At 41.0% G+C, this 111,622-nt stretch overlaps 4 protein-coding genes across 9 annotated transcripts; 3 read left to right on the top strand and 1 right to left on the bottom strand.

Annotated features, from left to right (window-relative positions):
- Window positions 1-2,740: 2,740 nt before the first annotated feature.
- cep41 (centrosomal protein 41) lies at window positions 2,741-12,098 on the bottom strand. Of its 3 annotated transcripts, none has more exons than XM_085283032.1 (11): window positions 11,981-12,098; window positions 10,549-10,612; window positions 10,399-10,446; window positions 7,599-7,660; window positions 7,280-7,349; window positions 7,052-7,187; window positions 5,231-5,397; window positions 5,080-5,147; window positions 4,855-4,969; window positions 4,385-4,600; window positions 2,741-4,025 (listed from the first exon to the last, which is right to left on the bottom strand). In XM_085283032.1, exons 2-11 carry the CDS (start codon window positions 10,607-10,609, stop codon window positions 3,907-3,909), a joined length of 1,062 nt encoding a protein of 353 aa, XP_085139158.1. In that variant the 5' UTR covers window positions 10,610-10,612; window positions 11,981-12,098; the 3' UTR covers window positions 2,741-3,906. The 3 variants fall into 3 exon arrangements, with proteins under 3 accessions (XP_085139158.1, XP_085139157.1, XP_085139156.1); XM_085283031.1 differs by lacking the exon at window positions 11,981-12,098 and adding an exon at window positions 10,927-11,081; XM_085283030.1 differs by lacking the exon at window positions 11,981-12,098 and adding an exon at window positions 10,693-10,822.
- poc1b (POC1 centriolar protein B) lies at window positions 11,150-62,756 on the top strand. 4 transcript variants are annotated; one of them, XM_085283028.1, is made up of 12 exons: window positions 11,150-11,813; window positions 12,310-12,394; window positions 12,797-12,968; window positions 13,122-13,301; window positions 14,498-14,605; window positions 14,973-15,088; window positions 15,282-15,415; window positions 15,500-15,568; window positions 15,678-15,830; window positions 16,002-16,079; window positions 25,766-25,855; window positions 25,940-26,138. In XM_085283028.1, the coding sequence occupies exons 1-12, from the start codon at window positions 11,799-11,801 to the stop codon at window positions 26,117-26,119; spliced, it is 1,380 nt and encodes a 459-aa protein (XP_085139154.1). In that variant the 5' UTR covers window positions 11,150-11,798; the 3' UTR covers window positions 26,120-26,138. The 4 variants fall into 4 exon arrangements, with proteins under 4 accessions (XP_085139154.1, XP_085139155.1, XP_085139153.1 ...); XM_085283029.1 differs by lacking the exons at window positions 25,766-25,855; window positions 25,940-26,138 and adding exons at window positions 59,686-59,994; window positions 60,737-62,756 and having other exon boundaries at window positions 11,153-11,813; window positions 12,912-12,968; XM_085283027.1 differs by lacking the exons at window positions 25,766-25,855; window positions 25,940-26,138 and adding exons at window positions 59,686-59,994; window positions 60,737-62,755 and having other exon boundaries at window positions 11,154-11,746.
- On the top strand, window positions 20,321-22,522 carry LOC146570168 (sterile alpha motif domain-containing protein 3-like). The gene is made up of 2 exons (XM_085283033.1): window positions 20,321-21,261; window positions 21,365-22,522. The coding sequence occupies exons 1-2, from the start codon at window positions 20,506-20,508 to the stop codon at window positions 21,527-21,529; spliced, it is 921 nt and encodes a 306-aa protein (XP_085139159.1). The 5' UTR covers window positions 20,321-20,505; the 3' UTR covers window positions 21,530-22,522.
- Window positions 62,757-106,162: 43,406 nt separating the features above from the next.
- dusp6 (dual specificity phosphatase 6) lies at window positions 106,163-110,942 on the top strand. Its single transcript, XM_085283025.1, has 3 exons — window positions 106,163-107,174; window positions 107,510-107,944; window positions 109,243-110,942. The coding sequence occupies exons 1-3, from the start codon at window positions 106,772-106,774 to the stop codon at window positions 109,554-109,556; spliced, it is 1,152 nt and encodes a 383-aa protein (XP_085139151.1). The 5' UTR covers window positions 106,163-106,771; the 3' UTR covers window positions 109,557-110,942.
- Window positions 110,943-111,622: the final 680 nt, after the last annotated feature.

Below are 111,622 nucleotides of genomic sequence, written 5' to 3'. Positions count from 1 at the left end.
ATACTTGGCACAGATGTTCCTGTATATTATGCCAGCCTCCAGTTATGGAGGTCCATGTATGTCCTGCCTGCTAGCATCTTGCACCCTGCTGTTATGTGCTGAACTGTCTCTGGGCCATTGTTGCACACCTTGCACCCAGGGTCTTGGCCGATGTGGTAGAGCACAGACTCTGTTCATCTTGTGCTATAGAGTTTGTTCCTGTGCTGCCATAATTCGTGCCTCTGTGTTGTCTTTCAGTCCAGCTTTGTCCAGCCACTGGTAGGAATTCTGGATTTCAGCCATTCCTCCTATCTTACGGTGGTACATACTGTGCAGTAGGACCTGTCTTCCATGATGGTTCCCCCCTTTGCTCCTCTTGTTTCTCAGGTTTATGCTGCCTGTGATGTTCACTAAGCACACGGTCAGCTGTGGCAAACTTCCTGATGTACTTTTTTTTCTGATCCTGGACAGTGGTTCTGATACTCATTAGTTCTTAGTGAGTGACGTCTCATGATGCTGGATTTGGGGTGAAACCCTCCATACATGATAAGGACTTTCTCGTCTTTCTCGTCACCTCCTTTGGCAAGCTTATTATCCCAGCAGAGTACCTGATGACAAGCAGGGTGTAGGTGTTAATTGCGCAGATTTTGTTCTTTGCATGCAACTGACTCCTCAGGACTTCCCTTATTCTCTGGAGGTATTTGGTGGATGCAGCTTTCCCAATAGCTGCTTTAGTGTTCCTATTTGCCTGTGGGCTTCCCAGATACTTGTAGCTCCCCTCAGTGTCTGCAATGTTGCCTTCTAGTAGTACAATCCCACCCCAGTGGGTGCAGGAGGGATTCTTGGAGAAGACCCATTTTATTTCCCAACAAAGATGACATCTCTTGGTCAACCTTCAAACACTGCTATCCTGTGTGATGATATTACACAATCCAATAAACTGCTTGTTTTGATAAATCAAATTAAAAACAATTAAGAGAAAAGTATGTCATAGCTGACAGCGTCAGATGCCTTTTTAGGTCAAGAAACGCTGCCCCCACAACACTATCATCATCTAAAAATTATTTAATATTTTCAACAAAGTAGAAATTTGCAGTTTCTGTAAAACATTTTAGTCTAAAACCAAACTTCCCAGAGGAACCCACCTGAGGGATTAATAAAGTTCTATCTTATCTTATCTATACTGGATGAAGATGTCGCTTAGTCTCTAATTGATCAACTGTATGTAGCGACACTTTTCTCAAGTATCTTCGACAGAACAGGAAGTATGGAAATTGGATCATAGTTGCATATCAAATCATTGTCCTCTCCTTTAAAAACTGGAGTAATTAATACCCCTTTCCATTCATTTTCATCTTCTATTTCTAACTGACAAATTTTAAAGCTGTAAATGTCAGTAAATTCCTGTATCTTTTAATGAAACAACCTTTATCTGTAATAACTATACCATTTAAATTTTTCCTTAATTTCCTTCCGACTCGATGCTCTATTTATTAATTTATTTAAGTGATTCCAAAGTGAAATATTATGATCTTTAGCTTTTTCCATAAGAGCAGTGCAATATAAAGCTTTAGCTTTACATAATTTCAGGACTACTTTATTTCTCAGGCTTTTATATATCATGTGATCAGTGTTGATTTCGGTAGTCAATGCTGTTTTTAAAGCAAAATCTTATTTCTGTTTAAGTTTGTGTACTTCACTATTCAATCATGGTAAAGCTGTCTCCCTTTGCTTGCATTTGATGTTTTTTGTTTGTATATATTTAATTGTTATTTCACTCAAAACGTCATCATGGAATAACAACACAGATCCAAATTATCTATTGATGTAATATGATCGCAATTAATATTTGCAAGGTCATGTTCACATTTTGCAATTTCAGACAGAAATAATCATCTTTACTTGGTCAGAGTTTTTGGCACAAAAATACAGTCAGGAGTACATACCCTGCACGGTATGCACCACTGTCAGATAGGAGTGGTTGACATTCCTACCAGTGGCTGGACTGAAAGACAACACAGAGGCACTAATCATAGCAGCACAGCAACAAACTCTAAGCACAAGATGAACAGAGTCTGTGCTCTACCACATCGGCCAAGACCCCGGGTGCAGGGTGTGCAACAATGACCCGGACACAATTTAACACATAACAGCAGGGTGCAAGATGCTATCAGGCAGGACATACATGAGGCACTTTAGCCAAGTGGTTAGCATAGTATACAGAAACATCGGTGAGGAGTATGGCCTGGAAATCCCGAGGTTAAAATAGAATACGTCACCTAGGCTAGTTGTATGAGGTGATGTTCCATGTGCCACATGCCAATTTTGGAAACCGGGGATCAGAGGCCCAGGACTTCCACCTCTGACTGCCGCCCCATTCACAAATCACTGATCCCCTATGTCCACTCTTCTGGGGTAGTTGACTCACAGCAGGACTGACCCAAGTAGTTTCTTCAGGCTCAGCTCGGCCAGGCCCCATGGGCCAAGGCCCAAGCACCTAATGCTTGCCCTCGAGGCTCTACCCAAGGGATTCCTACAAGGTAGGACCTGTGGGATCACTTCTTTTGTTTGTTATTGGCTACCAGCTGCAAATAGAAACTATGCTCAAGTTCAGACATGTGTCTGAAATGGTCATATCAAACACTGAAATCACCGGCATCATGAAGATTCACAAGAAGAACACATTGCATTAAGCTGAAGTGAAGACTGCATTATTGTCTGTGTGGAATAAGACTCGCTTGAACCTTGTTGTCATTGCCATTTGGCCATATTTAATATAAACATTCACCACTGCAGTAGTACATATAATGTATGTGACATTTTAATTACAAAAGGTAATTTTATGCATCTCAGATGAAACCACAGCAGTACCTATGTGAAAGTAGGTGGTGGGTCAAATAAAACAAACAAAAAAGGTACAGGAAAACCATTTTACCCTTTATTTGATATTCATTACAAATAAAATCATGTAAACAATTTAAGACAGATGGTGAAAAGATGGTTAGAAAAAAATGCACTTGACAGGGAAAGCACATGTAAAGTCACTAACATGCAAACAACAGGCCACAAATCACAATATTGCTCTTAAGATGTAGGCAATGCTTGTAATAAATATGCTCTGGCCACGACAAAAACGATCATATATTTTCTTTAGTGACTGATCTGTGTCATGCATGTCAGTGTGAAGGTTTCCATTAATCACACAATGTGAACATTTCACAGTACTTTAGATTAAAAAAATACACTAAAATGCTGAAACTGCAGTTAAAGACTGTTGGTGAACTGTCATAATAGAAAGACAAAAGTTACAAAAATACAGCACAACTTTTCAAAACCTAATAAACTGGATTAAACTCTATAACATCACTTGTGCAATACATTACACTTCATTTCATAAAGAGATTTCCAGCATATGCTTCATGTCATATTAACATTCATTTTTTTCCTGGCTCCAGCCGAAATACCAAAATATGACCAGACCATGCACAGATTTATTTGTGCAGATTTATTAGCTGGTGAAAACTGATGAATAGTGTTATACGTGTGAGAAAAGTCCTTTGATCTCAGGTTCACTTTGAAAGACTGTTAAGAAATCAACTGGAAACCGTTCAGAGTCTCAAATAAAACATCTGTGTTGTTCCTAACATAGTTTTTATATGCAGAGTCACACAACTATCTAGATTTGAACGTCTTACTAGTGTGCTGGTTGTAAAGTGATTAGCATGATATTTCCAACATACAGAAATATATTTAAGGGAAATGTTAGCATTCAGAGAACATTCTGGAGGAAAGCTGACTTTTTATTTAGTTATTTAGTTTCTTCCACAAATGATACTGGATCCAGCTGAATGCTAGATTTAACTGAAAGACATGGACTGTTATTTAGAGGTATATTTGTTAACATCTGTGGTTAAGAAAGGAGTGGGGTTATTTCCAGGATCTACTGCTCTGAACTCGCGCAGTGCCTCTACCACTTGTAGACGAACTGTAACGACTTGATGCAGTAGATCGGGCACTGCTGGTTGACATTCGGCTGGACATTCGACCTGCAGTAAACATGGGCCATAGCATCAATTTATGGAAGCAATATGGTAATACTATTATTTTTATTGTTAATAATAATGATAATATTAATAATAATAATGATATTAATAACAACAACAACAACAACAACAACAACTGGAACAATCAAATAAGTATTTAGCTTCAACCTCAGTAGTCTATGAAATAGAAAATACTGCATATGGGACATAAGGTTTTAAATACCGTAATACAGGAACAAAAACCGTTGTTTTAATAGTTTAAAAGGAGAAAATTCTGGAAATGCAGCAAGTGGCTGCCAACTGCTGTGTTCTACAAATTGGATTTCCAGTTGGATTTTAAATCTTTAACAGTGTCTTCTTACTGTTAGAGTTACTGGGGATGAGTATTTCCTCCAGCTGTTCCTGGATCTTGGCCAGCTCGTCTGATGTGAACCGCCACCTCTTCTCTGCTGCTCGTGCCGGATGATGTGACGCGTTGCATTTTTTCCCTTTTGATGATGTAGGAGAGGACAGGCATGAGGCAGGGATGGAGCCTGTTGTCATACCGCTTGGAAATTTCTGAGCGATTACTCTGAGACCTGGCAAGGCAAGACACATGAAGACAAAGGCTTGGTTTTACAAAACTTATTTTTAATAATTGTAGACGTTAGTGTTTACATCCCAGAGCTGCTGCAGAAAGGGGCAACGGTGCATTTTGGCCACAGTCTCTGAGTTCATTGGAAAACATATATGCTTGGCAGGTTCACACCTGGACACATATCACATGTTCGCTATGAAACGGATTACTTCTAGAGAAAGTACTTTAAAAGGCTCCAGTGATATTAGAGCTTACCTCCACTGAGCATAAACAGATTCTCAAACCCTCGTTCACACATGGTGGTAGCTGCCTGGCTAGCTATTCTCTCATCCTCATCATATACAATGATGATCTTCCCTGGGGCATTTTTCTACACCGCTGGTGGGTTAAGGTACAGTCAGTAGTTAAGTGTTGCTATTCACATTTGTAACATGAAAGATTAACAGCTGCCAAATTTGCGATGTGACTATAAAAGGATACGTATTCCAGCACTTCTTTGGTGTAGGGGTTCATTGTCCGAGATAGCATGGCAATTGGAAAACTGTGTGCTGCATGAAAGACAGACAATTGAAATTAAAAATGTCATTTTTTTGTACAAGGAGTTCAATGATCCAGCTTCATGTTTACCTACCGCTAATGATGTGGCAGCAGTCATACTCGTCACGATCTCTCACATCCAGCAGCAGGTAGGGGCAATCGGTGTAGGGCCTGTCAGTTGGCTCTGGGCTGGACACCAACTCACTTGCCATCTTTTGATTGTTCCTGTCTATATTCAGCTCTCCCACACCACTAATGACACTGAAAGGTCAAAGATTGGAGAGCCTCAGACTGTCTGCAGCTTCTTGCATTTTATATTGTAGTTTTTCTGAGTCTGGCAACTGTCACATTTATAACTCAGGGATGCTAAAGAACTGAGTATCCAACATATGAAAATAACGGATAATTTAATTGTAAGATCGGAGGTATATATTGTGTGGACAGAGCACATTATTATCTGTACACTGAGGCAAAGACTAAAACCTGATACTGACACTATACTTTTTTCCTGATGTGATTCACCCAGTTCACCCACTCGACACCCTCTACAGTTAATTTTAGTCTAACACGGGCTACAAATCATTTCCACTCATTTAACTTCTCCTGACATATGACTATAAAAGCCTGGTGACAGCAGTGTTGAGTCAATATAGTAGAGTAGTCACTTTGTCTCATAAAGGACAGAAGGCCTAATAAGAGTTTGTCAAACAGCGCATCACAAGTTTAACCCAGTGCTGCCCTTATTTCTGTCTCCATCTGTCCCCAAGCACAGGGTGACGTATGCTCCAAAGGACTCCCATTACAATGGCAGTCTGTCTCCTTCAGAGAGGCCACCGATAGAATTACACCTGTGGGATTCCTATTTAAAGTGCACGATGATGATAATGATGATAATGATTGGAGAGTATGGGATGCTAAGAACAGAGTGAGGGAGGTCATTAAGTGTGAAATAAACAGGGATGTAGGGTTTTTGGACAAACAGATGCCCTTAGGTGCAAAAAGCATGTTGTATGTAAACAGATAATGAACAGTGGGTGTAAATTTCAGGTGTGCTTGGGGTTAATGTAGCGATTGTTATGTGCTGGGTGTGACAGAGGCTGATAATGTAACGCAGGTTGGCTGTCAACAAACTCTCTTTGTATCGTTCTACAAAACACTTCCCAGAAGAAAAATTTGGGATGTTGTGCAAAATGTAAACAACGACATAAGTCAATATTTAAATCACTTAGAAAAAAAATGGAGACATCCAAGGACAACAAACCTATCACTTAAAAAAAAAAAAGTGTCAGTGCAATCCTTTGCATGTTTTTGTTTCTGCTATTTCTGTATCTCATCCGTCACCTTATTGTGTCCCCAGAAACACATCCATTTTATTTTGGAATGTTTTAGCATTTTTCTTTTTATTTCTGTTGTTTCATTCAGCTTTTGCTGGGGGTTTTTTTCTACTTCCGTTGTGTTTTATTCAACTTATGTTGTGTTTTGTGTGCTTTTTCAATGTTTTGTTGCAGTCCATTTGACCTCTCAAGGCCACCATAGAAAGTTCAATTCTCAAGACTTTATAAGCCATCTATTAACCATGAAATACATGTGGGTAGATATCAAAAGACATCTTGAAATGGGTGAACTCACAATGTAATACCCATCCAGATCTGATCTATCTGCTAGTGCAGTTGCAAATACAAATTAGACTCCTGGAAAAAGAAAATTGACTTCATATAGAAGTCAGATACTGCATCGAGAAAGTTTCAAAATCTTTAAAAAGGAAATACAATGTAATGATATTTACTGTTGCCTTAGGATACATTTTAATATAAACAGTAATAATAATAGTAAATTTTGTCATAATAAAGTTTGTCTGTCCAAATACAAATAGTATGGTATACTCTGTAAAGGTTTACGGAGTGCTGTAAATGACCTTAGAAGAGTTGACCTAGCAGTGTAGCAGACTTCACTGGCATCTCCTGTCTCCTGACAATCTGATGCCAGCAAAGAGCCATTGGTGTGTTCAGACGCGAACTCTGAGTCTCCTCCAGACTCCAACCGCAGACCATCTACAAATCAATAACCATACATTACAATACACTGTCAGCTACTGTCAGTAAGTCATGCTAAGTGAACAAGTAATTCTGACTGCAACTATTACCTTCTGGACTGTGAGATTCACTATCTTTTTCATTTTCATTCAGGTCGGAAACAGAGGCCACCTGCAGTATCTGGTGTGGAAAAGAACATTTTGAAGATAAAGGAGAAGAAAATTTTTTAAACAAAATTATAAATGAAAGTGTAACAAAAGAAATACACATCCTGAAGCTTGTGGAAAATAAAAGAAGAAATATCAATAAACAGAGAGCCATTTGTTTAATCACCATCTATGATCAAGTTGGTCGGTAGACTTTCCACTGATTGCAACACCAAACTTACAGAATGTTACAGTTCTGGAAAAAGTCAATTTTCATGCTTACCAGTTGTGCAAATGTTGTCACTTTTAATCGTTTGAAGATTTCATCTTTTCGATACCTGTAATCTTAAATGGAAAGAAAACAAATGCATGAATCTAATATATATGCAACGCTGAAAACCATCAGTCTTGATGATAGCTGCTCTTTTTGAATAACCCTTGAAGATGAACGTAAATGCTTCCTGTGAAGTCTAATGTAATTGATAAGTGTGAACCAAAGAGTATAATAGAGTTAGCCACTGCGTGCAGCCTTAGTAGTTCAAATTCACCTGGGTCTATCAGGTCCTGTATTTCTTTATCCCCTTCCATTGCTTCACAGAGGCTACGTCCACACTGGACCAGATAGATTTGAAAACGCCCCGCATCCACACTAGCGTTTTCAGTCGCTATGCCCACACGTACCCGGGTATTTTTGAAAACGCAGATTTTTCTATGCGTTTGCACCTTTCGTCCACACGTAAACGGCGTTTTTGATCACTGAAAACGGAGATTTTTAAAAACTCCGGCCAGGGTGGATATTTTCTAAAACTCCGTTTTTGCATTTACGTGTGGACGAGAAAAACGGAGAAAACGCAGTGTCAAAGATGTGCGCCTTTTTTGACGTCACACTGTGCGCCACGTTATTGTTTCGGTGAAATGAATTTCTACAATACTGTTACTGTTAATTGTACTCTCTGCAGTGTTTAAATGCTTACATATACACACAGTTACTGTCCCTCCACACATACCACTTGGTTCTGCTTCTATGCCCCAGCTTTGTTTACTTTTTCCCACCAAGGCTTCTAGACTTCTGATTGGCCAACATTTCTACACTGTTAGGAATATAGTGCCACCTGCTGCTTTGGCATGTTCCTAGCAGCGTTTTCCTTCATTTCTGCCTTTATGTGTGGACGGGATTATTTTTTAAAACGAAAACGGAAAATCTCTGTTTTCAAAAATACCCGTGTACGTGTGGACGTAAACGGCCGAAAACGCTTACGTTCCAGTATTGCGCATGCGTGAAACGCAAGATGATTCAGCCTGCCTCATTTCTGTTTGTCATTTATTTACTTTGCCGCTCTTTGAAATGTTGCGGCAAAATGTTGAGGAAAAGCACCGAGTTTTTTTTCAATGGACTAACATTGAGGTGGAGTTGTTGCTGTGCGTAACACAAAAGTACAAAGTTGTAAAAGCGAGTGAGAGTTAAAGAATTTGAAGAAAAGCTATCTGGAGCATGTACAGACTGATATTAATCTTTAGTAGGGCTGTCAAAATTGAGAGCAAACAAAACATCTGCCCTCCGCTATCTTAGTTTAATTGGCCACATGACTACATCACATGACTAAAATGTGTCATCGTTTTCAAAAAGTCTTCGTTTTTGCTGTGACGCGAAAGCACTGTCTTCAAATGTATGCGTTTTCGAGAGCGTTTTCAAAATGCTGCATTTTCCTTCAGCAAAAACGCCGTCTCAGTGTGGACGGGAAGCCAAAACGCAGAGAAAATGATGCGTTTTCAAATGAAAAAACGCATTAGTGTGGACGTAGCCAGAGCCACAACTCTAACGTGTCTGTTCCCATTCTACCTTACCACTAAAGCTACCACCCCAGTGCTCAAATCAAACTGCTCAGCCTGTTTTTATCAGTGCAGCTAATGCTGGTATTATTACCATTCAGACCTCAGTAATTCGCACTGTGACAAAAGACCCTTGCTGGCACCTTGCCAGTATGTCCCTTAAGACTGGGTTCAGTCCCGCAGAGGAAAAAATGTGAACAGTGGTACAATCTGCTTCAGAGAATGGAGGGATCAGGGTCTCTTACCCCTGAGAAATCAGAAGGAAAAAAAATCACTGTCCACAAATTTGATTTATTAAACTGGGCTATATCAATAGGTTAGCACCTCACTCTTTTACCTTTTGACAGTACACAGAGAGCAAGGAGACACCCATTGATTATTAAGAAATTGGGAGTGCCAGGTTGGGAAATCTTGCCTTGAATGTACAGTAAACAGATCTTGTGCACTTAAGGAAAGTGCATGGATCTTAGAGTTCTGCCAAGGTGTGCTATTTGAGCCATGTTTTCACTTTATAAAGAAAAGACCTCATTTGTAACTTGCCACAAGGCTGAACTGATGTTACATGACCAATAGTCAAAAGTAGCAGGCTAGCAGACCAGTGGGCAGAACAACTGTTTTGTACTACTTGGGTCAAAAATGTTGCCATTGTCAAGGAAGACACTGAAACTGTAAAAATAATCGATTTTTATTGTAACTGGTGAGAAAGATAAAGTATAGATCTCGGTTATAGAAAATAAAAGAGTAAGGAATAAGTATAGTTGGTTATCGCCTAAGAGAGCTGTTATTTTTGATGCAACTGTGTGGGAGGTGGCACAAGGGGGCGGTACATTAAACAGGGATTTTGTACTATTATGACCAGCTGCCTGGAGGAACAGATGTTTTGTGTTTCACTTAGGCCCAGTGGAGTAAGCAGGTGCACATCTCAGTCCATGAGGGTGTTGGCATGCAGAGTACTTGTGTGCAGGAACACTGATATGTGAGTTTTAGGACTGAGAGTGACTGGTAGTCATTAAGAAGCCAGATAAATGTATCAGAGCATTAATGATCCACGTTTAATACCTTTTTGTTGTTCTTTTATTGGGTGTTTGTTTGTCCAGAAAGGCTTTTGCATGGATGCTTGTTTTCATGGTTTGCAGTCAAAAGGATCACATATGGAATCATTCAGAGTGCTTTTAATATTGATGCACACTGCTGTTATGAGAACGCTTATAAGGATACTGCAATCACGAAATTCTTAAAGACAGGTTACTCACTTTTTTTAATCTCCTCCAGTCTTTCCATATACTTCGTGAGACTACATCCTGGGAAATAAACCGTGACATTAACATATATAAGGAAGTTAAAGAGCATTCAAACTGTGTGTCAAAATAAGCTACACAGTCACGTAAATCTTGCATATGTACCTGTGTCAAGCCTCGTTTTCACATGCTCATACTTTGCGTTTTTCGGTATCTTTTTCTTCATGTACTGCAGGGAGAAAAGAACGACACGTTAGCGTTAGCTGTGATAGCTTAAACGCAAATCGTACAGTCTAGAATAAAGAGCACCTTTTCAATAGTAGTGAGTAATCTAGCTAATGCTGTCATTTTAACAGGTGCACTACCGTTGATACGGTAACACTGACACCAATATAGCCGACTAGCTACCTCTTTGGAAGGGCTACATTATTTTTTGTTGCTCATGCTGTAGCCGCATTAAGTTAATGGATTTTTCGACAGTGCAGTAATGCCACTTAGCGTGTAAATAAAATAACTAGTGCTGTTTTTCTTCCCCAACGTTACCTCTGCGTTGCCGATGCTCCGATTCAGCGACATCTTTTTAAACCGCAATATCAAAAGTCCAGTTTCAAGGTTAACAATCTCAGTTTTGATTCGTCAATGTTTTTTCCCCGACCAATCAGGTAAGGTTATACTCTGGCGCTCTGTCGACATAGTGGTTTGGCTAGTTGCTTAGCAGCCAAAGACGCTCCACCCATGACATGGCGCGTTCAGGTCTCGTTTTTTTTAGGTCAAAAGCACAACACATACAGTTTGCAGAATATTTCCGTGGTTTATGAATTTGGTATGTTCTACCCGATATTTTTACGCAGTCTTTCCTCTTTGTTGTTTAACACAATATGCTATGCTCGTTTTTTATATTTGTACGACACGTAATTACAGTAAGCCCTTAAATCCTTAATATGACACCAGAGTTTGAATAGAATAATTCAGCAATACTATTTTGTTCACTTTGAGTGATTTTTCTGTATTTGTGAATGGTTTTTGTGCATAAGTATTATCTTGTAAAGATGGTTTCCAGTGAAGATTTATACGTTTACTATTTTAACATGTGTCATGAATGCAACACCAGTCTTTGCTACAGAACACGGGTTGTTTTTTGTTTTCGTTTTAGCTTAACGCTGCAGATGAAAGGTTCAATTCTGTTATGCGTTTAACGAAACTCATTGTTTATTTTTGACCTCGGAAACCATAAAGTACGACGTGAATTCAGCTTACTGAAAAAAAGTGTTGAGCTATTATATCTGAGTTCGATAGGCCAGGTCTGAACGAGTTGCTGGACGCTCAGTGCTGTGTTGACAGTCATGGAGGTGCAGATGAGCGGGTTAGTTCAAATTTCCTTCAGACAACTTTAGCATTTTTACTCAACACACACAATGGCGTCTGTTATGGTAAGTATATTTGTTTTAAAACTTGCGTTAAAAGAAATGTGCTAAACTTTGTGTACATAACGTCATATGGCGCTAATATTAGCCGAGTCGGCAAGTTTCTTTTAGCTACGTCTGCTAAGAGGATTTACTGATTGGGCTGTCACACGGGGTCCTCTATATTAACTTACACCTGCCTTTCTTCAGCTTCGCCAAGCGTAATGTTTGTAGTGTCGGACGACCACGCAGCAAAGCAGGGAAGTAAAGACTACCACGCTTATCCAGCAGTAGACTTGAGTCTGAGCAAGTTGTCCCTAACGACACGAAAAGAGTGAAAGTGTTCATGAAGCAGAGCAACGCCAGAGTGTCATTCGAAAATCAAAGTCAAATGTTTTACTATAATCGCTGAGTTTTCCTAGTTCGAAGAAGTTAGAAATTATTTATTGTTTACACAGATGATTTTTTTTTTTAAAACAATGCACGCAGATTTTTCTACACTAATTGAGCTTTGTAATTGAAGGAGGATCCTACGTTGGAGAGGCACTTTAAGGGACACAAAGATGCTGTCACTTGTGCAGACTTCAATCCGAACCGCAAACAACTGGGTAACCCTTACTTTTCAAATGCAGACATGCTTTTAACATCATGCATATATTTGCTCTAGTCTTGTGTCATTCTTTTGACCTTGAAATAACGTTATAAAAAAGAGAAAGAGCATGTTGACATTGCTAGGTATTTCAAATTTTTATTGATAATATTTTAACTAAAATGAACAGATTTAAGCTATTTTTTAGAACTAGGCAAGTAATATTGAAACCACCTATCCTGTGTTCCAAAAAGGGCTGTTTTAATGGGTGGACATTTAACCTGAACGTGTCCAATTTTTCCTATGTTTTTGCATTATTTCTCTAACAAAGGCCATCTGTACTGATTGTACTGACGGGACTTTCATTTCACTTTTTGTTTGAAATGTCTCCATGTGTCTTTGTTACCTTTTGTCCCTCCAGCCTCAGGGTCATTAGATAAAAACTTGATGATATGGAATTTGGCTCCCAAAGCGAGGGCCTTTCAATTTGTTGGGCACCAGGATGTGATCACTGGGGTGCAATTCTCTCCATCTAGCAATCTGGTGGCTTCTTCTTCCAAGGACAGAACAGTCAGACTGTGGACACCTTCAATGTAAGCATCAGTCACTTTATCCAAGACATGTTTAACCTGTGAATTAAAACTCGGTCCAATAACATGCAGTTTGGTGTATAAATTAATGTCTTGCAGAGATTTGGCAACAAAAATAAAATGGCTGTATTTAGTTATTTTCTGTGCATCTCATAGGAAAGGCGAGTCGACAGTGTTCAAAGCCCACACAGCTGCTGTACGCAGTGTTGCCTTCTCCCATGATGGCCAGAGACTGGTGACAGCATCAGATGACAAGTCTGTTAAAGTGTGGAGTGTTCACCGGCAGTGCTTCATCTACTCCCTCAATCAGCACACTAACTGGGTGCGCTGTGCTAGGTACCAAAGACCACATAAATCCCTATAGTCTATTTTCATGCAGTTGTGTTATAACTTACTTGACATTTGGTTTGTATGTTTGAGCTCGTTTGAATTTCCAATATAGTCAAAGAAGTTAATATGTTACATAGAGTTGTGATTAAAAGTTTACATACAGCTCATTGGCATAAATCTCAGCAAACCTTTTAGTCTTTTAGTGATTTCTTTGAACTGTTCTTTTTCCCAATCCACTCAGGGTTAGAGAAGACCAATATTTATTTGAATGTCATTCAGAAAGTTGCACATCAACCAGATATTTTTGGTAGTCATCAACAAAGATGTTTCACCACTCTTCCTGAGTTCATTTAAATTGCTTGTTTTTTGGCACAGACCTGGATTTTTAGGGGAAGGTGACAACTTTTCAGTAGTGTGAGGTCGTGACTTAATGTTGGCCTGCTTTATCCATTCTAAAACAAGCTTTGTTGTGTGTTTGCAATCATTTTCCTGTTGGAATACCTAATTGCGGAGTTGCAGAAATTGGAGGTAGCCCTCCTTCTTCATTTTTTACTTTTATCTACTTTTTGCAGTCTAAGAGTACAGCCGGCAGCAAAATGGCCCCATAGCAGGATGATACCACCACCATGCTTGTGCAAAATTGTTTGAACTGAGGATTTTGGAATCTGCAGTTGTGTAGAAATGGATCCATGACATTCTCATTGGATCTTAACTTGGACTTTTCCCATTGTTCTTAATATTGATCAGTTCAATAAGTGCTGTCAAAAAAGTCCAGTTGTAGTTAATAGGTAAGTTAATAGGTTTTGGTCTTTTTAAGTTAGAAAACATTGTAGAACCTTCAGCATCCCCTTATTAAAATATTTAAGTGATTAGGTGTATATATTTAAGCCTGTATGTGTACTTCTGTACACTTAAAAATGAATCCAAAATAAATGTATACCCAGTTCTGTTTTTTTGCCTTAATTTAATCTGTTTGCTGTACAATCATTCCACCCTGGAAAAAGAATAGTTCAAAGCAGACATTAAAAACCCAGAATTGAGAGTATTGAGGAAAAACATTGAGCAAACGTCTGATCATAACTGTATAAACAACTCACTGATCAACTGAGTGTTTTTAACTATATGAGTGTGAAACAGCACAGTACTGCAAAAAGTGGATTTGAACTTTTTCTGTATTATCGTTGTGTGTTTATTTCCTGTAGATTTTCTCCGGATGGCAGAATCATAGCTTCCTGTGGGGATGACCGGACTGTCCGGCTTTGGGACACATCTACCAAACACTGCATCAACTGTTTGACCGACTGTGGAGGGTAAAATCTCTCCAAAAACTGATCTAGTGTTCTCTTTTCTCAATATGTTTCATATAAGTTTTGTGCATCAGTTACTTGAAATTCAAAATTCAATTTGTTGTGTTAATACAGTCACATTTTCTCTTTGATGAATTTTGCGCATACACTTTTCAAAAATGTATTAAGCTGCATATTTTTCTTAATGACGAGATATCCCGATTTGAGGGTATTGGTTGTGTTTGAAAATTTAGAAGCTGGATTGTAAAGTGGTGAAAGGCCAGAACATCATTAGATGTAATTTGATGTGAAAACTAACTCGCCTATTTTTGCTCTCCTATTCATGGCCACTGATTGACTTCTTTTTTTGTTTTTGTTTTTTAAACCCCAGATCAGCGACATTTGTTGATTTCAACTCCAGTGGTACCTGTATTGCATCGTCAGGAGCTGACAGTACTTTGAAAATCTGGGATTTACGGACCAACAAGCTTATTCAGCATTATCGTGGTACGATAATGCTTTTTTTTTTTCTTTCATCTTGTATAAACAAGTGTCTAAAATATCCTACAGTTAAGACTTTAATTGCATTTCTAGATTACTAGGTATACAATTAATTCACCTGATTTAAGTTTTCATTTAAAATTCAATTTTATATGTGTATTTTTGTGGTTGTGGCTTATTTTTTGTACAATTGGATCAGTTCATAGTGCAGGAATCAACAGTTTTTCCTTCCACCCATCCAACAACTATGTGATAAGTGGTTCGAATGATGGCACTATTAAGATATTGGACCTGTTGGAAGGGCGTCTGATCTACACTCTTCATGGGCACAAGGTGATGCTTAAAGAAATGTCCATTTTATTAGTTCTTCATAGTGTTTGATTGTAGTCTTTGACATTCTTTAATATATTTTATTAGGGTGCTGTGATCACTGTGGCCTTTTCCAGGGCTGGAGATGTCTTTGCCTCAGGAGGAGCTGACAGTCAGGTTCTGCACGATGACTGAACAATGAATTACCCAAATCATTCGAGGTCATATCTTTACTGTTGGAAAATGTGCTGAATTTGGGTCATGTGGTTGCATCTTGGTTGCTTAGGTGCTGCTGTGGAAGACTAACTTTGACAGCAGGTCATATCAGGATGTCTTACTTCAACACAGCCGGAGGTCGACACCAGATCCCCCACCCCACCTGTCTGACATTCATCCCAGGGGACCACACCTTCATCACCCACAGCCTACAGCCATTCAGGTCAGTCTTGTTTCACTTCATTAATACTAACAGACCATCAAAACTCTGTGCTATTAAACATTTTTTTTGACATTTGCCATTTTGATATAAACAGCAGATGTAAACATTTAAAGATCGTACTTTGTTTGGAAGGCACAGTGCTTGCTGCTTAATTACATGTTTTGTTGCCAGGTCAGTCCAGCAGTAAAAGACACCAGATCAACTGAGCCACATGTCATACAGCTGGGACAGTCTGTCCATGGCAACATGGTAAGCTAATGCAGATTTCAACACATCTAAACCGTAGGATATTTAGTCGGGTGTCTATGTAGATTATTATTTAGTGTGTGCATAAAAATGACTTGAAACACAAACATATTGAAATACAGAAACAGCAATATTTAACTACTACTCAAGATACTGATGAAAAATGTTCTTATAGTGTCTATGAGAACATTTTATAGACGACTTAAACTAATTCATACTTGTATCATTTGGAGGGGATGCGCATATCACCACCAGGTGGCAGTGCAGACCAGTGTTTAGTTTTGAAATCCTGAAGCTTTTCTAAAACTTGCTTCAGCGGATGTTAAGGATGCTGTGATGTATATCATTGTTTTATTTATTTTTGCTTTGTGTTTACGATTAGAATGACTGTAAACTGTTCATAAACAGGCTGTAGTATAATGGTGCAGTGTACACAAATACTGTAAGTAGACAAAGTAGGTTAATATCATGATTAAAAATAAACTGTAGATTAGATGGAGGCTTCCTGATTGTGATGGATGCATACCAGTTTGATAAGCGTGAAAATCATGGGCCAAAGTCTCCTCTTTAATGTTTGTCTTAGGATTCCTCAATTCTGCATAAATGGGAAGAAATGTTAATGAAGATGAGTAGTAATGCACATTTTCACAGAACTGAGACCGACTGATTTTGATTTGATTGTGCGGCAAAATACCTCATCCACTGTTACGTCAAAGACTGCACAGTGCTTGATTTTAAATCGAGGCTTTAGATTATTGTGAGAATTGGATGTGGATTTCAAACAGAATAGTTTAAAGGCAGGAAATTTAATTTCTAGACTAGAATCCAAGAATGACTCTTCCTCAATCCTCTGAATCCATTGCATGCATTATTATGCACTAGTTTTAATCACTGCACCATGATGTCACCCAAAATTTATACATGTACGTCAGTTTTATCGTTGCCAAAAATGGCAAGATGAATGAATGTCACACACAGACACAGCTTCTGACTTATTATAATATATCATCACTTTTCAGTGGCTTCTGCAGGTTGTCTTTGCATGAATGCATGTGCATATTTATGAGCATTGAATGAGCATTTACAGCGTGTGAATGTGCTAGTGATTTCCCAGTCGTTTGTGTGTGTTTGTGGTCGTGCTCCAGGGGTTTGTACATGACATGAGTCACTAGTTGTGTGTGTGTGTGTGTGTGTGTGTGTGTGTGTGTGTGTGTGTGTGTGTGTGTGTGTGTGTGTGTGTGAGAGAGAGGGCCATTCCTGTTTAAATTGGTTCAGAGCAGGGAGCCCTCAGTGCTACTCCTCCTGTCAGCTCTCATCTCCTGATAGCCATCTCTTAGAAACCTCATCTTTCCTCCCCCTCTGCCTTGTCCTCTTTTCCTCTCGTCTTCCCTTCTGGTTAGTTTCTTTGGTCTCTCACTGTTGTAGATGTCCTCAGAGAGATTTCCCTTCCGCTCTGTGTCCATGTTTCCCCTTCATCGCCCTAATGGGCCCAAGTAAAAACGAAAATAGAGAGAACGAGAGTGAGAGAAAATGACTGGGACATGCAAGTTGCCTGAGGTGGCTACATGGGTGGCCCCATGGGAAGGTTGCTATACTCTGGCCTTCCTGCTACCATTGGTAACCTCCCTGTCTATAATTTAGGGCCATCTCCTCTTATCACTTATGCTTTATTAGCTTTTTTGACTAATGGCCTTTAAACCTGCTAGTATTCACTTTGGTTTGCTTTTATTCTGAGTGTGTATTAGTTCCCTGGAGAGAATCTGACTGAGCTGCAAACATTCAAGTGTTTAAGGGGAAAACAACAATGTTATTCACACTTGAATAACATTGTTGTTTTCCCCTCTTTCGAAATATTTTTTTTAACTGGTGAAAATGTTTGTAGTTTTGCAAAAGTGCTTACAAAACTATACAATTCTGCATGATTACCTTCAGGATGTTTGTATGGAAGTGCAGGTGTCAGTAATGACATGATCACTCTCCTGGGGCATCAGCTGTCTCGTCTTCCTCTTTTACATGACTAATTCTGAGCGCTGAGCTAGCAGCACTAGCAGGATAAGGTTTTGAGCAAAAATTCAGTCAGAATCTGGGCCATTCTCTGTTTTGTAGCAACTATCAGCTGACATTAAAAAACTTTGATAGACACACCAGTTTCACAAAATGATGTATCTAATCATCATCAGCTGCCATCTGCTGGTTGTCTCTGTATGATTGAGGAGGCTATAAGTATGAACATCTTGTTTCAAAGTTCTGTTTCTAACATGGTAACTTTATCCATTACGTTTCCGACTAAACGTGGAATTTGTTCAGGGACTGGGTCTCATATTTGTCTGGAAACCACACACTCTAAAAAATATTCATGGTGTTTGTAGATAGAACTTAACAAAAAAGCATTTTTCTACTTTAAAAAGTAAGTTGTCTACATGTACACGTTTCAGTGAGTTGACTAATCAATGTTAAAAGTCAGTGCAACACAGAAATTAATAAACACCTCCTTAACTTAAATGTTTTAGTATATTGAACAAAATACTTTTGTCATCAATCAACAAAAGAAAATATTAAGTTTGTGTAACATGTAAAAGTGAGTTGGAACATCCTTCGTGTTTGAACTGCCCATAACTGGACCATAATGAAAAAATAATTACAACTGCCATAAAAAAAGAAGAAACGGAAAAAAACAGAGGTTGGCACCACTACCTGGTAAGTTTCTTGTTTTATACTCTTTTATAAATATGTACTAGTTACAGGAATTCACTGCGTAAGTTTAGTCTGACAATGGCAGCTACATGATGTGAATTGACACTCTGTGTTATGCTAGTTGTTACTCTATAAAAGTAAAAGCATTTGTATTTTTTCCTGTTATTAATGAAATCTGTCAATTAAATCTGTCACTCTGGTGGTTACCTTGGTTAGCCATAGACGTGTATGAGACCATGCATACAGCAGAGGGTAACCCCGTAGCATATGTTCGTATCATCACAGGCGTAGCAGTTGTCTTCATTCTTATCACTTTGTGGGAGTAGAGGTGTGTTTCACCTAGACTGTATTCGGTGAGTTAACTAAGCATTGAATTCTAAATAGATTAATTACAAGTTATATTTGTACACTTTAAATTTGATGGTTTTAATCATAGTTTAACTTTAGCAACTTTACTATGCTAAAGTTGTTAGCTAGCTTTCTTTTAGCTAGCAAACGTTCCTCGCAAATATGAGAGTACATTGTCAATTTTTCCACTTATACTTAAAGTTTGTCACTTGTCAGGGTGCATTTGGTTAGCTGATAGACCTTGCAGACAGCAGAGCATGTTCAATTTGAACCTGTATATGTTCAAATTAACCAGTCAGCAGCTGCCTGCATTTTTATCATGGTGTCAGAGTAAATTTGTGTTTCGACGGTCTTGGGTGAGGTAACTAATTACTGACAGAGTGAAATGTGGGGAATTTATGCCAGAGTATTTATGTGAGTAAAAGTATTTCTATCAAATGTATTGATATTTTAAGCTCGAATGTGAAATATGCCTGAGGTTAAAGTTAGTTGACCTAGCAAGAAAAAACAAAATTGTGTGTGTGCACACGAATTGCTTTCGTTACCTTCTGTAATTGTAAGCATAATGTGAAGTGTGGTATTGTGGCATGTCAACAGTGGTCTTCAAATAATTAAAAAGAAAATTCTCTCACACATATGGATATGACACAATTTTTCCAATTTTAAACTACAGTCTGTAGATTTATTTGATTATTTTTGGATTCATCTTTTCAGTGTTTCATTGTAGTGTTTTAGAGAAGGTTTTATACTTAAAATAACTTGTTTACTCAAAAGCCTCGATAAGTCTTTGCATTACCAAAAGTTGCAATAAATTTCAAAATGCACTGGACTTGCAAAATTTGCAAATTTGAAACACCAAGAAGGAATCAGCTCTTAAAGCATTACAGGCTTAGACATAGCCAAGGTGAACTATTTATGCCTTGTCTATACTGGGATTGTTACTGCTCATTTAAAACATGGAATAGCTTGCGAACCCATTTATCAAGGAGGTAGGAGGTATATTCCACCATGAGTAAAATTCAAAAGCTAAATTCTGTTTTGTTTTTTTGTTTTCCTTTTTATATAGGTACCTCAATGTCTCATCCTGCTAAACTTCGGATCATACTCAAAGAGCATAACATTCGAAAACTGGACTTACCACATGGAATCCCTGGAACAGTGGAAGAACTTGAATCTATTGTGAAAGAGACTTTTGAGATTGATGGGAAGTTTACTTTGCACTATAAGGATGCTGACTTTGGAGAAGAATATTTTTCTCTGACATCAACAGGTGATATCAAGGACAAGGACACACTTAAGGTGGTTCAGATTATTGAACCTCTCACAATTACTCTGACATTTAGTGATGTAGACAGTTCCTTCAAATCTGCATCAGAGACCTTGGTCAATGCTTCAGCAATTTCAGAGACATCAGTCTCAGAGACATCAAGTGTGTCCTGTGGCACCAGTTGCTCATCTGGATCTCAGGATAGTCATTCTTTCCTCACCTGAACATTTGAGTCGGCGTTTACAGCGCTGGCCTACCAATTTTTCTGTTCCTCGCTTTGCTTATGACACAGAGCTTTTACTTGCTTCAGGAAATGAAACTTTCAAAAAGGATGGAACTAAACTTAACTTTACTCCACTTCTTCCAGACATCCTTGAGAAACTGGCTGAAACGATCTTTCAGTATGTTGCCTACCCAACATCTGCACAATTAGCAGATGTAGCTGAAGCACTTGTTCAACAACATCCTTGCCTTAAAGAACCGGGATCCTATAATGGATGCTATGGATGGCAACAAAGACTGAAATATAAAATGGGCAATTACAGAAGTAAACTCAGAGGGCTTGGGTGCCCTGAGCTGGATGTGAACTCTCTCAAAAGAAAGCAAGCACATGAGAAGACACCTTCAAAGAATCTCAAAAAGCCAAGAAAGGCTGAGGTGAACTATTTGCCACCTCACCCACAAGGAGAAACAGAGGAAAGCTTGGAAAAGGAAAGATTGGAACTTCTTGATGAAGTGAAGAAGAGGAACAACTATCGGATCATCAGTGAAAAAATGGCCAAAACATTCTCAAATCGCAGACAGGAAGTTGTTAATCTGGCACCACCTGTGAATGACTTCAGAAGTAGATGGCCTGCGCTTTTTGATGCAGCACAGGTGATTTTATTAAATAATTTATAGGATAACTTATAATTGTGACATTGTGCATTACATTAACACATTGTGCTTTTAATTATGTCTTTTTTTTTATTTTTTACAGATAAATGATGAATTCCAAAGGATCACCACTGTTAACTTGGAAACAACATTCATGGCAAAACTGGACCAGTATTCCACAAGAATAATGTCCCTGGTCTCTTCAAAAGGCGGTGCTGCAAAAATTAAGATTGAGCGCATCAGGAACATGTTGCAAGAATATAATTGATAATCTTACACACCTTAAAAGTTAATTATCTAATTCATTATCTCAGGAGCATTGTTGGCTATCTTTTACTGAAGAGTGAAAAAGTGAACATCAGAGGTGGACAGAGTAAAAATTTGCTAAAGAAAACATCACTCAAAATATATTTGTCTGTTTTCTTTGTTGTAAGAGTCAAGGATATAGTGATGTATTTGTAACTTGGAAACTCAGATTGAAGAGAAAAAGTAAAACTCAGATGCATAAGTATTTTGCACCTCATAAGTGAGATGAAAAGACATTAATGTAACTTTTGGTCACATAATTGCAAACTGAGGTGGGTAAATTTAAATAGGTACTTTCCATGTCACATGTAACTTGACAATACATTAAGGTAAGTATGGGTCATATTACAAATAATGTGAGGAGAAAAAACTGAGGTAATAATTTGGAGTGTTACAAGTATCTTCATCAACTGCACAATAAACGTGTATGAGGAAGACAAGTTACACAAATACATTAAAGAGGGTAGATAGGAGCTTTTAATGTTTTAATCACATCATTACAAGACTTGTCCACAGGTGGCTTTTTCCAGTTCTGCATCACATATCTCACATATAACTATTATAGTTGAAGCCATAGAACTCAACAAAAACTGTTTGAAATAGTCTCCAAATCTAGGTTATATTTACTTTCACTCACCTTATCCTACTGCTAGCAAAGGGTGCATTGAAAGCAGGGCAGTATGTAACAGATTAAATTAAAGTTATAAAAATTAAATTGTTTATTTGTTAAAAATTCATCCATCCATCCATCCATCCATTTTCATCCGCTTTGTCCGGGGCCGGGTCGCGGGGGCAGCAGCCTAAGCAAAGAGGCCCAGACCTCCCTCTCCCCAGCCACCTCCTCCAGCTTATCCGGGGGAATACCAAGGCGTTCCCAGGCCAGCCGAGAGATATAATCTCTCCAGCGTGTCCTGGGTCCCGGTGGGACATGCCTGGAACACCTCACCCAGGAGGCGCCCAGGGGGCATCCTTGTCAGATGCCCGAACCACCTCAGCTGGCTCCTTTCGATGTGGAGCAGCAGCTGCTCTACTCTGAGCCCCTCCCGGATGGCCGAACTTCTCACCCTATCTCTAAGGGAGAGGCCAGCCACCCTTCGGAGGAAGTTCATTTCTGCCGCTTGTATCCGCGATCTCGTTCTTTCGGTCACTACCCACAGCTCGTGGCCATAGGTGAGGGTAGGGACGTAGATCGACCGGTAAATTGAGAGCTTCGCTTTTACACTCAGCTCCCTCTTCACCACGACGGACCGGTGCAGCGTCCGCATTACTGCAGCTGCAGCCCCAATCCGTCTGTCGATCTCCGGCTCCCTTCTCCCATCACTCGCGAACAAGACCCCGAGATACTTGAACTCCTCCACTTGGGGCAGGAACTCATCCCCGACCCGGAGTGGGCACTCCACCCTTTTCCGGCTGAGAACCATGGCCTCAGATTTGGAGGTGCTGATCCTCATTCCCGCTGCTTCACACTCGGCTGCGAACCGCTCCAGTGCAAGCTGGAGGCCCTCACCCGATGAAGCCAACAGAACCACATCATCTGCAAAAATCAGAGATGAGATTCTGAGGCCACCAAAGCGAAAGCCCTCCGCCACTTGGCTGCGCCTAGAAATCCTGTCCATAAAAATTATGAACAGAACCGGAGACAAAGGGCAGCCCTGGCGGAGCCCATCACCCACCGGGAACGAGTCCGACTTATTGCTGGCAATGCGAACCAAGCTCTTGCAACGGTTGTATAGGGATCGAATGGCCCGTAGCAATGGGCCAGACACCCCATATTCCCGCAACACCTCCCACAGGACACCCCGAGGGACACGGTCGAATGCCTTCTCCTAGTCCACAAAACACATGTAGACTGGTTGGGCAAACTCCCATGCACCCTCAAGTATCCTGGAGAGGATAAAGAGCTGGTCCAGTGTTCCGCGACCAGGACGAAAACCGCATTGTTCCTCCTGTATCCGAGGTTCGACTAACGGACGAACTCTCCTTTCCAGCACCCTGGCATAGACTTTCCCAGGGAGGCTGAGGAGTGTGATCCCCCTGTAGTTGGAACACACCCTCCGGTCCCCTTTCTTGAAGATGGGGACCACCACCCCGGTCTGCCAGTCCACAGGTACTGCCCCTGATCTCCACGCAACATTGCAGAGGCGTGTCAACCAGGACAGCCCTACAACGTCCAGAGCCTTCAGGAACTCGGGGCGGACCTCATCAACACCAGGGGCTCTGCCACCAAGGAGTTGTTTAACTGCCTCAGTGACCTCGCCCCCGGAAATTGGCGGGTCATTCCCCTCCTCCCCAGACTCTGCTTCCTCCTCGGAAGACGTGTCAGTGGGATTAAGGTGGTCCTCGAAGTATTCCTTCCACCGCCTGACAATTTTCTCAGTCGACGTCAGCAGTGCTCCGCCAGCACTATACACAGTGCAGGTAGAGCACCGCTTTCCCCTCCTGAGACGTCTGACGGTTTGCCAGAATCTCTTCGAGGCAGTCCGAAAGTCTTTTTCCATGGCCTCTCCGAACTCCTCCCACACCCGAGTTTTTGCTTCAGCCACTGCCCGAGCCGCATTCCGCTTGGCCTGTCGATACCTGTCGGCTGCCTCCGGAGTCCCACAGGCTAACCAAGCCCGATAGGACTCCTTCTTCAGCCTGGTGGCTCCCTTCACCTCTGGTGTCCACCATTTGGTTCGGGGATTACCACCACGGCAGGCACCAACCACCTTGCGGCCACAGCTCAATGCAGCAGCTTCGGCAATGGAGACGCTGAACATGGTCCATTCGGACTCAATGTCCCCAGTCTCCCTCGGAATGCTGTTGAAGCTCTGCCGGAGGTGTGCGTTGAAGATCTCGCGGACTGGAGCCTCTGCTAGATGTTCCCAGCACACCCTCACTACGCGTTTAGGTGCACCAGGTCTGTCCAGCGTCTTCCCCCGCCACCTGATCCAACTCACCACCAGGTGGTGATCAGTTGACAGCTCAGCCCCTCTCTTTACCCGAGTGTCCAGAACATATGGTCGCAGGTCTGCTGATACGATTACAAAATCGATCATCGACCTACGGCCTAGAGCATCCTGGTGCCACGTGCACTTATGGACACTCTTATGTTCGAACAGGGTGTTCGTTATGGCCAAACTGTGATTAGCACAGAAGTCCAATAACAGAGCACCGCTCGGGTTCAGATCAGGGAGGCCGTTCCTCCCAATCACGCCCCTCCAGGTCTCGCTGTCGTTACCCACGTGAGCATTGAAGTCTCCCAGCAGGACAACAGAGTCTCCAGGTGGAGCACCCTCCAGCACCCCCCCCCCCCCCCCCCCCCAGGGACTCTAAGAAGGCTGGGTACTCTGAACTGCCACTCGGCGCATAAGCGCAGATGACAGTCAGGACCCGTTCCCCGACCCTAAGGCGCAGGGAACAAACCCTCTCGTCCACCGGGAAAAACCCCAACGTACCGGCAGCAAGCCGAGGGGATATTAGGATACCCACTCCAGCCTGCCGCCTCTCACCAGGGGCAACTCCAGACTGAGACAGAGTCCAGCCCCTCTCCAGGAGACTGGTTCCAGAGCCCAAGCCATGTGTAGAGGTGAGCCCGACTATATCTAGGCGGTACCTCTCAACCTCACGCACTAACTCAGGCACCTTCCCCACCAGAGAGGTGACATTCCATGTCCCTATTGCCAGTCTTGGCAGCCGGGGGTCAGTCCGCCAGGGCCTCCGCTCCTGGCCGCCACCCGGCACACAATGCACCCGACCCCTATGGCGCCTCCTGCGGGTGGTGGGCCTGCGGGAGGATGGGCCCATGTCTCCTCTTCGGGCTGTGCCCGGCCGGGCCCCATGGACTAAGGCCCGGCCACCAGACGCTCGCCCTCGGGCACCCTCCCCGGGCCTGGCTCCAGGGCGGGGCCCCGGTAACCCTATCCCGGGAAGGGTAAACTGTTCCCTCGATGTCCTTTTCATAAGGGTCTTATGAATCGCTCTTTGTCTGGTACCTCACCCAGGGCCAATTTGCCATGGGAGACCCTACCAGGGGGCAAAAGCCCCCAGACAACATAGCCCCTGGGATCCCTGTGACACACAAACCCCTCCACCACGATAAGGTAGCGATTCAAGGAGGGGTATTTGTTAAAAACAAAAATGAAATCAATAATTAGCAAAACGCTAGTCCTATAAATATGTTTGACTTTTCGCCTAGTAAACTTTTTTTATTCTCCAGAGTTCGGTGGAAACAAGAAGAGAGGTCGCAATCCGTTGCCTGATGGTGTATCTGAAAGAGAAAGAAGAGGATCTCTTCAGAGAACAGCTGGTAGGTAAATATCACATTGTTTTGTGTTATATTTTTAAATAGCACATAAAATACCGACATGTTTCTTTTTAACCTACTTGCCAGGATGGTGAAGAACAGTTCCCAGAAGAAGTGGTAAAGATCGTAGTCACCAGACGTGCAGCAGTGTCTCTTCCAGCCGTCGCTAAAATTGTGATTGAAGGAACAGCTGTCCTGGAAGACCTTGATGTGCCCAGAGCGTGTGCCTTAATGATGGGACTTACAGTGGGGCAAAAAAGTATTTAGTCAGCTACCGATTGTGCAAATTCCCCCACTTAAAATGATGACAGAGGTCAGTAATTTGCACCAGAGGTACACTTCAACTGTGAGAGACAGAATGTGAAAAAAAAATCCATGAATCCACATGGTAGGATTTGTAAAGAATTTATTCGTAAATTAGGGTGGAAAATAAGTATTTGGTCACCTCAAACAAGGAAAATCTCTGGCTCTCACAGACCTGTAACGTCTTCTGTAAGAAGCTTTTCTGTATAAAAGACACCTGTCCACAGCCTCAAACAGTCAGACTCCAAACTCCGCCATGGCCAAGACCAAAGAGCTTTCGAAGGACACCAGGAAAAGTATTGTAGACCTGCACCAGACTGGGAAGAGTGAATCTACAATAGGCAAGCAGCTGGGTGTGAAAAAATCAACTGTGGGAGCAATCATCAGAAAATGGAAGACATACAAGACCACTGATAATCTCCCTCGATCTGGGGCTCCACGCAAGATCTCATCCCGTGGGGTCAAAATGATCATGAGAACGGTGAGCAAAGATCCCAGAACCACACGGGGGGACCTGGTGAATGACCTGCAGAGAGCTGGGACCAAAGTAACAAAGGTCACCATCAGTAACACACTACAACGGCAGGGAATCAAATCCCGCAGTGCCAGACGTGTTCCGCTGCTGAAGCCAGTGCATGTCCAGGCCCGTCTGAAGTTTGCCAGAGAGCACATGGATGATACAGCAGAGGATTGGGAGAATGTCATGTGGTCAGATGAAACCAAAGTAGAACTTTTTGGTATAAACTCAACTCATCGTGTTTGGAGGAAGAAGAATACTGAGTTGCATCCCAAGAACACCATACCTACTGTGAAGCATGGGGGTGGAAACATCATGCTATGGGGCTGTTTTTCTGCCAAGGGGACAGGACGACTGATCCGTGTTAAGGACAGAATGAATGGGGCCATGTATCGTGAGATTTTGAGCCAAAACCTCCTTCCATCAGTGAGAACTTTGAAGATGAAACGAGGCTGGGTCTTCCAACATGACAATGATCCAAAACACACCGCCCGGGCAACAAAGGAGTGGCTCCGTAAGAAGCATTTGAAAGTCCTGGAGTGGCCTAGCCAGTCTCCAGACCTCAACCCCATAGAAAATCTGTGGCGGGAGTTGAAAGTCCGTGTTGCTCGGCGACAGCCCCAAAACATCACTGCTCTCGAGAAGATCTGCATGGAGGAATGGGCCAAAATACCAGCTACTGTGTGTGCAAACCTGGTAAAGACCTATAGTAAACGTTTGACCTCTGTTATTGCCAACAAAGGTTATGTTACAAAGTATTGAGTTGTATTTTTGTTATTGACCAAATACTTATTTTCCACCCTGATTTACGAATAAATTCTTTACAAATCCTACCATGTGGATTCATGGATTTTTTTTTTTTCACATTCTGTCTCTCACAGTTGAAGTGTACCTCTGGTGCAAATTACTGACCTCTGTCATCATTTTAGGTGGGGGAACTTGCACAATCGGTGGCTGACTAAATACTTTTTTGCCCCACTGTATATACGCTCTCAATCTGAGCTACCCCAAACAAGTAAAGAACACTCTAGAGGTATTCCAGGTGTTTCTGGAACTTGATGGGCTTAAAGCCAGCCCACGGGTAATGTCTCTTAAGTACAAACTTCTGTCATAAAACAAATGTAATTTAGGCTGCAATATTCAGATGTGCTGATGCTTGTGTTTTTTATGCAGTCTTAGACAAGTGTAGTTTTGAGAGTTCATAATGCGTATAACCTTACCTTTGGATTGTTGCGTTGTTAAATATTAAAATGTTTTGTAATTTTCTTGATTCTATGATATTTACCAAGTTGATAGGTTAAAGTTAATGTTTAATAATAAGCAGATTTGCAAAAACAAATTGCCTTACGTTGCAATGTTTGTTTTCTGAGGTATTTTAGAAGGGTGTGATTTAAAATTATTGTTATTTGGAAGATTTTATAAATATATATTTGCTGCTTTATTTAATATACCTTTACAAATCTTTATAGTGGTTCTCAAAGTCAGTCATCAGGCCCCACTGCTCTACTTGTTTCTATTAATAACTAAACACTGTTGATTGGATGGTGTGTTCAGTTAATCAGAAGTTGTAGACACCATTGTGGAGTAAGAAAAACGAAGTAAATTGGCATGTTTTAGCTTCTGATTCAACCTTGTCCAGGTAATAAACATGTTACATTTTCTTTTGTTGCTGAGGTTGTTTGTGGAGGAATTGTACTGAAATACATTGTTTTTGCCCACTCATTTATAATTACAGGGCTGCTGTAATGTTTGATTTATGTTGTATGACACAGAAGTGTATTTCTTCGAAAATGTTATGCAATAAACTGTTTCATCAGTTGGAATAATTTAAATGGCTATGTTTGCATGGATAATTGTGAGTAGGATATATGTAAAAAAGTAAGTTAGATTAACTCAACTAATGTAATTTGTCAACTCAATATTACCAGGAATTCTAAATTAATATTAGGTTGCTTAAACTTAATTATGCTTTTAGAGGTCAAAGTAAATCATGTTGGTTTGTTGAACCAGTTGAGTTAGCCAAACCTAAAAATTTCTTGCTAGATTTACTTAATAATATGCAAAATTTGTAACTTAAAAAGCTGAGTGGAAATTGTTACCTCAATTTTTTTAAGTTAAGCCAACAAAACATTTTTTAGAGAGGTCACTAAGAGGCCTCTGGTTTTGTTGTTTGAAATATACAGCTGCACCATGCAACTACCTTGCATGGTGCAGCTGTATATTTCTACGTTTCTTTAAATGTAGCACAGTCCCTCCTTGCGTCTCTTATAGTTAAGTGGAAATACAGCGCAAGATATTACATGGAGAGTTTTACCATCCCATTGAACAGATTCCAGTCAGCAGTAAAAGAAATACAATGAATGGCAAATGTTTTATTAGTTAGAGGTGGGAATCACCATACATCCCACGATACGATATTATCACAATACTTAATGCACGATACGATATTATTGCGATTTCTTTTTTAAATATCTGCGATATTCAGATTCTGTACATAAAGGTAAACTTTATCAATATTCATTTTATCTAATATCAAAGTCTCGCACTCAGTCTTTCTCTCATTTCAGTCAGTTTTATTGTTGACAAACTGAACGGTTTGTATTACAGTCTAGTCCAACTTAACTGAATGCAGCCATCTGGTATAGCTATTCTGAACTATGCAATTTATGAAAACTATGCAGCCCATTCAGCAACTGAAGAATTTGAAAGTAAATTAAAACAAAATATAATTTTACATTAAATAAAAAAGTTTTAAACTTAATTAAAATAAAACATGTCTTAAATTAAAATAAGTAAACTGTCATGTTTATTGCTGCCAAAAAACAAGTTAAACACATTTGCACAGTGAAGGAATGTCAGGATTCTTGCTCAGAAAAAGGAGCTGATCAACATGCTCTGAAGTCAGAGCACAAAAACTTTTTTTGTAACAAAATATCGATTTCTGCTGTCCCTGTATCGATACATTATTAGCAAACAAAATATCACGATACTACACAGTATCGATTTTTTCCCCCCACCCCTATTATTAGTTAATCGAAAGCAGAAGGTTTGATTTGGTTACTTGTGCCAATTCTAGTGTTCCTGCAGACGTTAGCAATACCAGTTTAAACAGACAAGGTGTCCTCTACTAACAGGCCGCCTACCATCTGTGTGGGAATGTGCCTCTTTTGTAGCCATGTATGGTACACTTCTATGTGAATAAGTGTGCAGTATTGATAGTATGTTAATTTATAAGGAACATCTGTCAATTCTCAACATGTTGGCCATGTGCATTTGTGTGATTGCATAGAACACAGAAGACCCTGCCTCTCTACAGTCCTCTCTGGCTTTCTGTGCAGGGGAAGTACAGGATATTGGATGGCCCGGAGGTTTAGATACCAGATTTAAGTGCTGTAGAGGAGAACACGAGTGACAAGACACGACGGAAATGAGCTAAAGATAGTAATGGGTGGAGGAGGGGTTCACTTTCCACCAGGACACAGACTCCCAGAGGCTGCATAACAGCCTCACATTCACACATACCCACACACAAATACACACTGCTGCACTTGGGCAAACGTGCTCTTGTACACTTGGTCCAAGCACTTTCATTCATACTATATCCTCCCATAGTCTGTTTGGTTCACACTGTCTTTTACTCACATGGTTATGAAGGGATATACTGATAAAAATGCAGGAATATAGAACATTTATGCACCTAATATAAATTTACATGTAATGATTATTTGATTTGTGTGATTTTATGTAATTTAAGAACTTTACAGGTGTGCAAATTTTTGCCCCTTAGGTTGCAGTTTTCACATTTTTACAAAGCACTATTCATATGTAAACTAGCACTGTGTTTAAAATGAAACCAGTGTCCAGTGTTTTTAAATACATAATGTATACAGGAGCATTCCTCTTAAGAGATGAGCTAAAAAGATTTAAAATCGTATACTGACCTGTTTTGTGTTTATTAATTTTTATTTTATTTATTAATTTATATGTTTTGTTTTTAAATGCTGTTCTGTCTTCTAGTCAGTAAACCATTAATAGTCATAAAATTAAGGAGTCACATATTTAGCCTTGAGAGGCCAAATATGGGCAGCAGTTTCCCTAATGCAGCTCACAGAGTGGAGCACAGTCTGTGCAAGTGAAATATTACTTAAGGCTTCCTGAGCATATGACGACTCCATGCAGTCACAGCGGAACCCCTTCTTCAGACACTGTACACGTCACATAATGCTGCGAGACTCCCCATGGCGCTTCCAGTCTATCCGATGCTTGCATGTAAGTGTCCCAAAACTTGATCCTCCTCATCAAAAATACAAGAGAAAGGCAAGCCTTATTACTAATTCACAAGGTTCTCTCTTCAAGTTCACATCTGTCTTTTTCCCCTCCTCTCCTCTTTCCCTCCTCCCTCTTTCCTTTTTCTGCTTGCCTTTAATCTCAACCTTGCGCAACACCGACTTACAGGAAGCACTTTGTGGTGTCCTCCAAACAAAGAAACATTTTTTTGTAACTCTTGATTGCTGTGTATAAAAATGGTGTTGCTTCTCTGTTTCTTAGATTAAATATGTTGCATAACCACAATTACGGATAGCATTTACATGCTTTTGTCAAAAAGGCCACTGTGTAAACGGTCTGCTCACGCTTTAACTTGACGTTCTCTAAAACCTGTCTACTTATGTAATGATCAGTTTACTGCTGTTTGTCAAACAGTTGTTTTCCAACATGAGCAGTTTGACAGATAGTGATTCACATAGTGCCACACTATGTGAATCACTATGTGGCTGAGCATGTACAGACATTAACACTTTACTCTTACAATGTGAACTTTTTTTTGACACTTTGCCTCCTGCAGGTTTCAATGAAGAAATCAACATACTTTTTTTTTTCTTCTTTTTTTTAAATATATGTCTTTGTACTCTTACGTCAGATAATTTTCAGCTCTGTGTGCTTTTCATTGATTGGATGGGTCATTTAGTTGCGGTATGTGTCATAGGAGTTTAGTGAGTAAGTTTGATATCTGTGTTACTAATTGCATAAGATTTTTCATTGTTAGATATTGCTTGGGACATTATCGATTACTTGGTATTTAGACTTACTTTAGGTTTATTTTATTGACAGTTTCATTTTTTTTCGAGGCACTGACTTTTCAGATTCTTACCAGGGCAAAAGGTTTTTCTTGTAGATCATTTATTTATACCATACCATACCATACCAACTTTATTTCTAAAGCACTTTAACATAAAACCAGAGTTTCACAAAGTGCTGTACATGTTAATAGCATACGTAAAGAAAATTAAAATGAGATACGATAAACGATAAAATATACGATAAAATAAATAGATACAATAAATTGAAACATGTTAAAACAAATTGAGTCAACCCCTCTAATCAATGCCAAAGGCTTCAGCGAATAAATATGTTTTAAGAAGACTTTTAAATTCAGAGAGAGAAGAGGCCTGCCTAACATGCAAGGGCAGATCATTCCACAACTTTGGAGCAGCTACAGCAAAAGCACGATCACCTTTAAATTTATACTTAGTTTTCGGTACCTTAAGGAGCTGCTGATTGGCGGACCTAAGGGAACGGGCAGGTGTATATGGTTGTAGTAGCTCCGAGAGGTAGGGGGGGGGCCAGGCCATTAAGAGATTTAAAAGCAAATAAGAGAATTTTAAAAACAATCCTAAAATGTACAGGTAGCCAGTGGAGTGAAATTAAAATAGGGGTAATGTGCTCAAACTTTTTTGTTCCAGTTAAAAGACGTGCTGCAGCATTTTGCACAACCTGCAGGCGCCTAATGGACGCATCACTAACCCCAAAATAAAGTGCGTTACAATAATCCAGCCTAGAAGTAACAAAGGCATGGATTACTGTCTGAAAATGCTGTTTCGATAAGATAGGCTTTATTTTGGCTAATTCCCTCAAATGAAAAAAGCTAGATCTTACAACAGCTCTGACCTGGCTTTCAAGTTTAAGATTTGCCTCTATTTTAACTCCCAGATTAGTGATGACTGGTTTAACATACTGTGCCAGTGAACCAAGATCTATAATAGTGGCCTCAGAAGCGCCACCAAAAACCATCACTTCTGTTTTCTGTTCATTAAAATGTAAAAAGTTCAAAGCCATCCAAGTCCTTATTTCATCAAGGCATCTGAGCAGCGGGTCTACTGAGAAGCCATTTATCTTTTTAAGTGGGAAATAAATCTGGGAGTCATCGGCGTAGCAGTGGAAAGAAATCCCATGTTTCCTGAAAATAGACCCAAGGGGTAGGAGATATAGAGAGAAAAGAAGCGGGCCTAAAACTGAACCCTGTGGAACCCCACATTGAAGAGAAGCAGTAGAGGATACAAACTCCCCTAGTTTCACAGAGAAAGTTCGCTCTGCCAAATAGGATCTGAGCCACTGCAGTGCGGTACTCCGCATACCCACCAACTGCTCTAAACGGGAAATTAAAATATTATGATCCACTGTATCAAAAGCAGCAGTTAAATCTAACAGCACAATAATAACACAGTCACCTGAGTCATTTGCCAAAAACACATCATTAAAAACTCTTAAAAGGGCAGATTCAGTACTATGTAAAGCTTTAAAACCAGATTGGAAAACTTCTAAAATACCGTGTTCTTCTAGGAAGGACATTAATTGCTTGTAAACTACCTTTTCAAGAATCTTTGAGATAAAAGGCAGTTTGGAAATAGGTCTGTAATTCGCAATAATATCAGGATCAAGAGCAGGTTTTTTGAGTAGAGGCTGAATCACTGCATGTTTGAGATTGACAGGTACAACACCAGAGGACAGACTACTATTTACAATGGATTGTACAGCTGATGCTATAGTGAGAAAAACCTCTTTGAAAAATCGAGGAGGGAGAGCATCATAAGGGGAACCTGAGGGCTTCATGTGAGCAACCAACTCCTGCAGGCAGAGCATGGAAACTGGCTCGAACCTGTCAAAGACAGCAGAACTAGGGACAGGGGTAGAAGGGTCGGGAACGGACTGGGAAGTCCGTTTATCATCTGAATTAAATAAGGTGTCCTTCTGATTGGATTTTTTCACTTCTGTGTCAGATCTACGTTGTAACTTGCACTATAACCGGAACACTGTACCCTACGCCGTTGTCTTCTACGTAACCTGAGGTTCACCTCCAAAGAAATGTAACCGCTGGGTTGACTTGCCAACACTGTTTGGATCAGCTGGTTGTTTTGTTTGTGGCTTTCTTAACCTTTTGCCAACACGAACATTGCAGAGTGCCCTCTGGTGGACAAACTATGAAACAACTCATAATATGGTTGTGCACCGTGTTATGCGGCTAATTTTGTTCAAGATGAATTTGTACGATGAAGGTATGATACCAATACAGCACAACTACATCCTGGATATAGATCCATTTTTAAAAAGATGACTCCCTGCACAAACCTGTTACTTCCAATGCCAACATCTGTAAATTGCTAGTTTATATCTGCTCTCAGTATAATCGTTTTCAAGGGTGATTTTGTGTAGAATCCATGTAGTACAAATTGCTATTATTAAATTAACTGTAATTCTATAATTGTCATTTTTCCACAAGGACAATACAACTATTTCTGAACTTTCATTTTTGTCATTTGAAACATCTTATTTTCTGCCACCTACCTCAAACAGTTCTTCACGTTTGACTAACTCTCTGCTCTCTTAATGCTCTCTGAAGGTTACACCAGTATCCTCAGGTGCCACTGGTAGGAATGTGCTGACAGTCGGTCCTTGCAGTAAGCTAAGAATAGACTGTGAGGTCTATTACAAGTATTACCAGGACACCTGAAAGGCAAAGATGTGTTGCATTTTATTTTCCTGCTTGTTGTGAGAATTAAATGGAGGCTAAGGTGAGAGATAAAAATAGAACTTGGATGAGACAAAGAAGGACAAATTTGATAATGATGTCATCCTTCCAATGAGAATCTGGCCAGAAGGGAGAAGGAAACACATATTGAAACATTAGTTGCACTTTAATTACACTTTTTATTAGGCTTTATGTTTATTTTTTGTTTGTTTTTTAATAATTCCAAACTTGCTAATTCTAAATAGGGAAGGATTCATTCACAGTTTGTTGAATATATTTTATTGCAGTGCAGTGTTTTGCTGGGAAACCTTGGGTCCAGGCATTCATGTGGGTTTTCCTTGACATTGGTATTGCTTTGACCAGCACACTGTCTACGGCAGCAGCAAGACATTGTAAAACAGCTTTAGGGAAATTAACAAAAACTTAAGGCCATGAACTGGAATCTATACAGCTGTCACTTGATCTGGTCAGGTGTCCCTGGAATGCGAGGAACAAGCAATCCACTACCAATGTGCTGATGCACAGACTAGTGAAAAATGTTTTTTCACTAGATGTATCAAGTGGGTAGTTTTAATGTTGTAGGTGATTATTGTATTGGTATTTTGATTTAAAATTGATTTAAAGTTTAATAATTTCTGATTTTTAGAAATATACTTTGACTTGAATCTAATGTGCACTCACACATTTGCTTTAACTGAAAATACAGGCTACAAATGTATCTAATATATTTAAGTTCATCTAACAGTGGTGGACTCAACTGCAGCTAACCCATTTAAGAGAACCAGTGCATATGTCTGTGGAAATAACAGGCTACCTTAATGTTTGGCTGTGTTGCACGTTGATGCTATTTTCTCCCTGAGTGGAGGCAGAGAGGATGTGGCCTGGTGAACTGTGTAGGCAGATCAGACGCCTCATGGCTCTGCTGCTGGCCGAGTCTATTTCTGTATAACTCATCTAGGCTTGCAGAAAAAGTGGACATTGATTTTTTTTCTTCTTCTTCTCCTGAACAGTTTTTTATATTCTTTTCTTTTTTTCTTTCTTCTTCCCATTGAGAGGCCTACCTGCCGACCTTGAGTGACTAGGGGCAAGGTTAGCTAAAACAGGACTGTGCTTTGAATGGACTCTAAGAAATTGAGTTTTAAATGTGTTAGGCACTGGCTGCTTAGATAAAACCCAATATAATGCTCTAACTGAATCAGTATGGTGTGTTTTTGTGAAGCCTGATTTTGTTTACAACAGTCTCAAAGAAAATGTACCTTCTAGGGTGGTTTATAAAATATACCAGTAGAACATTTTCTTATTTACCTTTCTGTTTTCATTAATGCCTCATCCTCTTAGATAACTTAGTTGCTCATTCTACTGCTATAACTTTCTCTCTGTTTCTCTCACACACAATTATGCAGTATACCTCAGTAAGTAAACTGGTTTTCACCAGCTATTGCAGAAATGACTAAAATGTTGTAAGCTGGCTACTGCACGACTCAGAATCAGCCCTACACATAAGGACTTTCAGTTCAGGACTTTTTGGTGGAAAAAATAATTCACCTGGAGCTTGATCCCTGCAGTGGAAGTGTAGTGATTCCTAACAAACGTCACTAGTTCTTCGGAAACATTCTAAAACTTGGAATGACATGTTTGTAAAAGTGGCTGTGCGCCAGTCTTTTATTCACACATGGGTGTGTATGCGCATTACTCTGTATATGCGAACCCCTGTGCAATTTTTTGCACACCCATGCATATGTCTGCAAGGGAGGATTAATGGAAAGGGCTCAGAAAATAAATCCATTTCCTGTGAGATGAGAAAGCCACTGGTCACGGTTTCTCTCCGGAGGTGCAGCTGTAACCCAATACCTCGTCACTCCCAGGTTAAACCCCACCATCTCTCACTGCTACCCCCCTCCTGTTAAGCTCATAGTCCACCTGTGAGGAAGTCATTCATCTCTCTGCTCCCAGGAGAGGGATAAGTGGATCCCCCTAGTCTGGCCACAGTTGCCCTGATGCCAATAATGGGCTTTTATTGTTTGATGTAACCCTTCTCTTCCTCTTTCTTTTCCAGACCTAATCTCAGATCTTAATACTTCTGTTATAAATACTTCTGTTATAAACTATTCCATGTACTACTGTTCTACACATGTCGGGGTTTTTTTTCTCAGTCTTCCATGGACATTTCATACATTGAGCATTCACATCTGTTGCATAAGTCCAGTTTCCTCTTAAGTCATCTTCACGCACATTATACATTGACATTTTTCCCCCCACTTCTGTCTAATCAAATAATGTGAGGTAGAATGTCTTTAATCATGCACACTACAGTGCAAAATAGTGGGTGTTTTTAGGAAAACAAGCACTGACTCCAGAATTCACTCAGAAAACATGTTAAAAAAATGGAAATGGATTAGATTTCCATTAAAACCTCAGAGAGACAAATGGTTCAGGGATTTGTCCAGTAATCAGGATGATTCTAACTCAACTTTTGCTGCTGTCCGTTCCGGTCACGTTTTGCTACAAAGTTTTTCACTCGCAGCAGTCACGTTGCACATGATTGTTTGGCTCTTTGTCTCCAGACTTTGGGGGGATACCTGTTTGATCCTTTGAGAAAGTCATGCCTTAATCAAATTTAAACCCAAACAGCAAGGAAACATAATGAAGCTTTTGTGCTAAAAGCTGTGACTGTGTGGTTTCTTTAGAGTGATTATTAGTGATATTGTTGAATTGTGTGTTTTACTGTATTATTTATCTTATTATTTTTCTTTAATTGTTTGCCACAGTTTAGATGCAGGGATTTTGGTTAAAGACGCTTAAGTATTTTGTGGAGGCTTAGCACACAGTATGTGTGGGAACATAGGAAAGGTTAGGTCGCCACTATAGTCTGAGAGGTTGCATTGTTTTACAACGAGACTATGAGCAATTAGCTGTGAGGTTGTTCTGAATGGCAAATGCCTTTCCCACAGGTGCTTTTGCAGTCCTTTTGGTATTAGCTTAAGAGCTAAAGCTGATTAGCAGGCATTTATGTGGCAAGGCAGTTCAATCAAATCTTTCTCGTGGACATTCATCGATGCTGTTTCTGTGCGAGTTGTAGCTTTTGAAACGTCAGTTGTAATAGTTGTGTGAATTGTGTTTAGCAGTATGATGCTTTTAGCATTCAGTGCTCCAGGGTTTCTAACTTTCAACTGCATAGTTGACTTTCTAAGATGTAAAAGGATATATAGTGGGATATGTGGCATGATTACATGCAAGCAATATGTAACTGCTGAAGTTTAAGTGATGCTATGAAGCGTCTTAGAAAATGTTTCTTAGTTTTCTCATATTTTTTTTACTTGGCTTTTCATCCATTTTGGTGTTTTCAGATTCCAGTGTTTGATGTTCTCAGCTATAACACAGATGTTAAATTAACTGCTTGCTGAGCTGCTTGTTGAACTTATAGTCTATAGTGCAATTATGGGACACAGTACCAATGTTTTTGGTTTTTCTCTGTGCTCCAGCAGATTCCAAATTAAACAATCAATATGCGATTAAAGTGCAGATTTTGGGGCATCATTTCAAGGGGTTTTATAAAAAGTTTGCATAAACTGTTTGTCCAAACATTGTTATAATTCTTAAAAGTGCCCCCCCCCCCCCCCCTTTTTTTTTTTTTTTCAGAAGTTCAAAATTAATGGGACAACTTAGTTGTCTTCTGTGATATTTCAGGAATTTTGTTGTTGCTGAGATTCAGTAATGCAAGGGAGAGAAGAAATGAAAATCTCTTGGGATGGTAAGGTGGTGAGGTGGTCTTATAGTTGAAATCGGGTTCTGTGACATAACAGCAGGCACATCCAAACTATAATTTATTTTTAGTGTGTGTTATTCAACAAAATTGGGATCTAAAGTTACTCATGGCGTCATGGTTTCCACATTTTTATAGCAGTAATTTAAAACTGCTTTTCAGAGTTCTTTTAGAACATCCTCAAATTTAGCCTTCCAGTGTCATAGAATTCATGATCTATGAACAAATGCCGTATTAAAAAGAGTCTATAAAACTGTTTAATTTGAGCAAAAGCATAGATGTCCTCATTTTGTCCACATGCCACCTTTTTGGTTGCAAGTCCCCTTGTGACCAGCTATATATGGACTCATAAGTGAGCCTAATGAAGGGAAGTTGCCCATTTATTTCCTCTCCACAGTTAGTTATTCTTAGAAAGTCCCAATGCTGCACCACTTCAAATGCCCCAGTCTAAACTGACATCCAGGACCCTTGTCAAGAACATCTTGTGACACACATCAGTAGCTATGTTTGGAAAAGCTCATGTGAAGCCAATTGACAAGAAGTCTCCTCAAAAACAAAATGCTTTACAAATCCGCTTGAATTCATGTAGGGTTGTGTGTTTTATGTTCTAAGGCTTGTTAACTACCATCAGCACCAGGTAAACTTATGCGGTATAGACACATCAGCTGACTTGTGTGCTCCATCTTTGAGCAGCACCACAGTTGCAGTGATAGTAATTATGGTGTCAGTACTGCTGCCTGGTACAGTGGCAGCAGCGTGGGTAGGTGGATTGATGGGGTTGTGAATAAAGTCTGTTAATCTACAGTTAGAAGATTAACTGTTTTTGAAAAATGATTTTGTGGTTTTGCTTCAGTCAAAACTACAAAGTTAAACTATCTAGTATAGCTGTGAGTTATTTGTGTAAAGGTATCCAGGCTTCTTACTGTAGTAACTGCTTTACGTAGTTAGACTGGACAAACTGTACGGATGGAGAAATTGTGGCACGTTTGGGTTCACTCTCAGCAGTGCAGAAATCAGTCCATTCGTTGCTCCTGTCCTTTTCTTCTCTGAAAATATCTCTCCTGCTTTTCGTTGCCTGACGCAGTTTGATTTTGTTTGATTTTATTTTTTTTTAACTTGGCAATACACCATGTTTCCTTTGTTCCTACCACTCACTGCAGAACACAATAGCTTTGGTGTTTGGGATTGCACAGGAGGAAACACTTGATGGTCTCCACAATCACCTTTCGCAGGAGAGGGCTGAAAGGTTTGGCTAGTTTGACATTAACATTTGACCCATGTGGAGGTGGTACAATAAAATCACAAGAAAGAATCAACTGTCTACAATTTTTCCTTGTCCCTACCGTTCCTACCTCTGGAGTCATTTAACTCCTCTGCAATGGATGAAGCCCTATATTTGCGTACCTTCTGGCAGAATAACTGGTACCTCCTAAAATAAAAAAATTACATTGTTATTATTACTGTTACGCCCCACTTAATGAACGGAGTCTAAGGACAGGATAGCCAAACTCACACTTTAAATGGTCAAATGATTAATTTCTCATCAAATAGTGATTTAGAAATTGCCAAGGCTTAAATTTGCAGAGAACCAGGCTAACCCTGAGAACCTTTTGTTCTGGCCTTATAGGCAGAAGTGGACGAGACATTTTAGCAAGACACACAGAATCTGATGTAACCATCCGCTCTGGTATTTAGACTGGACGCCTACATAAAAACCTGGCTTTGATGTTAAGAGGAGTTGGGTGAACCCAGGAATGTCATTGGGGTTACTAAATAAGCATGTCTGCTGCCAACAAATCCTGTCACATCTTCAGAAATTCAAGAAGCACATTCTTATTGCTCACCCACCTCCTCCACCCACATTAAGGTCCGTTCGACTCGGAGCACACCTATACATTTGTCTACACAATTGTGATACTGCTCCTGCTTTTGAGAAATTAATACATAGCTCACTTCTTGGGAAGTTTTGAGTTTTATACCATTCAGTTTGTCTGGAGTAGCTGGAGGAATCGGAAGCGATGTTCTACTTAGAAAAATAGGCAGTATGTTTGCTGTTGAATTTAATCAGCTTTGGGAACACTACCAAGTTACTAATCTGTGATTTGGCAACCTTTTAAAACACATAGAATGCAGGCTTACCAGCTGGCAGACAGAGCTTCATTAAAAAACTACAGACAAATTAATCAGATTAAATATTCTTAAAGCGGAGGAAGTTTTATTTGAACTGGGATCTGAAGTTTAATATTTTCCAGGAAGTGAGTATTTATTTATTTTAGGTCACAGGGTGTCTGATAACTTTTTGTTAAAGTTGTTTTAAATAATAAAAACCTTGAATGTTTTAGTACTTTAGTAAAAAGTTCTTAAAGCTGAAGAACATAGAAAATGTTACAAACTAACACAGTTTACTTTCAAATGTTGTTGGTTTTAAAACAATCAAAAATCATTTTCCCTATTAAACGTTGTGTTAGCTGAATGGCTGTATGAGATAGCTAATGTTTGTATAGCATATTGGGTTAGGGTTAGAACAGGATCCTGTATAAGTCCATATACTGTACATGAATAGTGAAACAGTATGGAACATGTAGCTTTTGTGTGAGCCAAAAATCAGCCTAAATATGTCTACAAAGGACTTTAGCCTGAACAGACAGCTGAAGATGTACGGCAAATTTACACATACACTATTTGCTTACTGTGTTCACCTTAATGTGTCCCTCCTCCACCTTTTCAAATCCTGGTTTGTTGTCTTAAAGCTGCTGATCTTCTGGTGCACTGTCAAAAAAATTGAGCATCTACCTAAAAACTGAAGCTAATTTTAATCTTTAAAGAAAGACTGCTGTGAAGATGCACACACTGACTAATACATGGACACATGTGTGGACAGAAAAGGCCTGCTTGTTGTTTGTCTCTTTGATAGAGGGTTGACAGGCAGCTGGGTGCTACAGGGCTCATGAAGACAAACCACAATGCCCACCTGTGGCTGCCGGTGCCTGGGGGAAGTGCTCTGCTCCCTCCTGCCTGTACCGTTAAGGGCAGAGGCACAGCACGGCCTCTAACCCCCTGCTGCTGCAGCAGTCAGTCAAACAGTCTAGCTCTACCACCTTCTTTGAGTGCTCCCTCTGTTGCTCCACATTGATGGAAGCACTAGCTGCTTCCTCTTTGAGGACCTCTCCAGCACAATCAGCTGGCCTTTCTTGTCATTCATTTAGCCACCTGCTATCAGTGTTTCCCACAGGTTGGCATTTTGGAGGGGGTAGATAGTGTTAGAGCTGTATGTGAATTATTGTTGACATTTCAATAAGGAAGCCCGATATTTTGAACTATATTAGATTACGTTAGGTTTTATTTTCACAGCACCATTAAATTTTATATCCTCACCTAACACTGCTGCTTCAGTGAAGTATAGCAGTACTTCAGGTGAATGTCAAGTCTTTGCATAGCCTTGTTGAATACTGTCCTGTGCTTTGTCATCTGTGATTGTAACTGAAGCAACTGTAATCAGTTGCATTACTGGTAATGGGCAGGATTTTTTTTTTTTCTGTTCAGCAGCTGTTCCATGTAGCATGGATGTACAAATAAACTCAGAGCTTTATACTTAAAATCGGGGTTTTTTTAAATAACTGTTTTTCAACATGATGCATTTTTAATGAAATTTTTATTGTTTTATTTATTTTTTTGTTGCCAGTACAATACACTTTATTGTCAGTATTATTTGAAGCCACATTCAGTTTAAGTTTTTGTCTTTTTTACTCTTGAGTGAATTCTCTGTTGTGCCGTCAGCCACTCATTTGTGACTGTTAATGGATTACTGTAAGGGAGCAGAAGAGCGCCAAGAGCATGAACGTCACATCCTTTGAATTTCTGTGGAAAGGCCATCTGCATGTGGGGAGGGTGTCTGCCATTGTAGAAGGTCATTCAGTTTAACCAAGGACCTTATGTGCGCTCACTTCCTGAATGATTGCTCTGGTGTTTACTCTGCATTTGTTATGGTTATGCTTTCTGATTAAAGTAGTTGCAATATTTATACACCTCTCCATTTTGATCATTTCACTGCTATAATTTCAATTACACAATACTTACACTTGAGTAAGATCAATGAACATTGGTATTTCCTCCTTTGCATTACACCTCTGCTCTTATTTCATTCCTATGGATTTGTGATTTTAGCCGGCATGTGTATGTGTGGGTGGGAATGGCCATTAAAATGTGAATAATGTGGTTAAATCTTACTAAGGGGCTTTAAAATGGGCTAATCCTGTGCAAAGCCACAATGACGCTCATTCACTTCCTCGCTGTGAAAGCACTCGCCTCCTCTTGAGACTTTGGTGGGAAAGAAACCAAAGGCAGTCCTCTGGTTAGGATATGAGTTTCTAAACTTCTCAGTGAAAGGCTAATTTCCTCTCTAACAAGAGTCTTTCTTAGGAACCTTTGCTGTGATGTATACCTATTCAAAGCCATTTAAATGAAAGCTGCAGGTGTATGTCATCAGGATGGAAAGTTTTCAGATTGGTTTGCAAAGAGATTTTCCTAGATTTGTTATTTTATTTTTATCTAATGTTATTTTTGGCATTAAAATAATATAGGTTTAGAGTCAACTCAAAACTTAAGATGGTGATGAATCATAGCTTACAAAGATTTTTTTCAAGATACCATTGACTGCTGCAATGAAACTGTCAAAACAGACAGCGCTCACTATTTCTGTTTGTGGTCCTTTTTAGTGTCTGCACTGTTTAGTCAGATCTTTGTACAGGGTGTACCAATATAATCAGATAGCAGAGACTCTGCCATTTGGCACGTAACGGAGAGAAAAGTGGAAGTATAAAGAGGAAATCCAGTTTAAAAAAAGAAAGAAAAACAACACAACCCCCCCCCACCTCCACCCCATACATAGGATCTACAAGACCCAATGAAAAGTAAGGAACTGGGAGTAAAACAAAAGTAGAAAACTGACTTTGTTCCCTGGCATTGACATCAATGACGTAAATAGTTTTGGGGTTTTTTTTTTGGTTTTTTTGTAATTTGATTTAGTTAAATGAGTGTGCCTCGGGTTATGTTGGTACCTCCTGTTCAGCCCGGCGATGCATTGTTAGCTCAGGTTTTGGCAAAAAGATCTCTGTTTAATGATATCCGCATGTGCAGCATTGATTAAATCTGTCTACAAGTGAACCCAGAGAGCTATGTTTCATGTTCAGGCCCTCATGACGGTAAACATCCTCCAGAAGTGTCCTTAAGCCAAGTGGTGATTTTTATTTTTTTAAAACTTTTTTTCCCCATGGGTACTGCTGTTGGCTCTTACTTCAAATCTCCTGAGGGGAAGCAGTTTCAAAAAAGGATTTTGCTTTTCAAATTGACATAAATGAGAACAGTATGCAACGGCTAGGGAAATACAAAAAAAAAAAGACTTATTACTAATTGATCTTTGGTGATTTAATAGAGATGAATATTGAGGTCTCGGAAAGGCCACTGACTGAGCGTCAGTTGTAATCTAGAAGCTTCAGTTGTGGTGAATCCCTTGGGATTCATAGAAAACTTGGGCTCATACAACTAATATATTTAAACTCTCAGTGACTCTGTCTTAAAATTGTTATGTTGTCTTGTCAATTTTGGAGTTTTTTTTTGTATTATAGCTATCAGTCGGTCTCTTAATTTGATATTTAGTCTCTGATTAGTTTGCTCATCATCAAGTGGCAATATATGGACTGACAAAAATTCTCTCAACCATGTTTACAGGTGTTATGTAATGGGTGAGCTTATTCAGCCATTACAAAAAAACTGACTTATTAAGTGAAAAAGTGCCTTCATATCCGACAGCAATAACAATTGCTGGCATGAAGACAAGAACTGAAATGGTGTGTGGGCGTATTTGCATGGGTGTGATCATTTATGATTCTGTCCATTGATGCCTCAATTTTGAAAGCATCACAAATGGTGCGCGAGTCCTGCTCATTTCAGATTCATGTTTACTGTGTGGGCATTTGAGAGTGAATTACAGCCATGTCAAGAAAACATGTTCCTGCCTGTCTTCATCATAGCATAAATTGGAGGTCGCCTCCACAAGAGCAAAACCAAAACAGACCCAGTGTTTTTTATGTTGTTATGACCTTGACTCAGTAGATTAAAATCAACACTGTTTGGTGTAAAACCTTTAGTGCCCTTCTGTTGTTGCCATCATAATTCAGTTGAGTGGAGGACATGTTGACTTTGTCGTCTTATCTTAGTGTGAAGAAAGTCGTGGCAGGAACCAAATGGTGTTCGGCATTAATGATTAACAAGATTCATGTTAAACATTATTTACGCAGTAGGAAGGGTTTTCATCAGGGAAACCATTAGGCCCAGTCGACCAGCAGTTTTTAGGGCAGTGTGGTGCTATTTAATGTTACACTTATATATTTTTTCCTTTTTACACTTTTTTTTAAACCTCTATTTAACTAGAAAGTGAAATTATTTACACTGTAACACCTGTAACACTAACACTATCTGCTTGCTAACTGTTCAATTTGTAGAAACCTTTTAATACAGACCATAAACAGAGCGAGAGTTGTTTTATACTCAAAACTTGAGGATGAATAGGTATTTTATTAAAAATGTAGGGAACTTGGAATGTTCAAAGGAATGCATAAAAACACATAGAGGTAGAACAGCTGTGGATAGAAAACTAACTAATAATCAGTTATCCACAGTAAGGGAGGGCTTGGACATGACCTTCTCAGAGGCAGCAAAATTTAATTTCCTGCCCCTTGGTTGTCTTGTAATGCCATGTTAATAGCTTCCTGCTCGCATGCATTGTAGCCAGGCTGCCACTCGTGCTTGTCTATTTCCGCCACAGCATGCCACCCTTGTATTACCGGTACATGGGTGACAAGAATATGGACACAGACAAACACACACATATACCAGTTACATGACAAGAATTTCTTTCCTTTGACAGGTGAATATATTCATCTTTGAAATACATTCATTAAATAACCGACTGTATACAGTCGTGTGAAATTCACCCCAAGGTCAGACCATAGGGAGTGCAGAATGATTAGGCAAGTTGTATTTTTGAGAAATAATTTTATTATTGAACAACAACCATGTTCTCAATGAACCCAAAAAACTCATTAATATCAAAGCTGAATGTTTTTGGAAGTAGTTTTTAGTTTGTTTTTAGTTTTAGCTATTTTAGGGGGATATCTGTGTGTGCAGGTGACTATTACTGTGCATAATTATTAGGCAACTTAACAAAAAACAAATATATACCCATTTCAATTATTTATTTTCACCAGTGAAAGCAATATAACATCTCCACATTCACAAATATACATTTCTGACATTCAAAAACAAAACAAAAACAAATCAGCGACCAATATAGCCACCTTTCTTTGCAAGGACACTCAAAAGCCTGCCATCCATGGATTCTGTCAGTGTTTTGATCTGTTCACCATCAACATTGCGTGCAGCAGCAACCACAGCCTCCCAGACACTGTTCAGAGAGGTGTACTGTTTTCCCTCCTTGTAAATCTCACATTTGATGATGGACCACAGGTTCTCAATGGGGTTCAGATCAGGTGAACAAGGTGGCCATGTCATTAGTTTTTCTTCTTTTATACCCTTTCTTGCCAGCCACGCTGTGGAGTACTTGGACGCGTGTGATGGAGCATTGTCCTGCATGAAAATCATGTTTTTCTTGAAGGATGCAGACTTCTTCCTGTACCACTGCTTGAAGAAGGTGTCTTCCAGAAACTGGCAGTAGGACTGGGAGTTGAGCTTGACTCCATCCTCAACCCGAAAAGGCCCCACAAGCTCATCTTTGATGATGCCAGCCCAAACCAGTACTCCACCTCCACCTTGCTGGCGTCTGAGTCGGACTGGAGCTCTCTGCCCTTTACCAATCCAGCCACGGGCCCATCCGTCTGGCCCATCAAGACTCACTCTCATTTCATCAGTCCATAAAACCCTAGAAAAACCAGTCTTGAGATATTTCTTGGCCCAGTCTTGATGTTTCACCTTGTGTGTCTTGTTCAGTGGTGGTCGTCTTTCAGCCTTTCTTACCTTGGCCATGTGTCTGAGTATTGCACACCTTGTGCTTTTGGGCACTCCAGTGATGTTGCAGCTCTGAAATATGGCCAAACTGGTGGCAAGTGGCATCTTGGCAGCTGCACGCTTGACTTTTCTCAGTTCATGGGCAGTTATTTTGCGCCTTGGTTTTTCCACACGCTTCTTGCGACCGTGTTGACTATTTTGAATGAAACGCTTGATTGTTCGATGATCATGCTTCAGAAGCTTTGCAATTTTGAAACTGCTGCATCCCTCTGCAAGATATCTCACTATTTTTGACTTTTCTGAGCCTGTCAAGTCCTTCTTTTGACCCATTTTGCCAAGGGAAAGGACGTTGCCTAATAATTATGCACACCTGATATAGGGTGTTGATGTCATTAGACCACACCCCTTCTCATTACAGAGATGCACATCACCTAAAATGCTTAATTGGTAGTAGGCTTTCGAGCCTATACAGCTTGGAGTAAGACAACATGCACGAAGAGGATGATGTGGACAAAATACTCATTTGCCTAATAATTCTACACTCCCTGTACATTGCTTGGAGAAACTGCAGGAAAATCCAGGTGAAAAAAATCCAGGAGAAAGCTGCTACTCTCCAAATAGAACAGCATGGCTTAGCATTTCAAATTTTCTTCTGAACAAATCGCAAAACCTCTACAATAGAGTACTTTGATTAGATGAGACCAATTAAAACAAAACAAAAAACCTTTAATTACAGGACAAAATTTGGGTACATTGCTCTTTATATCTAGATAGAAAATACAAACAGATCAACACACAAGATGGTGTCACGCCTGCTGGACATTTCTACCTGATGCACCTCCAACAGTGCTCTTTGACGGGACTACCCTGGGGGAGCCACGGTAAACACCTATAGGGCCTTGATTGGGTCATCAGCTGAGGACCACCAGTCGATTACGATTTGCTTTAACCTCAGTACATCTCCTGGTGGTAGAGTGATGACCAGGATCTTTTCCTGGCACCCCTTGTTGCTGCCTTAGGGTTTTTTTTGGTACCCACATCTCTTTAAACACAACCAGAAACTAGCTTTTCCTGCTTCCTCCGCCAGTTCCTTGGTTACTCTTCTGTGTCCTGCTTCTGTGAAGTGGAGTAGATTTGAAGTTGAGAAGCTGACGAAGCCCGACACCGCAGTTCCACTGGGAATACTACAGCATTACAGCTGGCCTACCTGCACTCAGCTGCCAGGTCAGGGTACTTGGATTGCTTCAGCTCATGGGCAGCCTCTGAATAAGTACCAGCTTCTTTCAGCATGATTCTATGGCGTCACTAATGGTTTAAAGTTCCACAGCTAATATGACGAATGACCAAAACTGTCTAGATCCTTCCGTCCGTCCATCCATCCTTCAGCCTATCTGAGGCTGCTACTACAGGTGTTGTAGCCTAACCAAAGACACAGACCTCCCTTTCCCCAGCCACCTCGTCCAGCTTATCCAAGGAAACACCAAGGCATTATCAGGCCAGCCAGAGATGTCATCTCTACAGCTTGTCGTGGGTCTTCCCCAGTGGGACATGCCTGATAAAACTCATCCAGGAGTCGCTTTTATAAAATGCCTGAACCATGTCAGCCAGCTCCTTTTGATGTAGAGGAGTAGTGACTCTACTCTGAGCCCCTCTCAGGTGCTGAGCTCCTCACCTTATCTTTAAGGGAGATGCCAGCTGCTCTTTGGAGAAAGCTCATTTGTTTGTAGTTGTGATTTCATTCTTTCAGTCACTACCCAGTGCTCATGACCAGAGGAGAGGGGAGACATAGATTGGCTGAGCTTTGCAGCGCACCCTCACAATACATTTTGGTGTGCCAGGGCTGTCTGGCATCCTTCATCGTGCCACCTGATCAAAATCCCCACCACGTGCTGATCAGTTGACAGCATAGCTCCTCTTGTCACCCAAATGTCCAGAACCACAGATCCAAAGATACAATTACAAAACTGATCATCATCCTACAACCTAGGGTGTCCTCGTGCCACGTGCACTTATGGAGATCCTTATATTCGAACATGGTGTTTGTTATGGACAAAGTGTTTGCATAGAAATCCAGTAACAGAATACCGCTCAGGTTCAGCTGCAAACGCGTCGTTTTACAGGAAGCAAACCGAGGTGATATAATACTCACCCCTGCTCGCAGCCTCTTACTGAGGGCAACTCCAGACTGGAACAGAGTCTAGCCCCTGTCCAGGACACTGGTCCCATTACTCAAGCTGCGCATTGAGGTAAGATTGACTATATCTAGTTCGTATCTCTCAATCTCACACACTACCCCGAGTTCCTTCCCCACCAGAGGTGTAGTTCCATGTCCAGACAGTCAGGGATCAGTCCAAGAGCTGTGTATTTGATTTAGGTCAGGTGAATATTGGGGTTAGTCAGTGGAATGAGTTCATTCATCCTCCAGGAACTGCCTGCCTTGAGTCTCATAATGGGTCCCACAGTGGGTCCAAAGATTTCATCCTGAACCCTAATGTCAAGCAGGGTGCCATTGCGTAGCCTGTAGAGGTCTTAGCATCGCTGTATGGATATGCTTTCCTAGACCATCACTGACCCACCATCAAAACCTACTACTGGTGCACTTTGTTTTTCACTGATGATACCAGGTTCACCCTGAGCAGATGTAACAGATGTGAAAAGGTCTGGAGAAGCCAAGAAGAACATTATGGTGACTGTAAAATCATACAGGACCCACACAGGAAGGAGCTAGTAGTGACGTGGCCATGGCTTCTTCAGGCCCTTTCACATCTGTCTCACGTCAGATTAATTTCTCACCTGTAAAAAGCACAGTGCGCAAATGGTAGACATGTCAACTCTGGTAATCTATGGCAAATGCCAGTCAACCTTAATGGTGCTCCGCAGTGAGGACAGAGCCCACTAGAGGATGTCGGGTCCTCAGCCCACCCTCATGTTCTTACTGCTTGTTCAGGAACATTGACACCAGTGGGCTGCTGGAGGTCATTTTTATGGGATCTGGCTGTGCTCATCCTTCAATGACCTGGTCAGACTTTCCTACAGTAACTGTCTGTCTCTTTCAATCTCCATGGTCTGAAGACTTTCCTGGGAGACATGGCAAACCTTCTGGCAATGGCATGTATTGATGTGCCATCCTGGATGAGTTAGACTGGTTTTTACACTTCTGTAGGTTCCAAGTATTGCCTTACGCTGCCAGTAGTGATACTGATCCTAGCCAAATGTAAAACTAGTGTGGGGGGAAAAAAGCAATCAGAAAAAATGAGGAGAGGAAAAAAATCTCAGTGGCCTCTTCCTGTAAAACCATTCCTTGTCTCATTGTTGCCCTTCTAGTGTACCTGTTAATGTAATTAACTGATTTATAATCCCATTTGCTACTCTATGTACAGTGGGGCAAAAAAGTATTTAGTCAGCCACCGATTGTGCAAGTTCCCCCACTTAAAATGATGACAGAGGTCAGTAATTTGCACCAGAGGTACACTTCAACTGTGAGAGACCGAATGTGAAAAAAAAATCCATGAATTCACATGGTAGGATTTGTAAAGAATTTATTCGTAAATCAGGGTGGAAAATAAGTATTTGGTCAATAACAAAAATACAACTCAATACTTTGCAACATAACCTTTGTTGGCAATAACAGAGGTCAAACGTTTACTATAGGTCTTTACCAGGTTTGCACACACAGTAGCTGGTATTTTGACCCATTCCTCCATGCAGATCTTCTCGAGAGCAGTGATGTTTTGGGGCTGTCGCCGAGCAACACGGACTTTCAACTCCCGCCACAGATTTTCTATGGGGTTGAGGTCTGGAGACTGGCTAGGCCACTCCAGGACTTTCAAATGCTTCTTACGGAGCCACTCCTTTGTTGCCCGGGCGGTGTGTTTTGGATCATTGTCATGTTGGAAGGTGATGGTGACCTTTGTTACTTTGGTCCCAGCTCTCTGCAGGTCATTCACCAGGTCCCCCCGTGTGGTTCTGGGATCTTTGCTCACCGTTCTCATGATCATTTTGACCCCACGGGATGAGATCTTGCGTGGAGCCCCAGATCGAGGGAAATTATCAGTGGTCTTGTATGTCTTCCATTTTCTGATGATTGCTCCCACAGTTGATTTTTTCACACCAAGCTGCTTGCCTATTATTCACTCTTCCCAGTCTGGTGCAGGTCTACAATACTTTTCCTGGTGTCCTTCGAAAGCTCTTTGGTCTTGGTCATGGCGGAGTTTGGAGTCTGACTGTTTGAGGCTGTGGACAGGTGTCTTTTATACAGATGATGAGCTCAAACAGGTGCCATTCATACAGGTAACGAGTGGGGGACAGAAAAGCTTCTTACAGAAGACGTTACAGGTCTGTGAGAGCCAGAGATCTTCCTTGTTTGAGGTGACCAAATACTTATTTTCCACCCTGATTTACGAATAAATTCTTTACAAATCCTACCATGTGAATTCATGGATTTTTTTTTCACATTCTGTCTCTCACAGTTGAAGTGTACCTCTGGTGCAAATTACTGACCTCTGTCATCATTTTAGGTGGGGGAACTTGCACAATCGGTGGCTGACTAAATACTTTTTTGCCCCACTGTATATGTTTTTGAGCACTATATTTTAAAAACATGGCAGACAAAGGATTACATGTAACCACTGCCACTGAAACACAAAATTGCAGGTTGTCTCTGAGTTGCTGCTGTGACACATCTTTAATAAAGCCAGTCAAGGGTTTTTAGTCCATTCATCAAGTAATTAGTTATTTATGTTCGAACCACACGACTAATGATAATGATAATGAGGGCTTTACTCTGTGACTCATTACCCTTAAAAATGAAGACATCAGGTGACAAAGCTGCTGTTGTGCTGTGGTTTTAAAAAAAACCCCATCTGCTTCATGATGTGCAAAGCCTGTTTCCACACCTACGCTGCAAGTGCTTGACCATATTTAATGAACACTGAACAACCTTTTTTGGTAGAGGCTTTCATGAAAAGTCCTCTGATACCACTGTATCCACTTTTAGCATGAGTGGTAACCTATAAACACTATTCATGTGAGTGCTGTGCTTTACCCATTAAGCAACTCCTACATATTTCACATTTAACAAAGCTAAAACTTCTCAAACCCTATTCAAACACTATCCACAACTTATAAGTGACAGAAGGTTTGGATTGCATAATATTTGTGAGATTTTCATGAGCTGGTGAGGTTTCTTAATTAGCTCAACTCTGTTTTTCTTTTTGTTTTTCTTTTTGTTTTTCTTGTCCACTGTGGGCATTGCAATACATTTTCGTTGCAATGTTTTTGTAATATTGCCTTATTAACGGTTTTGTGAGTATGTAAGCTGAAGTGAAGCAATATCAACACATGTCGTGCCATGTTTCTGAGATCCTTTCATCCTCCTTTACTTTTTTTTTTCATCCTCCTTTTTTGTTCAGTTTTGATCTTTATCAAGTTCTGAGAGAAATCTGATCCCAGAACTGCTTGTTCCATGTCAGTTCTGTCTGTGCAGCTTCAAAGATCTTGATAGCTCTATTAAGGACTCTGCTATTCCATAAATAATACATCATAAATTCAGCCAGTCTAGCATTTTATTTATACTGGTTACTCTTAAACTGTTTATTCTTTATCAGGAGCATTCAGCCAGAACTGTTCACCTTTTTTGTGTGTTTCACTTTATTTCCTTTTCTCTTACTGATGATTTTTTTTTCTTTCCTTTTTTTTTTTTCTCACTTCTGCATTTGAAGGGACTGCACACCTTATTTAAAAGCAGCACACATTCATTTCAGCACCAGTTTTAATAACACAATGTATGTGTGTGTGTGTGTGTGTGAGAGCGATTATATCAAATTTGTTTTTCTTGTACTGTATGCTTGAGCTATGACATGGAGCATTTCTTGTAAGAATCACTTCCGTGTGTATATCACACATTTCTATTTAAGATATGTGTTGGTGTGAGGCAGGTTTCAAGCTGCTGTTTAGTGCATTCTGTGTGGTGTTATGGGTCTAACCATGTTATTCTGTGTGTGTGGTCTTCTGAGAATGACTATGCTTTCATTTGTAACAGCATAACTATTCCTTTTTTTCTTCACATTACCCCGCTTTGTGTGTTCAAGTGCTTTTAGCTTCTGTGTGTCTGGGTCATCTGCCACTGAAACATGGCAGGAAGCTACGGTTTTTCTATTAGCTGTGGTTGAGGTGTTTACAGTTCCATTTATGCGTGTGTGATGTGGACAGAAAACACTGCATCTAATGGCAAGCAGGATATTTTCGTTTGTGTGTGGGTGGCTTCTGTGCGGATGTTCGAGGCAGACAGAGGAGAGAGAGAGAGGGGGGGGAGGGTGAGAAATCAAGTGGATATATGCACTTCCTCAAAGCCACATGAATGTCCTCTTGTTTCCTGCTCATCTGTGCTTTAAAAACATCAGTGTCGCCACACCTTTGACAAACATCTGTGCTAATTCATGTGACTGTGTGCTTTGCCTATTTTCTCTGTGTGTTTTTTGACACGTCACTGTGTGTTCATAGGTGGATGTGAACGTACTTAACTGTTGTGGGGGTTTTTTTTTATTCATTCATTTCATTAATTTTGTTTGAGAAGGCACAATTTTGTTTTGTGGGTGTGGTATAGAGCACCTTGTCAGATGACAGTTAGGGGTGACAGAGATGAAAGGACAATGAGTCGTCTGCTGTGATGTCTTGGACCAACATGAAATGGAGGCTTCAGATGACCTGCCAGGTTAAATGTTAGGGGCAGATGGGAAGAGTTTTAGAGGAATCTCTAAAAAAGTGGTTTTCTTTTTTGTGAGGGGGAAAAAAATCAATAATTTCATATCACTTTCAGCAATCAGTACTAAATCTGATGCAATAACTATCGTTAGTCTGACTTTAAAGGCTCGTTAGAAACCAAATCACTGGAAAGAGGTTTCACAGTTGTCTTGGAGTCATATAGCCTTCACATTAAAGAACAACCAAAATTGTAGTAATTCCACATATTTGATTAGCTAGTTCAGCGCCCTTTCACTGAGTTATTTTGTGTGTGTATTTTCATGTCATTATTGAAAAAGCTAATCATCCTTGGCATTCACTGTGTCAATGTGCTGGCCTCATTCAAATGAAGAAGATGAGATTTTCACACAGGGCTAAGGCCACATTCAGGCCAGCAGCAATCTGACACAAAAAAAATAAAAGATAAAATAAACAAAGCCTCTTCAGTCCATTGAATCATGGATTTGTACCACAATTAACATTTATCATTCTACAATAAAAGATGTACATTTGTTTTGGCTTTGGTCCCAATATATAGTGTTGTTTTTAGCTGTCTTGAGTATATCAAACCATAATCAGGATTCTGATTATATATAGCAATGTGCCAACGCCACTGCATTTCAAGGATTTCAGGAACGTTAACAGTCAAGGGAAGACTTCTGGACAGTGACTGTATCTTCGTGAGTTGGTAACAGTTGCTGGCCTACATGTGTGTACGTGCCACCTATAATGCATCCAGAGGCAAAACATTTGCTTGTGTGTGAAAATGAAAAAAGTGAAACCAGGGTGGAGGACGGTAAGAGGGGGGTTAAGGATTTCCTCCTGCCATGGAGTCTGCTTTATTAACTGCATTACATGGCATCCTGTGACTACAGAATGTTCTCTTCCCATTACAGGAAAAATATCGGTGGTGCATAAACTGTGTGATACAGGAAAGGCGTGCCAATGTTACATGATGGGTACTGATGTACTCTGTGGGATGTCACGTAGTAAGACTTTGTATTTTTTTTCTTTAAGATTTGTAAAGGCTGACAAAAAGCTTTGTGTATAGTTTAACTTTTTCTCATTGTCTACAATTTTCCTAAAATTTCTCAGCTTGGTGATAAAAGCTTTAATAACTACAAATGTACAGTCAGTTTAAAACCCAACTTCACATGTTATGCTATATATAGTAGGGCTGGGCGATATGACCCAAAATTCCTATCTCGATATTTTTTAGCTGGATAGCGATATAAGATATATATCTCGATTTTTTTTTTTTTTAAAGCCATAAGTTAAGAACAAAAAGAGAGTTCTTAGTCACACTGTGTCGCAGATGTCACACGGGCACTTTTATTTACATACAGCGTAGATGTACATGAAGAAATTACTCAAAAATAAATTATCAGCATTTATTAAATAATCATGGTCCATAAATAAAAGAAAACAATGTTGTTTTTGTGCATAACAAAAAGCTCACAATTGTGCAGTCAAAATGTAAACTAATAGACGCTGAGCATAATAACAAAGAGACAGATTTCACAGCTGCACCACGTCTCTGAACAGGTGCCATTTGTGGTCCTTATACACACACAGTACGTATCACTCCGCGAGGCTCCTCCTCGGTAGCCGTTATCCTCCGACAATCCATCAAGCGGTGCAGCTCCGTAGCTTAGCAAAGTCATATTAAAACATTTTTTGACAGATTGCTGAGCGCTGTGTACCACATAAAATCGGTTCGCGGTCAGTAAGCACAACCAGAATTCATACATAAGGCGCACTGTCGATTTTTGAGAAAAGGAAAGGATTTTAGGCCGTGCAGCCCCTCCGGGCTGCATGTCGTTAGCGCGGTTAGCTCGTTAGCGCGGTTAGCTCGCTAACATGTTGACGCCGTCCAGCCCCACGCACGGTAACTCGCTAACGGAGATTTTCCGCTTTCATCTTGTCATTGCCTGCAGGTGAAGTTATGGGGGAGGGGGAGTTGGGTTCAGTGAAGGAGAGGCGAGGCCGAGTAACGTTGCGTAGAGACAAAAGTGGATGAAAGAGAGGCAAACCTGCGGCCCACAAGTATAATTCTAACGTAACATAGACTATATCGATATAAACGATATTGTCACATCTTATATCTCGTATGAAAATATATCGATATTTTTAAAAAACTCGATATATCGCCCAGCCCTAATATATAGTACCGAGAGTGTGTACATGCAAAACAGCAGTCGTAAACTAATGAGAGAGATGCAGATGATGTTGAAACTCTTGTAAAACTTGATGCGTGTGCAACAAATTCAGCATTGATGTCAGGCGCACTAATGCCAGTGAATGTGTCATGCTTGGCAAATTTGAAGAATGGAGCCATGAACCAAACGGGATCCTAATGTTGTTTTTATGCTCGTCCATCGCTGGTCTTGCCTGACAATTTTCACATCCATGTGTCATGAGACACAATCTTTGTGGCACGTCAGCCAGTTGTGCGCCTCCTTGGTTTTTTGGGGGGGGATTTTTGCGGCAACCCCTGTCATACCTGGATTGAAGACACGAGTGTAAGATTATGCCAGTTTTTACCACCATCTTAGAGACAGACACAGAGGGAGATGTTGCAACTGTTTGTCAAGTGTTGTTGTTTTTTTGTTTGTTTTTTTTTGTTTGTTTGTTTTCCCCAAAGTTCTTTAAAAAAATCATGTTTTCAGTGTCTTGGCTTCTGGTTTTGTCTTCTCCTCCGTATCCGTGCGTTTGCTGCGATATTATCTGAGTGGCTTCACTTATCGTTTAGGAGAGTAACGCAGCGGCTTCTTGCGCCTTAACAGCAGGTGTAAATGCCTGCATCTGTGTGATGACGATGCAGCAGTGAGCCTTAATGAGGAAGAGGTTAGCTAGTGCTTTTCCAGCTATTATGAAACTGTCTGGTGGATTGAATATTGGTAAAACAATTACAGTGCCGCTTTGGTGAACCCTTTGCCTACCTACTTCATAAGGAGGATTTTCCATGTTAATTAATAAACATCAGGCAGGTTTTGAAGATGCGCGTGTGGCTTCACAAGTGGTAAGGGCAGGAACATCAGAGACGCCCTCCAATTAAGATCAAATGGCTTGTTATACAAGGGTCACAATGCCCGAGGTTTCCTGCCAACAATAGAGAGCGCAGCTAATTCTGGTGCTCATGGAAATGATGTTTTTGATCAGACATCTGTGATTTGATTTAGAAGCGGAGGTGAGGCTATTTGTGATCTGTTTTCTCCTGGGGATCCTTTTGATCGTAAACATCACAGCCGCCGTTAGCATTTTAACCTGGATTGTGGTTCTAATGAACTTCCCTTTTTAAGTAAATCTGCTGCAGTCAAGTTATCAACAATATCGTTGAATAATCAATGATTAGCATTTAATAGTGCTGGTTTGCCATTAGACACTCACATTTGTGTCTTTTATATTGCATCTCATTACTTGTGGAGTAAACTGTGGCCAAATTAGGAAGCACTTCATAGATTGGACAAGCACATGTACTTTGAGTACAGGCTGTGTTGATATTCTTGCCTTCCTATCAACACTTGAGCACACTCAGCTCACACAGTCTGCCACCTCATTATCATAGTGTCTAGTTTTTCCCCTGCTCTGCTTGGCTCAACCAACCAAACCCAACCAGCTACTCCTATCAAACAAAAAACACTGCCAGCAGAACTGTTGCAACATTCCTGCCATGACTGACCTCTGACATAAAGCGTAGTAGACACGATTTAATCTCTGAAATTATCCTTATCGTAAACTGTGAGTTTTTAGCTCCACTGACCCCTCTACATTAAACAATCCATGTTTCCGTGATTTTGTATATCTTTTATATACCTGATAATGCCGTGCACCATCTTTTAACATGCTTCTAACAAATTATAGTTAGAAGAAATTTCCTGTGTGTGTGTGTGCGTGTGTGTGTGTGTGTTTTTTGACTGGCACACTGGAGTGCCTTGCCTGTTAAACGTTAATTGTATCCAAACTGCCTGGTGGGGGAGGGGGTGGAGGGATGTTAACTGTAAATGAGCTGAGCAGATGTTGACAAGATGTATCAACGAGGAGTGAAAAGGTGTTCAAGACTCCACGAGACTCACCATCCACACACTGACAGCTATGTTCACCTCCTCCCAGCAGTCGATCCTAACCCACCCTCTCTTTCTTTAGACATCCTGGTATATTCTTCCTCTCTTCCCTCCACCCTCTCCTGCGTCCCCATACTCTCTTTGAAGTGAGGACAGTATGCAGGAAGTAAGCCGGAATCGATTGCTCCATGCATTAGGCTAGGAATGTGTGACATCCTCCTCCTCCTCTTAACCCTCCTCTTCCTGCCTGTCTTGATCTTCCTAAAACATCTCTCATTTATCCCCTTGCCTTCCCCGTCCCCCTCCTTTTGTTCTCTTTGGTGCAACCCATGCATCACATTATTATTGAGTACAATTTAACTTCTCATCATTTTTGTCTGGATTATTGTTTTTCTTTTATTATAATGTGATTGGCTAAGCAATAACCATTCTACAACATAACTGTTTGGACCAACAACAAATCAGTTCATATATTTATTTAGCCAAAGCTGTTGGTTGTCAAGACCAAACAGTTTTAAGATGCCACTGCTGTAGTTTTAGTTGTGGAGTGAACTTAACTTTAACTATTGGTTGTTGTTGTTGTTGTTGTGTTTTGTTTGTTTGTTTTTTAAAGCCCTGTGTTAGACTGGCAACTTGTTGACGGTGTAACATCAGCCTCTTCTTTGTGACTTGTAGGATAGGCTTCATTCCCCCTGTGACCTTGAACTAGATAAGTGATTCAGAATATGGATTGAGGTATGGACATTTTATTTAAAATTAGTTGATTTATTGAAAAATAATGGAATAATCATCCAAACAGGAAACAATTCGCTTGCCCCGGGTCACTGATGGTTCATTGTTACGAGGCAAATTAACATAATCCTTCGTTCTAATTGGTATTTGCTTCAGTTGTTTGCGTCTGAATTTTGTAACTAGGGACCTGCCCACTTCACTTCAGGCTATTTTGCCCGTCATCACTTGATGTTACTAAATGTCACTGCTAGCCCCTTAAGGCATGTGATCTGCAGAATTACAGTAATGTTTGGAAAGAGGTTACGGAGCTATGGTGGTTTTTAAGCAAAAGCTTTTGAAAACTAAAACATGCTAGTTTGAATCCCGACCTCCTAAAAGTTAGGATAGTTGCCCTTGAGCAATGATTGGTTCTTTAGAATAGATATTTATCTGCTGTATAGCTACTGTGTTAAATGCCTCTGCTGTAATGAATGCACTGTCTCTAACTCTGATTACACTGAATATAATGACCCCCCCCCCCTTCTTTTCTCTCTCTCATTGTTCCATTGTTCACTTTCCCTTGTTATGTTCTTCTTGTGAAAGGAAAAACAAACAAACATTGCATACAAAATCAAAGGTCGCATTAAATACAAAATAGTTTTTTTTCTGCTTTGCTCTGTATCTGTAGCTCTTCAGTGCAAACAGCCTATGAACTTGTCTTTAGCTAGCAAGGTAGTCAGGCGGTCACAAAGTCTGCCTTTCAGTCAGTAATCCAGTAGTGTGAGTCATCCACCTACTTCAGTCTGCCAAGTTGCAACAGGCTCAAGGCCTCCTTCACTGACAGAACAGTGAGATAGCAAGCATGTTGGCTATCTCTGCATAGTGTTATGTATTATGATTGCATATCATCCAGGATCATGAAAGCCTCTGATGTATTCTTTCTGTCACTGTTTGATACATGTATATTTCAAACACGGTAATCTACTAGTATAGTAGAACTTTAAGTTCAAAAAGTAGTTACAATTAAACTCCAGTTGATACTTTGGTAACATCCAATACTTCAATTCATATTCCAGTTGATTTCTGCCATGAGTTCAGCGTCATTAAGAAGATGCCAGGTACCAACAGTGTTTGGAAAAGACAAAAATAAGGGGGGGAAGCTGCTCCATGGACTGCCAAGACAAATGAAGACCAAATGTTAATTTGCTTGAAAGAGCACTCCTTTTGGCACGTTGTGTATGATGTCAGATAATGGAAGAGAATGTAATTCTGACATGATTTATAGTATTCTTTGAGTGCGCTGATGCATCCCAGATAAGGCCCACTGTAACTAATGTTAAACCATCCCCTGTGCCACAAACTTTTGTCTGGTTGAACTTTATTCTTACTATGAGGATTGAGTGATACAAAGGTATCTTATCAACTCTCAACTTAAAAATTAATTTCCCACATGAAATTAGTTACAGGAGGCCGAGCCTTTATTTTTCAAGACTTTCATTTCAGCCTGAACCTTTTTTTTTTTTTTTTTTTTTTTAAATCAGGTAGATTTCAGCTTACATGTCAGACTTAAAAATAAAAGTGACTTAATCAGTCATTTCACTGCAAACTGAAACTTTAATTCCTTTAACAGTTTGACATTTAACGTCATTCAGATGTTTCTTCTACTGTTTTCTATTTCTTTCTGACTCCTTTGCTGTTCCAGCAGGATGCTGAAGCAAGCACTTGGAAACACCTTGTATTTTTTAAGAGTTCTTTGTTTTCAGTGGCCTGTTCTGAATTAAATGTCAGAGAGTCACAATGAGTGATTTGATTTAAAATGGGTTTCTCGTGTGATACAGTGCATTTGGAACATAAATGGAACAAAACAATATCCACACAGTTTGCGTTTTCTCCTGCTTTCATCTCCAGCTCTTAAACAGTTGGCCCCGCTTGACACCCATGCAGTCTGCTGCTGCTAACAGTCACCACTATAACGGTTTGCCAGCATGTCATGTTGCCAATTCAAGACTGGACGGATGGATCGAGGGTGGAAGTGCAAGTAGGGCAGAATCGACTGCTGAGAATGAAATGAGGGCTAACAGAAAAGAAGGAAAAGGAAGACGAGAGGAAGAAGTAGAGATGTCGCAGACACACCCACTGGAAGTTCTCTCTGGTCATCCATCAAGTGTGAGCTCTACCCTGCGGCACATTGTTCAACAGCTGGATATTCTCACACAGGTCAGTTATCAGGCAAAGCTTATATATATCAACTCACAATATCGACAGCAGTGGAAAAACATTGAAGGAGGACAATTTTTTCCCTCTGAAGTGTTTAAGCCCAGCATCAGGTTGTTTACTATTCAACATTGCTATGTTGCACAGGTCTAATAAAAGGTAAAGAAAAGCAAACGGTGGAGTGAGAATATTTGATTTAGCTACCCACTTCTTTGTCTGTTTGAGAAGTGTCACCATTAGATGGACAGAGACATTTCCTCATTTTATGTTTTATGACATTTGCAGACAGAGAAGAAAAAAATTGAACACATTTTCAGTTCTGCAGTTTTATGAGAATTGTCTCCAGAAATAAAAAATGTGCTGCTGAATGTACTTTGTTTCACAGACATTATCATCTATAAGAAATATTTGGTGCATTTTCTGATTCCCAGAAACAAATGACACCTAATGAACTATTAAATAATCTTTGTAATATAAATATTTAAATTTAAATCACTTCTGCTGTCTCTACTATCTCGACTATCTCATGCATCAAGGCCAAAATGAATAATAATAATAATGATGATAATTTGAAAGCCATGACGATTTCTCATTTACTTTTGTGTTTTGTTTTGTTTTTTTCTACATTGGGAAAGGATTGATTTCAGACTGAACTTTGCTCTGCTTAGTTTCTACATGTATAATTATTCTCTGACTTCTCTGTAATTATCATGCTTTCCCACCCCCACCGCTTCACCTCATGCAGACTGTTTCAGTGCTGGAAGAGCGTCTCACCCTGACTGAGGACAAGTTGAAGGAGTGTCTAAGCCATCAGTCTCAGATTCTGAAAGACCTGCGAGCATCTAGAACGAGGCGGAGGACAGAGAGTGAAGGGACAGATGAATCTTCTGTTCATTCCACTTGAGGACAACTTTGCCTCGTCTCAGACAGCAGCACAAAGACATGAAGTGTGTTGTTCTGCTAAGCCCCCAGATTGCCAGATGTGTGTGTCAATTTAAATGCCCTCCATGGTGGTCTTTCTCATAGGTCAATCAGGATTCGATCAGTGGTTGCAGTGAGTTTGTGTCTGACTGCGTGCTTGTACGTGTGTAGTACCAACATAGTTTTTCCATGCCTTTCGGTACCTCTTAAAGACATCCAGCTGCACAGAAGAGCTGCAGCTGAATATATATATGTATTAAAAAAAAAAAAAAGTGCTTGTCTGCTGTGTGTATTTACCTGTTCATTTGCAGGTGTTTTAGCAGTTCACTGCTTCAAGAATAACATCTGTTTTGATTGTAAATGCTATGCCATGCCATTTTAAACCCCAAGTTGTGTGCATTTTTCCTAAAATACATGTAATATAAATTTAATTTTTATGAATAGATAGTGCAACAGGGTGTACTAATTGGTTATTACTTACTGTATCCAGACAAAAGGAGACAGCCTTGTACTGAGAGAACCTCAAAATGGTCAAAAATAAAAACTGAGATGACCAAAATATAACATGATGTGCTCAATTTTGAGTTGAATCTCCACTCAAATATCCGACAGTTGGGATATGTGTTAAACTGTTTTCCATAGGCAAATAAAAGTCTATAAATGTTTAGATGCACATTTTAAATGTGTCAAAGAAACTGATTGTTTCACTTTCAAAAATGCTTCCCGTGCATACTTTTTTTTTTAATCGTTCCTCTCGTTTTCATCATGAAATGTAGGTGCACTTGATATGTCTCTATGGATGATACATTTGTGCTGATTCTTTACTGTCTTAGCAACAAGTCCTCAAATGCATGGTGCATTCAATTGTTAGTGGAAAGCTGGGATATTTGGCCTATTGGTGGATTAGTATATAATTTCACAAGACATCTTTAACAGCTTGACTAAAATGTATATTTACCAGCTATAGACTGTACACAGTCATACTATTCAAAAAGTATGCCACTTAAGAACTTTCAGGCTTGTCAACTACATGCATTCGTAGTACTACCAAATATTAAATAGCAATAATTTATATGTAACCAGTAAGATTTTTTATTAGTATTTTCTTACTATTGAAAGTTTTTGAATTAATTTACTCATAATTAATCAATTTTAACCTTGTATCTGAAAAATAATTTACTTTCAGTTCAGCAAGCCCTTCCTGTATTTTGTTTCTATGTGCCACTGTGCCTGAAATGTTCTGGCTTGCTCTCGCCCAGTCTATGGTCTCTAGCTGTTTATGTTGTTCCAGCGGAGGCCATGCGGTGAGCGATGCGGCTGGGACGGGAGGAAGCAGTAAAAAAAAAAAAAAAAAAAAAAAAGCCACACAAAGAGGGAGCTATCAGAGGCTGCCATTTGCTCCCTCCACCACATCCTTTGCTTCCTCTTTGGCTTCATTGGTGTTCATCCTCCTGCTCCTTGTTCTCCTTTCCAGTTACATAACGCGGTTCAGGCTGCTGAGAAACCCAGGTCCACTTTACCTGAAGCACAGTGAAGTGTTGCAGTGGTCAAAATCCTGTTGTTCAATCCTGTTGTATCATAGGTGCTGATGAAATCTGAAGTAAAATGACTTCTACATGAAAAATCTTCCAGGTTTGCTCAGTACTTATCCACCTGTAAATTTCTCAAATGTCCTTTTGCACTCACCAGTAAAAATCCCTATTTATACACTCACCGATCTCCTTCACTGACACATTTGTGAAAAGTGTGTGATTCATCAAGAAGATGAATGTTTAAGTCCCTTAAAATAATCTTCAGTTTCATGACGGCTAAAAATGGAAAATGAAGACGGTGAAATATGATCAAGAGCTCCTGAACTGCAAGAAAGTGGCTCTTGAGTGGTGATTCCTTTGAAATGCATTAGGTCTTAAACAGATGCCTAACACTGAATGTAACTCTAAACTGAACCAGAGGGCTGATGAAAATGACTTCACTTTGCTAAAATTTGCTCTCACAGCCTGCAACTCTCATTACTTTGTATAAGTGAAAACACACAAACCAACAAACGCAGTCACAAAATCTTTTGTGCACTGAAGCAGGAGACTCACATGCAAACATTTAATGACCAGCTTCCCCCTTCACTTCCACTTAGATCTCGTTAAGTGCACACAGAACTTGCTTTACAGTGAGCATAAGCGCTGTGTGTGTTGTTAGTGCATTGTGAACATGATCCCATAACATGTTAATAGCTTCCTAGAGGAGGGGCTTCCTGTTTATATTGAGGAAGGAGCTGTAACAACCGGACTTGCCACCAGGCAATTGCACGGTCACAGTTTACTACTGAATGATGATTGTGTGTGTGTACGCATATGTCCTTCAGTTAATTAAACATGGAATTATTTGCGGAAGCAATGCTCTGATGCCTATTTGAAGGACTTGTCAAACCAGTATTGACTATATTATTAAATGAGCCTTATCTGCTCTTCTTTGTCTGCTGTAAATATGGTGGCCGGTCAAGAAAAAAAGGATGTAAAGCTAATTTAAAACGGGGATGTAAATCTTTATCCTTCAGATTTGATCTTTTTAAGGTTCTGTCAACCCAAATCCCCAAAAGAAAAATAGAAAAAAGCTGGTGTCTTTATTTGTGCAGAATTTAAGAGATAAACTGTCAACCCCAGCACAACAGAGGCGTTAAGTTTACAGCACTGAAAGCTGACATTAAGAAACATCTAACATACAGTTTTCACTTCACTTATTTTCTTTAACATTAAGAAAAATCAATAAAACACAAAGTTGAACAAAGTTTTTAAAATTCTCCTGCAGTTTAACAGATCAAATGTGTGAAAACCTGTGTTTCACAGGTTTTTCAAGAATGTCAAGAAGATAATTCTGTTTTTGCTTTAAAATATGCCCTGCTGTTAAAATAACTCTTCTGTTTTCAGATGCTAATCTTTGCCACAAACCTTTTTTCATGTAATATTATTTTACCTGGTAAACCTGCTTGTTGCCCCAAACCCAGCACAAGCTGGAAAGCAAACGCCTTTAGTGCCCAACTGAACAACTTCTCTTATTATTTTACTGCTCCTACACCATTTCTAAAAAAAACATGGGATTGTCTTTTCAGACATTCCATGGTAACCCATGCGAGGTGGATGAGGTGATAAATGGAGGCCAGAAAAAAAAGAGAAAGGAGGGGAAAAAGAAGAAAGACTGCGGGGGAGAAGGGGGCCCTCCACCCACGCCTATTAAGTTGCAGTATAGTACTGGCTCTCACTGGTCTCAGCATATGGCTTTAACAGTTACTGATTGTACTTTATTTAAGATGCACATGCACAGAAAGATATTCATGCTACTTCATTTACTGTATGATGTGACACTTGTACAGCCCTTAATCACTGCCTTTGGTTCAGCATCTAAAAATGAGGACACATGTTGCTGGTAGGAAGATGAAAAAAATGTTTTTAAAAACAGTGTTGAAAAGATTCTCTGAACTGACCTTAACTAATTGTTTATTTTCATTATTTTATTTATAAGGAATCATAAATATTTGGGAATATGTCTTGGCAATACAGATACGCAAAGAAGTTATCTTAAGTGGTTGCTTACGCTGGAGGTCACAACAGAGACATTGGAATGATGGAAATAAAGCCACAAGTAAAATTTGATTATAAAAGTAATTCCAGTGTGAGCTCCAACCTTTGGGGCCGTCATCTTTTTAAACAAGGCCATGTGTATTTGCAGTCTAACTCTGCCATGCAACTAGGAATCTCCCCCCTGTGCCACACACTACAGCAGCTTGATGCAGCATCACAAATTAGGATATCTTTGCAGAATGGTCTCAGCTTAAACACTTAGGCCTGTTTTTACAGGGTTTAGCATGTTAAAGCTTATCTCCGGTAGAAAGGGGGGCAAAAAGAAACGTAATGAAAAAAGAGAGCTCAGAAGAAAAAAAAAAACAGTTTACTTCCGCACTGAGAAGGTTCAAAGCAACCTGTAGATCTGTTTGTTGTCATTTGATCCCTAAGCTAAGTTTCTCTCCGTCTGTCTTTTAGCCTTCCTGTTCCTCTTTTTCACTTACGAGAAGCGCAGATGCATGTACACAAGGTTCAGCCTTTTCCATCCCTTTGTGTGCCAATAAAATGGAATTTGTTTCTCCTCAGACTTCCTGTATCCTGGGCACAGCGTGTATCGAATCCTAAATAGTTGTGCTTACATGACATATTTTTATCCCATATTTAATACAGGTGACTATTTCAGCAGTGCTTTTACAATGCAATTATAATGAAAGCTCTTATGGCTGTTTTTGAGAGAAAAACATAATAATCAAGTCTTAAGCACTTCCTAAGGCTTCCTGCTTGCACAGATTGGGTTAAGACTTTCAATTTAACTGCTAAACAGGAGTTGTCTTCTTTTTTTTCTGCCTGTAAACACATTGTGCAGCTAAAAAGAGGAACAGCTCTCTTAAATAGCTGATAATGCAAAGTTAAAAGAAGTAAACTTTATAGGAATATTTCAGCTTAGAACGTTTGTTTTCATCTATTTAAAAAAGCTATGACTTCCAAATGCAACCTTAATCTCAATATTGTGTGTGCATGACTGTAAAAACACAGGACTAACATCATTTTGGTAGATCTACTTTCTGGCAGTGCGAAGGAAGATTTTTTTCAACATTGTAAAGTACAGGAATCATAATTTGAGACGAAGACCCTGAATACCTCACAGTTGCCTTATCAGGCTAATCTCAAACTCAGCTTTTTTTTTTTTGACTTCCCAGAAAACGAAAGAAAAAAAAAACATAAAACAAAACAGAATATAAATCTCTCCAACTCCCTTCCCACAAATCCTGCTGGACTTCCGATGTGGCTCCGTTTCAGCGTTTTTTTCCCCCCTGTTCTTTTTTCTTTGGAGTAAGGGACACAATGTGGGAACAGGTCGTCTCAGTTCCTCAGATAAGGAAGCGGTGGACTTCCTGACATCATGGGGTGTTATTGCTCCTGGGCCATGTGGGTTGAAGGTCATTCTAGTGGGACACGCATCCTTCCTGCTTTGCCTCAACCAACTTGGTGAGCCTCCAGAGTACATTTGATCTGAAACCACTTTGTCTTTTGACTTACTATTTGCCGTTCTGGTGAGCACACTTAGGCAGCGACTTGCTCCAAACTGTGTCTGTGTGTGTGTGTGTGTGTGTGTGTGTGTGTGTGTGTGTGTGTGTGTGTGTGTGTACGCACGCATGCAGAGGAACACAGATTTATGGGAAGTGCCATCTGGGCTGTGGGTAGCAGCTCTGACTGCTATATCCTATTAACCCTTCTCTCTCTCTCTCTCTCTCCCTCTCTCTCACACACACACACACACACACACACACACACACACTAAATACAATAATTTTCTGGCTGTTATTCACCTTGCGAGGAATGATCCATACAGTATATTAGGAGTTTAGTCTTTTACAGGCTGATTTAGATACACCACAATGTAAGGGACAAACACAGACTGGGCCAAAACTCAATTTACACAATCTCTCTCACAATCTTACCATAAATGGGCAATGTTGCCTCTCTGCATGAATCATTAGCCTGAAATGTCTATAATACCTGCCAATATCTACCAGTGCTGCTGTGGCCAAGTGTAACAGTTTATTTCCACCATGATGTATTCTGCTGATGTCAGTTTGATCTCAGTGAAACAACACTGTAGCTGTAGTAGATTTTTCTTCCTCCCTTTCTCGTCTCATATGTCTAAACTAATAAAAATGATTTAAAAATGCAACATTGATTGACTTTTTCAGCCTCCTGGCAGGATTTTTTCATATCTCAACCTCTACATTAATGTTTTTGATAAGGAAAAACACACCTATTGAAAAGCACTGCACTTTGTCAGTGTTTCAGAAGAATATTCAAAGACCTTAACGCCAGATTTGCAGTTTTCTTGAAGGTGAGCACACTTAAGCAGCAACTAACTCTATATATATATATATATATATATATATATATATATATATCTTTAGTTGTGGATTTTTCAGGATTTTCTGACTTTTGCTTTACTTAAAAAAAGAAAGAAAGAAAGCCATATTATATTAATAGTTAAAAGAATCCCCACATGCAGCCCTAAACTAGTGATTTACAGCACTCCAGGAACACTTTCTGTTAGCTGACAGATGTCATAAGAAGCTTAACGGGTCAGGTAGACATGCTTAGCACCTTGCCATTGATAATCTCAAACATGCTGGTACTTGTAACACTGCCAAATACAGAAAGTTGTGACGGTTACCCAGTTGTAGTTATCTAGGTAGGCTGAGTTACATTTAAATATAAGAAACCAAATGTTGCTTTTGAATCTGAAGCTCCTTCCAAATGAATACTTGTCTGAGGTTTACTCGTGATTTACTTGGTCTCTCCTCCTTCATCTTTTCCCTATTGTTTTACCACACAGAGTTTCTACAATTATTTTGGTTGTTCCACCCTTTGCCATTTCAGCTAGCTACTATCTGCCAGAGAAAACACAGTCTGTGTTACTCCTGATTTGGTAGTGTAATATTTATTTTATTTATATGGCTGAATAGTAGAAGCAATGCTTATGCAGTTAATTACCTTGTGAATTACAAGTTAAAGGACAAGATTTTTAACACTGCCAGTGTAATTAAAAGCTTCTTGTTTTAAGTTTTTAAGCAAACAGCTCACATGTTGTCTTTGTCTTTGAGATTGACAGACAGCTTAACAGATCCTGAAAGTGTGATACGCTCTCTTCATGTGGTAACTGTGTCACTACTCCTTTCCTATCAGCTCTCCATGTGTCTCTTTAGTCATGTGTTTGGCTCGCGACTCAAGAATCCTTTCCTGGTTAATAGTGTTTTCTCTAAGCCTGTTGTCACAGCCGGGCCCTGAAGATGCCAGGACATCCCACATTCCCTGTCACACTGGGTCAAGTTCTCTCAAGCTTCACATTTGATTCAGTGTGTGAAAGTTAACATGAGGCATGACAAAACAGTGCAAGAAAGTACATGAAAAACACAACTTAAACCTTTCAACTGAAGTGGCTTGGTGGAATTAAAATTTCATCATTTACAACAAGTTTCTTATCAAAGCTAATGGAATACATTTTGTGGGGGAAATTTACTATAGTACCAACCTGTAATAATTTTAAGGCCAAATGTTTCCTGTATAATGGCAATCATTTTTGGTTTAAACATACAGTGATAGTGTGATTATACATAAACACATCGCCTAAAAGGTTGCAGTACAAAATGTAAATCCTCAGTAGAAAACATGTTCAAAAATATCCCCCAAATTACACTAAAACATATAGAAAAATGTAGTTTTTCAGCAATCTTGACAAGCAGCTAAGACTTTAGCAAGTTGTCATCTTAGACCATCAATAATTAACAAAATAATCGTAATGTATGCACTTTTATTTAAATTTCCATGCTTACTTAGGGGCAGAAAAATCAGTTAATAAGATTTAAGAGTGCAAAATTAAAGCATTTAATAGGACAGAGTAAAAGTTTTTTTTTATTCTGAATGGATGCTTCTGGCCTCTTTTTACATTCTAGTGCTTTCAACACAGCACCAAACCAAAGCTCTTTATTCAGCGTTTTTGAGCCTCTGTGTCAACTCCCACAATGCACCACTGTGTTGCCCACTTCCTAGTACGTGACAATGATGTCTCCTGACTCCATTCCTCTGATCCCTTTCACCCTATCTTATCCTTCCACCCTCGTTATATTTACTCATCGGATTTACATAGCACCTGCCTGCCTTTCAACCTGCTGTTGATGCACCACTTTTGCTACTGTTCATTGTTACACTTACACTATACTCTTACATACAGTATAAATATGGGTTAACACAAAAATAAGGGTGAAGTGATTTACATTTATAAACATCCCTGACACTGTCATAACCAAGAAACTAGACATCATTGCTCAGTCAGAGCTTTTGTCTTAAAAGGTCTGGATGTGATTCACGTGTGTTAATACGGCAAACAAAAACCCACAAAGTTGGGGAACTTTACATAATGTAAAACTCAGGCTGACAGTTCATAATGACTAAAAATACAACAAGAACAATAACAACAACAATATTAATAATAATTATTATTATAATAATAACGAATAAGGCAGTTTAATCCTGTCATACTAGCTGTCAGCCCTGCAATTAAAGCCTTTCCCCTATTGCACAAAACTTAGAGAAACAGCTGCACATGAATAACAAACCATCTGCACAAAAGCAGAAATGCAAGTGTTGGACACACTTTTATAGCTCACATGTTTTTTCACCCTTTGATTTAGCTTGCCAGAGTTAAATACTCAAGGGAAAGATTTTAATAAGCAAGCCCTAGTGTCATGCCACTGTTTTCTTTTTACCTTTTCACTAAATGTCAAATAGCAAAGTTGCTCCTAATTTTCTGCTTAAACTTGAAAGGTTTTCTCTTCTAAATATCTTAAACCCCATAAAACTCAAGTTTAAGTCCCACATATAGATATAGGTGTGAGTGTGTTTGTTCATTTGGGGTTTAAGTTAAGATAATCTTATTTAAGAAATAGAAACTTCAAAGCAAGTGTTTTGGAAAAACCCTTCTTCCCCACAAACACTTATCTGCAACCTGCCAAAACAATAGAGTCTTTCCTTTAGTCCCACCCATCATCCTTCATCTAATCCCTACCAGGTGTTGGTGAAGGCCCACACACTGCAGACTACTCTACTGCCTCCAAGAAGAAACACTATTTTCATTTTTAGTTGCTAATGTGGCTCGGTGGTGCTCTAACTGCGCTACTATATTGGAAGTGTTTCCTGATGCGGTAGGAAACACTTTACTTTAATAGTGAAATTTGTGTAGCTTGCTAAACAACTTGCTAACTTTTAAATAGTGCTCACTTTATTTTAAGTCCCCAGCAAATTATATACATACTCACTCAATTTGTCTTTAGGGATTCACTAGCTTAGCGTAGCTATTAGCTTAGATCCTAATCGAAACACCCGCAGCATTGCACAAGCAACTGTCTCACCGGCATGTTCCTGCTCAGGTTGTCAAATGTTTAGTTACTCCTCTGTCTCCTTTAATGTTAATGGAACTTGTAATAAATGTTGCCAGGTTATAAATTTAGAGGCCAGACTTGGTTCTTTGGAGACACAGCTCCACACCTTTGAAAATAACCCTCTAGGTAGCTAGGCCCTTGTAGATGTTTGAAAGCAGCTGGGAAGCCAGACCTAGCTGGGTGAAAGGAGGCTTGACTGAAACTGAAGTGCCCGATACACCACTGATATGTTCACATTTGTGACACTACTTACAAGGACAAAAATCTGGTCACTGGTGACTCAAAAAAACTGAAACTAGAGATATCACCAGTGGGTGTCTCTAGGGTATCTGTCTAGTTAATTATATTGCTGGGGCCAGAGCAGGTGACACTGGTCTGAAACTGGTGGCTAGGGATAAATGTGGATTTGGTAAGATCATAATTCATCTGAGCAGTAACGACACACAGTTGAGTCAGTTTGCAATTTTGCCAAACAATGTCAAAGTTTATAATTTTCTCTGGGTGTAATTCAACACCGTAGCCACACTGAATCGAGTCAAAGCTCTGTTGAGCTGAGTTTAACCTAAACTAGCATAAACTAGTTTAATTTTTTTTAAAGAAGTTAAATGACGTCCTTAATAAAATTTTAAGAGGAGTGGAAAAAAATTTCACAGCCATTCCTCAGACAGACCATTATTATCAGACACACATATCAACCTTTAAAACCACTTATATTTATGTAGACTCTTTATCTCCAATTGATCTTTCTGAGTTAACTTGTATTCAGTAATTCCATCAACATATTTGGCTACATACCACAGGGTTTTAAGGTGGCAGTGTTTAAACCACCACTTAAAAGGCCTTTACTTAACCAAGCGTATATTTTCATTGCTATGCAGATGATACACAGCTTCATCTATCCAAGAAGCTTATGGCTTTTTCTTCTTCACTCACCTCTTTTCCTTCTTTATGTTTTTACACCACTATTTTATCATTTGTAATTAACATTAAACTCTGGCTTTCTCCCATATATGTATATTTGTCCGGTCTCTCTTTGCTCTCTTAACTTTCCCCTAACCCCGAGATGGTTACAGCAGATGGCTGCTCTTCAATACGTTTCTTCCTGTTAAATGGGAGTTTTTCCCTTCCCCTTTTGCTTGCATGTAGGCAGTCGTCTGACTACTGGGGTTTTATGCTAATATTATTATGGACTTTACCATACAATATACAATTTAAACAGCCTGGAAGTGAGGGTTGTTTAGTTACAATTTTGTGTTATATAAATTGAATTGAATTGAAATAGTCTCTTTTGTGGCTTCCTTCCCTCTGGGTTCATCTTTCTCTCTCCACTCTCCACTCCGCACTCCTGTTTCCCTCCCGCTTCTACATCCAATTATTCTCCATCCATTTGTCAATGTCTCTCCTCTGTTGTCTGTGACCAAGAAGAAAGTGGTCACAGACAACAGAAAGCAAGGAGCAAATTGTGTTGTCAGAAATATTACTGTATAATTCCTGTACCGATTAATGACTGAAGTTGTAAATGTCAGGTGCCCTACATATGCAGGAAAAACCTTTGTTCTTGCTTAGTCAACAACAGAGGAACCTAAACCTTGGACTCTGCGTTGAAGTTCAGTTTTTACCTGATTATTTTCTATTATTTTTAGACAAAAAGGTTGTCAAAATTCCATAGAAATTTTGTAGACAGATATGAATTGGAGAAACATCAATCTTCCCATGGGATAATAAGTGTCTTCTCCTGGTTTACCGCTTTGAAGCCTTGATTTCACGCATCATTAATCTTGACCTGTGTAACCCCATAGGAAGCCTTTGTTCTTTAGTTCAAAGAGCTGGTCCACAGATCAATCAGAGATTAATAGCACAAAACAGATTCCACCCATTTGGAAAGCTATCAGTGTAGTGACTAAAAGAGGGGAATCCCTCTTTGGTAAACTGATTGATTTCATTAAGTCTGCTCTCCATTCCATCAACAGCTGTGCCTCGCCCCTTACCTTTCACCTTTTACCTTTTAAAATTGTCATTATTTTCTTGTTTTGTGAACTCAGAGGTGGTTCAACATTGTTCTTCTTTCTTGGAATCTTGTTTTATGTCCATATAAGAGTTTTCATTTTTCATTTTTAGCTTGCAGTATTGGATCTAAACTTGTGAAAAATTTGTCATGCTCTATCAGAAGTGCTCAGTTAAGTCTCTGTGGACTGCCCCTCTGCTAAACACACTGTAGCCCCGTGACCTCACAGACGGTTTTCCTAAGCAGTGAAGGGGGGGGGCGCTGTGTTGTGGCTAAGTCAGGAGCAGGCGCCAGGAAGGCAGGAAGTGTTTTTTTTACATAAACACTAAAGATTCTGTACTTTTGAAGCAAGTTGTACAACTGCTTGCTCACATAAACGAAATAAAGAGGCAAAAAAAATAAAGACAAGCATGTAACAATAATTTTCACAGCAGTTCTGATGAGCTCTAGTCACTGTGAATATCCACCCAAGCCCCAAACTTTATCTTCAAAGTTACATCATGCAGCCTGCAGCGCAACTAAATAAATAGAGAAGATTGTTCCAAAGCGTCTCAGTACCTCCGCTGGCTTGCTTTCTTTCCATAGTGCTTCCTGGTGCCATGTGTTCCCCAAGTAAGCAATGAACGCACCCGGCCAACGACGTGGTATAAAACATGATTCATCAGACCATGCCTTATTCATGACAGAGGTCAGCACGGGGGCCTTGAATGGTCTCCAGCTATGCAGCCCCATGCACAACAAGCTGTGATGCACTGTGTCTTCTGACACCTTTCTACCAGAACCAGTATGAACCTTTTCAATTTGAGCTACAGTAACCAATCTGTTGGACTGGACCACAAGATCCAGCCTTCACTGTCCGCGTGCATTAGTGAGCTTTGGCCACCCACCACCGGTTGTTGGATCACCACTGTTTCTTCCTTGGATCACTTTTATTAGATGCTGACCACTGCAGACTGGGTACACTCCACAAGAGCTGCAATTTTGGTGGTATTCTAAACATGTCATCTAGCCATCACAATTTGAAACTTGTCAAACTTGCTGAAAACCTTTTGCTTGTCCATTGTCCTGCTTTTAACACGTCAACTTTAAGGACAAAATGTTCACTTCCTCCATGTTATTCTATTCCACCCACTAACAGGTGCCATGTTGAAGAGATAATCATTGTTTTTCACTTCACACATCAGTACTCATAATGTTATGTGTAATATATATGTAAATAAACATTTTTATGTTTGCTCCTAATGTTTGATATTAATGAAATTGCTACTACTAGAAGACAGATTAGAAAACTGATCAGCTGCTCTTCTTTTGCTGTGTATCAGTAAAATTTCTTATTCAGTCAGTGAAGTGAATTTCACTTTTACTGGATGACAAACTGAAGTGATTTCCATATCTTCTTTATCATGCTGTGAGAGAGTGTCAGACCTGAAAACACAGAGGAACACTGAGTAACCTTTGAAATTTGTCAAAACATTTGGAGTTTGAAGGTGCAGCTGTCATGTTGGAAAAAAACAGCAGCATTAAAACTCAGCAGAAGCAAGCCAGAATACATGCACGTGAATGAGAGAAAGGTGTAATGGTGAAGCTGCAAGGAAGAGAGGTAGTTACTTTAAATACCTGGGGTCAACCACCCAAGAAAAAGGGAGTACAGCCAGAGTAGAGTGGGTGGAGACAAGGGGTGATTTGGGACAAAAAGACAGCAGCAAGCGTGAAAAGGGAAAGTTTATAAGACGTTAGTCAGATCTGCTATGATGTATTGTTTGGAGACAGTGGCACTAACAAAAAGACAGGTTAATGGACATGCAGCTGGACAGTTTGCCTATCGCCTCTGTCAGTGCGCCCCAGGGTGGCTGTGGCTACAATGTAGCTTGCCATCACCAGTGTGTGAATGTGTGTGTGAATGGGTGGATGACTGGTTGTGTGAAGCGCTTTGGGGTCCTTAGGGACTAGAAAAGCGCTATATAAATACAGGCCATTTGTTTTTGTTTTTTCAGCTTAGCTTACCTGAGGACAATTATTTTACCACTTCATTGCAATGGCAATTTTATTTATATAGCACATTTCATTGTACTCAAACTCTGTGTGTTTAATGTGCTTAACACAGACGACAAAAACATATTTAGGTTTATAATGAAAATGGAAAAACTTTTCAAAAAAGTACAAGATAACATACACACTTAGCAAATAAGTGTAGGCTTATGAGATTCAAAAGGTTTCATGTCTGTTTTTGAATGTAGACACTGTTGTATCTGACCTCAGGTCAGCAGACAGCTTGTTCCAGAGAATCCACAGTAATTGAAAACTCCCTCAATTCTGGGGACAGAATCTGCTTTATGAACTAACCGAAGGAATAGTGATTCTGTAGTCTAACCTGCTTGGCATAAAAGCGTGGACCAACTGCTCAAAATCACTTTGGGAGAGGAACATATAAAATACCTACATTCATTTTAAAATTAAGCTCCTTATGCTATAACATTAGGTTTTGATTTATTGAGCTCTTCACAATTTAGAATTTTTATTTGAGTGCTAGCGTACAAGATTCCACATGTTGTAATCACTAATTTCATTTGAACACAGCATTTTTTAATTGTTTGAAGGAGGGCGCAAAATATCTTGTCACCAGTTTATGAACCAAATTTAACAAAATGTAATGACTGAAAATCAGTCCACAGATATACCTCAGAGATGCAGTTCCTGTTGCTATGGTGACTTGCAGGCGCTCCTGGGTGACTGGCACTGCCATTTGCAACCACACAGTTGCTTTGCTGTTCCAGACAGTCCACTTCTCCCACCTCAGTGAGCCAGTTGTTCCTCCCGTTTATCGCTGTACTGAATCAGAGCAGCAATGGCACAAACCTTGGAAAGCTGTTAGTTTTAAAACAGTGCACATGCATGATATGTTGACATTATGTCAGCTAGATAGCTGCCATACAGTAATATTTAACACCTAACTCTGAGGTATCAGCCAGTCAGCGGATATCTGGCTTAATCTGCCATTGTATTGTAATAGAACAGAGTAATATTACAGGTTATTTATAATATCGTTTAAATTTGTTTTAAGTTGATATTCTGTGTAACATGTCTAGTTACTTGGGCTGCATTACCTGACATTGTGTGTAACGCTGTCACAACGAATACTACATAGCCACCATATTCTTAAATCAGCATTTAACGTGATTTCCAGAAATGTTTAAAGGTGCATATACATCAGTCAAAAGAAGCAGGTGGACCTCTGTGTGATCTCTGTGTGGTCACATCAAATCCCATTAACTTTCAGTCTTTCCCTTGTTCTTTCTGCTGCTGGCAAACTCCCACAGCCCTTACAGTCATTGCAGGCTGTGGTACAGTAACCCCCACCCTTCCTGTTCCAGCAGCTTGCTGTAGCATGCTGAGCCGGAAAAGGGCCAGCCAGCACACAGCCGGCTGTGGGATGGTGATGTTTGATCTACAGGGAGGCACTGTCGGCGCTGAGCCTTCCTCAGCTGAAGTGCTTTGTGCTTAAGTGGCATTAACGGTAGGGAGATCCTTTAAGACGGCATAGCCATGCACGAGACCTGTGGGCAGCCGGCCCTACGCAGGGATGATGGGATTGAGGGAGCCAGGGAGTGCTGGCTATGGTGGGGGTTAGTTTGTATTGGGATTTGCGAAGTGGAGAGTAAAGTGAGCAACTGGATGTGTGGGTGCTGACTTGGTCTGTCAGCATTACCAACACTGACTTGCTCCATGTTTATATCATCATTATCAAGAATGGCTGGGTCAGACGGCACCACAGATGAGGACAGGAGTGGGAGTGTGTTTATCAAAAGATGTAGAGAGGAAATCAAGTACATGGCTGTCCTTGGATTAAAGAATATGGTACATGTTCTCCATCCATATGGTACAATATATGAAAAAATGCTCCGTTTGGGTTTAATGTAAAGAATGTAACGAGGGGCTGTATATCGTAGGTCTTTGCAGATTGGCATGTGTAACTAGGCACGTGCCGCCTTGCCTTGTGCGTGATGTAGCTCAATATAGTGACAGTTGGTGGCCCAGGTTGTGGAGCAGTGACAGCGGTAATCGCTGTATCCCAGGCTGTTGGCTAACAGCTATCTGCTCTTTGCGTAAAGCGTCCGTCTGCTCACTGTCACTCTGTGTCACTGTCACAGCTGGTGAAGCACTGAAAGAAAATCTGTCAGCTGATTTAAACTGACCATACTGCAGGTCTCAGCTGATAAAATGACGCAAAGCCAAACTGGTGAGTCTTTAAGCCAGAGCACTTGAGCACATAAGGTGCTTTTTTAAAATAGATACATTTTGCCAGTAAAATGGTTTATCCATCACTGATAAACTTCCATATTATTACCGTTTTGTTTTGTTTTTAATTTCCACATTATTAAGCTGTGATAGAAAGTGCAGCCTAAGGTGAACCCAACCTAATTTTTAAAATAGTTTTCAAATGTGAAGTTTCTTTAAATTCCTCTTTTCATGCTTGATATGTGTGATAATCCACATTATATTATGCAAAGAATGACAAAGGTCAATTTATTTAATTAAACTATTCAGTATCTTAGATTACAGTCTTCACATTACTCATGAAAAACTTTCACAATTTGCGTTATTTCATTCAAACATTATTTAACTGAGAACGTGTAGTTAATAACTTAAACATACCAGCAGACTAATACCACCACAAAATGACAGCGAAGAACAGTTTATGATAACCCTCATAAATAAAGTTGTTGACAGTACTGCTGTCTTTTGAACAAAGATTTCCCAATACAAGTTGTTCAAAGTTCAGCTTCTCACTAAAAATATTCCAATGCCTTCTTTGATATAGTTAAATGGAGATCAGTTATTTACTTTTCAGAAGCTAATTAACCACTTTCTTTAAAACCCGAGTTATTGTTTATCTTCAGAGGCATGTACAATTCAGGGCTTCGTGATCCTGTGTGTCCCTCAAAGGTCAGTTCTTCCCTATTGCTCAGTGGGTCAAAGGTCATTCCTTGTGCTAATTATTCCAAAGGAGGTGGAGTGGAGCGAGGCCTGTTTTCCTGGATCGACTCCAGACATCTGAACAATAGTGAGCCAGTGTATGTGTATGTCTGTGTGTGTGACAGTCTGGGTGGTCCACAGCCGCACTACACTGGAAGAGTGGGTGGTGGTGGTGGTGGTGCTGGTGTGTGTGTGTTCTTGTTTTGGTGTGCAGAGCAGTCCCCTGCTTTTTTTGCTAATATTTGCAGAGTACCCAATACCATCCTGAGACTCTTGTCAAGGGTCACTGGACAGTTGAGTGCACTCTGGAGTTTGCCAACTGTGAAATATATAAATATGAAGCATGTGTAAGATTTTTCACATACTAGTTGTGAAAACACATATGCTAGTATAGAATATATGGCCTTGGTATAATCTACCAAGACCATATATTTGAGTGTCTGGGCTTTGGGGTTTCCCTTGACTAACTGATCTCTTCTTGTTTTACTGCTTTTAACAATGATTTCCTTTTCTCACTCACCTTCATGTCACCTGAGTCACGGGCAATCGTGGCTCAAGAGTTGGGAGTTCGCCTTGTAATCGGAAGATTGGACAGTCTCGGTCGTTGTGTCCTTGGGCAAGACACTTCACCTGTAGCCTACTGGTGGTGGTCAGAGGGCCCGGTGTCGCCAGTGTCTGTCAGTGCGCCCCAGGGTGGCTGTGGCTACAATGTAGCTTGCCATCACCAGTGTGTGAATGTATGGGTGGATGACTGGATGTTTAAAACCCTTGGGGTCCTTGGGGACTAGAAAAGCGCTATACAAATACAGGCCATTTACCTGCTCTCTCTGCCTTAAGACATTCGCATGCTTGCTCTCTCTCTTTCTCTTTCTGTCTTTCTGATCAAGTAAGAGCTTTTTAAGTAATGGTTAATCATGAGCACCTTAAAAGCCTGTGGTATGTGGTTTGAAGAGAGATTCATCATATTTAAATGTGATGCATTAATTAATGTTTTAACTTCTTTAAGCAATACTTGTTAAGTGGGTCTAAAAGGCATATTGATAATTTAGACGAAAGCATTATTGAAATTAACTCAAAGATAAATAGGAAAAAGTAAATAACAGCAGTTATTAAAGTTGCTGTATTTAATGGCACAGGTTGTGAATATCTGATTCTCTAATAGTTACAGTTTTTGTGAACAAGTTGAACAGCCACAAGGAGACTAGAGACCAAGATCAAAGTAGCATGGAGGGAGTTAGCCAACTATTGGAGCTGCAGAAAGTTGCGACAAAGAAGGTACCTAACAAGTATAGCAAGCTGTACATACTTGAGGCCCTGGAAACCCCCAAGCAAAGACTCACAGCCTTGGTAAGAACAATATTCGGGCTATCAACACCTACACCCTGCCTGTGATCAGGTACCCTGCTGGGATAATAAGTTGGTCCAAATTCCTTTGGAAAAATAAACCCCCACCTATAAGCTTAAAAACACTACAAAAGACCAAGGATAAAGGAGGACTAGAACTGCCTAACTTTCAGCACTACTTCTTAGCCAACAGGCTTCAGTTTATCTCAGGATGGCTAAAACATACCCTCTTAGATGAACCTTGGCTAGATGTAGAACAAGCACTTTGCAATAATCTAGAGATCTCAGACCTACCATTTATCAGCTCAAACATCCAACGACATGAATGCTTTAAAAGCATCAACATCAGCTCTTCTCTGACAGCATGGTGGGAGTTTCTAAAATTGACAGCGTCTTCATTAATCCCATGCAAACGTATACCTATCTGGAACAACCCTGACATATTACAAAACAATAATATGATAAACTTTTCAGATTGGAGTGGTAAAGGAATCGAATATTTAGAACATATACTAGAAGGAACAGAATTTATTTCATTTGACGGACTAGTTACACAATATGGGATCAACAAGAAAAGATTTTTAGAATATCAACAAATTAAATCCATAGTAAAAAAGAAATTTAAACCGGGTCAAGTTGAACTACAAACACCACCAAGTGTGGTTCAATTTCTTACTCTTAAAACCCCCAAATTACTATCCAAAATATACAGAATGCTTTCTAAAACAGATGAATCAATATCACTTCTTATTGCAAAATGGGAAGCGGATTTATCAGTTAACTTAGACCTAAACTTCTGGTCTCAGATTTGCTTAAAAACCTTTCATCTAATTAGAAATCCCAGTCTTCAATTAATTCAATACAAAATATTACATAGAGTGCACTATACAGGTCATCGGATGTTCAAGATGGGCTTTACGTCTACCAACAACTGCTCACACTGCCAAACCAATTCACCGGACAATTATATCCACGCTCTTTGGTTCTGTCCACCAGTTCAGAAGTTTTGGCGCGAGATATGTGAAGACTTATCAAAGTGTCTGAAATGTAACATTCCAACTTCCCCCTTAGTGTGTTTGTTGGGCAGCTTAGATAATGTCACTTCAGAAAAGAATATCGCCCATATGGTTTTCACTGCCCTATGCATAGCCAAGAAAACAGTCCTCATGAACTGGAAAAATAAAAATAATCTTAATTCTAACCAATATAGAAATGATCTATTCGATTACATTAGTCTTGATACAGCCTCTGCCACCACATCAGATCAATTGCTCTGGGCTCCTTTGATCAGCTCCATCACCTAGTGGGGGTGGGGGGTCATAGTTTGGTCCCGCCTTCACTGTTGTGATTGGTGTGGGGGGCGCTCCGTCTCTGGGCTGGGCCCCGGGCCTCGGGGGCTCGGGTCCTGGTTGGTGGGTTGCCGGGGTTGTGGGCAGGTGGGTGCATGGGGGCCCGGCCCTGGAGCAGGGTGCCGCCGGTGCATCGAGCCACCTGGGGGGCTCTTCAACTGGTGGGGAAGATTGTCACATCTTGCAGGAGCTTTCCTCTCCTCAGGGGCTCTCTCTGCAGGAGGGGGAGATACAGGAGAGGTGGAGGAAGATCTCAGCCTGGGCGTTTATTGTCTTATGTAGTCTGGAAGAAGAGTGGATGGTGGGGTGGGTGCAGTTTTCTCTGTGGTGGGGTTGGGTGGACTGTCCCGGGCTCTGTCGGGCCGGGAGGCGCTGCTGCGCTGGGCCCCTTTTCCCTGGCGGGTCGCGGAGTATGGGGGTGCCTACTGGGGTCAGCGGTGGAGCTGGCCCCAGGGAGGGGTCACTTGCCCCTGCCTTCCTTCCCTCCCCATCTCCAGCTGCCTCCCTTTTCCCGCTCCACCACAACCACCCACACATGCAGGACCTTGGAGTAGGGGTATGTCACCAGGGTGCAGAGGAGGCCAACCCCCCCCCCCGTCCCCTTCTGGCTGCCTCTGTCTCAATTTTATCCCACAACTTAGACATTCACATTACTCACACTCTCATTACACATACATATAGGATCTTGGGGGTGGGCACGATACACGGAATCCAAATTACCATCAGGGTGTACACCTCACCCCTGGCGTCGTTGCCCACCTCTCAATGTTAAATACACGTAGACATTGAGGGCTATCAGGAGGGACTATGCGCTTACCTGCTGCTCTCTGGCAGGTAGCTCCATGCCCTCCTGGGTTTTAAATGCACCTTAGAACACACATGCATCAACACTACAATGAGCGGGTGGAGGGAGGTTTGGAGTCTTCTCTCACCCCCATTCTCTGCGGCCTGCTGGAGCGGGGGGGCTAGGAGGAGGAGTTGGCCGTCCGACTGCGGTCTGGAGTGTGGGGCCTCCCTGCTGCTGTGGAGTCGGGGCGGTCTGCCTCTCCCCACCGCAGGGAAAAGGGTAACACCACCTGGGTCTGGGTGCAGTTCCCCCCTCCAGGGGCAAGGGTACCTAGACCCGGTTCGTAGAGTACGCTTGGGGAGTGTGATCGTGTGTACAGCGTCTCTTTATGTCTGTCTCCACGTTGGTTGAGTGTGGAGTAAGTGCATATGAGAGCATGAGGGTGGGAATGGATGTTTGTATCTGTGTGTGCCTGTATGTCTGTGTCTATATGTCAGGTTGGGTGTCAGGCGCCACCTCTCTGGGGACATCTCAGGCCCTCCAAGGTTTGGAGGCCTATCTCCCCCTACCACCACTTCCCCTGCCAGTGGCGGACTCCCTCAGGTGTCGGTGCGTTGGTGGTTCTTTGTGTCCGGGGATGGCCGCTTATCGGGGCCTGGAGCCTGGGGCTCGCTCGGGCCACTTCGGAGGTGGGGTGCCCCCGGCCTCTCGGCCTGGGGCTCGGTCACTCAGGCACGGCTGGCTGCCGGCGGAGCTCACGGGCGCGTCACTGCAACTCCCCCTGGCTTCTGCTCCGCGGCTGCTGAGTGAGCCCTCATCTCTGACTCTCCTCAGCTCTTTCTGGGACAGTGGCGCGGCTGCCCCTCTGTTGGTCTTCCTTGGTCTCTTGTGTTCTGGGGGCCTCTGGATGTCTGGAGTTTTGATCTCCTCCATACCTGCTTCATGCCCTGGAGGATGGGGCTGTGGCCCCCCCACACCCTCTAGCAGATCATTACATGAAGGAACCTTTTAAAAAAAAAAACAAGCGCGTCCATGCTCACAGGTGTACACACGGGTGATCACACCCACAAACTACACCCTTTTTGGCTCCTACCTCAAAGCACACTGTGTTCTGTTGATCTTATGTGCTGCACAATAATGTTTAATATTTAGTATTTACTGTCATATTCCCATATATCATTGTGATGTTGTTTATTCTATTACTCTTGTTCTCTTCTGCTTGTTTTCTTTTTTCTTTCTCAGCAGGTGATCCAGGTGATTGATATATGCATTTTTTTTCTTTTTTTTTTCTGCCCGTTCTGTTGGTTTTTGTTTTTTGCCCTTCTCCCCCGTCCCTCTTCTCAGCTGTTTCTCTTTCCCTCTTTCTTTCTCCCCTTCTTTCCCCCAGTCAAGTCTGTCCCGTATTCAGTAAGTGAAAATAAAATGAACAATAAAAGGTGAATCAAATGGACTATTACGGCAAAGCTGGGATGGTCAATTTGGTAAAGTAAATCCGTTGGGCATCTTTCTTTGCCTTTAGACAACAATTCTGATGGCAAAAGAGCCAAACGGGACAGGCAAACAATATATATATATATATATATATATATATATATATATATATATATATATATATATATATAATAAGTTGGCCAAAGGAGGAGATAGAAGCCACTGACATCAAGACCAGGAAGCTCCTGATCATGAATGGAGGGTTTCACCCCAAATCCAGCACCCTGAGGCTGTATGTTACACAGAAGGAAGGAGGCTGGAGACTGGTGAATGTCAGCACCACAGTCCAGGATGAGGTGCGAACATCCACGAATACATCAGGAAAATGGCCCCAACCGACCACATGCTCAGTGAATGCCCCAGGCAGCAGAAACCCAAGAAAGGAGTCTATCAGACCAGGAAAGACCCCAGGTGCAGGCTGTGTAAAGATGCCCCTGAGACAATCCAGCACATAACAGCAGGGTCCAAGATACTAGCTGGCAGGGCATAAATTGAACGCCATAACCAAGTGGCAGGCATAGTATACAGAAACATCTGTGCCGAGCATGGCGTGGAAGTCCCGAGGTCAAAATGGGAGATCCTGTGGGACTTCCAGATACAGACGGACAAAATGGTGGTGGCTAACCAACTGGACATAGTGGTGGTAGACAAACAGAAGAAGACGGCCGTAGTGATCGATGTAGCGGTTCCAAATGACAGCGACATCCAATACCAAGAGCTCAGAGAAGAGCTGGAGAGGATGTGGAGGGTGAAGGTAACAGTGGTCCCAGTGGTAATCGGAGCACTAGGTGCGGTGACTACCAAGATAGGTGAGTGGCTCCAGCAGATCCCAGGAACAACATCGGAGATCTCTGTCCAGAAGAGCGCAGTCCTAGGAACAGCTAAGATACTGCGCAGGACCCTCCCCTCAGGCTTCCAGGCCTCTGGTAGAGGACCCGAGCTTGAAGGATAGACCGCCCACAGGGGTGAGAGGGGAGTACACATATACACAAATTAGTTTTAAGTTGGATATCCTGGAGCTCGACGTAGTGTTGAAAGAGGTTTAGTTCACCACTCCTAATGATCTTTATATCTTGCATATCTTGCATACATATTCTGACAGCTCTGTTGTGGCGATTCTCTTACTTTATCCCAATGAACCAGTATTAATAGGCCATAATTTTTGTTATTGATCTTGTGCAAATCAAACTATAACAAATGGCTATGTTGTGTATAATTCGACGTCACTCGCCTGTAGCTGACAGGCATACGATGAGTGCTGAAAAGGAATTAAAAAAACAAACAAACAAACCTGGCCATGGGAAATTTTTACATTATTCAGCTTCGAAAGACCTACTATTCTTCTCAGAGCCTGAGCTGAAAATGAAATCAAAACTACAGATTTGCAAGTCAAATCCACATTCTGTGAAAGCTACATGACACAAAATATGTGGACACCTGAATATTACACCCATATTCAACTGCTGAACATCTAACTTAATCTGGCTCCACGAGATTACATCCATTCACTAGTGGTTGGTTATGGATGTTGGGTGATAGTGTTTTTTCCTCTTTTTTGTCCTCTAAGGATTTGTTTTGGAGCTCACAGATGGTAAGTGTCATTACAGGTTGAAGTCAGTGACAACATGTTATTTTAAGAGCCACAGACAAGGAGTCTCAGGCTGAAATAATAATAAATCTTTAAAAAAATATATTTTGATAAACACTGAAAATGAGTCCAACACAATAGAAGGGCTAATAAAACACCACCACGACAGGACAGTGTGTGTGCACTGAGTGTGTGCTCAGCTTTCCTTAATGCACATGTTACTCAGAACATTAACCACCATTAAAGCTTGCAGGTAGCAGCTATAAGGACTATGTTAAGTAACTTAAATGTTACATATAAAATTAGAAAGAAGTATGTTGAAGTAATTAACTGAGTAACAAACTCAGTAGTGGAAAGTCATAAAACAATATTTAAAATAAATAAATAAATTCAACATTAATTCATATTGTAACAAAATTTAATTAGACCAAAATTAAAAACAATGTTACACCTGGTTTATGATAATTATAGGATTTGAAAAATCCCAAGCTGACTGAAATATTAAAAGTGTTGATCTTAGGAGGAAGTGAGACAGAATTTATTTATTTATTCTGTGAATGGAGGCTTACAGGTGTGCCCAAACCCTAACAGTCTTCAGAGTGCTGCTTGGGGAAACCCTATATGATAAGCAAAAAAGAGAAACTAAAATGAAAGTTGAATTTGAAGGTGCATATTTCATACTAGCATAACATCTGGTTTCAAATTCCAACTCTGACTTCTTTTCAAATCCATATGAGCTTACTTCTAAATGCACGCAGTCCTCACGTAGGTTTCCCTGACTCTGATGGTAATAACTGTAATGGGAGCCCAATTACAGGGGCCTCCTCACTTAAGGTCACACAGCAACCAGCAAATTACCAACAAGCAACCACATAATTACTCTTATCCTGCTCACCATCCCGTCATCCTCTGCTCTGTAGGGTCATTACTGACGGTGCTTCAGGGCCTCTTCCTTTCTCAGTGTTTACCACATTCCTCCCATACTTTAGCCTTACTTGCATGGGAAGCTCCAGACCAACGCGACAGTATCTGTCTATGTTTGTATATAGGACTGAAACAGCTGTTACAGACTGAAAGGTCCTGTCTGAACTTGTGTGTCTCAACTCATTTCCTGACGTGCAGTTGCTTTTCTTTGTGGGGAGAGATTTCTGGGATACTGTGAAAGGTGAGAGGAGGCCATGTGGTGCTGGATACCAAGAAGCTCAGATCTCCTCAACTGCTGTCATGTGGAGTTTAACTGTATGTATGTATAGCCGTATAGCAATGCCTCCCATGATAGTTGCTGGCTTTTTGGCTTTTTTTGCACTTAATATTTTAACACATAAAATCTTCATTTTGTATTTATGTTTTGCAATTTTTAAAAAAAGGCAAGTTAACCCGTAGATCATATGTAGACATTATACATAACATTAGATCTCTGCAGATATCTGCATGGATGGCCTGGTGCTCTCTTTGGTTCTATAGTATATAGTATAATTTAATAAAATTAGTTTATTATTTAATTTCAGATAATCTAAAAGGGGATTTGACCAAAATCTTTGCAACACTAGTATAGATTGTTTTTTAAAGACAAGAACACAGCAATGTAAAGGAAGACTGAAACAAGAATAGGGATGATTACCTCATTTTTTCTTAAATGCTCTTTGTAGAACAGTGCATTCTGTTTTATTTGTGCTCCCTGTGTGCAGCAACAAAATGAGGTGGTTTTCATGAGTCTGTTTTATGAATGATATCCCAGGTGTTTAGGAATGGTTGGAATCAGGAGTGAAGTTGTTTCAGAAAGGAATTTACCCACATCCTTGTACATAGTACATATAAGGACACTTTTTCAGAAGAGGAAACTCATAGCAACTGTGAAGCATTGTGGTGCAAATGTTACAGATTGCTAGTTAATGCTTTCCTACCCAGGGGACCATGTGACTGTAGAAGAAGTTTTAGAGCTTTTACTTGCCCATAGGCTGACTGCATAAAGGTGTTTTGATGGTAGACTGCTTACAGCTATACTTTAAATGCCTATCCAACTGCTTAGAAAGTAAAACAGACCCTCTTCCTTCAAGTGGGCCAAAAAAAAAAAAAAGAATGTGAGTGATATTTAAGAGACAAAAAGTGGATCTATGCAGGAGTGATGGCCTTTTTTTTTTTGGAAAAATTCTTATTCGAGTGCATAGTTTTTCTCCCATACTGTTTCATTTATTCTGTCAGAATCCTTCCTTCTTCCTTTGTTTTTGCTTTTTCTCTTTTTTCCAGATTCTTGTCTTTCGTTCTCTTTAATGGAATCACAAAATATATGGAATTAAATGGAAATGCCACCAAAACAAAGCACACACTTTCACAGCTCAGCATTGAGTCTCCATACCCTCCCCATGCGTGTTTCCTGTTTTCCTCATGACTGTCTGTTTCCAGCAAGTCTGTTTGTTTGCACACATGCTCTCGAAGGACTCCCTTTAGTGTGACTCTTCCTGTTTTCACTAGAACACAGAATTAAAGAATGCACGGCGGTAGATACATAGTACGCTGGCACTTAAACACAGGTTTTTCTATTATGAGCTCATGGTAAACATAGTGTAATTTCACTCCTCAAAGGTTACATACTATACTACACTACATAATTCAGGAGGATCGTTGTTGACATTGTAAACATCCTTTTTGTGTTTTACATTACCTCTCTCTGCCGGCAACAGTTGATATGCTTCTGTTACCAAAATATACTAGAGCTTGGTGCTGGTGCAGCAGTAAACATGTCATGTTTGCTGCTGGACAGCTGTCAGTGTTGTGAGATGAAACTGGCATTACTGTTGCGTTTATGTGCCAAAACAGTGTCAGCTGCAAAAATATCACAGCGGAGAATTAATGTTAAACTTTAAATATCAAAAAATTCACATTGACGTAAAAAAAGAAAAAGAAAAAAAAGATTAAGTCAATAATCACCCCATGAATATAAAGTGAAATAAAAAATCAAGCTTGGTGGATAAAAGGCTCCTGGAAAATTTGAGAATTTGATCATCCTTACAAATATTAGAAAGTGTGTAATGATGCCATTAAAATAAAAACATGCACATCTTTCCATATTTTTGCGAGCTTTGGAGGGTCAGTTGTTTGTCTTCTTTTTGAGATTCTTTTCCCTCTTCTTCTTTAACAAAATAAAAATACATATATGGACACACACTTTCACTACTCACCATTATGAAACTCCATCCTACCCCCATGAGATTTCATTATTATTTATAATGACAGTAAAACTGTAGCCGTCGCATTGAAATGTAATTATTATGTGATTGCAATGTTCAAAATTTGGTGTTTAATCTGGATTCATGTTGTGTTGTCGCCACCTACTGGTGGGCCTGAGTGTGGCGCTTTGTGGTGCGCATGCTTTGGGGTGAGGCTCAATTAAGCGCACGTGTCACCAGAGACTGAAGGCTCGAGCCAGAAAGAGAATGCTAGCCTGTGCAAAGGGTGGAAATATAGACGATATGGACTACAATTGCTCATGAATGTTCAGTAGAAAGGCGCACACGGTATGTTGGTGCATTTACTTTGTGTGTATGTTTTATTTGAGTTTTAATTTTTGTTCTGCTGATGTAATATCCGTGTTTTTCATTGATCATTTCACCATAGTTTTTCACTGTGTTTGCTGGTGAAAAGAAGATTAAAATACTGGCTGAACATCAGTTGGAGCATGGCCCTTTATTCTACTTCGAACATGAAAAACCTTCAGGAGCAGTTACAGTGAAAAACGTGGCCTGTTATGGAGCAAGCAGCCAGAGCCCTGCACGCCATTCTTCCAAGACGGCAGCCCACGTGGAAGAGTAGACTGTGAGTTCTTACATCAGCGAAACGTTTGAACTGCATAAAGAGATCTAAGAAAAGGCCAAAAAGAAAATTGTATGGTGTAGATATTGTACATTTGTTCATTTATTGAAGGTTTATTACTGTGCTGTTTGATATTTAAGGTAGTGTACTCTGGGTAAGTTTCCTTTTATTGTTCTAAGTTGTTGGTTCAAAACATTGTAATGGAGCAGAGTACACAAGAAACTCATATCCTTGAGCAAATACTTATAGCCTTAGAAGATGAAAAGGCACAGTTAGAAAAGAAATTAGAAACTGAACTTGAAGATGCAGAAAGAGAAGAAGTTGAAGCACGCATAGGAGAAATTTATGGAGACCTTGAAATACACAAAATAGGGCTGCCTCAGCCATCATCTAAACCTGACGCAGAGGTGAGACGGACAGACCGTCAAAGGCAACTAACAGAAAAAATGCGTGAGTTTAAACAGACAGAGATAACAAGCAAAGAAAGAAAGTTTATGTCAACATATTTAAACTTTAAGGCAGAAATTCAGCTCACTAGGTCCAAACTTAAAGAAGAATGTTCTAAAGCAGAATTAGCTGAAATGATCAAGTCAGTAGAAAAATGTGAGTTAGACCTACAGCAAGATTATGTGGCTTTACGTGCACTGACTACACCATCTCAAGATATGAGAAGAAAGATGGATAGCTGTACTTCAGTTTCTGCTGAGATGATGATACTTCTGAAAAGGCGTTACGCAGATGTTGACAAAGAGTTTGATGCAGGAGCTGTAAAAGAATCACTCCTTCAGTTACTCCAAAGAGAAGGTGCAGAATCAATTTATGGCTCAACTGTGTCTAGAGCTGGAAGAAATAGCCAGCACAGCCATAGTCAGCAAGGAAGTCATGTATCTGCAAGGAAAGCAGAGGCAGCAGCACGACTGGCATCAAAGCAAGCTGAAATAAACAGAGAAATGGAAATATCTGCCCGGAGAAAGGAGATATTAGCTCAACAAGAGCAATTGAAAATGTTGGAAAATCAAAGAGATCTTGAGGTCATTCAGGCAGAATACAATGTATATGCTGAAGAGGAATCAAAAATGAATGCTGAAATAAGAAATTGTGAAGTAAGGAGTACTTTGTCTTTCAGCCAGCTTCCTAAACCACTTAGCAGTCCCCCATGCACCCAAGTTCCTCAGAGCACTGCACCTCCTCACTCTGAAGGTAAATTCATCCTGACCTCACAAAGTGTTCACGCCCCTCACTATGATACTCAAGTGGTGCCAAAAGAAAGTGAGCTCTCTCTGGTGCAGGCATTAAAAGAGTCCTTAGTAATGTCTAGACTCCCAGTGCCAGAGCCGTTTACATTTACAGGAGACCCACTTAAATTTGTTGAGTGGAGCACTTGCTTTAAGGCGCTTATCGAGACTAGCTGCACAGATTCAGCCCATAAGCTGTTCTACTTGAAGAAGTACATTGGTGGAGAAGCTCTCTGTGTTTTAGAAGGGACATTTTATCGAAGTGACGAGGAAGCTTACAAACAAGCTTGGGATGCTCTGAACAAACGCTATGGACACCCATTTGTAGTTCAAAGAGCCTTTAGGGGAAAACTAAGCCGTTGGCCAAAGATTGGTCCAAAGGAGTCACTTAAATTGAGAGAGTTTAGTGATTTCCTCATTTCTTGTAAGAATGCTATGCCTCACGTCCAAGGCCTCAAGGTTTTAGATGATTGTGAAGAAAATCAAAAAATATTGCTGAAACTTCCTGACTGGGCCACAACCCGCTGGAATCGTTATGTCACAAAATTACTGGATGAAGAAAAGGCATATCCAGGGTTTGCAGAATTTGCAGACTTTGTGGCTGAAGAGGCGCGTATAGCATGTAATCCAGTTTCTTCTCTGTTTGCCTTAAAAAACACATTTGAAAAACCTGAGAAAGAACAAAAACGTCTGAAGGCCAGTGTCCTGGTGACATCAGCAAATGGGTCTAAAGATGTGAAGAACACAACTACAGTTCAGAGCAACAGAAAATCAAAACCCAACCCTTCCTCAACTCAGAACAAACGGCAACTTGAATGTATCTGCTGCAAGCAAAATCATTTTATCTATAAATGTGCAAAGTTTACAGCAATGCCGCTTGAAGAAAAGAAACAGTTTATTAGGGACAACAATATGTGCTTTGCTTGTCTGCGAGTCGGCCACATTTCCAAAAACTGTCGACAGAGAGCAACATGTAATGTCTGCAGACGAAGCCGCCCTTCTCCTCTCCATGAAGATCCTCCACTGGGAAATGAACCTGAACCACCATCAGAAGAGGAGAATGCAGCCACCGTATCGTGCAGTGTGAGAGTGGGCAACAATGATTGCACTTCAATGATCGTTCCAGTGTGGCTTTCTTCATCAGCGAAGAATCAAGAGACATTGGTTTATGCTCTGCTAGACACCCAAAGCAGCAACACATTTATTGACCAAGATATTTGTGAAAAGATACAGGCAAGCAGGGAACCAGTGAAGCTAAGGCTGACAACAATGACTGACAGGTGTTCGATTGTACCTAGTCAAAGAGTGGATGGACTGAGGGTAAGAGGGTACAACTCAGAAAAGTACATTGACTTGCCACCAACCTACACTCAAGAGTACATTCCATTGGAGAAACACACTATTCCAACTCGAGAGACAGCAAAAAAGTGGCCCCATCTACTTAGCATTGCAAATGAAATGCCAGATCTCTTGGACTGTCCTATAGCTCTTCTCATCGGTTACGACTGTGCAAGAGCGCTAAAGCCAAGGGAAGTCATACCAGGAAAGGATTATGATCCCTATGCAATAAAAACAGACTTAGGGTGGAGTATCGTGGGAGCCATTAAGCCATGGAAAAGTTCAATGGGAGCAGCAGGGATCTGTCATCGTGTCACAGTAAAGGAGCTGCCATCTGTCACGCCTGCTTCTGTGATTAAAGCACTTGAAAATGACTTTCTGGACACAAACCATAAAGAAGGGAGTGTATCTCAAGAGGACATTCAGTTTCTAGAGATGCTGAATGAGAACATTCACTACAATGAGGAAGGCCATTTAGAAATGCCTCTGCCTTTTAGAGAACGCCCACAGCTTCCAAATAACAAGCAGCTTGCAATGTTTCGCTTGAAACGTTTAAAAGGAAAAATGGATAAGAACTCAAAGTACAAAGAAGACTACATCAAGTTCATGAATAGTGTCTTTAAAGATGGTGATGCAGAGGAAGCAGATGGCACATCAGGTAGTAACACATGGTACATTCCGCACCATGGCGTGTATCATCCCAGGAAGCCAGAGAAAATTCGAGTTGTTTTCGACTGCTCTGCTAAACACGAAGGCATCTCTTTAAATGACCACCTACTCACAGGCCCAGACTTGATTAATGCTCTGGCAGGGGTTTTGTGCAGATTTCGAGAGCATCAAATAGCAATTATGTGTGATGTGGAAAAAATGTTTCATCGCTTCCATGTCAACCCAGAGGATCGAGACTTCTTAAGGTTTCTGTGGTGGAAGGACGGGAATACAGATACTGAGCCTAAGGAGTATCGCATGCGAGTGCACATTTTTGGAGCGGCATCATCACCGGGATGTGCTAACTATGGCATGAAGTATCTCGCCAGGGAACAAAAAAAGGACTACCCGCTGGCAGCCAGATTCATTCACAAAAACTTTTATGTGGATGACGGGCTAATCAGCATTGATTCAGTCAGGGAAGCCAAGCAGCTGGTCTGTGAAGCACAAGAGGTCTGTGCAAAAGGGAAACTGCGCTTGCACAAATTTGCATGCAACAACAAGGAGGTCATGAGCATTATCCCAGAAACAGAACGAGCCAGCAAGACCAAAGATGTAAACCTGAACTACTCTGTAATTCAAATGCAAAGTGTGCTGGGAGTAAAGTGGAACATAGAGGCTGACGTGTTCTCATTCAGTGTAGCCCTCAAAGAAAGGCCAGCCACACGCCGAGGAATTCTAGCAACAGTTGCTAGTGTGTATGACCCGTTAGGTTTTCTCTCACCCTACATTTTGACAGGAAAACAAGTACTCCAGGAAATGTGCAAACGCGGAGTGGGATGGGATGATCCTATTCCTCCGGCACTAGAGACCAAATGGAAAGCATGGCTCGGTGACTTGGAGAATCTAAAAAGGATTGAAATACCAAGATGCCTTGTTCCTGAGAACTTTGGCAAGGTCAAAAAAATTGAGCTGCATCATTTTTCGGATGCCAGCAGCAGTGGCTATGGACAATGTTCATACATCAGGATTGTTGCTGATAAGAACGTGCATTGTGCACTGGTCATGGGTAAAGCCAGAGTGGCACCCACAAGAATAATCACTATCCCACGCCTTGAGCTCACTGCAGCTGCAGTTTCTGCAGCTGTAAGTAACTTCCTCAGGTCAGAGCTCGAGCGGAAAATTGACGAGGAGTTTTTCTGGACAGATTCTAAAGTGACGCTTGGATACATAAAAAATGATGCTCGTCGCTTTCATGTCTTTGTGGCAAATCGAGTTCAGAAAATAAGAGACTCTACTGATCCGAAGCAATGGTTTTACATTGAATCTGATCAAAATCCAGCTGATCACGCGTCTAGGGGCCTCAAGGTGGCAGATCTGCTAAGCTCGAATTGGCTCACTGGACCTAAATTCCTATGGGAAAGGGAAATTGTCACAAACCAACATTCCCCTGATCTTCTTGTTGGGGACCCAGAAGTAAAGGTCCTGAAAACAAATGCCCTTGAAGAAAACAGCTTTCTTGAGAGGTTCTCAAGATTTTCCAATTGGGATACAGCTCTTAACGTTGTGGCAAGAATTAAAAGACTTGCAAGGAGAGATAACTCAGGACCCATTAGTGTAAAATAAAGACAAATGGCTGCTTTTGTACTCCTCCAGGCAGCACAGAGGGAAGCCTTTAAAGAAGAGCTCAAATGGTTCAGTCAAAACTCAGCTGGACTACCAAAAACTCATAAAATGTATCAACTTGATCCTATTTTGGTAGACAACCTGCTTAGGGTTGGAGGAAGGTTGAGAAAATCCTCAGCATCATTTGCATTGAATCATCCAGTAATCCTTCCAAAGGAAGGCATTGTCACACAACTCGTTCTTGACCACTGTCACAAGAAAACGCAACACCAAGGCCGAGGCCAAACTCTGAACAAACTCAGGGAAAGTGGCTATTGGATCATAGGTGGCAGTAAGGTAGTGGCCAAATACATTAAAGGGTGTGTCAATTGTAGAAAAGTGCGTGGGCCAGCTGAAGAACAACGCATGGCTGACTTGCCATTTGACAGAGTGGATCCTTCGCCCCCATTCACCTACACTGGAGTTGATGTTTTCGGTCCCTTCTACACGAAACAAGGTCGAAAGGAATGGAAGAGGTATGGCCTATTGTTTACGTGTTTAAGCTCGAGAGCCGCGCACATTGAGATGTTGGAGGATCTCTCCACTGACGCATTTATAAACGCTTTAAGATGCTTCATAGCAATCAGAGGCACAGTCAGACAGATTCGTTCTGACCAAGGGACAAATTTTGTCGGAGCTAAGAACGAGTTCAAGAAGGGTCTGTTGGAATTAGACAAGGAGATGATTTCTACTTATCTAGCTAAAAACCAGTGTGACTTTCAAATGAATGTTCCTGAAGCTAGTCACAGAGGAGGCATTTGGGAACGACAGATCCGCACTGTTAGGAATGTCATGAGTTCTGTCCTAGCCCAAGCCACAGGGAGGTTGGATGACACCTCATTGAGAACTTTCTTCTATGAGGCCATGTCAATTTTGAACCATCGTCCACTCACTACTGATACAATCAACGACCCCAACAGTGCTGAGCCTTTGACGCCTAATCATTTGCTCACAATGAAAGAGTCTGTGCCACTTCCGCCTCCTGGTAGATTTGTAAGAGAAGATTTGTACGCCAGGAAGAGGTGGCGGAGGGTGCAATATTTAACAGAGTTGTTCTGGAGCAGGTGGCGCAAGGAATACCTAACCAGCATTAGTTTAAGACAACGATGGCATACTCCTAAACAAAATGTACAGGTTGGAGATGTAGTGATTTTAAAGGAGGACAATATTCCAAGAAATGAGTGGAAATTGGCAAGGGTGGTTGAAGCCAATGAAGATGATGATGGTTTAGTGCGGACGGTTAAGATCCAAATAGGGCAAAAGGATCTGGGAAAGAAAGGTGAACGTTTGAAACAAGTCTCTTTTCTTGAGAGACCAGTTCAGAAACTAGTGGTACTAGTTAAAGGGTCTAAACTACAGTGAAGTAGTACAAGGGTTAAGAACACAAACATAATATGTGATCTATAAGTTTATTTAAGAAGTGTTTTTTTTGTAACATAAGTTGATGTTTGATTGTCAATTTATTAAAAATTACAGGATTTAATTTTGTTTAACACATGTAAATAGAAATCCTTTGTAATTTTGGTGGCAGTGTAGCCGTCGCATTGAAATGTAATTATTATGTGATTGCAATGTTCAAAATTTGGTGTTTAATCTGGATTCATGTTGTGTTGTCGCCACCTACTGGTGGGCCTGAGTGTGGCGCTTTGTGGTGCGCATGCTTTGGGGTGAGGCTCAATTAAGCGCACGTGTCACCAGAGACTGAAGGCTCGAGCCAGAAAGAGAATGCTAGCCTGTGCAAAGGGTGGAAATATAGACGATATGGACTACAATTGCTCATGAATGTTCAGTAGAAAGGCGCACACGGTATGTTGGTGCACTTACTTTGTGTGTATGTTTTATTTGAGTTGTAATTTTTGTTCTGCTGATGTAATATCCGTGTTTTTCATTGATCATTTCACCATAGTTTTTCACGGTGTTTGCTGGTGAAAAGAAGATTAAAATACTGGCTGAACATCAGTTGGAGCATGGCCCTTTATTCTACTTCGAACATGAAAAACCTTCAGGAGCAGTTACAAAAACAGTCCACCTTCACTCTACTGAATCATCCTGAACATCTTTTCCAGACAAAATTTTTCAACCTGCCTTTGTAGAAATCTTTTGATTAGTTCTTTCTGAGGCTTTTCTTGGTCTTTCAGACCTTAACCTCTGTCATCACTACCATTTCTTAAACTCATTTACACATTTTAGGACACGACTTCATAATGACATTTTGCTCTCTTGTCATAACCTTTTCAGAATTAAGAGTGGTAGGTTGACACCACCTGGGTCTGGGTGCAGTTCCCCCCTCCGGGGGCAAGGGTACCTAGACCCGGGGCTTAGAGTACGCTTGGGGAGTGTGATCGTGTGTACAGCGTCTCTTTATGTCTGTCTCCACGTTGGTTGAGTGTGGAGTAAGTGCATATGAGAGCATGAGGGTGGGAATGGATGTTTGTATCTGTGTGTGCCTGTATGTCTGTGTCTATATGTCAGGTTGGGTATCAGACGCCACCTCTCTGGGGACATCTCAGGCCCTCCAAGGTTTGGAGGCCTATCTCCCCCCCATCACCACTTCCCCTGCCAGTGGCGGACTCCCTCAGACATCGGTGCGTTGATGGTACTTTGTGTCTGGGGATGGGCGTCCAGGTACACACCGGCTCACTCCTTGGCGGCCGCTTATTGGGGCCTGGAGCCTGGGGCTCGCTTGGGCCACTTCGGAGGTGGGATGCCCCCGGCCTCTCGGCCTGGGGCTCGGTCACTCAGGCACGGCTGGCTGCCGGCGGAGCTCACGGGCACGTCACTGCAACCCCCCCTGGCTTCTACTCCACGGCTGCTGAGTGAGCCCTCATCTGGGACTCTCCTCAGCTCTTTCCGGGACAGTGGCGCGGCTGCCCCTCTGTTGGTCTTCCTTGGTCTCTTGTGTTCTGGGGGCCTCTGGATGTCTGGAGTTTTGATCTCCTCCATACCTGCTTCATGCCCTGGAGGACGGGGCTGTGGCCCCCCCACACCCTCTAGCAGATCATTACATGAAGGAACCTTTTAAAAAAAAAAACAAGCGCGTCCATGCTCACAGGTGTACACACGGGTGATCACACCCACAAACTACACCCTTTTTGGCTCCTACCTCAAAGCACACTGTGTTCTGTTGATCTTATGTGCTGCACAATAATGTTTAATATTTAGTATTTACTGTCATATTCCCATATATCATTGTGATGTTGTTTATTCTATTACTCTTGTTCTCTTCTGCTTGTTTTCTTTTTTCTTTCTCAGCAGGTGATCCAGGTGATTGATATATGCATTTTTTTTCTTTTTTTTTTCTGCCCGTTCTGTTGGTTTTTGTTTTTTGCCCTTCTCCCCCGTCCCTCTTCTCAGCTGTTTCTCTTTCCCTCTTTCTTTCTCCCCTTCTTTCCCCCAGTCAAGTCTGTCCCGTATTCAGCAAGTGAAAATAAAATAAACAATAAAAGGTGAATCAAATGGACCATTACGGCAAGGCTGTGATGGTCTATTTGGTAAAGTAAATCCGTTGGGCATCTTTCTTTGCCTTTAGACAACAATTCTGATGGCAAAAGAGCCAAACAGGACAGGCAAAAAAAAAAAAAAAAAAAGAGTGGTAGGTTGACAAGCCTATGTGATGGGATAAAGAGACCGGAGTATTTATAAACCTTGGGAAAAACCTTTGGAATCAGGTCTTTCCAGGGCGAATTAAGGTATAACAAGGTTATCTTAGAGATCAAATCTAATATTGAATGGTGAAGACATTTATCTGAATTGTTGCCTAATGTATATCAGATGATCTTTAGCTCATTTAACCATTTACAGTTATAACATTTTGAATGAAAGAACTCTCAGTGATAACTTAAAGCTCATTTCCAAATAAAGATACAGCTCCTTGCAATGTTATTAGTCATTCTCATTGCTCTCAAAGTTTTCAACATAATTATTCAATAATGATAATAATAATAATAACAACACACTATACAGTGGGGCAAAAAAGTATTTAGTCAGCCACCGATTGTGCAAGTTCCCCCACTTAAAATGATGACAGAGGTCAGTAATTTGCACCAGAGGTACACTTCAACTGTGAGAGACAGAATGTGAAAAAAAAATCCATGAATTCACATGGTAGGATTTGTAAAGAATTTATTCGTAAATTAGGGTGGAAAATAAGTATTTGGTCACCTCAAACATGGAAAATCTCTGGCTCTCACAGACCTGTAACGTCTTCTGTAAGACGCTTTTCTGTCCCCCACTCGTTACCTGTATGAATGGCACCTGTTTGAACTCATCATCTGTATAAAAGACACCTGTCCACAGCCTCAAACAGTCAGACTCCAAACTCCGCCATGGCCAAGACCAAAGAGCTTTCGAAGGACACCAGGAAAAGTATTGTAGACCTGCACCAGACTGGGAAGAGTGAATCTACAATAGGCAAGCAGCTTGGTGTGAAAAAATCAACTGTGGGAGCAATCATCAGCAAATGGAAGACATACAAGACCACTGATAATGTCCCTCGATCTGGGGCTCCACGCAAGATCTCATCCCATGGGGTCAAAATGATCATGAGAACGGTGAGCAAAGATCCCAGAACCACACGGGGGGACCTGGTGAATGACCTGCAGAGAGCTGGGACCAAAGTAACAAAGGTCACCATCAGTAACACACTACAACGGCAGGGAATCAAATCCCGCAGTGCCAGACGTGTTCCGCTGCTGAAGCCAGTGCATGTCCAGGCCCGTCTGAAGTTTGCCAGAGAGCACATGGATGATACAGCAGAGGATTGGGAGAATGTCATGTGGTCAGATGAAACCAAAGTAGAACTTTTTGGTATAAACTCAACTCGTCGTGTTTGGAGGACGAAGAATACTGAGTTGCATCCCAAGAACACCATACCTACTGTGAAGCATGGGGGTGGAAACATCATGCTATGGGGCTGTTTTCCTGCCAAGGGGACAGGACGACTGATCCGTGTTAAGGACAGAATGAATGGGGCCATGTATCGTGAGATTTTGAGCCAAAACCTCCTTCCATCAGTGAGAACTTTGAAGATGAAACGAGGCTGGGTCTTCCAACATGACAATGATCCAAAACACACCGCCCGGGCAACAAAGGAGTGGCTCCGTAAGAAGCATTTGAAAGTCCTGGAGTGGCCTAGCCAGTCTCCAGACCTCAACCCCATAGAAAATCTGTGGCGGGAGTTGAAAGTCCGTGTTGCTCGGTGACAGCCCCAAAACATCACTGCTCTCGAGAAGATCTGCATGGAGGAATGGGCCAAAATACCAGCTACTGTGTGTGCAAACCTGGTAAAGACCTATAGTAAACGTTTGACCTCTGTTATTGCCAACGAAGGTTATGTTACAAAGTATTGAGTTGTAATTTTGTTATTGACCAAATACTTATTTTCCACCCTGATTTACGAATAAATTCTTTACAAATCCTACCATGTGGATTCATGGATTTTTTTTTTCACATTCTGTCTCTCACAGTTGAAGTGTACCTCTGGTGCAAATTACTGACCTCTGTCATCATTTTAGGTGGGGGAACTTGCACAATCGGTGGCTGACTAAATAATTTTTTGCCCCACTGTATCTCTAAAAAACATCAAACTGCTGACAGACACAGTTGGGGATTACCTGATAAGAGCTGATGTTTCCCTTAAAGTGGCATCTGCACAGGGAAAGATGCTACAGCTTGACACTGTACAGTAGTAACAGGCTGTAAATGCAATGTATTTACCACAGTGCCATATGTTAGTCAGCAATATCCTGCACTCTTATTGGTCATCGCTTCAATTGCTCATCTGAAAGTTGAGAAAATGTAAAGTTTGCATTACATGTGATATTTCCGATGAAACTGCTTGAAGTCACTGACTGTCATTGACTTTCTGTGGTCTCTTCATTGCTACATCACTACAAATTACTTCCTATGTTGACACCCCTCCCCCCCATTAAGAGTTGGTAGAAAAAGAGAGAGGAAGTACTATGGTATCAGGTGATCAAAGTGTAACCTTGGTTAAAAATATAAACCCCAAAAAATCCCAAACATGTCCACTGATCATGTGTCCATCAGTAAGAAAAACAAACAAACAAACAAACTCTGTACCAGATAGGGTACAGTAGCCTTTCTGTACCCTATCTAATGTGCCAATTTCCACACTATTCTACCTTAGTTCTACACTGGCTCTGCTCAGTATAATGACAATAAATTGGACTGAATAGAATTTTTAGCAGGGTTAAATCAGTATGTAGAGGATGTGGGTATTTTCTTTTCTGCCATTCTGAATTTCAGAAATCCTGGTTGTGCCACAGAAAGCAGCGAGCGCACCACTGATGGCGGTTGAATGCAGGCTAGGTGTGGCCCATGTGAATCAGATAAATATACAGCATAATTCCCTTCTGAACAAACAATAATGAATGTAATGAGGCAGCTCCCGTTTCCTCACGGAGCAACCTTCGCCGTCGAGCTTAAGGTGATATATAAATCACTTTCTAAATGTACTTCTGAAGCTGTGGAATGAGAGGAAATAAAACCGGTTTGAATCCAAGTGACTGAATGCAGAGTGACGGACATAACTGGACCAAACACAGAGGGAAGTGGACACACAGTGAAGGGGAAATCCTCTCTGTGGGTCTCTCACACAAGTAGCATGTGAATGTGACACTTCGCCGAAGGTAACCGAGCTCATTGCGCAATCCCTAGCCCATCCCGTCTGTTTTAACACACACATACGCACATGCATGCACACACACGCAGATGCAGAAACAGGACAGCAGTGACAAGGTGCAGAGCAGAGACAAAGCGATGGAGCTGCTGATAACACTGGAGCCAGCATTGTCTTTTACAGAGCTCAGACTAGGGTGTGTGTCTGTGTGTGTGTCTGGAGTTGTCACGAAACAGCTCGAGGGAACCTCCCTGGATATCAAAGTGTGAGTGTGTCCTGTATCTGAGAATGCACTTTTCACCTTTTTTTCCCTTCCACAAATCATACAAAGGACAGATTTTAGAAATGGATTATGGGTAGGAAAAACATAGGACCCTAAACCAACACATACTTTCACAACAACAGCTAATAAAGCATAAAGCTTTCTCATTTGGATTTTAGAGAACCTCGTTTAAATTAAAGGAGGACTCTTTTATTATTGCATTTTCTTCTTACAGACAAAACCATCAATCCATTTTTCATGGAGTCAATCATCATAGCCAGCATAAAAAAAACCTAACAAGCTGCTATCATACACAGTTGTTTGAGAAATGCATCTGCCTTCAAAAGGTAAAAAAAAATAGAAAGAACAAGAGAACAGGATGTATTGGCATTGCATGCCGTTTACCTATGAGTTTGCGTGTTTGTGTGTTACTTTGGTGCCCCTGTACAGATAGAGTGGATAAGGGAGGAAACCATGCACTTGTTATCTGTTAGCAGAAACCTGGCAGCGCCTCCTGGCTTTTTTTTTTTTCTTTGCTGATCTGAGCCTCCACCACAGCTCAAAGCCTTCAGAAGAATCCTCATCGTGTCTTCATGATGCACGGCGTTTCTGTTGTTCAATGCTGTGCTCTTCAGCTTTCACAGAGGGTTGGCCTGCCTTTGGAGTGTGCTGCATTTTGACCATTTTGCACCGTGGTACTTTGTCGTGTGAGTGTGCTTAGACTCTACTGAACACATCATATAAATATGGTATATATTTTTCTGAACATACCACTATAATTGACCACCCACTCATATTTTTTTTTAAACATAAGTGTGCTTCAGCATCTGAACACAAGCACCCATTCTCAGTATAATGACAATAAATTGAACTGAATAGAGGTCCTCATTACATTTTTCCATTAACTTTTTGCATTTGTGTGTTGTTTGTTTGCCTTTCGAGCTGAGCATCGAAAGGCATTGTTTGCTTAAGTTTGTGGATCACATGACTTTTGGTTTCAACACGCATTTATTTCTGGAAGTCTGTAGGTTCACCCACACCCACAGTCCATTTTTTCCATAGCTGTCATGTTTCTCTTCCTTCGTTTTTAATCAGCAAAAAAATATAAGTTATTTAAAAGCAATTACCCCAAATTAGTCTTCTATTGACTTCTAATTCTTGAATTCTTGAAATTTTTTCTTTGCATTTTTGTCCAAGTAAGTATCTCTTTTAATACTCAACAGAAGTTCCTTGTTCAAGTTCAAATGCAGACTTATGTGTCATAGGCTAACTTCAGTTTTTTGCAGTGCAGTAATAAATGCAGACACTTTCTCACTGTTTGTCTCAGTTTTTCTCCATGTCATTCTCAGGCACCAATAAGACATTACTTCCTGAGTATGTGTCATGTGCATACATCTCACACACACACACCCATGCAGAGACTCCAGACCTGATTAGTGCACGGTCTTTGTTTGTGGACAAAGGATTTCCTCGTCTGAGACGAGCAGCCGGTGGCAAAGAAACAAGGAGGGAAAGATTAGTTGCTGAATGAGAAAAGAGGTTTGAGGTTGAAGGAGTGGCTGCTGTTGTTGGTGGTGTGGTGTGTATGTGGAGGGGGTTGGGATTGACGTGGGGGAGCCTGATGGTGGAAAACACCCAGAGAAACAGAAGCTACAACACTGCAGGTGTTTCAATTGGCATCATTCAAAAAGAAAGCAAAGAAAATACACAGTGCAAATCTTAATTTTAAGTTGCACACTAGCGTCAATAAAGTAGGAGATATTAAATCAAGGAAGTCACTGACCTTCAAACTCCCTGTCTCCGGTATAGTGATTTAAACATCTTACCACTGCCTTTACAGTCTCTAAGACAATCAGTAAGACCTCCATTAAGTCACTCAGTGTGGAAATGTAAACCAACTGACTGTAAATAGTAGAGATAAGATCATGACACCACAAAGTGGACGTGTAATAAGTCTGTGTAGGTCTGTAGGAAATGAGTGGAGTGAAACAAGCTGACAAGGCGAGTCAGGGGATTTTCCAGCAGTACAAAACAAAGAAATGAGTAACAAACAAGGCGAGACTAAGCATGTAAACAGTTAATGAATGACTTGAGTTGAGAAAGGAACAAGTTATTTAGTGGTTAGCTTGGACAGCTATTACACATATCAGAGACAATATTTGTTAACAAGTGGCAAAATTAGACTCCAGAATTCGTCACAGAGATATCATCAGCAGGCTTGGTGTGGTGGTCACGTGACCATAGTGAAGTTCAAAGGTAACACTGCATTTCTGGCCATTGCATTTATGCTTGAGAAAAAAAAAAAAAAAAGTGACATCAGTTTATGAAGATTATCTTGCTAAACAAAACAAGTATCACAAACCTTCAGTTGCCCCATGGGAATAATTCTATTGACTTTTTAATCAAAGTAAACTGAGCAGTGATAATGTAACACACCCAAAGAAAGATTCTAGGTCTGACCAACCGTCTCTGTCGTGGGCAAAAAGATGACAGTCAATAAAATTCTAAAAGATAATTTATTGACAAAAAATATCAAGAGATAAAAGATAAAACACTCCAGTGTCCCATTTATGAATCGTATAAAAACACACAGTCCCAAGGCCAGAGCCAGCTATGCCACACGACCAGTTGCACTCCACGTGTTGCCTTTAACAGGGTTAGAAGTTGTCCTTGGAGACCCACCACCCTGCAAGCATATAGCCAGTGGTCACTACAGCCTCTGCAACTCTGCTGCCTTTAGGCTGTGGCATATAATAGGCCCTGGCCTGCACAGAGAGACAAAATGACACCTTCAGTATAAAATTCATAGCGCAAAGCCCATCCATCCCAAACATATCTGATTTCGTCATATTACATACCTGCACAGAGAGACAAAACGACACTTTCACTATAGAATTCATAGCACAAAATCCATCCATCCATCCCAAACATATCTGATTTCATCACATTACATACCTGCACAGAGAGACAAAACGACACAGCAGTGTTTGTAGTGTGGGCTATAAGTAGACCAGTGTATCAGTGCAATCAAGTACACCTGCCTCTAATTAGTCCAACCCCATTCCAGCCATTGGCTCACCAAAAATGTGACACACACACACACACACACACACACACAAAACCACTCCCAACCCAGTGCAACTTCACACAATAATATGGAGCTGAATTAACACAGGCACATTAGTCTACCATGTTGCAATAACTTACAGGTTGGCCTGAAAATGAAGTCATCCCTATCTTTACGGCTACTGGTTCTTGTGCTGGTAATGCAATTTGCAACCACAGCCTACACTGTAACAGTGATCAAGGCGTGGAGACGATGGCCCGTGTCGTGCTCTCTGCACAAAACACACAAGTGAGGACACACAATTTGAACTTCATTATCTGCCACAATTTGTCTTCAAAGCTTATTTTCTCTGTATTTATGGTTGATCACTTTAGTTTTCATACCAGTCAGCAACATTGGAACTACTTTCATCTTCATGGGTTGTGTGTGCCCATAGCTTAGTATCAAAGGCTAGAAATGAGTCGGCACCTGGATACTTTGCGTACATACACATTCACCACTGCAAAGCACAGCCCCCACTGCATATTTTGCCCTCATTTAGGTGATGCTAACGCCATCCTTTATACACTGTTTATATGTTGTTGTGATCAGGACGGACAGTGTAAAAAATATGAAAGCTCTCATATTAAGTTTCAGCATATAAACAGTGTTTTCATGTCAGTTAAAACAGTGTAGCGGCCCAGTTATGTGCCGAGACTGTGCCTAAGTGAGGCAAATGAGTTTATTTTAGAAATGCATCTTCTTCTTGTCATTTTGAATTTGCATCGTGAAATCGACTGAGCTAGCAAAACCGAGCTTTTTGAAAATAACCTGGCCAGCCAGAAAAGACTCGTACATTAACTCATTAAAGTTTTTAAAAACACTTCATTCAGGCTGATCAGAGCAAGTCTGAAAATGACAGCACAAAGTCTTGACATACTGCGTTTATATATGTCTGGCCCAAATTAGTGGTTTCAGGCATGTTTGATGTGCTTTATGTGCATGTATGCAGACAAATGAAATGTAAAGGGTGAAAGAAGAAGGGAGAGAGGGGCAATGGCAAAAAAGGGGGCCAAGGGCAAAAAAAGGGGGGCAGAGGGAGAAGAATGGGGTGAGCAGCAGGGAAGAGGTAGAGGTACTGAAGAGGGTGAAACCCAGAGAGGAGGAGGAGGGAGCACTGAAAGAGAATAGAATTCATTTGAAGGTGAATAGTAACAGCGTGGCTTCTTTCACAGGGGCTTCTGTCATGCCTAGGGGGCTGCAGGAGGTGGAGGGGTGTGCAGAAGTCTTTGGGCCAAAATGAACACTGGAGCTATTACACACTTCATATGCAGAGACACTGCTGGGGAGCCACAACACAGGCACACCCATGAGCCATATTTGACATAACAGGAAGTGTTATGTACGACTGAAACTCACTAAAGACTAAACGCATACATGCTCCATTTTACTTTAAGCCAAATTTTTTTGCTTACTGCTCATAGAGTGTATTTGAGAGAGGTCCTGTCAGATGAACAGAATCAACTTTTTGGAGTCCCTTCTTGATCACAATACATAAAACACAATCTCCAGACAACAAATGAATCATTATTGTAAGAGGATTTTTAAAACATGAGCATACTATTGTATATTCCACTAAACCGAAAAAAATCATAGTTTTCACTCACACGGTCTTTAGAGCAATGTCGCTACTTTTACAGATTTCATGCTGTTTGATATAAACAACCATGTACTGTATAGCAGAATACAGTACGTATAATCTTGCAAAGTGGGGGACTGTGAACATGCTGGCATGAATCCTTTCACAGAGAACAACAACAATGAAAAAAAAAAAAGAAAACCCAAAAACAAAGCAACAAAAACTTTTTTCGAGTATCCAAGACTGGAATCGAATGGAAAAATACTGAGTCATCTGCTGTCCAGTCACTCAGCTTGTTTCTCTTGTTGATTGATAAACTCCTCCTTCACAGTGATTCTATCTTATTACTCTCTGAGGTGTCAGGAAGACAGGAAGCAACAGAGATAAACACACTATCACAACACAACTATATTTAAACAGGAAACAAGAAAATCACACTGTCTTTTTTAAGTGCACTGAGCTCTTTAAAGGATTATCATATCTAATTAAATGTTCAGTAAATAGTTCCCCTGTTTGTCATGAGCCATAGTGTCATGCATATAAACTGATAACACTTTTAGCCTTAATTATCAAAGATGCACTTCAGTTACTGCTGGGATATTCACCCATGTTAATTACGTTTCCACTGACTTGTCCAGAGCCTCACTAAATCATACATTCATGCCAACAATAAGAAATTAAATATTTGTGTTGTTCATTTTCGCCACATAAGTGTATCCAGATTTATTTCCAAATCAGTCTTCAAATGAATCCATCAATGCCTTATAAGATGTAATACTGCATATTTGTGCATGTTTGTGTTTTCCTGCTGGGTCCTTTAATAATATCGCTGTAGCATGGCTTCCGCTCGAGGCTTCAGCTCCTCTTATATGATAAAAGTGTCAAGTTGCTGTTACAGTGTGATGTTAATTGGACCCCACTGAGCCTGGACAGGTCATGCAAATTAACAGGTAGTCTATTAAAAGCCTTTGTGTGTGCGATCTGCGACCCTCGTGGCTTCACATAACCCTGAAACAGTGAGTCTGTCAGCGCTGAAAGAGGGTTAAGACAGTCAAATGATCCGTCTGATTAAAGTGAAATGGTCCAACATTTCAGTCTATGCCACTGGCTAGGCTTCATGCACTTTGGATTATGGGAAACAAACAGATACTAAAATGTAGTATTATTGGGACAATGTATGATTCAGAAGAAAAAACAAAGACAATACCACCAGGGGTTACATAAGATAACGTGACATCTTCGGAACATGCAGCAGTTTCACAGGACTGTCGGGCTAGTTAGTGCGAGACAGAAAAAAGAGACGGTGACATTGAACCAGCATCACCCACACAAACAAACCTCTTCATTCCAGTGAAGGCTGCACAGACAGAAATAGCTCCAGTGCCGTTGTGTGCTCACAATATCGCAGAGAAACATTTTTTTTTCATCTGAGGTGATTTCAGCGGCCTTCCATCAAGTGGGCAGAAAAAAAACGTGAATTGCAGAAGGCCACTTTTTTGTTGTCACATAGCAACTGGCTGCTGCTTTATTCTACCGAGAATATATATTTGTAGCAGAAATTTATGGAGCTTGAGTTTTTCGAGTTTGACATTTATTTTTTATGGAAAAAGAAATAATAATTTCCTTCCATGAGAGCGCACCACTGTATTTAATCCTAAATTCATGCCCACAGAAACCAGTGGAAACAATCTAAGTGATCACACAGGGTGGGGTAGTTAGCATTGAAAGACAAGACTTTTTTTTTTTTTAGAAAAACAAACAAAGGATACAGGTCATATCTCTCAACAGGGCGCTGATCCTCTGTCAGATGTGCCAGACCTCACTGGATGCAGATCAGCTGTGTTTCCGGAGTGAGGAAGAAAATGAAATTGCACCAAAGGCGTTCTGCCTGTAAAGCCCACATTGAGCATGGTTTTACTGTCGCGCTATTACAGTGTAATATGTTTTTTGAAAAAAAAAATATGGTTCTTATTATACTTATTATATTATGATGGTTAATGGTAAGACTTTCAATATAGTGCATGCATTAGAGCGGTTCAAACAGCTCTAAGTGAATTAAAACTTCCAGCATGTTGAAAAACGCACACCGCATTGTTGCAGACTTGCGTTGTAGCCTAATTATCGCGACGCTCTTTATTTGAAACTCGTGTGTGTGTGTAACTGTGAGCTGAGGCCGCTCCCGCCCTCTCCGTCTTCCTTCCTTCCCCCTGCAGTTCTTGTGTTTGTTTGCACACACTTGATCCGGAGCGGAAATTCCTCTCCGTTTTTGTGAATGACAAACTCATTAACGATTCATCAACACAGGCCGCTCTATCCGGCCCCCGTTTCTAAGGCGACCGCTGCTGCCGCGCTTCTGATTGGTCGCCCCACAAAACGTATCCAATGGAACGCCTCCTGTTTGTAGCCATTCAGCAGCCTGGCGCCGCAGAGAGCGCAGAGAGTCAGAACCTGCAGAGAAACGATCTACAGCACAGACAGGCTGCAACAGCAGGCAGAGACGGGTGCATACCCCGCATGCTTCACAGCAACAAATCCGCCTTTCTGCTCTGGATCTCCATAAAAATATTAGATACACAGCCTGTATACGCACAGAGAGAAAGAGAGGTGGAAGAGCAGCCGTGGAGTTATATAAGAAGAGAGGAAGCTTCAGCCTCGTCGCAGGGCCGGTATGACTCATTGATAAATAACTCAGGCTCTCTCCAACCAGATGCATGAATGAGGAACAGTGTGGGCAACCTACTCTCGGGAGATCTCTGAAGGGAACAGGAATTCCTACGTCCCGCAACACACTGGATCCAAAAGAACGTTTGGAGTGAGTCTTGACAAGCGTGACGGTTTTTATTTTGACTCGTTATTTAGTTTTTTAAGCCGTTGTTCTCAGAGTTGTGTTGCCGAGGGCCCTCTCAGCAGCAGATCAGACTGAAAACGAAATTCCAGACAGATATTTGTGCCTGCTGCTGAAGCCGAGAAGCTCCCCGCTTTTCCTCGACACCTTTTTCCCCCCCTTTTTAACTCCTGCTTATAAATGCTTGACAAGCTCAAGCCCGTCGTCCAGCTTGACTCGGTTATGGCGATCAGCAAGACGGTGGGCTGGCTCCGAGAGCAGCTGGAGACGCGCAGGGACGGCCTGCTTGTGATGGACTGTAGGGCTCAGGAGCTCTACGAGTCGTCTCACGTCGAGACTGCCATCAACGTGGCCATACCCAGCCTCATGCTTCGCCGGCTTAAGAAAGGCAATCTGCCCGTGCGCTCTCTGCTCTCCAACGGAGAGGATCGAGACAGGTTTGTGCGGAGGTGCAAGACGGACGCCATCCTGCTGTACGACGAGTACAGCCGAGAGTGGAACGAGAACGTGGACGGGGGCTCCGTGTTGGGTTTACTGCTGAGGAAAATGAAGGACGAGGGCTATAAGGCATATTATCTGGAGGGTGAGTGGAATTCATTCACATTTTCGGGCACGGCGGCTGCCGCTGTTCATTCACAGGCTAGATTTTCGCGCAGACGTAGATTTCTGGCGTTTTGATTAAAGAAATATATAGTCATCACTCTAAGGTTAGGTTACACTTGACTCCTCGGACGTCAGTAATTACTGAAGAGGGTCTTAATTTACTTCGAAGAGACGCGTAACCAGATTTTATGTGTATTAAGCTTCTTTTTTTCTTTCTCAGAAAATAATAATTTGCCGTCTGCAGTGTGCAACTTATGCCTGCTGTGTGGCAGGCAGAAACGGTGTGTTCATTGCATCTGTTTTATATATTTCCAGGTGGCTTCAGTAAATTCCAGGCCGAGTGTCCGGCTCTGTGCGAAACCAACCTGGATGGCTCGTCCCACAGCAGTTCCCCTACTGCCCAGGTGCTGGGCCTCGGTGGGCTGCGCATCAGCTCTGACTCCTCGGACATCGAGTCTGATATCGACCGGGATCCGAGCAGCGCCACAGACTCGGACGGCAGCCCGTTATCCAACCCGCATCCCTCCTTCCCTGTAGAGATCTTGCCGCACCTTTACCTGGGCTGTGCCAAGGACTCCACTAACCTTGATGTGCTGGAGGAGTACGGGATCAAGTATATCCTCAACGTGACTCCCAATCTCCCCAACCTCTTTGAGAACGCAGGAGAGTTTAAGTACAAGCAGATCCCAATCTCGGATCACTGGAGCCAGAATCTCTCTCAGTTCTTTCCCGAAGCCATCAGCTTTATTGGTAAGTAATCCCGCAGAACTGGAAACGCTCTGCAGATTAAATCTTGTTGGTTAGGTTGTGTACATGCTTATTCATTTTTTAGTACTGCTTATAATTATTTAAACTCCAAAATTAGCTTTTGAGTTTGTGAGACCATAAATAGTAATACTGCGTCAGTCTGCAAAATATAGAACATAGAGAAAAAAACCCCATCAAGTCCTCACAATTTTGAAGAAGGATTCAACTCAAAAGTTGGGTGTTTGATTAGTATTGTTCTTGTTCCCTACTTTATGACACGCATGCAGGCAGAGTAAAGGGGCAAAAACAGATAGCTGGGGGCATAAACGTATTAAATGTGATATATATTATCACTGGCAGGAAGTTCTTAGGTTGTTATTGTGCAATTGAGATTAGATGAAGTGTCCCTGGCTGTGGTCTTATCAGTCAATCAGACAGGGACACACAGAGCAGGCAGATTAAGGCATTGTGTAGAGGCAGAGGAACACAAGTCTGCCTCCAATGGTGCACAGGCAAAATGCACTTGGTTTGACTTCAGTGGAAGACATTCTGGCCCTATCTCTTGTCCCAGGGCTTGTGAAATTGCAGCACAAAGGGCGATGTTGAAACTGGAGAAAGGGGAGAGTGAGCGAGGGGAGGGCGGTAATTCAAGCGCAACAGGAAGGAAGTGGCATTGAAAGTAATCTAGGACATGGCATTGCCCCCCCCTCCCCTCCTCCTCCCGCCACATTACAAAAGGAGCCATTTACGGCCTGATGACATCCTGTTCGCCTTGACAGGGTGCCCTCATGACTCCTACATTTACACGCCCAAATGGCACCATTGTCAGAGTAACCCTAGCAAGCGGAAGAATGGTTTAATAGACCGTAATAGTCAATTTCCCAGCCGGCTACTCTAGGCCAAAAGAAACCAAAGAATGTGAGCTCTGTTTATGTGCAATACTGTCATAGCCCCTGTTTAATTACTGACATGGCTGGGAGATAGGATAATAAGTTCCTGGACCTGCTTCAATTTCCAACAAAGCATGACTTTAAAATCACAAAGATTTGATTATTGATTAGTTGCCTAAAAGAAGCATAAACAATGAGAGCTTCTCTGCTTTGTGCTTTTCAGATGTCAGGAATGTTTTTTCTTCTGATCAGTATCCATGCAGACTAAATCTTTGGTCTTTGGACTGTGAGAGTAACAAAACAACAAACTGGGATATCTACTCTTTCCTAGTTATCTGGAATGATGAAAAGCTCTAAAGATGTTGTTTATTTATGATACAAAATTTCCACCCCTTTCTTTTCTTCCACCAGATGAAGCTCGGGGACAGAAATGCGGCGTCCTGGTCCATTGCCTTGCAGGCATTAGCCGCTCTGTCACAGTGACGGTGGCCTATTTGATGCAGAAGCTCAACCTGTCCATGAACGATGCTTACGACATTGTCAAGATGAAAAAATCCAACATCTCACCCAATTTCAACTTCATGGGTCAGCTTTTGGACTTTGAGCGCACACTGGGTCTGAAGAGTCCATGTGATAACCGCATGGCACCACCAAGCCAGCAGCTCTACTTCACCACCCCGACCAACCACAACGTCTTCCAGCTGGACCCCCTGGAGTCCACGTGAGGTCTGCTGTCACCACTCCTCTTCTCATTGGGGGTTTTGTGGGCCTCCTATTGGAAAAGCTGCAAAATGTTTTCTCTTTTTTCCGTCGTCTGCTGTGCGACATTATTGATACAGCTGGTCTGAGGCGACAGCTGCTGAGTGTGGTTACTGAAGGGCCATAGCTGTCTGACCGAAGCGCAGCTGCTGTTGACTAAATGAGGAGAGACAGTACAAGAGACAGGAAGCGAATCATTTAAAGTGTGCAGATACTTACTACAATCAGATTTTGCTGTAAGACTCTGGTCTTTTTTTTCGTATTTTTTCAGTGTGTCTAAGGAAGCCTAAAGTGATTGATTGGACAGCTGTATGTTATGCTTCAAAGTTCAAAGGCTGGTGTGCCAAAGAGACCTGATTGTTCAAAGTGGACAGATAAATGAAATCCTTTTGTATATTTGTTTTGGGGTCTATTACTAGTTCCTCCATGACATCAGGGTGCATTGTCTCCTTCATCTTCTGTGAAGACTTGCCTGCATGGGGCTCAACTACCCTGGCTTTAGAAGGCACACAATATAATGGACTTTATTTTACATTTGTGGAGTCTTTTCAAACATTTATACGGTGTGTATATATCTTAATATAAAAGACAATACGGTAAAAGCCTTGCTCTAGTAGTATATACCCTTTGGCACAAGTGGGTACTGAAGATTTGCTTTGTTTCATATTCTACTTTTATGTAAGCATACAAACTGCGTATTGATCAATATGTTTGAGTTGATTATGCCAAAAATCAAGTAGGCTTTCCAAGAATTGTGTACATGTGTAATATATTCAATAAGCGCTTTGTGGCTGGCCTTTTCTTTTTGCACCTGTCCTCCCACAAATCAAAGTCACCTTGGCCATTTGCCTTACTTTTGAGCTTGGAAGATTTCTTTCCCCTTTTTTTTGCACATTAACCTTCAGAGAAATGTACTTTTTTTGGTTACAGTATCCCAGATAGATTTGTTTTGTTTTCTTACAAAAAACCCCAACCAAACCTAGAACGATTATCACTGAAGTTTATAAATTGGGCTCCATGCTTAAGAACTCAAGCAGTTCAAATGGCCAAAGGTGGAATTTACTGGATGTCTCTGAAGGTTAATTTAAGAAATCATGATCTGTGGGTTAAATATTTCCGATGTGTGGAAAAAGCAGGGAGCTGTGTTTGCTTTGCTTCTTCAGGGAAAATTCTGTGAAATGCAGTTTTCACTTGACAAGACGAGACAAAATTAAATCCAGAACTTCGGAGAGTTGCCCCCACACCCCCCGTAGAGGAAACCACTATGTTGCCCTCTACTCACTCCTTCCAAACTCCTCTCTTACGAATGTAAAGGAAATATAAGTTATTAATAAATTGCTATTTTGTCTACACGTTCCGCTTCTTCTGCTTGTTTTTCCATTGACACATTCGTTGGTGTTTTGTCTCCACTTACAGTAACACATTTATGTAAGTGTCTCCTCACCTGCAGTACAGTTGAGTGTTAACCAGCTGGCCAAGTCACGACAAAAAAGAGTCGCAATGAATCACGAGGCTGTTCACAGAGTTCTTGTTTTCCATTAACTACAGCACTTGGAACATTTCCCACTTTACTTTCCAGTACAGAGTTAGCATGTCCTGTTACATGATGCTTGTGTAAGATAGCACTGTGCACACTCTGTTCTGCTGTGACAATAAGAAACTACAATAAGCTACCCAGCAGGTGCAAAGTGATTCCAGTCCTGCTGTAACTAGCCCAGCTGGTTTTACCAGGTGCTAGTCTACCATGAGGTCTTTGGGTTCAAAACAAACATTCCCTTGGTTAACTTGTGAAGGCAGCTCCTCAGCACTCAACCATCAAGGGAAGCATAAAGTACAGAGATAAAGTATGATTTGATAGGAAGAGCAGTGGCGTTTACTCCCTGAGAACTGGAGACTCAGGAGATAATCTCGACGGTGTAGCTTAGGTGTCGTGTTCTCAAGCGAGCAGCAACTTGTTTCACAGTTTGAAGAGACTATTCCCACATCAACACCAGCTGCTGTGTGTGTGTGGACTATGTGGAAATGAGCAAGC

This window comes from Mchenga conophoros, linkage group LG7 (assembly GCF_057382185.1).
Source record: "Mchenga conophoros isolate Kocher_MC1m ecotype Shallow Benthic linkage group LG7, M_conophoros_male_GT1.1, whole genome shotgun sequence".
NCBI classification, from domain to species: Eukaryota; Metazoa; Chordata; class Actinopteri; order Cichliformes; family Cichlidae; genus Mchenga; species Mchenga conophoros.
This window is presented reverse-complemented; position numbering and strand designations above follow the sequence as displayed.

What these genes read in the sequence shown, in the direction of transcription:
- dusp6 (XM_085283025.1), top strand. Translation starts at nt 106,772, where the DNA reads ATGCTTGACAAGCTCAAGCCCGTCGTCCAGCTTGACTCGGTTATGGCG. An exon ending in TAAGGCATATTATCTGGAGG is followed by an intron (nt 107,175 to 107,509) that starts GTGAGTGGAATT and finishes ATATATTTCCAG; the next exon opens with GTGGCTTCAGTAAATTCCAG. An exon ending in CGAAGCCATCAGCTTTATTG is followed by an intron (nt 107,945 to 109,242) that starts GTAAGTAATCCC and finishes TTCTTCCACCAG; the next exon opens with ATGAAGCTCGGGGACAGAAA.
- LOC146570168 (XM_085283033.1), top strand. Translation starts at nt 20,506, where the DNA reads ATGCTTCAGCAATTTCAGAGACATCAGTCTCAGAGACATCAAGTGTGT. An exon ending in CGCTTTTTGATGCAGCACAG is followed by an intron (nt 21,262 to 21,364) that starts GTGATTTTATTA and finishes TATTTTTTACAG; the next exon opens with ATAAATGATGAATTCCAAAG.
- cep41 (XM_085283030.1), bottom strand. Translation starts at nt 10,731, where the DNA reads ATGACAGCATTAGCTAGATTACTCACTACTATTGAAAAG. An exon ending in ACTGGAGGAGATTAAAAAAA is followed by an intron (nt 7,661 to 10,398) that starts GTGAGTAACCTG and finishes TTTCCATTTAAG; the next exon opens with ATTACAGGTATCGAAAAGAT. An exon ending in TGACAACATTTGCACAACTG is followed by an intron (nt 7,350 to 7,598) that starts GTAAGCATGAAA and finishes TTTCCACACCAG; the next exon opens with ATACTGCAGGTGGCCTCTGT.
- poc1b (XM_085283026.1), top strand. An exon ending in GCTTATTCAGCATTATCGTG is followed by an intron (nt 15,089 to 15,281) that starts GTACGATAATGC and finishes CAATTGGATCAG; the next exon opens with TTCATAGTGCAGGAATCAAC. An exon ending in CAGGAGGAGCTGACAGTCAG is followed by an intron (nt 15,569 to 15,677) that starts GTTCTGCACGAT and finishes TTGGTTGCTTAG; the next exon opens with GTGCTGCTGTGGAAGACTAA.